This window comes from Myotis myotis, unplaced genomic scaffold (genome assembly GCF_014108235.1).
Source record: "Myotis myotis isolate mMyoMyo1 unplaced genomic scaffold, mMyoMyo1.p scaffold_m19_p_3, whole genome shotgun sequence".
Classification (NCBI taxonomy): domain Eukaryota; kingdom Metazoa; phylum Chordata; class Mammalia; order Chiroptera; family Vespertilionidae; genus Myotis; species Myotis myotis.
The window spans coordinates 13,909,523-14,048,797 of NW_023416335.1; the positions used below are offsets into that span (position 1 = coordinate 13,909,523).

The 139,275-nt window shown below is 43.6% G+C and overlaps 3 protein-coding genes across 6 annotated transcripts; 1 reads left to right on the plus strand and 2 right to left on the minus strand.

Annotated features, from left to right (window-relative positions):
* Positions 1 to 56,262: 56,262 nt before the first annotated feature.
* Positions 56,263 to 58,724, plus strand: CLDN23 (claudin 23). 4 transcript variants are annotated; one of them, XR_004966131.1, is made up of 2 exons: positions 56,263 to 58,276; positions 58,513 to 58,724. XR_004966131.1 is itself a non-coding variant. In XM_036300131.1 (2 exons), the coding sequence occupies exon 1, from the start codon at positions 56,973 to 56,975 to the stop codon at positions 57,852 to 57,854; it is 882 nt and encodes a 293-aa protein (XP_036156024.1). In that variant the 5' UTR covers positions 56,263 to 56,972; the 3' UTR covers positions 57,855 to 57,901; positions 58,137 to 58,724. The 4 variants fall into 4 exon arrangements, 3 of the variants coding, with proteins under 3 accessions (XP_036156024.1, XP_036156021.1, XP_036156022.1); XM_036300131.1 differs by having other exon boundaries at positions 56,263 to 57,901; positions 58,137 to 58,724; XM_036300128.1 differs by having other exon boundaries at positions 56,263 to 56,850; positions 56,881 to 58,724.
* A 10,364-nt stretch (positions 58,725 to 69,088) lies between these two features.
* On the minus strand, positions 69,089 to 112,095 carry LOC118652131 (low-density lipoprotein receptor-related protein 1B-like). The gene is made up of 31 exons (XM_036302075.1): positions 111,993 to 112,095; positions 109,501 to 109,620; positions 108,854 to 109,093; positions 107,953 to 108,066; positions 106,611 to 106,730; positions 103,561 to 103,686; positions 102,619 to 102,822; positions 101,347 to 101,515; positions 100,612 to 100,780; positions 99,579 to 99,804; positions 98,662 to 98,787; positions 96,853 to 97,077; positions 91,310 to 91,621; positions 90,432 to 90,644; positions 88,696 to 88,890; positions 87,461 to 87,676; positions 85,076 to 85,314; positions 84,100 to 84,229; positions 83,709 to 83,893; positions 82,454 to 82,640; positions 81,642 to 81,860; positions 81,075 to 81,258; positions 79,209 to 79,410; positions 78,956 to 79,120; positions 78,576 to 78,776; positions 77,255 to 77,804; positions 76,707 to 76,832; positions 75,496 to 75,606; positions 73,816 to 74,052; positions 71,315 to 71,792; positions 69,089 to 69,541 (listed from the first exon to the last, which is right to left on the minus strand). The coding sequence occupies exons 1-31, from the start codon at positions 112,087 to 112,089 to the stop codon at positions 69,394 to 69,396; spliced, it is 6,234 nt and encodes a 2,077-aa protein (XP_036157968.1). The 5' UTR covers positions 112,090 to 112,095; the 3' UTR covers positions 69,089 to 69,393.
* Positions 112,096 to 124,901: 12,806 nt separating this feature from the next.
* On the minus strand, positions 124,902 to 125,896 carry LOC118651707 (RNA-binding protein 4-like). The gene has a single exon (XM_036301172.1). It carries the CDS (start codon positions 125,516 to 125,518, stop codon positions 124,985 to 124,987), a length of 534 nt encoding a protein of 177 aa, XP_036157065.1. The 5' UTR covers positions 125,519 to 125,896; the 3' UTR covers positions 124,902 to 124,984.
* Positions 125,897 to 139,275: the final 13,379 nt, after the last annotated feature.

Genomic DNA, 139,275 nt, shown 5'->3' on the forward strand with positions numbered 1-139,275 from the left:
GGTTTATTTCACTTAGCATCGTATCTTCTAAAGTTCATCATGCAGCATGTGTCAGAATTTCATTCATTTTTTTGAGGCTGAATAATAGTCTATTGTATGTGTATACCACATGTTGTTTGCCCATTCATCTGATGATGGGCACTTTGGGTCGCTTCCACCTCTCAGCTATTGTGAATAATGCTGCTATGAACATGAGGGTACAAATATCTCTTCAGGTCTCTACTTTCAATTCCTTTGGTTATATACCCAGAAGTAGAATTACTGGATGATATGATAATTTGATTTTTAACTATTTGAGGAACCACTGTACTGTTTTCCATAGTGGAAGCACATTTTTACATTCCTACCAACAGTGCACAGGGGTTCCATTTTCTCCATGTTCTTGCCAACACTTGTTATTCTCTCTCTCTCTGTCTTTGTAATAGCCATCCTAATGGATATGAAGTGGTATCTCATTGTGCCTTTGATTTGCATTTCCCTAATGATTAATGAGATTGAACATCTTTTTTATTTACTTATTGGCTATTTGTATGTCTTCTTTGGAAAAATGTCTATTCAAATCCTTTATCCTATTTTAAACGGGTTATTTGTTTGTTTTGTTTATTGGTGAGTTGTCACCTTTTTAAAAGCCGTGGGAACTCCTATTTTTAATGAAATTGTATAGTAAGACCCAGTATACAAAATAGGAAAAGGCAGTGCTGCTCTGGTTGAATTAGATTCGTGTGGAAGGCCTAGAGGTCTGACCAAACCTTCCCAAGGACTTCTGTCCCTTCTGTCCCTCTATCCCTCCTGCACCACCGCCCCCCCAACCGCCCCCCAGCAGGAGGAGGCCTCTGGGACACCTCTGCCCAAACCTCAGAGCTCATGGAACTGAGCAGGCTTGAAAGTCACTAGACTAAACAACTTCTAGGTTACCTCCCAAATAATAGGATGTGTTAGTGTGAAAAGCTACTAATTTGTATAAAGGAGAAGCTATTTAAAGTAAAGGAACTTTCATCACTACTTATTTTCAGAACATTCACTGTGATGTTCACTTCCTTCCAGGAAGACCCCTTGGCTTAACACATGAGTCATACTTATCCACATTTTTCTGAAACGCTGTGCAGGTTTTGTCTTAGTCATGTGTTATCAGATGTGGAAGTGAATCTGAATGCTCAGCATGGCCTTTGATGCACAGCTTTTAGATAAGTCTCTCTGCATTTTTTTTTAAATCCCCACCTGAGGATATTTTTCCATTGATTTTTAGAGAGAGTGGAAGAGAGGAAAGACAGAGAGAGATATCAATGTGGGAGAGACACATCAATTGGTTGCCTCCTGCATGAGCCTGAACCAGTGCCCGGGCCAGGGAGGAGCCTGCAACCAAGGTACGTGCCCTTGACCAGAATCAAACCCTTCGGTCTGCAGGCCAGCACTCTATCCACTGAGCCAAACTGTGTAGGGCTGTCTGTGGGTTTTTTGTGGGGGTTTTTTTGTTTGTTTGTTTTTAAGATAATAAGCAAGTAGAAATATCTCTGTGGTACATGGGTTGCAAAATTTTCCTTAATTTCTTCTGCCCTCCATGTGTTCACTCCCCCATCTTTTGCAATGTGGCTTTGTGGCTCCTCCCATCAAGAAGTAGAGTCTGTTTTTTCATTCCCTGACCTGGTCTGCCTTTGTGATTTGCTTTGATCAATACAATGAGGTGTATATGGTATTGGGGCCAGTTCTGAATCTCATTTCTGCTCTCATGTCTTCAGCCACAGTGAAAACAAGCCTGGCCTACTCTGTCTTTTAATAAGAGACAAGTGGTTCCATCACCTTGTTGCCCCAGCTTACAGCCAGCCAACAGCCACGCATGACACTGAAGTCTTCCTAGCTAATCTAACCCCCATCCACCCTACTCACTAACTGTAGATAACATGAGTGAACCCCATGCAGATCAACAGAACTGCCAATTGGCCTGTAGCCTCATGAGAAATGGTGAACGCATCTTCTTCTAGGTCACGTGTTGGGTGGCTTGTCACATGGTGATTCCTAACTTATATTATAACCAGCTACTTCTTATAACAAAATTCACAATGACTGAGAAAATGGTAGATAAGAGAAAGTAGTTCTGGGATCCTACTGGGTCCTCTACAGTTTAAATCTTTCTCTCTGTAACTTATTCTTTAAGAGGTACTTGTACTTTCACTATCAAAAGGAAAACACTACAACTTGAGTTTAAGGAGATTTGCACAAACCACAAAAGGGTGTAGGGAGAGTGTCTCATTCCAAATACTCAGAGATGGGCCAAGTATTTGGAGGAAACATGCACTGGAATTGATAATCCACATTTCTATATGGTACCCTCCAGCTTCACCCGCAGCATTTTAAGAAAACGTCATCTGACGTCACTTCAGGGAGCATATACATGTGTTGCTATTTGATTATAAAATGTTTAAAAACAACAACAGAAAGCAAACAGAAATAACATTATACTGAGCGCCCTTTCCAAATCAGAGAGCAGAGGTCTATGAGGATTCAAGTGTCCAGTATCCCCAGATATGTGCTCTCCCTGCAAAAGGGAGCGAGAGTCCTGAAATATGGCCTCTCTGAGGAGCAAACAAGGGCCTAGCCTTCTCTATGTCCACAGTTCAATTCACCCCCTTGCAGTCATTACCACGGTTAATTACAGGCCAACACTCCCCAATGTCAGACGGTCACCACAGCTCAGCCTTCTGGCTCTCATCTTCACAAAGGCTGGGAGGTCTTCCTTTTGAGAGAGTTAAGCAGGAAGAAGGAAAATGAGGCTAATTTATGTAAATGTATGCGACATAAATCAGATTATGTCTGCCAGATAGCACAAATGGCTGGGGTGATCTATTGCTTTCCCACTCTGCACAGAAAGAGTGCCATACACCAGCTCTTTCGTTTGGTGCAGCGTACCTGGGCCACCAACTAGGATTTGCCAGTCATTTGTTTCTTTACCTTTAAAAATAAACAGGCACAGAATGCAATATACAGATCCTCTGTCATAGAAATGTACACTCAAAGCCTACATGATATTATTAACAATGTCAACCCAATAAATTTAATAAAAATAAAAATACATTAACAATAAAAAGAAACAGGCACAATTCCATCTAACATCCAACTTGAATAAGTAAACCCAGAAAGTTGGAATCAGAAAAATGTTCACATAAGATAAAGTAGAATAAAAAAAGAATTTTAAAAGGGAGGAGTTTGAAAAAGGAGACAAAGTTTGATCAACATTGATAAATATCAGAAAGATGGGAGGAAGGGGGAACTAAAAAGAAACAATTTGTGTGTGTGTGTGAACTTTATAAGCTCAATGCAACTGAGCTCAATGGTGACTAAAGTCAAGAGTATGGCTTTAGGAATGCACAGGAATTGAATAAATAAAGACAGTGGATATTTTTATAGAACATTTAGGTAGGAGAGATAAGAAATGCAGGCATAGCTTAAGGGGCTTGAGAGGTCAAGGAAAGGATTTCTCTGGTGAGCAACATAATGAATTGCAGAAGCATGATTAACCTAGAGAAGCCAGGAAACAGAGATTGAAGGTACCAGAGAGAAAGGGAGCAAAATATTGTCCCCAAACAGGCAGGAAGAGACAGGATTCAGAACCTGTTTAAAATATAGCAGGTTTAAAATGTACAGCTCAGGTGTGGTCTAAACACGGAACTATCTCCTTGTCTATAATGGAACTGAGTTTAGTTCAATGGCTTCATTTCAAGCTCTGTTAGTTTTGGTTTAAAGTGGAGTCAATTCAAGATTTAAACTCATGCAATTGAATTGTGAAGATGGTCCTTCCTCTTCTTCACTCTACCCCAGGGTGGATCTGAGTTTCCCAGAAGTTTGGCGGCTCTCCCGGCACCTGGGCTTCCACTGCAGTGTGGGTGGATGCACCTGGCCATGGGTATCATCATGCTATGCCATCTGCTGCTGATGTCTGTGGTCCCACCACAGGTTCTGGTCTCAAATCCTATCTACTCTGAATTTTCCTCAACTGGGCCCTACTGGGACTTCCATGCTTAGTTACATCCTGGCAGAGAGGGCACCCTCATCTGCCACACATCATGCTTAGGGGCTGCTCTCAGGCTTACCCACCTAGTCACCACATCTCCAGCCACTGCCCAGACATTGCACACATACACACACAGAACTTCTCTACAAGGCTTCTAGAATCCCCACCTAACTCCTGGTTAGCCAATCAATGGTCCCTTCTGGCTGGGATGCCTTAAAATTTGGGGGATTCTGATGCTCCCCCAGGAGTCAGCAGAGTGTAGGGAAACCTCTTCTCAGGTAACCTCTGGCTACTGAACTCCGTTTTCCTCTCCATTCTTCCTGTTGGGCCAGCTGTGAGGTCAAGCATGGCCATTCCCAGTGGGGCAGATGCTGCTCTTTGGATTTGGAGGAAGAGGTACTCAGAGTTTCAATGCTTTTATTATTTAAAAATATTGAAAATGACTATGAATGCTGCTCAAAAATTTAGAACAGAAACAACTATCTAAATAAAAAAGCAGGTTGGAAATAAGAATTTAGTAAAACAAGTAAAAAGCAGTCAATATATTCACTGCTAATTCCCATGGACTTCCCTGAAATCCTTTTCGTTAGCCTTGGAGGCCAGGCTCCTTTCTATTCCAGAAAGCCATGTTTCTGTTGGCATCCCCTATGTCAACAAAATTGTCAAGAACTGTAAAGCATCTGAGCTTTTATTCTCCTTGTAAGCCAACAAGTTAATCTCTGACAGTTTCACGGATGTTGACAGAAGACATGAGACTCCTGGGTCAGAGACAAGTAATTTTATTACAGCAATAGCAGTAGTTGAGCATTAGCATTTTCTTACACTGATTCTCCACGTCTCAAATCTCAGAGTGACATGAAGAGGGCCAGGTGTCTCCTTCACAAGCCATGGATTGAGTTACAGGAGAGGAACCCTGAACGTAGAGAATTCAAATATTTTATGATGGGCAGCAAACATGCCTGCCCTTTGTTCTGTGGGGAGACATTGTCTCTATCCTCCAAGACTGTCTACTATACAAACATCCTGGAAAAGATAGTCCAGAATAAATGTAGTCAGTACCTCTGCTCATAAGGTGCCAAGAAATGCAAGAAGCCCGTGAAGAAGTGTCTCTCGACAGGGTTGGTTCCTTCCATAGTCTTCAGTAATCTACAGAATTTTTACAATTACATTGTTTCATCATTTCACTAAGAACTTGGGAGAGAAAAGGAGCTCAGTGTGAGTATACCAGTATGTATTTTAAGTCTCATCTTTGTTTCAGAAATCTTGAAATTTGCTTGAACTTTGTTCTATTGAGCATGTTTTACTTTCATTAACATAAAAAATAAACTTCATTTATTAAAAAAATGTTCTTTGTGTGTATGATAGGATTTAACTTATCACACAGGTTATGCCATCTATTTCATTCTGTGTAGTTGTGATTGCATTTACCCAAATATCCTGAGTGAACTTCACTCACTATGTTCATTACTGTAGATGAAAGGAGAGGTTGAAAGAAGCTGCCTTTGAAATTAGAAATGTTATGTGGAAATATATAGCCTTGTCTCAGCCACACCATGGGAACTAATGCAGTCCACTTTTGAGCCAAAGGCCTATATGAGGAGAAAAGTCTCCCAAAGAAAGCAGAAGAAAGACATTGGTTTCTAGAGACAAAGTCCCCAGGAAAAGTCAAACTTCTAATTTGGTCAAGCTGCCCTTTCACAAGAGAAACTCTTTCCATTTCTAATATGGCAAATCTTGTTTTAATTTAAAGAGAAAAGGTGGTTAGGTTTCCATCATTCCTTCTAAACCATCTCCAATGGCTTCCCCTCTGATGTCCATGGAATGTTAGGTTCTCTAAGTTCCCATATTCAGCTCTCTTTTCTTTTTTCTCCATCTCATTTTAGTTGGCCTTATCTATTCCCAGGGACTCAATGACCTTATATAGATTTCTAGTCTACCAATGTAGTTGCTCCCCTGAGAAAGAGACTCATACATTGACATTACCCAAGTCACTCCTAGTTCAGATGATTTGGAGTTTGGGTTGGTTTTATGATCTTCTAAAGGTTGTGCCATATAACCCTCTCTAGATAAAAGAAATTAACCTTGTATCAATGAACTTAGGCACATCATGGGCCCTTCTTAAATATTTATTAAGTAAATGAAAGAAATAGCTAGATAAAAATAAGGGCTCTAAGCCGACAGTGGTTAATGACAATATATCTTTATTTTTATCTTATCTAATAAAAGAGAAACATGTAAATTGACCGTACCTCAGCTACACCAAGTCATGCCCATAAGCCATGGCCACCAGGCAATCAGGAGCGAGTATGCAAATAAACCCAACCAAGATGGCGGTGACCACGGAGCTGGAGCGAACAGGAGGCTTGGGTTGCCCCTGGAAATGGAGGAAGCCAAGCTTCCTGCCTGCCCTTGCTGGCTGTGGGCTCTGCTCAAGGCTACAAAGTTTCAATTATAGAAGATAAATAAACCCCAGATACCTGCTTCCAGCCGCTGTGGCCTCCGCTCAAGGAGAGTCTGGGAGCCTGGGTTGCCCGGGGCCTTGGCCAGCCTGCAAACCACCACAGGCCCCTCTCCCAGGCCGCCCCATGCCCCAAGGGAACCCCCACCCTGATTCAGAACACCCTTCATGGCAAACCAGCCCGCCCCCACCCATGCACCAGGCCTCTATCTATACTAATAAAAGGGTAATATGCTAATTAGACTGGGAGACCTTTCGGACATTCTTCTGGACAAAGCCATGGTGGTGGGGCCGAGGTAGAGGCGGTTAGAGGCCAAGAGGGGCGGGCAGTTGTGGGTGATCAGGCTGGTGGGGGACAGGGCTGTTGGGGGTAAGCAGACCAGCAGGGGGGCCAGTTGGGGGCAAGCAGGCCATCGGTGGGGGTCAGTTGGAGGTGATCAGGACAGTGGGGGGGCAATTTGGAGTGAGCAGGCCAGCAGAGGGGCAGTTGGGGGCAAGCAGGCCAGTGGGGAGGGAAGGTGGGGGGGAGTAGGCCAGCAGGGGGCGCAGTTGGGGGTGATCAGGCTGGCAGGGGGGGTAAGCAGGCCGGCAGGAAGAGTGGTTAGGGGCAATCAGGCAGGCAGGCAGGCAGGTGAGCAGTTAGGAGCCAGCAGTCCTGGCTTGCAAGAGGGATGTCCAACTGCTGGTTTAGGCCCGATCCCTGTAAACCAGCAGTAGGACATCCTTCGAGGGGTCCCAGGTTGGAGAGGGTGCAGGCAGGGCTGAGGAACATCCCCTCCCCCGTGCACAAATTTCATGCACCAGGACACTAGTATGTTATAATTAAAAATGAACTGTTGTTCATACACATAAATGTGCTGTTGCTCCATGATTAATGCAGTTCTTTCCTCCAGTGCTGGTGATGAATATGTAGTGAGTGATACCATTACTCCTTCATCTAGTCTTCCTTTAAAGTGAGTTGCCTATATTAGTGGATTAATTAAAGGATGTTCTATCTCCATATTTCATCCTTGTCAGGGACTATCTCCTCTACTTTCCTTACACACCTATTCCATGGAGGATGGGGTAGTCTGGTTATGAAATAGAATAGTAAAAATAACTGTGTCATATGACAATTAAAAGCATGACCTCAGGTGTATAGCAGCGAAGAGATGATAGATCTTTGCATTTACAAGAATTATATAAACATTCAACCTTTGTGTACATGCCTTGGGAAAAGGCTCCAAGAACTAGATGCGTAAATACTCTTGACTTTTTATTCAGAGTCAAATTTCTGAGCTTATACTCAGTTATCAGTTGTAAGGAAAATCTTGAAATATCACTGAAATTGCCTAAATTTCCTAAATGTGTATATCATATATCAGATAGGAGAGGGGGAGAGAGAGAGAGAGAGAGAGAGAGAGAGAGAGAGAGAGAGAGAGAGAGAAGACAATGCAATTAAATTGAAACATCCATGCAATGTCTCTACCTTCTGCCTCAGAAGTCTGTTTCTCTTTGGGCCAAAATTACGTACTTTCAAAAAGTATTAGTTGCCTATAGTCAGTTTAAAAGCTTCCTGGAATGTCATGGCTAAAAATGAATCAAATTCCTGGCTAATTTCCTTTAAGACAAGACAATACAAGACAATATTACACTGCTTGCTTCTGCCTGAAGCTCCCCATATCCAAAAATAAATAAGTATATTTAACATGAAAGAAATCCTAAGCCTTTATAAAAAAGTTTGGTTTTACTTGTTACATGAAACTCTTGTGTTCCAACAATCTGCTATTTTTGTCCTCACTTTGTCATGGTTTTAGGCACTTCTAGGCATTCCAAAGAGACAGCTTGCTTAAGTCACCAAGGTTCCATGCTTTGAGGAGACACTGGATTAGGAACAAGGCGCCTCAACTAGACCCCTCCTGCTCCCTCCGAGAGTGGTCACAACCTCCAGACAAGCTGGCAACTGCAAATGAATTTCAAGTATTTGAGGAACTAAGTTGGGTTGAAGGCCACCTCTTCACTGTTTTGTCATTCAAACCTTGATATTGAGGTATAGCTTTTTCCTACTATACTTTTCTATATTCTACATATTTCCTATATATATCTATATTTTTATAGTATTATATATTAGTGGACCCCCCCCCCCAATCAGTTAATTTGCAGCTCATTTTGTAAAGCAAGTTGGTAAATGTACCAAAAGTCTTAAACTGTTTGTAGCTTTCCTCCCAGTAAATCCATACCTGGAAATCTTTCCTAAACAAGGCATGCTAAATATCCAAAGCATTACTACAACACTAAAATATTGAAAAGGACCTAAATGCTCAATGGGAAGTTGCTAATTAAATAAAGCATATTCTTAAATGGTTATAAAGCACAAGATTTTTTTTTAAGAATAAAAATAGCCCATAGAAACCTACTTCTATAATGATAGAAAACCATGATTTCAGATTTTGCTGATAGGCCCTGTTAGATATTTAATCCAAATGATTTCCTTAAATTAAGGTACCAAGAAAGAAAAGGGTTAAAGATAAGTATTTTTGTAGATTCTGTCAAAACATTAGAGTATAGTGGGTAGTTCTAGCTTCTTGAGACATAAGCTTGTATCGGCTACTAAATATTTCTAACACTGGTCATAGATTCAAGCTTATTCAGTAATAATGACAATAGTACTACCTAATATTTTTTAGAACCATCTACATGTTAGGAACTGTTCAAAATTCTCTACACAGATTACCTTTATTAACCATTATACCAACCACACAAGGCAGGACTGACCAATGGCTAATTGTGAAAAATTCCATTTGTGCTATTTTCATTAGCCATTTGATATCTCCCAGAAACAAAATCAGACATTCTATAATGGATGAAGCAGTTTCTAAAAAAGTGATGTAGTTTGAAGTTGGCTCAAATCTTCTGTTTAAACATCATGGATTCTCCTCAAATTATCAGAATCCACTGAGTCTAAGTTAAGGACTTACACACGGCAAATATAACAAACCTTAGGCTTGGGACAAATTAATTGCTTTTTTATATATTTTTAAAACATTCTGCCCCAAAAGGTGCTGTAATAAAAATATTTTTACAATGATTCATCTTAAACCAATGTGGTCCTAAGGAAATGACTTGAACAGAAATAATGAGATGAAAGAGGAGGGGCAGGGCATTCCAGAAGGTCCTCACCACTCCTGTTTTCATCAATGTTACCTGGGGCGCATCCAGTTACTAACTCTGGGCTGTTTTCAGGAACTGCCAAGTACACTGAGCTCAGGGATCTCCTTTTTCCTATTAACTTGATTATAATGGTTTCCAGGATTAATAAACAAACTCAGAGTTTGGCAAAGGAAGCAGTTGTCCCATAATGAATCATAATACCCACAACTTTGCCATCTAAATATAGGGTGGGGCAAAAATAGGTTTATAGTTGTGAGTACATGAAACACAGAGTTTATTCTTGTATTATTATTTATTAATTATTGTATTATTTCCCCATATGAACAACTGTAAACCTACTCTCGCTCCACCCTGTACATAATGGTATCCAAGTCAAGTATTTCTATGGGATGGATTTTAATAGTCCTTACAGGATGGAATTTTTAAGGAATAGAATCCCCTTTTCAATAACGTATTACAAATTCTTGAGACCTCTTTCAGTTTTTCTTGCAGGTAGATGAAAAAAGAGCACAGTTCTGAGGGTGCTTAAGTTTATCCAATGAAGTGCAAGTTCTTTAACAAACAGGTGGGAAATTGAGACCCAGGATTGCAGGAATCAGGCTGCCACAGAATAAATACCTGACCAAAAATTTCTTGACTCTCTTCACAAAGTAGTAAATGACAGAGGAGAAATAGAATCTATGATTCCCGGAGCAATATCCCTCTGTGATACCACAATAACCAAGAAGCTGTAGACTTGGGCCTGGGAAGAACTCCAAAACAGTCAACCATTCAGAATCAGAAGTTATATCTGATAGGCAAGTGGCAAAGAAAGACGCTGATCTTGCTTTTGTTTGTTTGTTTGTTTTCTAAAGAATGTGTGTTATTGAGGAACAGATAGAAAATAATAAAACCCACATGTCTCAATGAGGGCTTTTTCTTTTACCTGTACTTGCAGGAGTTTCTTTTAAAAATGTGTCTACCATGTCTCTAATCAATGAAAATCAAAGATATCCAATAAAAAAGATATCCAATAAAACCTATTTGAGAAATCCTAATAAAACTTTTAAAAATATCTTTTGTGAATACCAGCCTCATACACTTACTAGTTTATAACTCATTAAGAAAATAATGATCACAGGACTTAAGTGTTTCCTTGAAATAGGAGTTGGATCCTAAGGGGTTGGTTGGTTGGTTGATTGGTTTATTAGGAACTTTGTTAGTTTAAAAAAAAATGTGATCAATTCTCTTCAAGACTTTTTACCAAGATGATAAAATTGGCCGGGGGGAAGTAAATTGAGATGAAAATAAGGCAGTTATTCTCATTTATTCACTTTGGAAAATTATTTTTGTCATCTGAATGCCCCTTGCAACATTTATTATTGAGTACCTATGGGCAAGACACAGCTGGCCTAAGAATATTAGATGAATTATGTCATGGCTCAGTGGGGGGGAGAGTTTACCATCCAAATACTGATGAGATAGAGCATCGTCCTATGGACCAAAGGGGCCTGGGTTCAATTCTGGTGTGTACCTTGGTTACAAGCTCCTTCCTGGCCTGGGCCCTGGTCAGGGGCATGCAGAAGGCAACCAATCGATGTCTTTCTCTCACATCAATATTTCTCTGTCTTTCCTTCTCTCTTCCACTCTCCCTAAAAATCAATGGAAAAATAGTCTTGGGAGAGGATTTAAAAAAAAAAAAAAAAGACAAACACTGATGAGAAAACAGAATGAAGATGCCATAATGGAGGGAAAGGACAGAGAGAGTCAGTCTTGAACCACATTGAGCAATGGGCTACTGGGGTTTCAAAATGAGGAAGCTATTCTTCTTATCCTCAAGCGGCTCATGAGATTTATGTGACCTAAGCTTCCTGGCACCACAGGAAGGGAAAACTAGATCTAAGTCACTAGGTCTAAGCTATGACTGCTGTAACTTCTGTACCACTTACAGGTGATCAATTTGAGAAAGGAAATGACAGAACTAACTCATTAATAAATATAAAGGGGCACTTGCTAGTATGTATATTATAATAAAATGGTAGCATTTATTGAGAGCTCACCTTGTACAATATATAATCCTAAACTCTTTACGTGCATTATTTCATTTAAACCCCAGAGTACTCCTACGTGGTTGGTACCATTGTCATCTCCATTGCATCGGTGAAGCAGCTAAGCCACAGATATATTAATTTATGTGTCACGAGTGGCCTGATCTTCTTTAGAACCTGCTCTCTTGACTCTTCTGCTGCTTTACATATTATTAAGAATAGAAAATACCTAATGTGATTAAAATAATTCTATCACAAAGCAGCTTATACTATAACCAAAGGGCTTCCAAGTCTCTGCATGCTAACTACTTATCTTAGGTAATATTAAATGAAAGAATGTTCTAATATAATCAGAAAAGTTATAAAATCTTTGAACATTCCAAATAATGGAGTTTGAATTATGGTCAAACTACTACTAATATGTTTAACTCTTCAGAGGAAGAAGTCAAGGATTGAGGTGTGATTTACTTCTTCCTCGGACAGCCAGAGTAATCTCACAAAACTAAACCATCCAAACTGCAAGTCAAGATATTTGACAAGCTCTTCCTGGTTCCTCTAAAATGCAATTTTGGCAGCAACTTTTGACAGGATATCAATTTAGCACATAAATAGAAACACATGTATTATCACAAAGAGGACAGCCCTGAGCTCAAATATTTCCTATTTATGTCTAAAATACCTAAAAGAGCTGTGATTAGTCCTTGAAAAGGTATACACTCTAAGCTCTTCATTCCTCTCTGCAGCTCCTATGCGGAGCAAACAGCAAGGGGAGCTAGCCGAGAGCAGGAACCAGGAAGCTGTCTCGAGAAGGTGACATTGAAGTTTCTCAACTCAAAGCAGGACTGACCAAGAATGAGAAAGGAAAGAGTGGGGAGCAGTATTCCTGGAAGCAGGAACATGCCACAAGAGGCTGAAGGCAAGAGAGTACACAGGCGGCTAGAAGTTTAGCGTAACTGGATGTTAGCACTTGAGAAGGAGCTCAGAGAATGAAGGCCAGCTGTGGCGCAGTTTATTCCTGGGGCGAGAAGAAGCTATTGAACATTTTCAGTAAATGTTAAGTGCACTTCCTAGTTCCCAGGCTTCCTTTAAGGATTCATGAAATAATGTGTGTAAAGTAGATTTGCAGCCTTTAAAAACAAGTCAGAAGGAAATACCAAGGTGTTTATGTATCTTCCCTACGATGGCAAATGCAAAACATTAGAAGGTCTCAAGAAAGAAACTCATGGATCTCCTTTCAACTGTGAAGGGTTCCCAGACATTTCCTCATGGCTATTCCCATGAAGCCCAAGTCACAGATAAAAATCTACTTGCTTTCAATGGCGGATATCCACACATTTTGAAACAGCTTTGGTAGAAACATGCTTTTGCTCAAAATTTTCTGTAATATGACAAAGCCATCCCCTGTCTGTGAATTAATTTTTCCGGAACATTCCCAGTTTACCAAGGTAACAATCACCAAGGGCTCACAAAACATTCTCAGCACTGACTTCCGAGGCACACAGTGAACAAGGAGCAATAATCATGATCCATGGAGCCCCTGAAACCAGATAAAGCTGTAGCAGCTACTAAACAACTGTGGGAAACATGGAAAACTCAACTGTCAGAGAAGCCAGAAGAATAAAACTCAATTCCAGGACCCAAAGGGTCATGCTGCACCATGCCTATGCAATCACTACTTTGCCAAAAAGTGCACACAACAGGCACAAATGAATCTTCATCTCTCTTTATTCTGTTCTAGCCTAAGGACAATTATGGATCATTTTGACTATCTCTCTCTGGAACTTCCAATCACTATGCCTTTTTAACCTTCCAACAAATTTTATTGAGCTTCTGCTCTGTTCTGGGCACTATGTTGGGAACCAGAAAAGATTATGACCTAATCTCTTTGAATTGTTCACCTTGAGATGGAAAAGGGAGGCAGGTATATAGGTGTATTTGCAATAGAGAGTGGGGGTAACAGAGCTTTGGAATATACAAGGCATTACTTCAAACTATGGGGTATATGTTGTCCCCAGATCTAGGGTCAGAATAAAAAATAAACAGGATTTCCCAGCTGCAAGTTCTTACCAAACAATCCCTTTTACCCAGGACAACAGTTCATCATTAATAGGAAAAACAGGAAGCATCCTATTCAAAATCCTGGTTGAAGGATGCAGGCTGAATATTCATTAGGATGGGGGTGGAGGGAAGCAGGAATGAGAAAATAGCAGGAAGCCAGGGACACCCATGGGATGTGAATTTCTCAAACTGTTGAGATGTGTTTCCTAGACAGCTTCCACGAAGACGGATGTTGAAATTTTCCTGTTGTGCGACTAACCATGACAATGATTACTCGTTTAGATAACAAAATGCTCTTTAGTTCCTGACAATTGTTGGGTCACAAACTCTATGTACATTTTAGCATTAAGGCATATGAGAGGAAAAGGTAATGTGCTTTCTGTCCTGTCACCTAAAGTCAGATTAAAGAATATAGAGACAGTATGAAATGATAACTATAATGTAGTGAAGCCAGGGGAGTTAGCAAAGAAACAGTCACTTTCTTCTTGATCTTTTCTGTGCTGTTATTAGGTCACTGTCTTCTTGCTGCTGTTAAGTACCATTTTTGTCTTGGATGAATGTTTGGTGGACAGGTTGGCCTAGAGGCAGACTGACAGAAAAAGGATCCTATACATGCAGTAGTGCTATCCACGCAGGACAATAAAATTGCACTAGGAGGATGAGTGTCTGTCTTTTTCTCTCTATTTCTCTGAAAAAGGAAGGAAGAAATGCATATTGGCTGAATAATTAACAGTTGGATGTCTTGCAGAATTGAGACATCATCTATGAATACAGCCCCTCAAAGGGACAGCTAGGAAATTTTAAAGGTGACCTAAAAAGAGGGCTTCAGTGAAAAATAGTTTCTGGCAATAGTTAAGTCAAAGCTAAATGCATTTGGCTGCGCTGCATAACGGAAATCAATGTTCTCTATTAGCTAAATTTGAGGTCATTTGTGTTTGCTTTCCCAGCCCCTGAGAATTTATAGTCAGAAAACCCAGTTCTTTCAGAGTGAGTCACAGCCCTCTCACCTTCCTTCCCCTCCTCCCTCCCCGTGCCCACTCCACCTCCAGCCTGCATCCTTCTAACTCTGACAAACACACTAAACTTAGCAGGGTCATCCCTTTGTGTTCAGGTTCCTTTTTATTTTCTAAATATGTTTTTATTGATTTCAGAGAGAGGGGAAGGGAGAGGAAGAGAGAGATAGAAATTATCTTGCAGCCTCCTTTACTAGGGATCAAGCCATAAACCTTAACCAGGCGACTGTCCTGATGGGGAATTGAACCAGTGACCTCCTGCTGCTTGGGTCGACGCTCAACCACTGAGCCACACCAGCCAGGAGGGGCTCTTTCTTGTACATCTTCCTGTGGGAAGAGGAGGGGGCAGTGACAGCAGCAGCCTGACTCCCTCAGAGTGTCACTGGGACATCAGAACCTCGTATGGGTAGACAGAGAACACCCAGCTTTAGCAAGGGGGTGGGGATATAATAGGCAAATAACACTACATACTCTAGTGTCACCCCCACTCCCAGAAAAAAACACAGGTAGAGCTTGGATGGGGGGGGGGGGGGGAAGAAGTCACATAAAGCCTGCCTGCCGGAGGGAAGGGCATGGTGGGGTGCTCAGTAAGGTAGAGAAGGCTGGAAGAGGGGATTATTGATTTGACGGATATGGGTCTCAGGGTTTGCTGTTTGTACTCTTTTCAAGGAGCCCTGGCTCCTTTCCTCCCTTCCATTATACCTGACCCCCACCCCATACATCCTTTTTCTTTTTTAAAAAAATATATTTTATTGATTTTTTACAGAGAGGAAGGGAGAGAGATAGAGAGTGAGAAACATCGATGAGAGAGAAACATTGATCAGCCGCCTCCTGCACACCCGCTACTGGGGATGTGCCCGCAACCAAGGTACATGTCCTTGACCGGAATCAAACCTGGGACCTTCAGTCCACAGGCCGACGCTCTATCCACTGAGCCAAACCGGTTAGGGCCCATACACCTTTTACTAAGGGAGGATGGAGGACACCTTTGGGAGAAACCATGGAGGGGTCACATCCCCCTACTGCCATGAGTACTCTCCCCCAAAATGGACATGCATGCAACACTATTGCAAAAAAAAAAAAAAAAAGTAGCTTTGACTCTCCCGGATCCTTTCCACGTCCACTTCTCCAAGTCAGAAATCCACCTCAGAGCTCCTGAGAAAGGGTTGCCATCCAGCCTCTTTTTTAAACAAAGAGCAGCAGTCCACACCGTGGTGTTCCCCGCTGCAAGGCTGCCTTGGAACTCTGAGCTGTCCTTGCTTCCCTCCTTAGACCCACCCAATCGATCAATCGTGCCATTGATCGCGCCACTTGGTGCCTTTGCCCTTTATAAAGCACATCCTGATTCCACTGGAAGCCTGGAAACGTGGTGTGGTTGGTCATCCGTTTAGAGGTGAGAGTCCGCAGTGTTAATGTGTCTTGTCTGAGGTGGGAGTGGAGCTGGAAATCTGGCTACAGCTTTGAGCTCCAGAGCCCGGCTCTGTCCTCCGTACCTGGCAGCTTGTTTTCAGAGTTTTATGTGTTTAATCCCTCATGACTGGGCACTTAAAATGTGGTTTTGATCCAGATATTTGCACAAGACCCAGGGAGTTCCACCTTCAGTGTGAAAAATAGTCTTTTCCCCCTAAAATTCAAAGCATTCTTTGGCATGAAAATAAATACTTTAGGTGTACACACCCTTTTCTATTGGCAGGTTATTCATAAATGGGTCCTTCAACATTCTCATGAGACTTGGCTTGGCATTACTCTTGAATAACCCCTGCTCTGACTCATTTGTGGCTACTCCACCTCCAAAAACAGGGCATCCCAAAAGCTAAAATTTGAAGTGATCAGGAGCATTGGATGTGAGGAGAACATGTTGCCACAGTTCACTTCTCTACTTCATTCCTTTAAAAAAATTCTTAAGAAAGCAATTTCAAATAAATCATTCCATCTCCCCCAACTAAGACAGTCGTCTCTGCTTGGCCCTTCTCTCTAAAGCAGAGGCATGGAGAGGCCAAGGAGTTCTTCCAAGGCTCCTGAGCTCCTGAGTGCTGGAGAGTCCCTTAGTGCCCTGGGGCTAACATCGCAAAGGACCACAACCTGAGTGGCTTAACCAATAGAAAATGCACTGTCTCATCTCTCTCTCTCTCTCTCTCTCTCTCTCTCTCTCTCTCTCTCTCACACACACACACACACACACACACACACACACACACACACACGCTTCTGCACTCAGTTGAACCAGAGAAGACCTCGGTATATGAGCTGCCGTCTGTTGCAAAGCTGAGGTGTTGGAGGCCCTTTGTGGATGCTAAGACTCTTCTGCACAGTCTCTGCCTGCTGGGAGCTGGGAGAATACGGAGTTAATTTAACAATTCTAGTCCTCAGAACACACTGCTAGAGAATAACTCTACACACACACTGTACAGATGCCTATGCACAAAGTGTTCATTGAAGCTTTCCTTTTATAATAGGAAAAAGCGAAAAACCCAAGTGCTAATGTTAAGTTTTCTTTTTAAAACAACAACAACTAGATTTAGCCATACAATGAAATAAATCAGCTGATTTTAAAACACATTTCGGGGGATTTTGCAATGCCTTTGGAAAATGCCCACAAAATAATTATTAAATGAAAAAAGTAGACTATAAGACTATACTGAAATGAAATAATTCCCCAAAGGTTAATGGTGTTTAGCCTTGAGTTATAGTTTTATGAGTGTTTTAATTTCCTTCTTTAGACTCTTCTGTATTTTTGAAGGTTTTTATAATGCATGTTATATTTATAAACCAAAAACAAACAAACAAACAACACACCCAATAATTCTGGAAGCAGAAGGAATAACCTATATCTTCTTCATTCCCTTAGGCCAGCGGTTCTCAACCTGTGGGTCGCGACCATCGGAAAACACATATAGCATATCAGATATTTACATTACGATTCATAACAGTAGCAAAATTACAGTTATGAAGTAGCAACAAAAATAATTTTATGGTTGGGGGTCACCACAACATGAGGAACTGTATTAAAGGGTCGCGGCATTAGGAAGGTTGAGAACCACTGTCTTAGGCCTTATCATCCCTACCCTCATCCCTTGCACCCAGTCCTCCTGGGCCTCAGCCCCAGTGACCTGTCCTCCCGCGTGCCTTATCCACCCCTGTCTAGTCCTCCTGATCCCTATTCAGTCCTGCCCAGCCCTCCCGTGTGTCTAGTCCCCCCCGTGGAAGCATTTCTTTTCTTATACCCAGCTGAGAAGTAAACCTTTGTGGACCTGATTCTCGGTTCAGATAAAACCTGCTTTTCCTCAATAAGAGGAGATGCTGTGGCTAATTCCTCCCCTCTTTTCTTCTCCCACTGCCCTTCATACTCCTCACTCCAGCCCGGAGACTTCTGACAAATGCTATAAACAGCAATCTGGTCTTGCACCATGGCCTCCTAAGGTCTGGATTATCTCACCCAGAGTTAAATCCCAGAGAGAGAGTGCGTGGGAGAAAGGGAGAGAGAGAACGAGTGTGTGGGATAGAGGGAGGAGAGAGAGAGAGAGAGAGAGAGAGAGAGAGAGAGAGAGAGAGAGAGAGAGAAACAGGGTGATCTTGGGTTCAGGCTTCCTGGTGGATCCGGTCCAGGTCAGGCAGTGATGAATGAGGAACACAGGCCCCTTCCCCGGGGTTGGAACCCTGGCCCTGAGCCTTGAGCTGTGCAGTCCACTTATCCCCTTTGTGGGCTAACATATGACATTGCTTTAGCCGAAGGAAGCATCGTGAATTTACTGATTCACTAGATTGGCCGGGGCATCCATCACACCGACATCTGGATCAGCTCTAGTCGTGAGATGAGCATACACTCGGGCACACACAGCAGCCTGGGTGTTCAGGCTGATGCTGATCAGACGATGTTCAGGAGATCAGGAAAGGCTGGTTGTGGGGACACGGGTTTCATCTTCCCATCACTGAGACGTGGTGCCGCAGGCTGTGCTGGGAGCTTGAGCAGCCTCACATCAATGGCCAAGTGTACATGCGAGACATTAAAATAAATCCTCTCAACCGCAGTTCTTCATTCTTCTTTCCTTTAGCCCCCAAGCCCCACACCCACTCCTGCCCCTCCCCCCAGAGACAATGAACCATTTAGCAAAGAATGTGGCTTTTCCCATCTCTCACCTGTTCTAATATAGGCTGAAGTGCCGCAGGGCCCACCTCTGATGAATAGTAATGTTAAATTTGTCTCCCTTCCAGCATCAATCTCTCCTCCAAACCTCAGAAGTCAGCCTCCCCTCCCCTACAACTCCACTCTCCAATTCCCCTTTCTCACGCCCCCACCACGGTTTCATTCCTCCCTTGCCTACCTCTTTTCCCAGACAGAGGCAATGTGTGAACGAACGAACGTGTCCCCACCTGAGACAAAGAAAGAGTCTTTGTTCTACCTGCAAGATCCTCAACATTATCATCATTTAATTACTGCCATTCTCCCAGGCCAACTGCTTGGCAGCAGGCTCCCTCTAGTTAAAGAGGCTTTCACGTTTTCCCAGGGAGACTGCACTGCAGAGATTTGTGAATGGAGACTAATTTGGGATGTTGCCGCTGGTATAAAGAGGTGACTCCAAAGTAACCGACACTTAAAAGACAAACTGGGACAAAGGTTATGCATCTCCTTCAGGCACAGGCTCATCTTTTGGAAACGGTCACTATGCTCAGATTCAATGTCTTGGGCACAGACCAGTGCACTGCCTTATTAACTGGCCAGATTCAATTCATCTTCTCCTTCCTTTTTCTTTCTTTCTTTCTTTTTTTTCCCCCCACAAGGAGAGCTGGGTCACATTCATTATGCCTTTGGTGGCCAGGAATTGTCCCTTGGTTGTGTGCTCAGTCGAAAGGACAACTTGACTTCAGTCTCCTGGAATGTACATCAGCCAGGAGTGTCTGCGTGACCCTGAAGGTGTCAGAACCTTGTAAGCTGTAAAAAGACCAAAGCATTCCACACCTGAAGTGACAACATTCCAGGCAAAAATGGCCAGCTCCCCAGCTCCCGGCCTTTGGAAACGGGAGGCAGACTTGCTGCATGTGTTACCGTGAAGTGGGAACCCAGATGCAGCTCGCACTGCCTGGGCGTTCCTAACTTTATGTGATCAGGTCAGAGTCCTCCCTTTGCCTTTTGATGTTCTCATAGGAAGTGTCCGCTTATGAATTTCTTCAGTGCTCCCAGCGGAGGTGGTTTTTCGGTTGCACTCCTAAACTGGAAAAAAAGCCAGCACTTCCTCATGGACCATTCTCAGTATCAGAGGACTGGAGAGAGTTAACACTTGCATACCCAGCTTTTCTCTCTCCATCCTAAACTTATTATTATTATTATTATTAAGATAGACTTGACATATAATATTGTGTAAATTTAAGGTACAATTAAAACATTTATATATTGCAATGATTACCACCATAGTGTTAACTAGCACCTCTATGAGGTCACGTATTTGTCATTCCGTTTGGTGGCGGAAATAATAAAGATAGTCTCCTAGCAACTTAGAATTTTACAATGCAGAATTGTTGCCTGTAATCACTGTGCTGTGCATTAGCTCTCCGGAACTTATTTATCTACTAGCTGTAAGTCTGTACCCTTAAACAATGTCTTCCCAACTAACTCATACCCCAAGCCCCTGCTAACCACCACTCTACTCTGTTTGTATGAGTTGAGCTTTTTTAGATTCCACATATAAGTGATATCATGCAGTATTTGTCTTTCTCAGTCTGACTTATCTCACATGACATAATAACCTCAAAGTCCATCCATTGTTGCAAATAACAGTATTTTCTTCTTTCTCATGGATGAATAGTATATGAATACTCTTCATCCTTGGCTATATATATATATATATATATATATACTAATAAAAGAGAAACATGCAAATTGGTGTCACTCCGCTACACCCACCAGCCAATCAGATGAGCATGCAAATTAACCCAACAAAGATGGCTGTTAATTTGCATATGCAGGTGTGGAGCGAAGACTGAAGACAATGTAGAAGGAAGCCAAGCGCTGCAGAAGGGAGTAAAGCTGTGGAGAAGCAAGCGGGGCAGCGGAGGCGGGAAGGAAGCCTGCCTCGGTGGGTTTCGCTTCCTTCTCTGCTTCTCTCCAGCCGCAGGAAGCCCTATTCTTGCAGGAATCTTCCTGCAATGGGCCTCTAATATATATATCACTTGATTTTAATTTTCATGTAAAATTAAGGGTAATTTACATAATCAGAAATCACTTTTAGAGCACCAATTGCACCCAAACTCTAGAATAGCTAATGGAATTACAGCAACAGCTAAAGAAACTTACAGCAGAATTGGGAGAAAGTGATCAAATTTGAATTTGGGTGAACTCTGAAGACAGAAATTAATGACAATGTGGACAAAAAGGAAAAGAAAAAAGGGAAGGAAGAGTACACATCACCATAATGACAAACTATTTTTATCTTTTAAGAAGGTTAGATAGATAGTTCATCCATTACCTCACTATTTTATCTCTTTAAAAATAAATACCAAAATTATCTGTCCTGTGCATTTTTCCCATTATCAGCCCCAGAATGAGCATTATTTGTAAGTATCTGTGTTAAATATGAGAGATGTTTTAGCTTTGCAGCCAGTATTCTTTTGTCATCCCTTCCAGGAGGTGAGAGAGGTATAATGCAGAGATGAAAAGAAACATAGAAAGTGTCAAGAAAAAATGTTTAGGGGTGTTTGGGGTCAGCCCCAGAAATGGCACTCCGATGGGCCCTGATGAGATAGGCAAAATGGGAAGTGTGGGCTTGCCTTAGAGTATGGCCCCCATTCAGAGACCCTAATGTTTCTTTTATTTCACTACCCAGAGGATTTCCACCTTGAATTGCCCTCCTTGTTCTGTTATTGAAAACACAGTGTGATGGACTCCTCGCACATATGAGGGACCACAGTAAGTGTTTGATGAAGCTTTTGGATCCTCTCGTGCCTCGCTAGGGAGAGACTGGAGGCATAGTCTCTAGAGAGGTAAAACAGGAGAAAGCCTCTGGTTAGGTGACAGCAAGCCCATTGAGGGTGGGAGCCACACTGAAAACGGGCTCACATCTCAAGGTAGAGCTGCTCTGGCCTCTTCCCCATTTGGCTCTCAGGATTGGACCTTGGCTTAGAAATTTATTCTCTGTGGAATATGACCAGCCCAAGACAGGGAGGGAAAAGCTAAAGGCATTGACATTAAGGATCCCCCCACCCACCCAAGAAAACAGTGCAGCAAGATCACTCTACAACAAAGACCACCCATGGTCCTGCCATCAGCTTTTTAACACCTCATAAGTAAATATGAGCAGAAAGCCAAGGATCACCCAAAATTTGAGAAAATCAGATAATATAAATACAAAGACTTAAACAAACCAATGTTTTAAAGTACTAACTTAGAGGAAACTAAGACTATACAGGGGGTAAGAAAAAATAAAATTAATTAATATTTGCGTTCTCAGTGAGATAAGATAATACATTGGATTCATGAAGCAAAAATAGGCGGTCTACAAAATGAACATTCGAAGAGATGCATAAATTGTTCATACAATGGAACTCCATACGGCAATGAGACAATAAATATTGCTGCATGTTGTGCTGACTCTCACAAAAATGATATTGAGTAAAAGAAGCCAGGTACACAAAAATACATACTCTGTGATTTTGCCGATATAAAGTTCACAAAAATGCTATAGTGTTAGAAGCTAGCATAGTGGTTACTCTTTGCGAGGAAGATGTGGAGAAAATCTTATACGTTTCTAATACAAAAATTAAATAAAATAGGTTTTAATACAAAAGATCAAGAATCAGAATAATCATATTTCTCACCAGCAACTGGAAGCTAGAAGATAATGAAGCAATGCCTTCAAATTTCTGAAGAAAAGTGATTTTCATATCCAGCCAAATTATCTATTAATTGTTAAGATACACTAAAGATAGTTTCAGATCCAAGGTCTTCAAAGGTTCACCTTCCTTTTACTTTTTCTCAGCAAGCAATTGGAAGCTCTCAGAAGCTACATAAACCAGAAATATACCCATAAAAAGTGAGATGAGATCCAGGAAACAGATGAACCAATGGAAGTCCCAAGATGATGGCCAAGGGAAAGCACAGCGACAGGTATGCGGGAAACCTAGAGAGCCAGCAACCCAGAGTGACATAGGTTAGAAGGCTCTGGAAAAGATGTCTCTAAACAGATAAAGTGATAGAATAGAGAGAGGAGACTAGCACGATTAGGGCAAGTTTAGCAATATACGTGTGTGTGTGTGTGTGTGTGTGTGTGTGTGTATTATGTAATATATACATATATGATACATGCATGTATGATATATACATATATGTATACTGTTGCCGATATATATTTAAATTGCATATGTATAGTATTGTAACTAATATATTATGCATACTATAAAAATATAAGAAAAGGTTGAATTAAAAATAAATATAAATAAGAGTTCTATTATTTTCTTCCCTCACCCCAGTGAATATCTGACACACCTGCTTGCATCCCTAATATAGGGGATAGCTCCTTGTATTGGTTGATCAGATTAGCCTGGGAGATCATGCCTTAGGGAAAGGGGCCACAGAAGAGGTGGGAGAGAAGCCCACCCCACTGTGGTGGGTCCTGCTGAGCACCATAAGGTGGTTCTGGGTGTGGCCTGAGGTGGGTTCATGAGGTCCTGGAGCCTCAGAAGGCCTGGGCTTGGGGATCAGAGAATCGAATACTCAGAGGATGCAAGTACCTTCAAGACCATCTCAGTTACATCTTTCACTTTACTGATGAAAATAATTTAACTTCAGAATCTGGCCCAAATCTAGTTCAAGATCCTTTGACACATCTGCACTTTATGGATGCCCAAATGAGTGTATGAAAAGTCAATATAAAGAGATCACATGGATGCTAGTTTCCTGACCTGTCTTCCATGGTCTATTCATGCAGCCCACTCTCTTATTTGCTGCTGATCCATGCTTCTTCTGTGGGCTCTGAGCTGGAGCGAGGCTGTTTCTTCAGAAAACATTCTCTGAAATATTTTTGAAGAGCTTCACAGAGTTCTTGTTATCTAATAGATAGACCAAAAATCCGTCTTCAAGCACGTTTTCCTTTTCTGTTTTATCAAAGGAAAATAAAGATGGAAAGCCTTTTGTAAGTACTTATGCCTTATTAGGACGTTTTTAAAGTACATAGCCTTAGTCATAAATGTTAAAGTCAGAATGTCTAAAACAGAAGTATTTTCAAGTGACAAGATTTAATAAATTCCAACTTACAAATTGGGCTAATTGACCTTAATTGCTTGCAACAGTAGGCACTAAACAGAGATCAGCATAACTGTGATTGTAACTCCTGTCAGCCTTTACAAATACAATTAGAGCCCACTACGTAGAAAAGATTCCATTAAAATGTCCCTTGTGAAGGCATGAGAAGTACACGCCCCTCCACCAGGAGGCAGCAGTGTGATGTGGGGATGGAGTGGCTCTGTGGCCTTGAACCAATTAGCATCTCTCCCACCCACTGAACAGTGTGATTGATTATTCCATAGACGAGGCAAAGCTGCACTGGCTGAGGAATGGTACTTCTGTCTAAGATGAAGTAACAAGGGCTGACTTTTGCCTGAAAAACAGCAAAATGTATGAACCAACAGTTTTGAAGACACTGACTCTCAGGCAGTGAGGGACAGTGATCTCTGAAAGACAGGAAACAAATTAAGTGAGCTCTACTGGCAGAAGGGAAATTGAAACATTCTATTCTGAGGTTCTTATACTATATGTGAAGTGGTTGATTATCACTAACAAAAAACAGTGGTAAATTAGAGCTGAATACTACTCATTTTACACTATACATTCTATGCACTCTATTTTAGAAGCCATTAAAATGACAAAACAAAGGTTTGTGGCTAATAAGCCAACAAGGGAAAATAACTGGAATTATTTTTAAAAATAAACTAATCCAAAAAATAGGAAAAGTGAATAATAACAGATAGAAAACAAACAACAACATAACAAACTTAAACCTGACTATATCAATAACCACATTACATGTAAATTCTTTAACCACCTCTGATTAAATTAGAGGCTAGCAGATTGGATGAAAAATGAAGATACAAAAAATACTACTTATAAGAAATGTGTTTTAAATATAAAAAACACAGATCAAAAGAAAAAGAATAGAAAACAATACAATATGCTAACACTAATCAAAAGAAAACTGGAGTGGCAGAATTATTAGCAGAGGGACACATAATATCAGAGCTTTAAACTATATGAAGCAACGAAAAAAAAGGCTACACAAAGAAGAAAGTCCAAAACTAGAGTCAGCAATTACAATAATTATCTCTCAATTATTAATAGCAAAACTAGCAAGAAAATCAGCAGGCATATAGAAGATCTGAAAGTCACTATTAACCAAATGACATAATGGACATTGTATTCTGTCCAGGTTTTATAGTTGATTTAAGTGGGGAATACAAAGAGATGTATGTGTCTTTACTTCTGGCAGAATTCTAAATTGAGTTTCAAGATTCCTGCCCCTTGATGCAGATGCCCTCTGTAATCACCTCCCTTCGTGTGTGAGCAGGATTTGTGACTGTGATAGAATATCACTCCCATGATTGTTACTTCGGCAGAAGGGATCTTGCAGGTGTAATGAAGGCACCTAATCAGTTGACTTTGAATTAATCAAAAGAAAGATAATTCTAGATTCATTTCATCTAATCAGATATGCCCTTAAAAGAAGTCAGAGAGATTTTCAAAGCCAGATAGGCTCTCTGGCTACCCTTGAACGTGCAGTCTCCACAGCTACAGGAATGAACCCTTCCCACAGCCACATGGGCTTGGAAGGAGACCCCAAGCCTCAGGTGAGACCCCCAATCCCCGCTAACACTTGATTGCAATCTTGTGAAACCCTCGGCAGAGGATTCATTGAGGCCCTGCCTGGAGTTCTGACTTACTGAAACGATCACACCATCTATAGTGCTGCTTTAAGCCTCTATGTTTGTCATAGTTTGTTACACTGCAAAAACCTAGTTTACTTTCTCCTACGTGGCACAGTGTTTTAAACAAAGTCTAGGTACTCTATTTCTAAACCAATGTTATCCTGGTGTTGATTATTTCTCAATATGCTTTCTAACAAATCTCTTTGTAGGTTTTCCTTCCTCTGAATTCCCAATAGAGTATTAGAGAAACATCTCAAAATTTCAAATCTGCTCAAGATCAATTTCCCAGCAATGCTGACTGGAGCAACTCACCTCTGTGCCATTGTCATATAAGTTGCTTCATTACTTCTATGTCCTTTGCCCTTCTTGGTTTATCAACCTGAGTTTGGGGGAAGAAAAATTAATCTTATTATATTATTGCATTAATTATTGCCACATAAATTATTGCCACTCAACTGGGGCAAACAGCAAGTCTGGCATAATTAGTAAACTAGGAGACGTGTCCATTTATAGCTACCCATCAGATGAGCCGAGTTAAAGTCACCTTGAATGGACAGGATGCCACCCCACCCTCTGACATGACAGTTGTCCAAAGAAAGCATGATTTCCAGGTCAGCTATGAGAGGTATCATACCCATCTAATGGACATATGGGGACACAGGACACACCGAAACAAGGCAGTATATCTCTTGGGATGTTCCTTGAGAAAAAGAAATCCAGTTAAATTGTTTGGGAAACACTAAGTACAAACGGGCCCCTCTGAGATGCACAACACCGAGTGGCTACAAGCCAGGTCTGTGCAGTCAAAAATCCTATCGAACTTGGCTTAGGCCAGAATTGCCCAAATTTTTTAGCTCTGTGTTCTGTCCAGGGTTTATAGTTGAGTTCAGCGGGAGGTGAACGGAGATGTGTGTTCACGTCACATGGTAGGCAGAGCCATTTCTTTGGCACACCTATTTACCCCTGGAAACGCAAATGTTTTTGCATGGAAAGTATTTTGTGAAATGTGGATCTAGAGATTGAAATTCATTGTGTGTCTGTTTATCCTGTCCCCTCTTTCCGATGATATTCCACTCCAGGTCAAGGGTCGATCGCACGTGACCTGATGAGACACATTCCTAGCATAATTGCTCTCAAATAGAAATTGCCATTGCCACCCAACCTCACCACAAGCTGGTGTGAAGCACTAATGCAGCCCAGTATTCTGAGATAAAACGCATCCTCCATAACTCAGGAATTCCAGGCATTGATGATCGATGATCAGTCAGGCTTATCACACCAAAGCATCAACCCACATTTCCTAAGCTCCTACCAGGTGCTAGGTTCAATTCATTCTCACTACACACTGGTTTTGCCGGCTCAGAGAGGAGTGGCCATGCTAAGGAAGTATCCCGGAGGGGTGATAACTTATGGAACCCCCGAAGGCTTCTGGGGAAGAGGATGAGTGGCCAGGCTGGTGATGACAGCCCCAGCGCATGACGTGAGAGCAGCCCTGACCACTCAGCAGGGCCTTGAGTGGCCCTGGATCGGGTAGAGAACTCACCACCACCCCCCCGCCCCCAAAAAGCAAAGCCAACTTGCAACAGACATTAGGACAAATCAACCCTTGATAGAAATGTCTTCAAAGAAGGAATAGGAAAGAGGGAAGTATAAGAAACGGAAAGAAGAAATGACTCTCTATTTTGCATTGACTCTAAGATGCACATTTTTCCCCCATTTGAACCTCTCTGAGCTCCCTGCAACTGGATTCAAAGCACCTTAAAGCCGTTGTCCTCTAGCATCACGGTGACCTGTTGTCATTGCCTGCGTGTGCACACTTGTTCACAGCTGCTGCTGTTGTCATCACTTCAACGGGATTATCCGTGTTGGCACTACACACGCCGGGTTTAATTGCTGTGCAAAATGCCCTCAGAAAGATGACACCATGATCCAGTGCTGAAAGGAAAATGTACAGGGTGTTCAGAAAGGCGAGGACAGAGCGGGCGGGGGAGGGGGGGAGCAGATACTTGTTATTTGTGAAGTGCATATTCATTAGAGGAGAAATGATTGCAATTCCATTGTCTCTTACAAAGAAACCATAGGCTTTACCAGTGCTATTCAATGGATGGGTCCTGGACCAGCAAGCAGCACCTGGGAAGGTGTTAGAAGTGTAGCATCCCAGACTCTATCTTAAATGACTGAGTCTGGATCTGCATTTGAGCAAAATCCCCACGTCCCTCAAACGTTAAAGTTTGAGGGCACTGTTTTAGAGGACAAACATTGAATTAGTGCAATATTCACAAGGGAGTGCCATCAGAAGTTACACAAACTCCAATAGAGCCAGACACCTTCACAAGCACTCGCTGACCCCGGGCCAGATGCAAATTGGAAGGAGTAAATCTCTACTCGGTTCTTCTTCCATCACCTGGGACAAGAGATGGCTGAGGGATGAGCTTCATTGCATGTGGCTGTGACAGAGTGAATGCCCCAGATGCTCCAAAAGACCCTATTCACGGAGGCACCAGGAACCTCGTTGCAAACCAAGAAGTCTTCTCTCTCTGCACCTGCTCTTACCCCCACATTATCGGTTCTATCTGTGCAGTCTATGAATCCCTATATATACTGGGGGTTTTTGTCTATACATACCTATGACAAAGTTTAGTTTGTAAGTTAGGCTCAGCAAGAGGTTAACAACAATCCTATATAATAAAAGCCTAATATGCTAAGTGTTCAACTATTCGTTTGTTCAACCAGTCGCTATGGTGTGCACTGACCATCAGCGGGTAGATGCTCCGACCGGTAGGTTAGCTTGCTGCTGGGTTCTGGACAATTGGTACTGGGCGAGATTGGCCAGACACACCCTGGAGCCTTCCCACGGTCCCTCCCCAGCTCTCTGATCACTGATTCAGGACTCGGCGAGACACACCCTGGAGCCAACCTCCCAAGGTCCCTCCCTGGCCTCTAAAATATTTCTTCTAATTAATTTCCTTTCAATGCACAAATCCGTGCACCAGGCCTTTAGTAACTAATAATAAAATATAACAATTATTACAATATATGGTAATAAAAGTTATATAAATGTGGTCTCTTTCTCAAAATATCTTACTGTACTGTACTCACCTTTTCCCTTAAAGGCGGCACTTTACAGCTTCTCCCTGGCATATCCGAGTTACCAGCATCATTATTCTTGTGTGTTGGGACCACCAGCAGCTAAAATAAGGGTGACTTAAACACAAGCACTGCGATACCACAACAGTCAAGCTGACAACCCAGATGGCTACTCGGTGCCTAAGGGGCAGGGGGCATCCGCAGTGTGAAGACGCTGGACAGAGGGACGAGGCACATCCAGGACAGGAGGGACAGGCCCTCAAGAGATTTCAGGAAGCTACTCAAACGGTGTGCAATTTAGAACTTACCAATTGTTTGTTTCTGGAATTTCCCATTAAGTGTTTTCAAACCGCAGTTGACCACAAGTAACTGTAACCATGGATAAGGGGAGACTATTGCACGCTACTGCTAGCGTGCACCACAACTAACGCCGTATTGCACTCCATCCTGAAAGGCAGGCAGGGTCTCATTCTCATTTTTTTACAGATGAGTAAGCAGTAGCTCCAAGAGCTTAAGTCACTTAAGTACCCCAAGTGACAGCCCCTGAAAGACTTCTCCTGATATTTAGACCCCACACTCAGAGGGGTTTCTCAAGGACAACACTCTGCCTCTTTTAAGGAAGTCCTGGAAAACTGCAATGTAGGGGCACTGTGTGCAAATCACTATTCCTTTTCTTTATCCCTCACCCCCACCCCAATTTTGTGAGGAAAGCCCTCATCTTGGTTCAATGTGCTTTACTTCCTGAAATTTGCTGACACCTGCTGGGAAATGGAAGGATAGCACTGAGCGAAGAAGTTTTCCTTTAAGGCTGTGGTTCTCAACCTTCCTAATGCCGCGACCCTTTAATACAGTTCCTCATGTTGTGGTGACCCCCAACCATAAAATTATTTTCGTTGCTACTTCATAACTGTAATTTTGCTACTGTTACGAATTGTAATGTAAATAACTGATATGCAGGATGTATTTTCCATTGTTACAAATTGAACATAATTAAAGCATAGCGATTAATCACAAAAACAATATGTAATTATATGTGTGTTTTCCGATGGTCTTAGGCAACCCCTGTGAAAGGGTCGTTCGACCCCCAAAGAGGTCGCGACCCACAGGTTGAGAACCGCTGCTTTAAGGTCATGGCACTGCCCCGCAAAGCTGCAGGCCTGAGGGGGCCAACATGAGCTTCATAGAAGGGGACAATGAAGGTGAGAGTGGAGAGCACTAGAAAACACAGGTCTGAACACGCCCAGGTCTCAGGCCAGGCAGGGAGAGCCACAGCACTCCCAATCCTGCCACATAAACACTCTATTGTTCCTCGGGCTTGTCTGACACAAGGCCGCAGATGGTCTGTGCTCCCAGGAACTTGTAATAGGTCATTTATTTCTAACCATGCAAGGAATAAATCTCACTGGATAACTGAGCAAATCCCTGCTGCTCCTTGCCTTCCCGTGGCACTCCTGTGGGACAAATCCGAGAGTTGCCCTAAGTTTCAGTGATACTAGGTTTTGTTTAGGTAATAATAAACATAAGCACACACAAAACAAACAAACAAACAACAACAATCATGTCATGCTTTTTTACTGATAATAATTGGGTGTCAAGAGGACGATGATGTCTGTCTGGGCTTTTAAAAGACTGTAGTACCACTTCATCCTAACAGATGGAGACAAATTATCAGCTGAAGTATATTGCATTCCTGCCTTCTGGCCCTGACAAGTATTTTCCAATATTTTGCAGCATTTGACAAGCTTTAAATTTGGGATGAGTGAACAAAGTAGAAGGCGGAGAAGGAGGGGTGTGGAAGGAAGGAGGGTGGTGCATAGAAAAGGAAGATTAGTCCTGAGGTGGAGTGGGATGAAGACTGGGGGAGGTCCCATGGGAGGTAAAGATTTGCCTTTGGTCAGTTTGCCTATTAGAATTCCAAGTGGACAGTTCCATATGTAATTCTGGAGCTAAGGTGCGAGTTTAGAGAAACAGAAAGACTATAAGAGTCATTGGCATCTGCATGAGATGATCCAATGGCCTACGCAGGGAGGCGAGACAGAGAAGTTCATCTCAGAACAGAGTCCAGGGCATTCCCACACTAAGACAAGATAAGTGAACTAAAGAGATGAAGGAAGAAAATTGTGCCGTTGGGAGCATTTCAGAAACTGTGAGGTTCTAGAAGCCTAAGTAAAATGTCTCTGTCTCCAGAAGGACAGAGTGTTCAGCTGTGAAAATGTTGCTCTGAGGACAGAAAATTGATGATGCGGTGACAGATGGAAGTCGTTGGTGAACTTGATAAGAGCCATTTCTGTGGAATGCTAGGGGCAGAGAATGTCTGTACTAGGCCGAAGACAAAAACGTGGGTGGGAACAGGGGATTGAGGTCAACCCTTCTGAGAGTTACCTTGGTAGGAAGCCAAGTCCGAAGGCAGTATCTGAAAGTGGATGTGAAATCAAAGGACAAATTTTTAAAGATGGCATTATGCATTTACTATCTCAATTCTTTTTTTAAAATATATTTTCATTGATTCAGAGAGGAAGGGAGAGGGAGAGGAGATAGAAACATCAATGATGAGAGAGAATCATGGATCGGCTGCCTCCTGCACACATCCTACTGGTGTGCCCTGGATCAGAATCGAACCCAGGACCCCTCAGTCCGCAGGCTGATGCTTTATCCACTGAGCCAAACCAGATAGGGCACTATCTCAATTCTTATCCATACAGATATTGTCCTCCATTATGCATGAGAAAACTAAAGAGTTAATATCCCACATATCAAAATGTTTAAAAATTAACAACCAATGTTTTTTTTTTCTTTGCTGATTAAGGTATTACATATGTGTCCTTATCCCCCCATTGCCCCCGCTCCCCACTCATGCCCTCAACCCCCTGGTGTCTGTGTCCATTGGTTAGGCCTATATGCATGCATACAACTCCTTTGGTTGATCACTCCCCCTTACTCCCACCCTCCCTTACCTTCCCTCTGAGGTTTGACAGTCTGACCGATGCTTCTCTGTCTCTGGATCTGTTTTTGTTCATCAGTTTATGTTGTTCATTATATTCCATAAATGAGTGAAATCATGTGATATTTATCTTTCTCTGACTGGCTTATTTCACTTAGCATAATGCTCTCCAGTTCCATCCATACTGTTGCAAATGGTAAAAATTCCTTCTTTTTTACCGCAGCCTAGTATTCCATTGTGTAGATGTACCACAGTTTTCTAATCCACTCATCTGCTGATGGGCACTTAGGCTGTTTCCAGATCTTAGCTGTGGTGAATTGTGCTGCTATGAGCATAGGTGTGCATATATCCTTTCTGATTGGTGTTTCTAGTTTCTTCGGATATAGTCCTAGAAATAGGATCACTAGGTCAAATGGGAGTTCCAACAACCAATGTTAATATTACATAAGATCCAAATTATTTCCTCTAGACCCTGACACCTCCTATTAAAATATAAAAACCAAAGGTTAAGCACTTTTGTTTTCCTGCTCTACACAATGACCCGGTTGAATGCCAGGCAGTATAAATGGCCTTATTTTTATCATTATGTTATTTGTTGGCTTAAAATTTTTCATTAAATACAGAAAGGTTTTTGTCACATTTTAATCATTAGTCGTTGTTTGCTTCGATCAAGGCTGGATTTGATCCAAATTCAGTCCTTTTTCTAGCTATACATCTCAAATACTTAGAGGCAATAAAAATTTTAAGTTATCAAAAAGTTCACTGTCGTATTCCTGTTTTAACTCTTAGTAATGCTCAAGACTTCATAGCTTATCAAGGCTTCTAAAGTCAAATTTTGTCTCTCACCACAACAGATTTCCCTTACAAAGCATAAACTCAGTCATTTATTCTGCTGAAATAAATATACACGTGTATGTGCATGAATACACACAAATATATGTAAAGCATCCATTCTATATCCGGTGCATTGTAAAAGGTGGCTGGAGCAAGACAAGAAGATGGAATTCCCAAGCCCCTAGCTGTGGTGTGAAGGGGCTGCTGTGGGCGCACCTATGGTGAGGAGGCTACAGAAACTCTGCCGGGGCTGCAATGGCATAAATAGTGACCTACTTGGTACGAACTGAGAAGACCTTGTTCTTGAATTTCTGTGCAAACCTACAGATTCATTACATGCATTTTTATTTGTTTGGAATTGGCTTAGAATTACAGTTTTTGAATTTAGTTAGTTTTTATATTTATCACTATTTTATATTAAATATTGTATAACTATAACTATACAGAACATAATATTACATGTAGATATACTCTTTATAATTGTGTTTATAGGAAATAATTTTCATTTTAGACAGACTTTATCGGTCATTCTTAAGAAAATGCACGATGCTGCACTGTTACTGGAATTCCCACCCAGGCTCCCCTCAGCTCTGGCCTCTGGGTCTGCACACCCTGCTAGCGTGCATTTCAGTAACACTCCACAGCGTGACCTCCAGGAATGGTGTTACTCCACTTGCACTCAAAGAGTGGTTGTGACCAATGTCCGTTTTGCTGGCTCTGCACAAATCAGTGCAGAGAGAGAGCCGAGATGGCTGGCACCAGGTAGCTGATGGATCCGTGCCGCTGTCGCATCCTAAGCAACTCCTCATAGCCCGGCCCTTGTCTCTTCCTCTGCTCTAGCCTGAAATTCTTTTCTTTCAGCTCAAGTTGTCAACATTTAAAAAGTAAAGATTCTAAGAGGGATAACTAAGGTAACTTGGGGCCAGCTGTGGATGGGATCCCTCTGTCCCAATGGGGGACCTGGGAAGGCTGGGCTGCGGGAACAGGCCCTGTGAAAAAAAAAGAAAAAAGTCATAAACTAGCTTAAAAAACTCCCGGTACTTCTTGTTCTGGGGAGATGTTATTAATATGCTTCATTTACACTTTCTTAAATGTCCCTATTTACCAGTTCAGATGGAAAAATAAACTTTTGTGATTGTGGGGTATCCTGACCCTTTGTTCTAAACTCTGGGAACCAAAAAGGATTCGCCTACAGTCCAGATGACCTTGGATTTGAGAATAAATAAAACTTCATGAATAATAAAAAGCCAATAAATACATATCTATCAACAATTGAATCTAAAAAACAAAATAAACAATCAAGCAAAACAGAAACTGACTCATAGATACAGAGAACATTTTGATGGTTGCCAGATGGGAGGGAGGTGAGGGGATGAGTGGGAAAGGTTGAAGGGATTAAGAAGTACACATTGGTAGTTACAGAATAGTCATGGGGATGTACAGCATAGCGAATATAGTCAATAATATTGTAATAACTATGGATGGTGCCAGGTGGGTACTAGACTTATCAGGATGACCACTTAGAAAATTATGTGTCTAATCACTGGGTTGTACACCTGAAACTAATATTTTATGTCAACTATAATTGAAAAATAAAAAAATTATTGCCCTAGCTGGTTTGCTAAGTGGTTAGAGTGTCGGCCCATGGACTGAAGGGTCCTGGGTTCAATTTCATTCAAGGGCACGTACCTAGGATGCAGGCACGATCCCCAGCCCTGGTCAGGGCCTGTGTGGGAGGCAACCAATCGATGTGTCTCTCTCACATCAATGTTTCTCTCTCTCTGTCTCTCCCCCTCCCCTCCACTCTCTCTAAAAATCAATGGGAAAATATTGTAAGGTGAGAATTAACAAGGAGAAGGAGAAGGAGAAGGAGAAGGAGAAGGAGAAGGAGAAGGAGAAGGAGAAGGAGAAGGAGAAGGAGAAGGAGAGGAGAAGAAAAGGAGGAGAAGAAGAAGGAGGAGGAGAAGGAGGAGGAGGAGGAGGAGGAGGAGGAGGAGGAGGAGGAGGAGGAGGAGGAGGAGGAGGAGGAGAAGGAGGAGGAGGATGGAGGAGGAGGAGGAGGAGGAGGAGGAGGAGAAGGAGAAGGAGAAGAAGAAGGAGGAGAAGAAGAAGAAGAAGAAATTATTTAAAGTTAAGAAAGACAAAGCCACTTCATCCTGAACCATACAACAGATCGAGTCTGACCTGCTTATAAAGCTGTCTTCAAGAACATTGTTTTCCATACCTGTAATAAAAATGCTAAAAGACAAGCTCAAGTCATGATTCCCACCCCCACCAACAAAACACTTTGTTTGGGTCTTGGAAATAATGAGAAGGCATTCAGCAGAATTTCATTTCACCATTCCTTGGTCATACACACTTGGGCAACTTAACTTTTCTGAGTCTTGGTTTCATAATTTGTAATAATAATAATTCCTACCCACAGGTTAATTTAAGTGTAATGAGAGTTTGGATCAAGGACCCAAAGCTGAGAACAGCAGGTGTCCAGGACTCCCCACATTCTCAATCTGGCTGTTGGCCAGCTCTGCAAGACTTGTGGAGAGCTAGCCCCAAACCTGTTTGCACCATTACCTTATTACCCTAATCCTGCTTCAAGACGTAGAAGACTTAAAACAGCAAGGAGATACCACTGCACACCTATCAGAATGGCCAGGGTCTGGAACACTAACACACCAAACGCTCATGAGGACGCAGAGCAACAGAACTCCCACCCATTCCCGGTGAGAACACACAATGGTGCAGCCACTTGGAAGACAGGTTGGCGGTTTCTAATAAAACTAAACACACTCTTACCATACGTTCCAGCAATCGCAGTCCCTGGTATTCATCCAAAGGAGTTAAAAACTTATGTCTACATAAAAAACCTGCACATGGATGTTTATAGCAGCTTTATTCATAATTACCCAAACTTGGAAAACTCAGAAGCAACCAAGATTTCCTTCAGTAGGTGAATGGATAAATAAATGATGGCCCATTCACACAATGGAATGTTATTCAGGCTAAAAAATGTGCTATCAAGCCATGAAAATACATGGAGGAGCCTTAACTGCATATTACTAAATGAAAGAAGTGAATCTGAAGAGGCTACACACTGCATGATTCCAACTCTATGACATTCTAGAAAAGGAAAAACAATGGACACAGTAAAAAGTTCATGGTCAGCAGGGGTGAGAAGAGGAGGGGATGAACAAGTGGAACACAGAGGATTTTTAGGGCAATTAAAATATTCTGTATGATCGCTTCTCTGCCTTTTGGCTAAGATCAAGTGTAAAATATTCTGTATGATATTATAATGGTGGACACAAGTCATTATACACTTGTCCAAACCCATAGAATGTACAAACGCAAGAGCGAAACCTAATGCTGACCATGGTCTTGAGTGATAGTGATGTTCAATGTAGGTCCCTCCGTTGTACCATTCTAGTGAGAGATGTTGATAATAGGGGAGACTATGCATGTGTGGGGGCAGGAGGTTTAATGGAAATCCCTCTCAATTTTGCTGTGTACTTAAAACTACTCCAAAAAGATAAAGTCCTTTAAAGAAAGATATAAAAAACTGTAAGTTCATTCGAGAGGCTGGTAGTGTATTTCCCCCAGGGGATAGGAAAAGAGGTTCCTCTTCCATGTCTCACCTGCTTCAGGCCAGTGGAGACGGTCCCCAGAAAATATTGGAAAACCTGAAGCTCAGAGAGAACAAGTGGACTGGGGCCTGACTTATGCCTGTTTTATAAAGTTCTCTTTAAAAATATATTTTTTTATTGTTGATTTCAGAGAGGAAGGGAGAGAGAGAGGAAGAGATAGAAGCATCAATGATGAGAAAGAATTGTTGATCAGCTGCCTCCTGCCCACTCCACCCACACTGGGGATCAAGCCCACAACCCCAGCCTGTGCCCTGACTGGAAATCAAACCATAACCTCCTGGTTCATAGGTAGATGCTCAACCTCTGAGCCATGCCACTGGGTTATAAAAGTTCTGAAAGCCAGAGACTGTGGCTGAGTTTCCATGAGGCAGAGGGAAGAGAGATTGGGGTGATGGTTTCCCTGGGCCAGTGGCTGAAAGACAAAAAGAGACCCCCCTGGAGAGGAAGGGGGATATGGCAGCAATCCTGACCCACAGGGAGTCGGAATGCATAAGAAATCAGAGGGGCCAGACCTGGGAATTATAACTGGTTGTGCCCAGTGGGGGTCTCTAAGATCCCCACAAAAGGACCCTAGGAGATGGTGAGTCAGTATTTGGCCCTCTGCCCTACCTAAGTGGGCAGATAATTACTGTCCCAGTCAGTTCCAACCTTTTCAGCCACTGGGCTCTTCTCCCTCTCTTCCCTTGAACCTCAAAGCAGTGCAGTAAGTAGGGGAAGGGGGACAGAAAGGAAGTTGACCTGGGTCCAGTCACAGTGCAGGCCTCCCAGCCTGAGGCAGGTCAATGCTAAGGAGCAGACACCCTGGGAATTAAGTGTGTGCTTGGTGTTTTGATATTGGACTGGTTAATATCTGAAAGGGACAAGCAAGGCTATTGACTCAATAATCCATCCAAGGGCAGTGAAGAGCAATTCTAAAGAAAAGTGTAGAATGTCACAGCATTGAGAAAGCATCAGGTCGGCCTCTCTGTGTGCCTGTAGAGTCCATCTTGTAGGTGGGGCTTTGGGGGTGGGCAAGGGAAAAAAGGGGAGCAGACAGCACAGCACAGAGCTGTCTCTAAGGAAGGCTCTCTGCCCAGCTCTCTCTGGTGGATTTTTCACTTTCTCTTGCATGGCCTGGGGGTGGGTGATGGGTGATGGTGGTAGAACCGGTTTTGCATAGATAGCCTGTCACTTATTGTTCTCAAGCTTTGAAGCCTCTGCCAGATCCCTGGAGGACACTGGAAAAGTCAGACTAACATCCTGCTACAATGGACAGAGAGAGTCTGTGTGAGCTAAGTATTTTGCACCACGCTTGGCACATGGTAGGCACCCAGGAAATGATAGCCATTATTGTCTCCTGATGAAAGATAAATCATCTTCATTTTAAAAGAGCAGAATCATTGCTAAAATTCATTAAAGTCTTTAACTCTATACCTATAGTCTGAAATTCCACTCTCTGAATATTCAAGTGGTCTTTCAGCAGGTGGTTTTACATGATGGGAATAAAAGCACTGAGTGATAAACTCCACCCCAGTGGCCACCCAGTTTATGCCCAGGGGCATGGGCATAGCACATGGCGCCCACAGTGGGTTCTGATCCAATGGCTCATTGTCTGAACCGATTTAACCCAGGAAGACACAGTCCTCAGGACCAGGTCAGGACCTGGCAGGAGTTTGAAAATTTCAATAAAAGGAAACATTGGGAACAAGCTTTATACCTGCCTCAGATGTGTTGATTTGGTGCCTAACCATAGACAGGTAACTCGATTCAACTGAATCTTACTAAAATAATGCTGAAAATATTATTGCCACATTGTAAGACTTTGATGGATCATGTCATTATGTAGGAGCCCAAATCTTCTTATTCTGATTCCTTATTACATACCAAGCAGAATACGACACCTGGATTGCCATAACATCTGGCCGTTCATTGAATGCATGTACCATCATTATTGGAAAACCATTTTAAAAAGCACTTGTTTTCTGGGATGAAACTCTCTCTGTGAGGCCTCTTTCTATCTAATATGTGTCTCTCTCACTTCAATGTTTCTCTATCCTCAGGTGAGGATTAACAACAACAACAAAAAAGTTGATCAACAGTGAAACTTATGTCACATTAAAGCAAGAACAGCAGAAAGGAGACACATGTTGAACCCTCTAGCAAAATATTACAAGAGGTGACATTTTAACTTTACAGACCCCAGTGGAACTTTTTGCAAAAAGCCTGGTGAAGAGTTGGCCGCCATTAGGATTCGTTGTGGGAAGACAATCCAAAATGGGTTCCCAGAACTAGGTCCTCAAAGGACCAAAATCAAACCAAAGCAAGTCCTCCCATCGCCAGGCTGGAGGGCGCTCCCCATCTCCCAGGCGAGGTTTACACTTAAACTTCTCTGGGCCTTTGCTCTCCGTCTCTGCCTGGAATATCCTTGCCCAACCTCCTAGGACTCTAAACTCTCACTAATCATTTATGACCCAGTGCAAATGATACTTCTGTGACCCTCCCACCCGACTCTGTGGCCCCGGAAGCAGCACTCATGCACGCCTTTCTTACACTGGTTAGCTCTCTGTGTCATGACTGTTTACTGATAGTTCTGTCTCTCCCTCTAAACGGAGGCCATTTCATCTCCTGTCTAACGGAGACCGTTTCATCTCCTGTCACCAGCGCCAGGCTCAGTGAGCACACAGTGAAGGCCTGGTGAGAGAATGAATGACTGGATGTATTAATGGAAACTAAATTTCTGCACATAAGCCCCCAATGTCACCCTCTCATTTCACTCATTATTCCTGCTTTCCAGTATCCGTTTGTCATAAGGGCATGCAATTAAATGACTTGTAAAATAATTACAAAGCTAGAATTCCATGGTGGTGTTCTGTATCAGTTAATTATTGCTGTATAACAAACCACCTCAAGAATTAATGATTTACTATTTATTATTTTCTTACAGTTTGATTGGTGGCTTTTTGCTTACTCTTGTCCAGGCTCGCCATGCAACTGCATTCAGCTGACTGAGACGGAAGATCTATGATAGACTCACACAGGGGCCTTAGTTCTCTATCAGCTAAGGGCCTTGGTTCTCTTCCAAGCTTCCCGTCTTCCTTCATCCATGAAACCAGCTTACTAGCCTGGCCAGGCTCCATAGAACAAGTGTTTATCAAGCTCTGCTTATGTCATATTTGCCGGTGCCTTATTGGCCAACTCAAGTCAGATGGTCAAGCCTAGTCAACATGGAAGGGAACTTAGACTTACCTTTGCATGATTTTAATCCATTGGAACATCACAGAAATACTATTAAGTTAACTTGCTGTTGCTGCTGTTCTGAATGGATTTTTTTTCTATTTTGTTTCTTTCTCCCAGTATTTCTACCCTTTCATTTAGGTTTGCATCTACTTACATTGGCTAGCCCTTCCAGGTGATGTTGAAAAATAGTTCTGAACTTATTAGAAATGTTTCCGCTATTTCACCACTTACAATGTTGGCTACTGATTTAAGTAACTATTTTTTTTACCTCTGAGGGAAATCTCTCTTTTTTTCCCTAAGGGTTTATTGTTTTATTATTTGTTTTAATAAGTAATTCATGAGAAATGTTAACAGAAAAGAATTTTTAGTATGACTGTTTTCTTTTGATTTATAATTATGATGGATTATACTAATAGATCTCCTGCTATTGAGCATTCATTTTATTTATTTTACCAAACCTCCCTCCCCCAGCCACTCCCTCTGCTGCCTGGGGTGTGCATGGTTGGGAGGGGGTGCCTGCTCTGCATGCGGACTGTCAATCTCAGCCTCCAGTCCCCCTTCTCCCTCGTGCCCTGTCTGTTAGCATCTAGATCTGTGCTGTCTGGTACAATGACGATGAGACAACAGCCACTGAGCACTTGGGATGGAACAAGTCTGAACTGATTCCTGTAAAATACACATTAGATTTTGAAGGCTTAGTAAAAAAAAAAAAAAAATAGAGTAAAATCTCTCATTAATAATTTTTATACTGATTACATGTTGAAATGATACTATTTTGGGTATATTAGGTTAAATAAAATATAGTACTAACATTAATTTCACTTTTTAAAAAATCCTCACCAGAGTATATATTTTTTCCATAGTTTTTGTTTTGTGTGGGTTTTTTTGTTTGTTTGTTTGGTTGTTTGTTTGTTTTTAGAGAGAGAGGCAGGGAGAGGGAGAGACAAACACCAATGTGAGAGACACGCATCAATTGGTTGCCTCCCGCATGCCCCTGACCAGGGCTGGGAGCCTCTAAACAAGGTATGTGCCCTTGACCGGAACCAAACCCAGTGCCCCTCAGTCCGCAGGCTGACTCTGTATCCACTGAGCCAAGCCAGCTAGGACTTACCTCTTTTTAATGTGGCTACTAGAACATTTTAAATTACTTTTACATATGTAAATACCTACATACTAGCATAGTTACATAAACTCAATTGGACAGCACTAGTCTAGATGAATCCTACACTTTGGTTGTAAATATTCCTGAGGTACTTTGATATTTCTATTCGACGATAGTTGAACATACTTCTTTTATTTTTTTTAAAAAAAATGTGTTTTTATTGATTTCAGAGCGAGGAAAGGGGAGGGAGAGAGAGGAAAGGGGAGGGAGAGGGAGGTAGAGAAAACATCAATCTGCTGCCTCCTGCACGTCCCACACTAGGAATCAAGCCTGTAACCCAGGCACATGCCCTGACCAAGAATCAAACTGGTGACCTCCTGGTGCATGGGACAACACTCAACCACTGAGCCACATCGGTCAGGCTAGCTGAACATACTTTTGATAGACATTTCCAGCAATGGCCCTGATTTGTTCTCATCTCTTTATTCATGCCCTGGATAATCCCTTCCCACACTCACTCTGGGCTTGGCCTTGTGACTTAGCCAATGTGACCAGTGAAGAGTGCCTATACATTAGGGCCGCTCTCTCTTGCTGTTAGAACCCTAAATCTACACATGGTGCTTCCCGGACAGCCTCCTAGAGGGTGAGAGACCCTAAGGAAAGAGAGCGCATGCTGTGTTAGGCACCCCAACTATTTCAGCAGATCCCAGCACTTCCAGTCACAGCCACTTGACTAAGCCCAGGCAAGCCCAGCAGAAATATCACCCCACCATGCCACTGAATCAAAGAAAGAAAGAAATTCTTGAAACTTTGGCCAAGTCCATCTGATCCAATCTTTTCATTTTTTAAGATAGAAATCATCCTACATGTAAGGCTTGGGCATAATTCAATTTAATAATATATAAATATAAAACACATTTTGTATTTCTCCAAAGTCTCCTCCAAATGATTTTAAAGTGGCCAAATATGTCACCAGTATGTCATTTCTTACGTATGCCCTCTCTTATCTTCACCTGTGTTAGCATGCAGTTCGAAATTCACATACTTTATAGCTTTCTCTCAAGAAACGTCCTCCTCTCCTAACCTTTTAGAGATAAGCACTCTGGTTTCCATTTATTGCTCCTACAATCAGTAACTTTTTATAAGTGATGTGACTAAGGAGTGGCATAGCCACGACTTCTGAATCCTAAGGCATTGCTTCCTCCACGAGTCTTGCGGCTGATGAGTCCTAAAGCCAACCTCCTCACGTGGGATCAGCAGGTTCTCTCCAGGCAAAAGAAACCCGTCTTCCCATGAATTCAATCTGTGATGTAGAGTAGAGCCAGCAGCCAAGTACATCGTACGTAAAATTGTTCATGAACTACACTCTAATAAAATCAATTGTCAAAAAGTTCAAAACATATTTAAATTGAAAATGACATGGCTGGAGTCCAATAATAGCAGAGGATATGGACTAGCCGTCCTTTGAGGTTTTTTATTTATTTATTTTACATATATTTTTTATGGATTGTAGAGAGGAAGAGAGAGGGAGAGAAGGACAGAAACATCATGATGAGAGAGAATCATTGATTGGCTGCCTCCTGCATGCCCCACACTGGGGATTGAGCCTGTAACCCCAGCATGTGCCCTAACCAGGAATCAAACCCTGAACTCCTGGTTCATAGGTCAACGCTCAGCCACTGAGTCATGCTGGCTGGGCCCTTCTATGTTTTTTAAAGACAGATTCCAATTCCAGTGTGTTCACCCTTGATTCTCCATTGTCTTTTTTGTTATACCAACTGTACTTTGTATCCTCTTAACAAAATATTATTCCAATTGGCTTTTATATTCAAATTGTCCAATTATATAAAAACATTCTACTTTCAAATTTAAAAAAAGAAAGACAAAACATTCTACTTTCAGAAATTCCCTTTCAATGATCTTTCCAATGACTGAGAAAAAGTATTTTTAATTAACTTTGGATTTCTGTATCAAAATTGGCCAGAAACAACTTCTAAGATTGTTAAATACTTCCTTCTGCAATACTAACTCAATTTTTAAAGTGTCCTGGTTTTGAATACTTGACTTACAAAATGAACAGCTCAGGCCATAGCTGGTTTGGCTTAGTGGATAAAGTGTTGGCCTGTGGACTGAAGGGTCCTGGGTTTGACTTCGGTCAGGGGCACATGCCTGGGATTTGGGCTGTATCTCTAGTAGGGAGCGTGCTGGAGGCAGGCAATCAATGATTCTCTCTTATCATAATGTTTCTATCTCTTTCCCTCTCCCTTCCTCTCTGAAATCAATAAAAATATTTTTTTTAAAGTGCAAACCTTTAAAAATATATTAAAAATTTTTTTAAATCAAAATGAACAATTCAGGTCTGAAGACAAATGGAGCCAGAGCTAAGGGTCCAAGTTCTTGTTCACGCTCCATGCTCTACGTTGGTTAGTGACATGGACACACTTATTCTAACTTTGTTTTTATTTTTTTTATTTTTTTTAATTAAATATTTATTGTTCAGATTATCACATTTGTTCCTCTTTTTTCCCCCCATAACTCCCCTCCTCCCAGTTCCCGCCCCACCCTCCGCCCTCACTCCCCACCTACTGTCCTCATCCATAGGTGCACAATATTTGTCCAGTCTCTTCCCGCATCTCCCACACCCCATTCCCCCCCAAGAATAGTCAGTCCATTCCCTTTCTATGTCCCTGATTCTATTATGATCACCAGATTATTTATTCACTTGATTCTTAGATTCACTTGTTGATAGATGCATGCTTGTTGTTCATAATTTGTATCTTTACCTTTTTCTTCTTCTTCCTCTTCTTAAAGGATACCTTTCAGCATTTCATATAATCCTGGTTTGGTGGTGATGAACTCCTTTAGCTTTTCCTTATCTGTGAAGCTCTTTATCTGACCTTCAGTTCTGAATGATAGCTTTGCTGGATAAAGTAATCTTGGTTGTAGGTTCTTGGTATTCATCACTTTGAATATTTCTTGCCATTCCCTTCTGGCCTGCAAAGTTTCTGTTGAGAAATCAGCTGACAGTCGTATGGGTATTCCCTTGTAGGTAATTGAGTTTCTTTCTCTTGCTGCTTTTAAGATTCTCTCTTTGTCTTTTGCTCTTGGCATTTTAATTATGATGTGTCTTGGTGTGGTCCTCTTTGGATTCCTTTTGTTTGGGGTTCTCTGCGCTTCCTGGACCTGTAAGTCTATTTCTTTCACCAGGTGGGGGAAGTTTTCTGTCATTATTTCTTCAAATAGGTTTTCAATATCTTGGTCTCTCTCATCTTCTGGCACCCCTATAATTCTGATGTTAGTACGCTTGAAGCTGTCCCAGAGGCTCCTTACACTATCTTCGTATTTTCGGATTCTTTTTTCATTTTGCTTTTCCGGTTGGGTGTTTTTTGCTTCTTCGCATTTCAAATCTTTGCCTTGATTCTTGCGCTCCTCTGGTCTGCTGTTGGGAGTCTGTATAGTATTCGTTATTTCAGTCTGTGTATGCTTAATTTCTAGTTGGTTCTTTATCATAACATCGAGGGTCTCATTAGATTTCTTGAGGATCTCACTACATTTATCGACAGCTTCTAGACAGTTCTTGAGAGACCTTAAAAGTGTGGTTCTGAACTCAATATCCTCCATTGACAGTTTTGTCCTGTTTCTTTGTCTCCCCATTTTTTATGCTTTCTTGGTGCACCCCCTAGTGGTCTTTGTGCGCAGTCTTGTTGTAGTTAAGCCTTGATTGTTGTCAGCAATACCGGGGGTGATTTGACCTCCAGGCTAACTGGCTATGAGAGTCCGCTGTGTCTGCAGTGGGAGAGCTATGCTGGATCTCTAGGGCGGTGCTAATCTAGCCTTTCCCTGAGGCTATCTGGCAAATGGCTCTGCGCAGGGCTTGGGTGGGGCGGGTCCCCGGGGATCTATAGGGCGGGCCAGAGCGAGCAGTTATGGCTGCTCTCAGTTCGGTCCCTAGGGGCTCTGCCTCACAGAGTCCCAGCAACCGCTGCAAACCTCGGAGAGAAAGCTGCCTTCGAGTTCCGACCAAAGCCAGACAGTCCCGCTTCTCCCATTTGAGTCTGGGTCCCTAGAGACTCGCCCGGATCTGGAGCTCAGAGTCTGAAACCCCCTCCCGATTGAAAACAACAACCGCGCCCTCCGCCTCCAGCCCGCTCTGCGTGCACTCCGCACCTTAGTATTTCACTTCAGCACTGCGCCTCCTCTGAGTCTGGGTATGATATTCTCTTTCCTCCTAGTTGTAGAATTTCCACTCAGCCAGCCTTCCTGTGGTTCTGGATGATGTCCGTTCCATCTTTTAGTTGTTTTTTGAAGTGGTTGTTCGAGGCAGCAATCTCTGGTGTTAACCTATGCCGCCATCTTGGTTTCTCCACTTATTCTAACTTTGTATGTTGGCTCTTTATTCATGTCGTATAGCTACAGAAAACTAGATGTATTGCCTTTTATTTGAAGTCACTACCACATCGTCAATATGAACACACTACTCTCCACTGTTCTCTTAGACATGCAGGTTCCAATTTTTATTATAAATTTTAAAAACACTAGATAAAGATTTTAATGAGGTTTAAATGCAGTATCACTCAAATGTATTAATATTAATTAAGAAACACTAATTCCACCCTAGCTGGTTTGGCTCAATGGATAGAGTGTCAGTATGCCGACTAAAGGGTCCCAGGTTTGATTCTGGTCAAGGGCACATGCCGGGGTTGTGGGCTCAATCTCCAGTAGGGGATGTGCAGAAGGCAGCCGATCAATGATGTTTCTATCTCTCTCTCCCTCTTCCTTCTTCTCTGAAATCAATAAAAATATATTTTTTAAAAAAGAAAGAAACACTAATTCCAAGTGCCTACTATATGTTACATATTTTACAAAGGTCACCTCACTCATCCTTACAGCCATCCTATTGAGTAGTAACTAACTGCTCCATTTTATATTTGAAAAAAAAAAGTTCAGGTTGTGAGAGCCCCACTTCCAAAGGCAAACAGTGGGTGGCAGAGCCGGGTTTATGCTCAGGTCTGGTCGTGTCAAAGCTGCCGCTAATTACCTTTGGTCACTTCTCCTCCCCCCATCTCTGAATTCACACCGGGAGAATAAGAAGAATAAAGCCCATGATCTCATGGTGCTTTCCAACCCCAACATTTGTTTGTTTGGACACACCATGGTGGCTTTGTCCGTATCTCCATTGTTGGGTTTCGTACAGGTCTCTCTGACGTGCAACAGGGTCAGGGACCAAAGCTGTTAGCATTATGTGCTGCTCTGGATCCAGGCAAACCGAAAAACTGATAAAATGCCTGACCAATGGCATCTAACCTCACAAATAACTGACGAGTCTTGCAAGTTTAACAGGTTTCTTTTTGAATACTAGACGGAGGTGGAGAATGTTGAGTGGATGAGAAAAAGGTCTTTCTTAACAGCTCATGCTTAGAAATGTCTCTATTTTGTGGTGTTCATTTTTTAGCTACTAAACACATCTCATGGCAACCATAAGGTAAATAATCGGCAATTTTTAAAATGTTTCCTTATGATGTGCCTTGTGAAATCACTAGATATTACTCTTGTGTTTCTCACATGGTAGTTGTTTCATTTCTGTTTGTTGATGTGAAACTTAAGTGTGAACAGAACAAGACAGGACAAAAACTTCCCAGTACAACTCTACAGTTTCCTGCTCTTAGCAATGAATGGCAGAGAACCAGCATGTCCTGCAACAATCCAGGCAATGGGGGTTGTTTTGCTCTGAAAACAAAGAGGAAGATACTATTTTTAATACTCTTTTCTCATTCCCAAGTCCAGATAGTCTGATACCATTGTAATTAGCTACTTATTAATGATAGGAAAGGAAGAAAAGGAAGGCCAGACATTATAGGCATGTCGTTTAGGTAGCTTTATCAGGAAGCTGCACTTTCACACTTCCTAGGGAACCAGAAGCCCATTCCCTGCAAAACATGGGGGAAGAGATCCAACAAAGGGGAGATAGACACATGTACAGTGAAGTTGGGGTGACATAGGGAAGGTACTTGCCTATTAGTCAAACCAGGAAACAGACACCATTGGCCTGAATAGGCAGGGCCACTGCAAGCCCATAAAAATTTGGAAATACAGCCTGGTCAGTATGTCTCAGTAGTTGAGCATCAACCTATGAACCAGGAGGTCATGGTTCAATTCCCTGTTGGGGCACATGCAGGAGATAGCTGATCAATGATTCTCTCTCATCATTGATGTTTTTATCTCTCTCTCCCTCTCCCTTCCTCTCTGAAATCAATAAAAATATATTTTTTTGAAAAAACTGGAAATACCTAATCCCCTCAACAAAGAAGCTCTCCCTCTTGGCTCATGGCTCCCTTGGTTCTCTGGTTCCTTTGGCTTTGCTCCTTCCCTGTGTTCCCTCTATAGCAGTGGTTCTCAACCTTCCTAATGCCGCGACCCTTTAATACAGTTCCTCATGTTGTGGTGACCCCCAATTTCATTGTTAAAAATTGAACATAATTAAAGCATAGTGATTAATCACAAAAACAATATGTATTACATATGTGTTTTCCGATGGTCTTAGGCGACCCTTGTGAAAGGGTCGTTTGGGGTCGCGACCCACAGGTTGAGAACCACTGCTCTATAGCCATGTGGCCATGTGGACCCCACATGCCATGGACTGATGACTGCATATGGGATCCCAAATTAAGCCAGCTTGATGCTGGATTGGACACTGCTCTGATTCTAGCTCTGCTGAAGCCATAGCTACATTTCTTCCTTGGCGGGAATGAAGGGAAATGGGACCTTGGAAACTCAGATGTGTAATTCCACAGAAATAAAGCTTTCTACAATATCTCATCCTCCGGTGAGAGTCTCAGAAAACTCCTTTTCTCAGAATATCACAAAAAGTCCACACTCTTGAGCAACAGGTGGGGGCAAAGACCTCTCCCCACTGATAACAGACCCATCAGTCAAAATAACTCCCTGTGAACTTATTATGTGAACTAAGTAAAGGTCCCTTTAAAGCCACCATAGCTCTATCTTTAAGCTAATATATACCCCTTAATTTAATTTAAATTTTCTAATTGAAGTTTTTGGACTAGCAGTACTAGTATACTATTTCCACCTGTGTTACAAGATTCAATGCACATTTCTACCATGTATTCAGAATTCACATTGCATAACAGTACAAACATTAGAGAATTCATAGAATTATCTTATCTGCTTAGCAACCACAGGAAAATATATTCAGAGTTCCAGGATGAAAATGAGAAAATGTGATTCTTAATATTTCTAAGTATACAGCATTCACCATGATTATGAACATGATATTTTAGAAAATGACCTTCAGAAAGAAGAATAATATAAAAATGAGAAACTTAGGTGTATTGTCATTTTGTTTATCAGTCTGAAACATATTTGCAAACATTTGTTTGAAGTTCAAAATCAATACCAAACATGAATTTTGAGGCTCATGACTGATTTATGTTATATTTTGTCCTTGCTATTTGTAGTTATGTAAAGAGTATTTTCACATCATGCATACAAATGAAAAATACTTGAAAATATAGAAAAATATTGCCCAATTTCCTTCCTGGAATATATGCATGTTATTTATAGTGCGTTATAGTGAATGACTTGATGTTACATCAAAATATAATTCAGCTCTTCTACACTTCACATATAATTATGCCTGGCCAGGTAGTGTTGTTGGTTGGCATGTCATCCCTATATGCCAAGGTTGTAGGTTTGATTCCTGGTCAGGGCATATACAAGAAGCAACAAATGAATGCATAACTGAAGTGGAACAACAATCAATCTTTCTTTCTCTCTTTCTCTCTCTTCTCTCTCTTAGTTTAGAAAGCCAATCACAGAAGTTAAATAGAATAAATTAAAACAATGTAAGGCTCTCATAGCAGCATTATTCACAATAGCCAAAAGGTGGAAACAACCCAGGTGTCTATCAACAGATAACTACATGAACAAAATGTGTTATACACATTCAATGGAATATTATTCAGCCCTAAAAGGGGAGAAAATTCTGACACATGCTACAACATGGATGAATCTTGAGGACATTATGCTAAGAGAAATAAGTCAGTCGCAAAAGGACAACTATCATATAATTTTACTTATATAAGTTGCATTGTGTAGTCCAATTCATAGAGACAGAAAGTAGATGGTGGTTGCCAGGGGCTGAGAGGACAAGAGAATGGAGAGCTGTTTAATTAGAACCAGGGTTTCAGTTTTGCTAGATGAAAAGAATTCTGGAGATTGGGTTGTACAACAATGTGAATGTACTTAACGCTACTAAAATCCTATATAATAAAAGCCTAATACGCAAATTGACTGAATGTTGGAACGACTGGTCACTATGACGTGCACCGACCATCAAGGGCAGACACTCAACACAGGAGCTGTCCCCAGCCCGCAGGCCCTAGGCCAGCCAAGGTGGGTGTCAGCGGGCCCTCCCCCCCATTCACCCCGCTGGTCGCCCTGCAGAGGGAAGCGACAAGCAGCGGCAGTGGGGGGCGGGGCTGGCAAGCGGGTGGCACCGGGCCGGCCAAGGTGGGTGCCAGTGGGGGCCCCCTAATCACCCTACCATTTGCCCCACAAATTGGCCCTGATCAGTGGTCAGGCCTAGGGTAGGGACCCTACCCATACACAAATTTCGTGCACTGAGCCTCTAGTATACACATAAAGATGGTTAAGATGATAAATTTTGTGTTACGTGTATTTTACTATAATTTTTTTAAAAAAATCATGCATGATAGCCAGGCCAGTGTGGTTCAGTGGTTGAATGTCCACCTATGAACCAGGAGGTCACAGTTTGATTCCCCATCAGGGCACATGCCCATGTTGCAGGATTGATCCACAGTAGAGGGCATGCAGGAGACAGTCTATCAATGATTCTCTCTCATCATTAATGTTTCTATTTGTCTCCCTCTCTCTCCTTTCCTCTCTGAAATCAGTAAGAATATATTCAAATATATATATATATATATATATATATATATATATATATACACATATATTAATTCAGTGAGTGAAACAGAATACAAATAAGTCAATCCATAATTAATAAAACAATACTTGGTAGTGATATGTTCTGTCTGTAAAAAATAAGTTAGGGTGATGTGATACTGAGCTAACTGGGGGGGGGGGGCTACTTTCAATTGGTGTCAAAAGTTACATATTTATCATCTACAGTATTTAGACATACAAGGCTGGAAAAATAGCTGTCAGGCTATATGCCAACAAGGAAAGCTAATGCTATGTTGAAGGGGCTTAGTTCAATTCAGATGGTTTTAATGCCATTTAAAAATAGAAAATAATCATAGTTTAATTTTTTTAGTTTCATTTTTAATATATTTTTATTATTGATAGTATTACAGATATCTTCCATTTACCCCTCCCATTTGCCCCCCTCCTCCAAGCCCTACCTATTCCCCCCACTCCCCCACAAGGTCTTCACTATCCTATACAATTTAATGAACTAGATTTGCCATTGGAAAACTAGTGACAGTGTTTAGTGCCTTGTTCTGTGGAAAGAGTAAAATAGTGTGGACCAAAAACGGGGGGGGGGGGTGATCTAATCATAAATTTATAGCTGGGTAGGTCATGGTGGGTAGATAACTTTTTAGTATAACATTTATCTTTGTCTTAAGCAAGCCCTGTCCATTGTCTCTGTGCATTTAAGTCAACACACCTTTGAAATAAATTGTAACCTCAAGAAAGCACAAGAAACCCTTCAAGAAACCCTTCAAGAAAGCACATAGTCTTGTTAACTATCCTGTAATCCAATCCCTACCTGCTTTCCCTCCCTCACCTCCATGTAATCTTCCTTACTGGGTAAAACAAACAAACAAAAAACCAAGAAGCAAAACTGTTATTCTCTGGAGCATTTGAGATCTTGCTTCCTGGCATGTGTTATCAGTTTGGCTCAAATAAACCCTTATACAAGTTCTCTACAGCCCTGGCCCATAGTTCAGTTGGTTAGAGTATTGTCCCAATACACCAACGTTTTGGGTTTGATCCCCAGTCAGGGCACATACAAGAAGCAACCAATGAATGAATAAATAAGTGGGAACAAAAAATCTCTCTCTCTCTCTCTCTCTCTCTCTCTCTCTCTCTCGATCAATAAAAAAAAAATTCTCTACAGGTTTAGATATTTCTTACATCAACAATAGAAAGGCCAGGTATAAGACTCTGAGAACTTTTCACCACAGCACACTGATCTGATGGGCCCTTCTTTGTCCATCACAATTTGTAACGTGACTTCTAAGATAAAGTCATTGCAGAAGATTGGGATTTTGAAAGTAGTGGATCTGAGACGCAGCCTTTGCAGGCGAACAGGGACCCAGCATTAGACCCTTTAGAATCAGTCACTGGCAACACACCAAGGTTGGGAGTTTGATCTCCTGTCGGGGCACATACAAGAAACAACCAATGAATGCATAAATAAGTGGCACAACGAATCTCTCTCTCAAATAAAAAAAAATTTTTTTCAATTTAAATATAGAATTAGTCACTGGGAGCCTGCCATTCATCAGGAAACCTGGGGCACAGTAAACAGATTCTTGTCCTGCCCCAGGGCCCCTCTTCAGAAAGGAACTATTCTAGAGCTGGGGATCAGCTTACACGGACAGGTACTAATCTCAGCAATAATTCATTCCTGCCGAACTACGATTCACGCTTTCTTTCTCACTCAGCCTTACAGTGACCTCGGAGGTCCAGGTCCTGAAGTCCGTGGAACAAAGAGCCCAGGGCCATAATCATGCTATTTTTAGCTCAATCTTGTCTTTCTTTTATTACCATAGAAAAGTTACCCTCATCAGCTTACACTTTGTCTTAAAAATCTGGAGCTATCCCATTACCTCATTCTTGTCTATGCTGAGGAAAAGCAAACATTCAAACCAACTTGTTTACTGAGCTGCATGTTACAGTCTATTTTGGTCAGGCTGTGGATGCTACGTGAATGAATACAGGGCAGAAAGAGATATCATTGATTTGTTGAGTGGCTACTGAGGGCCAGGCACGAAGATGGATTTCAGGGCAAAACAGAACAGACAGCCCTGAGGTCTGCCACAAAAAAATGACAGATTAACTAGAAAACTGGATGACTCAAAGGAGCAAGGAATTGCAGCAAGTGTTAGGATGGAAGAGGGAGCTATGGAAGTACACACCAGAAGAAGTGATTATCTGAAGGATGCGCTGGGGTTGGGAAGTGGCAGGCAGGACTCCAGGAAAAGAGAATTGCATAAGCAAGGATCTAGAGGCAAAAGGGAAGACAACACTGAAAAAAAATGAGGAAAATAATCTGGATTTCCTGGGCTCTGGGTGAGAAGATGGTACTGGGAAAGGGAGGAGGTGATGGGCAGGCGGTGTGGCTGGGGAGGAACTGTGGAAGGTCTTATAAAGGGTTAATGCAGGTGCAAGATGGGATTTAAACTGGACAGCATAGGCTCTGAGGGCCTATTGGGGAACAGGAAAGGAGAGAGAAAGCCTGGGTGTAGGAAACCAGTTAGGAGTCAGCTTAAAGCGAAAGATGAGAGGATGGTTTGGGCTGAGAGGTAGAGGCAATGGGGGAGAAAGAGAAGTGGATGGCTGGAGAGATTAGGAGGCAGAACATACAGGATTCCTTCCTCTTCCCAGGTAAATAACAGCTGGGCTTCATTCACTGCATAGAGGAATCTGGTGCGAAGGAAATGACTTTTCAAAGAGGATTCAGAGCCCATAAAGTCTTTATGAAGTCTCTCTGCTGTTCTAAGCAACCTCATTTAGGATCCAAAGTAGAGACAAACTATAGTGCTTTCAAAGCAACTCTCTCAGAGCTGATGGGGATTTCAATTTTTCTGGCCACACTGACTTGGTGTCCCATGGGTCCCTAAGCCTAAGAATCCTCTGGACAGTCCCAGGCAGTGGGAATCCGTATTTTCCCAAGGTGGCCATCCCAGGAGATCCTTATGTTCAGACAAAGGGGGTTGGTAGGTCAGGGAGACATGCAATTTATACTGTATGGCCCCATTTATACAAAACTCTAGGAAGTACAAACTAATCTGTAGTGACAAAGCAGATCAGTAGTTGCCTGGGAATGGGAGTGGCAGGGAGAGATGAAAAATTACCAAGGGCAGAAGGAAATGCTATGGGTAATGGATATGTTTGTTTATTATTTTGGTTATGGTGATAGTTCCACAGGTGTACTGATATGTCAAAACAACAAATTTAATACGTGTGGTATATTGTATGTCAATTATACGTCATCGGTGTGCAACTTATTGTGTTAAAGAAAGTAACCATGGGCCCAAAATGCTGTCACTTATATGCTAAAAACCCATGAGACCAAACCTTGATTTGCTTTGCTTTTCTTTTTTAAATTGTATTATATATATATTTTTTATTGTTTGTTTGTTGCTGTTATCAAACCTAGATTTAATACCTTATCTCATTGCAGTTTCACCCTCTCCCAGAAACATAATCTTAATCAACCAGTATGGCATTTTTTGGTCAAGCACCAAGTAAGGTAATGTCATGTGCCCTCCCCTCCACACACACACACCCATGTTCATAGCAGGATTATTTGCAGTAGCCAAAAGGTAGACGCAAGCAAAGTATGGATCAAAGGATGACTGGATAAACAAAACGTGGCGTATACCTACAATGGAATACTACTCAGCCTTAAAAAAGAAGGAAATTCTGAAATCTGCTGCAACATGGGTGAACCTTGAAGACATTATGCTACGGGAAATAAGCCAGTCATAGATACTAGAGTGCTCAAATTCACATAGAGAAGAAGTAGAATGGTGGTGGCCAAGGGCATAGAGGATAAGAGGGGTGGTGACAGAAATGGGATAAGAGGGAGTTATTGAAAAGTGGTTAGTATTTCAGTTTGGGAAGATGAAAAAGTTCTGGAGATGGATGGTGGTGGTAGCAGTGATTCTATTGTAATTAGTTGTTATTAATAACTAGAGGCCCAGTGCACGAAATTCATGCACACGGTTTGGGGTGGATTCCTCAGCCTGGCCTGCGCCCTCTTGCAGTCTGGGAGCCTTCAGGGGAGGTCCGACTGATGGCTTAGGTCTGCTCCCTGCACAAACATCCTTAGCGCTGCCACGGAGGTGAGAGAGGCTCCCACTACCACCACTGCGCTCGCCAGCCATGAACCCGGCTTCTGGCTGAGTGGTGCTCCCCTGTGGAACCATACTGACCACCAGGGGGAAGCTCCTGCATTGACTGTCGTTCCCCTGGTGGTCAGTGCACATCATAGTGACCTGTCATTCTGCCATTGGGTCTATTTGCATATTAGCCTTTTATTATATAGGATTATATAGGATAGGGAGGGAACAAAAAGGAAGGCCAGACATTATGGGCATGTCATTTGGGCAGCTTCACCCGGAAACTGCAGTTTTATTTCCTCAAGGAACCATGGGTCCACTCCCTACAGAGGGGGAAGGCACCAGACAAAGGGGAAGATGGATGTGAAGTTAGGGTGACATAGAGAAGTTAGTTGCCTATCAATCTAGCCTTGGAAACCATGGATTGGCTAGAGGGGGTGTAGCCCATGCAGGCCCCCCAAATTTGGGAATACGTAATTCCTTAGACAAAGGAGCTCTCTCTCTTGGCTCTCTGGTTCCTTTAGTTTTGTTCCTGCCCATGTTCCCTCCATAGCCATGTGACCCTGCAGACCCCACACACAATGGACTGATGGGCTGCAGTGGGAAGCACAAACTAAGCTAGCCTGGTGCTGGGTTAGACTGTGCAGACGTGGAATGGAAACTCTGGGCAACTGCTTTAATTCTAACCCTATTGATGTCACACTGCACGTCTTCCATGGCAGGGAAACCAGACAATGAATGGGTCCAGGCTGCCTGTTAGCAGGTAAACCAGTTAAGCAGAGGCAGGGTTGAATCATAGATAAGCATTTTCATTTTCCAATATTGCCGGCAGCATGAGAGCAACAGGTCATCCACAAAAATCTGCTCTACCTGCGCCCCCCCTCCCCCCCAACCTCCCAATAAGTCAGTCGCAGATATTGGCTAGAAGGACAAAGATTACATGGGGAAACAGGCAAAAGGAATAAGAATGGGTATGCAAAAGGAATGAAATGGCTATTTTGGTTACAGGCTACAAGCAATGTGGGCTGGAGGTTGCAAAGGGTGGGCACCTCTAGGGAGTCCATTGTTTTGGCAACAAGGCTGTTAATTTTTCCATGATGCTAGGCAGTTCTTGGGTAAGGAGAATGGACCACATTTTGAGGTTGACTCCCAGGTCCCAGAGCATACAACTCCCAGCCAGGTCAGCATGTACTTAAATCAGAACAAAACAGTCACAGTTAACAGAGTATGATTGATATTTCTTATCATTATAGCTAGTCCCCACCATTCTATTTCTCACTCCCGGCCCTAACTGCAGCATAGAGGGAAATGGGACCTTGGAAACTTAGGGGTGTAAGTCCACTGAAATAAAGCTTTCTACAATATCTCACTCTTAGAATTAGACTGAAATTCTAAGTCTCAGAAATTTCTTTTTCTTTGGATATTGCAAGAAGCCCACTCCCACCAGCAACCAGATGGAACCAGGAGAGCTCTCCACCGATAACAGTAGCACAATATGAATTTTCTTAAAGCCAATGAGCTGTACACTTAAAAATGGTCAAGATGATAAATTCTATGCTTTCCTTATTTTACCATAATTTTTTAATTAAAACTTTTTCCAAGAAAGGTAGTGATTCCTATTGTCCACACTAAAATGATCAGAATTAGCTGTACACCTGAAACTAATACAAAAAAAAATATTGAATGTAAACTACAATTGAAAAAATAAATTAAAAAATAAAATGTTCAGAATTATTTCAAACAAATGCTTAATTGAATTTTTAGAACATTTTAATTTTAACTAATTATAAAGATAGTATACTTTCATTTTGAGAAATATAGACTATGAGGAAAATATTGCTAAAAGGGAATATTTAGAAAAATGTAAAATTATGACACAATATAAAATGAACGCATGTCAAAAATTTTATCTTCTCATTAATAATGAAACTGGTATGATGTTACAGCCAGTTCAAAAAAAGAATGTAAATAACGAATATATGTAGGCAAACAGGCATGCTAAAATAAATTTAGAAATCAATGCCAAACTGGTCAGTTTACATTCTACTGACAAACTCATTTGCATTTCTATGGACAAAAATTAGTTGCAGGACTACACAGGTTTTCTACAATTCACAGAATTGTAAAATGGCTCAAAAACAATGGAAGGCCACCGGGCCCTATATAGTTAGATAGATCTGAAAAGTGTGGTAGACGGGACACCCAGTAACACCCCTCTTTTGTGTGCGCCTCAAAATCTTTCAGGAGTCTGAGAAATAAAAGAAAATAATCCCTCATCCCAGAAACGCATTCGCTTTGATTCTGAGTCAACCTTAATCTGGACTATGGAGCCTTTTAAAAATATATATATTTTTGTTGATTTCAGAGAGGAAGGGAGAGGGAGGGAGAGAGAGAGAGAGAAACATCAATGATGAGAAAAAATTATCAATTGGCTGCCTCCTGCCTGACTCCTACTGGGTACTGAGTCCGAAACCTGGCATGTGGCCAGACTGGGAATGAAACCGTGACCTCCTGGTTCATAGGTCAGCGCTCAGCCACTGAGCCACACCGACTGAGCCTTTAGCAAGCACATTAAACCGGTTAATTGAACAAAATGATCCAGTGCGATCTTCCGGGACACGCCTCAGGATCCTGGTGCACGCGTGCCCCCGGCAACCAGGCTGCGGGGAAGGAGGCGCCGCGTTGGGCTGGGCGTGGCTGCAAGACCACAGCCTGAAACTTCAGGGAGGACCGTGCGCGCCGGGAGAGGAGGGAGGGGAGGACACAACCCAGGCCAGGGCCAGGGCCAGGGCGGGAGAAACACTTCGCCAACCGCGATTAGACGAGAAGCAGAAAAGCGGCGCAGCCACTGAGCCGACCCCGCCGTCCCGGGGCACCGCCTCTCCTTCCCCGCCCACGGCCCGCGGAGCCTCCGGAGGAGCCGGAGGCGGGGCGACCTTTGCTCGGTCCCGGAGCAGCCGGGCCGCGGAGGCAGGTGTTGGCGCCCCCCGAACCCCGAGCCCTCCCGGGGCCGCGCCGCTTCCTGCTCGCCCCTCCCACCCGGACCGGCTGGGCCCCGGCGGCCGCTTCTGGACGCCCGCACCTCGGGCCGCGGTTTCGGTCACACCCGCCCGCGAGAGGTTTCGATTGCGACTGGCGGCCGGTCGGGAGGGCGGAGCGGCCGGAGCGCCCGGGGGGAGCTGGGGGCGCGCGGGAGTGAGCGCCGTCCCGCCCGCGGCCGGAGACAGCGGGGCGCAGGCCCCCGCCCGCGGCGGCGCCCGTGCCGACCTCGGGGCCGGAGCCCCGCGCTTCCGGGGCCGTCGGGGCCTGAGATCGCGGGGCCGCGGGGCCGAGGAGGCGCCGGGGGAGAAAGCGCCGGTGGAGGAGGCGTCGGGGGAGAAAGCGCCGGTGGAGGAGGCGTCGGGGGAGAAGGAGGCAGCAGGTGAGCGGCCCGCGGGAGCGCGGCCCGACGCCCGGAGATGCGGACGCCGGCGGTGATGACGCTGGGCATGGTGCTGGCGCCCTGCGGGCTGCTGCTGACCCTGACCGGCACGCTGGCGCCCGGCTGGCGCCTGGTGAAGGGCTTCCTGGACCAGCCGAGGGACGTGGTGCTGTACCAGGGCCTGTGGGACATGTGCCGCGAGCAGAGCAGCCGCGAGCGCGAGTGCGGCCAGGAGGACCAGCTGGGCTACTTCCAGGCCGAGCCGGTGCTGGTGGCGCGGGGCCTGATGGTCACCTCGCTGGCCGTCACCGCCCTGGGGCTGCTGCTGGCGTCGCTCGGGGTGCGCTGCTGGGCGGACGAGCCCCACTACGTGCTGGCCGGCGCCTCGGGCGTGGCGCTCTTCGCCGCGGGCCTCCTCAGCCTCATCCCGGTGTCCTGGTACAACCACTTCCTGCAGGACCGCGCCGTGCTGCCCGCGCCCGCCAGCCCGGTCACGGTGGAGGTCAGCTACAGCCTGGTGCTGGGCTACCTGGGTAGCTGCCTGCTGCTGCTGGGCGGCCTCTCGCTGGCGCTCAGCTTCGCGCCCTGGTGCGAGGAGTGCTGTCGCCGCCGCCGCAAGGCGTCCCGCACCAGCCCGCGCCACCCCAGCATCAGCACCGTGTACGTCGACTGGCCCCAGCCCGCGCTCACGCCCGCCATCAAGTACTACAGCGACGGCCAGCACCGGCCGCGGCCCGCCGAGGCCGGCCCCGCGGCTGCCAAGCCCAAGGTGGGCTTCCCCATGCCGCGGCCGCCGCCCAAGACCTACACCAACCCCGTGGACGTGCTCGACGGGGAGGCGGGGGCCGGCTCCCAGGGCGCCTCCTCGCGCAGCACCCGGCCCTGCCAAAGCTCCCTGCCCTGCGACTCCGACCTGTAGGCGGCGCCCGCTAGCCTTGACGGGGGACTCGCCGCCACCGTCCAGCTGTAAGCCGCTGGGAACACCTGGCTACCTTGCCCTTGGGAACTGGGAGTCGGACCCCTGGACCCCTTTCCTGTTCCTGTAGATGGTTTGGAGGGTGATCGTCCCTTCCTGCGGCCAAACTGGACTCCTTGGACGATGGGCTCAGGTTGGGTTGGGCTTTCTTTTTACAGAGGTTAGTTTTTCTCTCCAGAGGGACCAGGGGCCTCTCATAGAGTGACAGACTTTTCCTACTTTAAGCTGAAGGACATAGAGCGACTTTTCATCGTGTTGACCGGGGACAATAACAACAACAAGTCCACATCAGCAAATTTAGAGGCTCAAAAACTATCTGACACCTTGAAACAATATTCTGAAATGCTGATGAACTTTGCATCAAGGTAATTAAACATTAATTTCTTCCTTCTGTATAATTACTTTTCAAGCAAACTCTCAGAGACCCGTGTCTCTGCTGGCTATGTATGAATGAGGCTCTTAAAAATAAATGCAGAGCCATGCAAATACCAGCAGCGTTAGTGGCTGTTATGGCATGAAATGACCTGGTTAACCTACATTTATGTTTCTTTATGTACACCTAACATATATCTTTTTTTATTACTTATTTTTGGTGTGAAAGTTGAGGCCACACCAGAGTTTCCCTTCTAGAAGCCAAAGAAGAATGAAAGGACTAATGCTATACTGTTGCGTCCCTTGGCTACCTCACCCTAGAGAGAGAGGACCAGGGATTAAACATTTGGTGCAGAATGGAACATGTTGATCACTTTAGGTTAAAGTATACGTGTTTATGTATCTCTCATTTATAAATAAAATTTGAAAGTAAGACTCTCAGTACGCCCACAGACGTTTTTTGTCTCCAGTTCAAGCCTTCATTACTAACACTGTTTCTGAAATCCAGCCATCAGATCTTCACACCTCTTAGCATAAGGTTACTAAAAGGTGCCAGCGGGCCCCCCTTCAATGCCTGGCTGCTTTATTTCCAGGTTCACGCTGTTTTTTGTGCAAAGCCAAGTCTATTGTTGAAAAAACTGTAAGCACCAGTTTCCGCATGAGGTGCGACTAGAAATCTTTTCCTCTTGTAACAGTGATGCCTCGTCACAGGTAGGCAGCTATGTGTTCATGAGCAGGACTAAATTTCCAAGTGATTGATTTCAAGGTGCATTTAACTGCACCGAATCTCGCCTTTAAAACCTGCCCTTGGTAGCCAATTCAGAGGTAGGAAGGATCAGTTCAGCAAGCAGTGATAACAGCTAGAGAGCTAACTGAATAGCTCAGCCTGCTCAGTACCCGTGGGAGGAATAATACAGATTCACTTCCTTTGCCATTTTGTACTGGAATTACCTGTTTCTATCTTTTTGTGACCAAACTTTAAAGTGCAGGCATATCCCTTGGGGATCTTTTTCAAATGCAAATTTAATGGGTCTGGAGTGAGGCCTGAGACTGATTTCCTAAGATCTTCCCGGAGATGCCAAGGCTGATGGTTCCTGGCCACCACTTGGGGCTGCCAGGCTTTCACTGGGCCTGGGCCTCACTCAAATTTCAGTCCCATGGCAGCACTTAATCAGACCTTTGAGAGTTTGCCCTCTAGCTGAGTTAAGGGCTACCCTCTAGGGAACACAGGCAGAATGGAGAAAAGGCAACACTGCTTTTTTTTTCAGCTAACACTTCAAAACAGATTAGAGCCCTGGCTGGCATGGCTCAATGGTTAGAAGCATCAGCGTGTTCACCAGAGGGTCACGGGTTCAATTCCGGGTCAAGGGCGTGTACCTGGGTTGCAGGTCTGATCCCCACTCCTGGTGGGGCACGTGTGGGAGGCAGCCAATCTGATGTGTTTTTCTCTCTCCCTTCCCCCTGCCCTCCATTCCTTCCCTTCCCCACCCCCTCCACTCTCTCTAGACTCAATGGAAGAAATATCCACACTCCTTGAGTGAGGATTTAAAAAAATGACTAGCACTCTTGTAGTTTGAGGAGTGATTCTCTCCAAAATCTTTTCTCTGCATAGGGCTGTTTTAACAGTGTGTTATGAATTTTCCAAGATCAAGGAGGAGGAGGTGATTGAAGAGGAGGGCAAAAGGGAAGAATTAGCAATACAATATATTTTAAAAAGAGATTAGGCACCTGAGAAACCAGGATCTAGCAGATGACATAAAGACAATGGGTTTCTGGCAAGTACCAAATTCATTGAGTCCTTTCTGGATCGTAATGCCCCATATTATTTCTAGGGAAGCTCAGATAGAAACAAACTGGTGTTTTGTATGTTTTTACTTTTCTTTCCTCCCCAGTTATCCACTGGCTTATATTCAAAATATTTCCTCTCTGGAGATTAAGATTTGCTTCCAAGAAAACTCTATTTTTGCCCTACCAACAGAACTGAAACCAAAACTCACTTTAAAACCTATGTACTTCTTGTTTAATCTTTATTATGTTACCGGGAAACTACAGATTGGGCTCGGGCTGCCTGTCGCTGTGTCCAATAACGAAGGCAGGGTTGAATCATATTAGGCGCTTATTGATAAGGCTAGCCAACCAAGAAGACAGGGCACTTACAAGCATCAGATCCTGCCTTCCAGCAAGATTCAAGGGACAGGATTATAAAGGGGAAGGGGCTGGGGTGAGGAATGCAGCTACATGCAGGCCTGAGGGTCCACAGACGTCAGCTATTGAAATTAGTCATCAGGTGATGAGATGATGTTGATGAGATGATGGTTTGACTCCTGATGGGTCGGCCTGACCATGCTTATTGGTTCTGCTTTCTGGATTCACAGCTGAGTCACCTCCTCAATTGCTTTGCACAGGCCTTGAAAAGGAAACTTTAAGAAAAACTTAACCTCCTATCCTATATAATAAAAGCCTAATATGCAAATTGTCCCTTCAGACAGAGTTTGACTGGGAGACTGGGAGTTCAACCGCTCTCTGTGACATGCGCTGACCACCAGGGGGCGGCGCAGAACATGGCGGGTGCCAGCGCTGGCAGCGGGTGGCAGTAGAGGCGCTGCCAGCCCCAATGGGGCCCCAATGAGAGCAGGACTACAGCAGGATGGTGGAGCAGTTGAGCGGGCAGAACCAGGCCAAGACAGTGCGGGCAGGGGCCCAATCGCCCTGCTGATCACCCCATAGGTGGGATGGTGGAGCAGGTGAGGGGGCAGCACCAGGCCAAGGCAGGGTGCCTGGTGGGGCTGTGGGGCTGTGAGGCTGGGGGCGCGAGTGGAGGCCTGATCCCCACCCATGCACAAATTTGTGCACCGGGCCATTAATCTATGTATAAAAGTCCAGCGACCATTACAGCGGAATGACCAGAATGACCGGTGGCTATAACGCGCACTGAGGCAGCCAACCAGCCTGATCCAGGTCCCGATAGCCCTCCACCCCCCACCCCACCCCCGGCCATCCCAGCCCCCAATCAGCCCCCAACACCCCGATTGGGGGCAGGGCCAGCTGGCAACCGCCTTGGCTGGCAGAAATTTGGGGTCTGGGGACCTTGGAGGTGCTCGGTCTCAGGCAGTTGCATGGGAAAAACTCTCCTTTGGCGCAAGTGGACCCGGGATCAGGATGCCCGAGTTGGGGATGGGGTGGGGAGGCTTGCCTGTTGGCCGCCACAGTCCCCGCAGGCCACGCACAGCAGCCGGGCGTCTGGCCCCCGTCAGAGCAGCCACAGGAATAGGGGCAGAGGGGCACAGGGGGTGGCGCCCAGGAGCCAGGAGGCACAAGGCCCAACACGGGTGCTTACTCTGCCTGCTGGGCCCAGCAGCACCAGCAGGCCGGCCATGGTGTGCAGCAAGGCACTGGAGTGGCTCAGCCGATGGAGGGAAAGCAAGCAGGGAGGGCGAGGCCCTGTGCCAGCCGAGCCCCGAGCGGCATGGCAGGGCTGGAAACCCTGGTGGAGTGGGCGGGGCTGCAGACCTGCATCTTTTCAGCCTTGGCCTTGGAATTCTGTGGGTGACCAGTGTACTGGCTACCAGGGCGTCAGAGGTCAGCCCCGCTTCAAGAGAAGAGGACATGGCAGAAAGTGGCAAGGCCACAGGAGGGATGGGAAATGTTGTGACCATCTTCGGGAAACACAGCTGCCACAGTCTTCAGTGACTATGAACAGATAATCTTTGGTCTCGGTTCTACGGAAGAGGAAGCTGAGACTCAAAGAAGGGAGCCTCTGCAACACCTCACCCACTTCTCAGACCTGACCCTGTGCAGCGTTTTTTTCGTTGAAAGTAGAGGATTCAAAATGTTTTCAGATCTTTGCTATTTTAGGCAGGAAAGAATTTAGCATGGGGAATTGGTGCTTGGGAAATCATCGGAAAGCTGGAGGAGTGGGTATTAGGCTGGGCCCCCAGGAAAGACTCCCTGCCCAGCAGGAGGAGCTGCCCCTCAGCCACAACTGAATTCCAGGACACTCTGGCACAGCTGAGACCCAGGGATCGGGAAACTGCTGCCCCCGCAAGTGCCCTCCAGCTCCCACAAAACAGGCCACTGGGCACTGCCTCTGACCTCTGGCACTCTCGTCTAGGAGTGAGATCTTGCCAATGTACCTCATGTGCCTGGTATTGATAAAAATGGGGTCCAGCTGGTGGAGCTCAGTGGTTGAGCATTGATCTATGAACCAGGAGGTCATGATTTGATTCCTGGTCAGGTTTCAGGCTTGATCCTCAGTAGGGGGGGCGGGGGGTGAAGGAGGCAGCTGATCAATAATTCTTTCTTATCATTGATGTTTCTATCTATCTCTCCCTCTCTCCTCCCCGAAATCAATAAATATTTTTTAAATGGGGTCATAATGTATATACATGTTATAACGAGTTTTTCACTTCATAGATCACTAATGTCTTTCTTGTTAAAACCATACTTATAGAACATTATTTATTTATCATTCATTTTAATTTATCTCATAGAAGGGAGAGAGAAACATTGATGTGAGAGAGAAACATTGCTTCCCGCACTCACTGGACTGGGTATTGAATCTGCAACCTGGGCATGTGCTCTGACTGATAATCAATCCACCACTTTCTGGTGTATGGGACGATGCTATGCTGGTACCCTTACCCGAAATTCCAGCCTCCAGAACTGTGAGAAAAATACATTTCTGTTGTTTAAACCACACAAATTTATGATATTTTGCTATGGCTCTCTGAGCTGACTAATCTATATATTCTCTCTATATAAAAGCCTAAGTGACTGACGGCCGAATGACCAGTCGACCGCTTGCTATGACACACACTGACCACCAGGGAGAAGATGCTCAATGAAGGAGCTGCCCCCGCCCCCTGGTGGTCAATGCACTCCTATAGTCAATCTCCCACAGTCCCTCCCTTCAGCTGGTGACCAACCTCCCGCAGTCCCTCCCCACAGCCAGATGGCCCCAATTGGGGCCTATCAGGGCTAGCCAGGGGGAGGGACCCCACCTGTGCACGAATTCATGCACCAGGTCTCTCATTCACATATAAGAAACTTAACCCCCTATTCACATAAATGTATGTGTTCTAAAATTCAAAATAATGATTACTTTTCAGATTAATTCAGGTGCTCTATCTACCAAGTTGTAGGTCCCCCCTATCAAAAGTACATGTCCCCTTGTTTTCCCCCATTTACTCCTTCCAGCCCCCACTCCCCTCATACATCTTTTTGCTCCTGAAAATATCCAAGCTGGCATGGAAAGAGACTCCTGCGTCCAGCCTGGTCTGGTTTGGGCCTCAGGGCCATTCTCTACCACAGCACAGAAACTGATGAGTTTGAGACTTAAGACGCTGGAGGAGGCCAGCACCTCAGGAGTTGCTGTTGTGGGTAAAAACTCACCCTAAACTTAATACCAGCTACCCAGCAACCATACCACAGTGGAGACAATGATGGGAAATGGCACAGCCACCTTGCCTCTAGCCCTTCATACCTATCATATGCCATCGCAACTTGTTTTTAATAATCCTAATTGCATACAAAATATGTGTTCTCATTGAATGGGTGAAGTCTTCTCAAGATTGCTCAAGCTATGCTTGGAGGAGGGAGGAATGTGAAAGTAGAGCCGACACTGCATTAGCACAGCGCCTGCTCTACCCGTTCGCAGGTCTGGCTGCACGCCCTCACTTAGGAGGGGTGAGGTTTTTAGCACACGCTGTCCATCTCTTGGGGAGGCTGTGGGAGGAACTATCAGAGATGCTTCAGCCACCGCCCTCTTTATTTACTGATCTTCATCTCCTAAGTTTTGGGGCGCCTGTCATTTTGTCAGCACCTTGGTGGACACCCTGGAAAACAAACGATTCCAGGCCCCACCTTCATGGAACTCACACGGTCTAGTGTGAGAGATGCATACAAAGAAAATGAATAATAAACCAGGGTCAAGGGCTGGAGAAAAGGGCGACATTTTAGGGAAGGTGGCCAGATACTCAGCAGAGAAATTAAAGAGGGAGCGAGGACGCTCTGTCTGTGGAATGGCCACCTTGGTTTCACTGCTTCACTCATAAACTTGCTTTCACTTTAAACTCTAAAAGTAAGTAAAAGAGGGAGACTAGTGTGAAATTTTTCCCACACAAAGTCAAGAACCCACACACTACAGGCCAGACGAGGCAGACCCACTCCAGGCCCAGTTTCTGTTGGTAGCACTAATAGCGCTGAACTTCAGTTTTCTCACCTGTACAACTGGGAAGACTGGATTGGATGTTAGCAGAGGGCCTGTCTAAATGTAATATTCTGAGAGTGCAGGTTAAGAATTAGATGAGGCTGAGAGGAGAAACATGAAATGTGAACAGTGAAGGCTGGGGAAATGAATAGATCTGTAAAATTAGTAATTGGTCTGATAGCAACAAACTCCATGATCTACTTCTAGGTTTCTCTGAATTTCATAAACCTCCCAAAATTGACATATTACAATGGGGTCCTGGATTGTGAGAGGGCGCAGGCCAGGCCGAGGGACCCCATCTGTGCACGAATCCGTGCACTGGACCTCTAGTTAAATATAAAATCTTAAGTATTCACTCTAGCCAGTTAAAGTAGTAGGACCTTGGTACACCCTCCCATCATCCATACCTGAGGTTTTATAAGGAATTCAAGTTTAATGTCTGCTATAGACTTACTGCTCCATGTATTAGATGGAGGGAAATTAAGTAAGAAATTAACACCTTATAAAGAGATTGTCACAATGGAAGGCTCTTATAAGTTGAAAACATGTCATTGCTCCAAATAGGTAAATTGACATATTACAATTTAAGGGATAGGGGTGGTTATTAATATATATATATATATATATATATATATATATATATATATGCCTAAGTGACCATTGGACCAGCAGCTATGATGTGCACTGAGCACCAGGGGGCAGATGCTCAAAGCACAGGCATGGAAACATGGAACAGACTGGTAAATCTCACAGGGAAAGGGAAAGAGGTAGGGTAGGAGGAGATTAAACGAGAATCTTATATGCATACTAGAAGCCCGGTGCACGGATTCATGCACCTGTGGGGTCCCTTGGCCTGGCCTGTGGGGATCGGGCCAAAACTGGAAGTCTGACATTCCCTGAGGGGTCCTGGATTGTGAGAGGGCACAAGCCAGGCCGAGGGACCACATCAGTGCACGAATCTGTGCACTGGACCTCTAGTTAAATATAAAATGTTAAGTATTCACTCTAGCCAGTTTTTCTCAGTGGTTAGAGTGTCAGCCCACAGACTGAAGGGTCACGGGTTCAATTCTAGTCAAGGGCACATACCTCGGTTGCAAGCTTGATCCCTAACCCTGTCAGAGTGCATGCGATAGGCAACCAATTGATATGTCACTCTCACATCAATGTTTCTCTCTCTGTCTCCCCCCCTCCTTTCCACTCTCTCTCTCTCTAAACAAACAAAAATCAATGGAAAAAATATCCTCTGGTGAGGATTAACAAACACACACAAACACACACACACACACACACACACAACTTAAGTGTCCATTTATGAAATGAAGTCCTCTGGTGAAAAGGACAGTCGGTGTGTTTTGTAAATCCTTGAACAGGGAAAGCATAACAGGGTGTGGTAAGCAGATTCAGGCAGGTGACTCTTAGGCAGGCATTCCTAAGAAACCAACGATAGTAAAAGATATAAAAAAGCAGCAGGTGAGAAGGCTGCACACATGACCTACTAGAAGATTCGGCTGCAGTCCGCTTCCTTTTTCCCAGGAACAGGGAACAGGGGGTGTTTATGGGGCAAAGAAGGAAATGGGGCTTGCAGACCAGAAGGGTGGGGCTGAGAGGAATTGGAATGTGAAAGCAGGCTGAGCTAGTGAGACAAACACAAGCCTGGGAGTCTGGTGGAGGGAGCTCAAGGGCTACTAGGAAGGGAGACGTCGGCAGCTGCTTAAGCGTGTCCAGAAGGTGGAAATACTGTTGTGCATCATTCACATGTGCCTTTGGCTTGGATTCTTTTGTGTCATTTCTATGCACTTTTGCACAGAGAGAGGCACAGTCCTGCCAAAGGCAAACTTGGCAGTGAGGATGGCTCTTGGGAGCAGGTAGCAAGATACACCTAAGATTCACCCTGTGGATGAGAAGGGGTGGAAGGAACGATGGTGCCGAAATGGTTTCTGTCATAGGTAGCTGGGCCCCTGAGGGAACTTAATACCCTGGTGCATCTCCCAGCCTCCAGGAAGGCGGAACCCCAGCGTTTGGTCTTCAGCTCAGGTTGATTCCAGGGGGATTTTTACACTTGATTGGAAAGCACCGTTTATTTTATGTACTACACACTCATTCATAAGTCTAGGACTTCTCCTTATGCTTGGAAGCCCATAAGACTCATTCTGCAAGAAACTCTGAGTGGCCTAGACCAGATCCAAGCAAGAGAAGTCTTCCAAGAGTCGAGGGAAACGATGTATTCTATTTGAGAGAAATTATAAGAGTCATCACCTCCAGCTACAGGTCATGCCTGTGCCACTCAGCCACTGCGCTACTAATGACATTAGAGACGCCTTCATTACCCAGGCACAGGAGCAGCAGATAGAGCTGTTGGAAATCCCAGAGCACTCTGACATCAAGCAGATTGCACAGCCAAGAGCAACATATTTTTATGTTGAACTTGACACAGGAGAGAAGCTTTTCCACAGAATTATAAAGAATTTTCCTTTGCAGTTTGGAAGGGAGGTCCTGGCAAGTGAAGCCATCCTTAATATTCCTGACAAGTCTGACTGGAGGCAGTGTCAGATCAGCAAGGAAGAGGAAGAGACCCTGGCTCGCCGCTTCCACAAAGACTTTGAGCCCTTTGACTTCACTCTGGATGACTAAGCAAAGGAACAGGCACTTTATGAACTTCACAGGAAGTAGTAGCAGCCTGTGTTTTAAAGAAACTAGTCTCCCATGGGGACTGTTTCCTTGCCTCTTTTTGGTGCATTCCCATGGAACTTGTCTGCAGCAAGAGGCCTAAGATGGAATATTTTTCAGAAAAAGTCATTTGAGGATGAAAATTTTATGTTAAAAAGCATGTTTGTCATCCATCTGTTTATTATCATTGGGACTCATGTTGTCAGACTCAGGTCTAAGCGCACAGGTATGTTCATTCGATGCCCAGTTGGCCTGATGTAGGTTCGGTTAATCCCATTTTAATCATTGGGAAAACAGTTTCATGATCAAGTGATTTGCCCAAGTTGCTCCTATCAAATTCCAGACCAAACTCTTGCTTGGTTACCTGTCTCCTATCAGAGTCAATGGACCTGATTCCTTATGTGGGTGTGAGTAAAGTAGATCCAGGAAGACAAGCTGAGGTACAAGCTGTCAGAGGGACATGGGATCTAATTAGCATCTGGATGTTTCCCCAGCCGGCAAGAGCTAGTTGACATGAGTCCTGGTCCACGCCATAACTCCATATGTTGTGCCCACAGAATCCACCCACTTTACTTCAAAGTCAGACAAATCATTAATCTGAGTTTCTACGTCTGAAAAGTAGCTCACCTGTACTTAGTTTTAGAATCATATGAAAGCATAAGAAAAATGCTGATTTTACAAATTTTCAGAAAAAGTGAGTACTAACTTCGCAGCAAAATTTGAGAGAGGGAGTGGTAGGGAACTAACCCTTGCACATTTACTGCAGTGTAGAAACCTGACCTCTATCCTGAAAGGTAAAGACTTAAGATAAATCATTGCCTTTCGTAAGATGGAGAAAAAAGTTCAGAGAAATTAAGTAGCTCAAAGTTATCGTCAGAACCAAGATTCAAATCTAGAACCCCTGACTAGTTCTGGGCCGGTACTGGGATCAGAAATTTTCTGCTGATAACCTGTGACCTCAGTAACATGGAGATCATACTGAAATCAACACCCACCAACAAAACCAGATGACTGCCTCCGATTGAAAAAGCAGCTATTTTAGCCCTAGCCGGTTTGTCTCAGTGGATAGAGTATCTGCCTGCGGACTGAAGGGTCTTGGCTTCGATTCCTGTCAAGGGCACATGCCCAGGTTGCGGGCTTGATCCCCAGAAGGGGGCGTGCAGGAGGCAGCCCATCAATGATTCTTTCTCATCATTGATGTTTCTCTCTCTCTCTCCCTCTCCCTTCCTCTCTGAAACCAATAAAAATATATTAAAAATAAAAGCTAGTCAACATAATTCATTACCTCTCAAAGTCTCTTCCTGCCCTTTAAAAAAAAGAAAGAAAGAAAAAGCAGTTATTTTAATAAGGAGTTACCATTGGCCACAAACTGTTCCAGAAATTAAAACAGTACACAATGAAATGTATAAACAGTTTTTATTGAGCTGCTTCCGCTTCTTTTTTTAAAAAATCACATTAATCAGTTTGCAAAGAGGTCAACAATTCCTGTAAGAAAAGAGAGTTCAAGTTAGAGAGTATGCACTACGTTGAAACAAAGCAAAAACAAAGAGATGGTTGAGCTATACAGAAGTTAGAAGAAATCACAGGGAGTTATAAACTTCAGGAGTAATTCCAACTAACCCTGATAACGTCCCACAGCCCACCCCACAATAGGACTGGACTCCTTGTGGAAGTCCACAAAAAGCTGAAGTTCCTTTTCTTTTTAATTTTTTAAAACACTACTTATTTATTTAATTATTATTATTATTTTAATCCTTACCTGAGGATATTTTCCCATTGATTTTTTTTTTAAGAAAGAGTGGGAAGGGAGGGAAGAGGAGGAGGAGGAAAAGGAGGAGAGAGAGAGAGAGAGAGAGAGAGAGAGAGAGAGAGAGGCATTGATGTGAGAGAGATACATTGATTGGTTTCTTCCTACACATGCTCTGACCAGGCCCAGGGATCAAGCTTGCAACTGAGGTAGGTGCCCTTGACTGGGAATCAAACTTGTGATCCTTCGGGCCACTGGCCCACACTCTAACCATTGAGCAAAACTGTTTGGGGCAAAAGCTGAATTTCTTGATTACTACTTCATGCATGTTTCACTCGGTTTGAATAACTAAAGATGGAACAGCTTCTAAAGACAAAAACAAATTACTGACCATTCATTTGATATACATAATCGCCTCATTCGCTAGTTAACACTGCCTCCCTTCACCCGCCTAGGATCTTTCAGAAGGGTCATTCTGTAGCTCTCTCTCAAGAATCTGTTTTCCTCAAAGACACTTCCAGGCATACCTGTTCATCATAGACCTCATTGACAAAAGTCTCACTGCTCATTAGATTCTCTTCTTCTTGGTCATGTTCTTTACGGCTGTTCAAATTTCTTGATGAGGCTGTACTATTTCTAGAAATCAAAGAAACAAAGTCAAAAGAGTTGTTCCTTGAGGTAGCAATTGGAATTGGCAAATGTTTAGAAAGGGCCAACGTGTGCCCTAGTCAAGGTTATTTTTTAAGGAATTACACAGTTTTGATTGTCTCTTTAACAATGCAAACAACCTAGAATGGGCAACTCTTGAGTCAATTATTATTTGTTACTAGGCATTCATTTAACTTCTGAAATGATACGTCGTCTCAATTGAGGGGAACTAGGTAACAGGAGGCAATGGGTACCGAATCCAAGGACAGGTAAGTGGCACCTGGACACAAGCGGCAAGTTAATGTGGTGACAATCAGACCCCAAGGGTAGCATCTCATTCATCTTACTATTAACCATTAGCTATTAACTAACCAGTGCTACCTTGGGCAAAAACAAGCACTTCTCTTGGCCTTTCCTTCAGTCTGTAACGTGAAGGCTGGGCAGAGATGTAACTTTTACAACTTTCGTCATCTCTATATTTCTTTTTTTAAAAAATATATTTTATTGATTTTTTACAGAGAGGAAGGGAGAGGGATAGAGAGTTAGAAACATCGATGAGAGAGAAACGTAGATCAGCTGCCTCCTGCAGAGCCCCTACTGGGGATGTGCCCGCAACCAAGGTACACGCCCTTGACTGGAATCAAACCTGGGACCTTTCAGTCCCCAGGCCGACGCTCTATCCACTGAGCCAAACTGGTTAGGGCTCTATATTTCTTGATACATAGGCTATTTAATGTCTACTTATCTAATCAGTTTCTTCAGTTACTATATCTCCCTACTCTAAAGCTTATTTTGCCATCATTCCTACTCTAAATTGTGATTTTTTTTATTGTCTAAAGTTTTACATATGTCTTCTTTTATCCCAATTAACACCCCCCCCCGCCCCCGCTGCCAGGCATTCCCACCCGGGGCAAGCCCCCACCGCCCCAGTGTCTGTGTCCATTTAAATCGTGATTTTTGTTATTCTTGTTTGTTTCTTTAATGTAGTGACTCTCTAGCTCTTTGACAAAACAATGTTTTTGCTTTAAATCTTTCCTGAGTTTCTTTATTTCACCTCCTATTATGGGCTGAGTGGTGTCTCTTCCAAATTCATATGTCAAAGTCATAATCTCCACTTAGACTGTAGTCACATTTGCAAAGAGAGTCTTTAAAGAAGTAATTATATTAAAAGGAGGTCATTAGTTTGGGCCCTAATCTAATATGACTGGTGTCCGAGAAGAGGAGATCAGGACACAGCCATGCGCAGAGGAAAAACCATGGAAGACACAGAGCAGCCTGCATCTACAATTCCAGGAGAAGCCAGCCCTCAGCCTCAGAAGAAACCAACCCACTGATACATTCATTCTAGGCTTCCAGCCTCCAAAACTGTGAGAAGATACATTGCTGTTGTTTAATACCCCACTCTGTGGTATTTGTTATGGCAGCCCAAGCAAACTAATACACCTCTACTAACAAATTCTTCCTCCAAAAATCATTGGCACCAGCTCTGCCTCATTGGTGGGGAATCTCCTCACTTCATCCCTGAGATTGTGCCACTGACAACTGCTGAGGCAGATGTATCTGCCCCAGAAATCACTCAAAAAGATGGTCCCAATTATTTTTTTTCAGGTCATCTAACAGGGGAGGCTGCTTCATCACCTCAAGCCTTTCTCAGAGGACACATTTCTAGAGTGGACTCCTACCTCCAACCCCATTCATCTTATTTTAGAAGCAACTTCTTGGGAATAAAACTCTCCCATCAGGACATTAAGAGCTGCTCACCGTTTTCGCTCACGTTCTTTTCTGAAATACACAAATGCTCCCAGAGCTACCAGAACAACTGGCAAGGTGATGGTGAAGCTGAGGGCGATGTAGCCGGGGCCAGGTCCACGCGCTGCCCCTTCACAGAAGTCTCCACCGTGTTCCATGGGACAGCTGCATCTTCTCAGCGCTCCTTCCACGGTGCAGATTCCCCTCCCATTACAGAAATCGCTGCTACAGGGCAGATGTTTTGCCCCCTGTGAGTCCTTGGGCTGAACAAGCTTCCCTCTTTCGTTGGTTTCTGAGATCTTGCTTTCTCTATCAGGAATCGAGGGGATCAGTGTTTTTCTGACAGGATAATTCATCCCTTCCGGACCCAGATATCTAGCGTTGGGGGGCTTGGCAGCCTGGAGAGGTTGGGCAGCTTTAGGAGTCACCCTTTTTCCAGCCTCTAGCTTTCCAAGTGTTAGTGTTGAATGGGTTTTATCTGGATAGGCACCTACAAAAACAGTAGGTTGGAGTATGGGTATACACACATATTTGTCTGTTAAGAAATATGTCAGAAGAACAAGAATTCTAAAGGACTAAACCAGATATGGTTGAATTTATAAAATCATAAATCACTACTATTACTTGGGACCAAATAAAAAAATCTATTGAAATTTATATTAAAAACTGCATATCTTACAGCACTTAAAATGTTTGGTTTCAGGAACAGTCTATTGGCCATACCCATCTACTTTTAGATGATGGTATGTATAGGTTAGCCAAGGTAAATTCCATCAATTACTATGTTTTATTCTATAAGAATTAGTGTGGTAGATCTGAATAGTAAATGTATAGGCTAGAAAGATTTTCTTTAAAATGTAAATATATAGCCCTAACCGGGTTGGCTCAGTGGATAGAGTGTCGGCCTGTGGACTGAAGGGTCCCAGGTTCGATTCCGGTCCAGGACATGTACCTTGGTTGCTGGCACATACCCAGCAGGGAGTGTGTAGGAGGCAGCTGATCAATGTTTCTCTCTCATCGATGTTTCTGACTCTCTATCCCTCTCACTTTCTCTTTATAAAAAATCAATAAAATATATATATATAATGTAAGTATATAAGTATTTAAAACTTTTTGAGTTCAAGTAAACTATAGGTTTTAGCAGGATCTACAAGTCGCAAGTATTGAACCAGATTCCATGGTGGTGGTAGGAGGGGCACGCATTAGGCAGGCAGTAGACAACAGGGTGCTTCTAACCACAGAGGAATCTGAAGTTAACTTTGTGTTTAAGGCACTTCACCATATTCTCTGTCATTGTTGGCACAAGTGTTATTCCTCATGTGAACACTAAGACCAAAGTAAATATTAGCAATGAAACTATTCTTGCCTCTTTCTTAAGCTGGTCCACAGGCGTGTTTCCAATCCTGGACAGTTTAGGGTACCTCATGGTAAGGTATATCCAGAGGAAGCCAATCTAACTTTATGCACCCAGTACCACCCCCTCCAAAACAAGTTATGTAAAAGTCAGAGTGAAATCATTATTAAGGAAAAGAGGTAACTCTTGGGCCTAGGTCACAAGGGATGGGAGAGCAAGGGAAGGTATGTTAGATTTCTGGTTTGGCTTTAAAACCAGGTGATGAGGGTGATAAATGTCTCACTCACTGACACTCCCCACTCTGAGTCACTGCCTACACAGGGAGGGCAAGACCATAGAATCAACTGTTGATCTTTGGTCTTTGTCTTTCCTAGTTAAAATGAAGTGTTAAGGGGCAATAATTTGTCTTCCAGCCAGTCGGGTTTTAGAAGATGAGGATTTAAATTGAGAAGTAATGAGAACTGTTCCCTGTAAGATTCATTTTCCAAATCTTTTCCTTTACTAGGTATGACCAGTCTCAGTACCAAGCCCACTGCCTCTTCAATTCTATGCTATAGGACTTGGATATCACTGGAGCCTGAACTATAGAATTAGAGGATGGCGGTTAGATATAGCTGCTCAGATGACTGGCCATGAAAACGCTGTTCCATGAAGGCACTATTTGGCACAGTATTTCTGTAACAGCCATTTACAGGTAGCATTTAAGTACTAGTATGGCAGCCTTATACACATTCTCTTGTATTTCTTAACACCTCTGTGAGGTAGAAAGTGCTATATCCACATTAAAAAGAGGGACGCAAGACAAGACAAATAGTTTGCCTAACCAACTTCCCCTGGCTATGCTCACCAAGTGATCAAAAATGTACTGAGTCAAATCTAGGTTAAATGAGTGTTCTTTCAGGCAACATACGAACTGTCTAGCCCTTCGGAGCTCACTATCACATTACCTGTTCTAAAATCAGTACAGAGGGCACATCAGCTTTTCACAAGGGGTTCAAATCTACATCCAACAGCCCCATCGGAAGTGTCCTATTGTTCAGTTTAAAGAGTGTACAGTGATAATGATGCAATCATTTAGAGAATAAAAGCCTAAGGAATATTGAGGAAGTAGATAATACTAAAAATAAGCCAGTCATGGTGATGAATAGGAGCTACTCACAGCCCATTTCATCAGATGCATCCAGACAGTCAGCATGACCATCACACACTTGCTCCATGGAAATGCATTTCTGACCATCCTTACAGGCTTGTAATGGTGCAGAGCATCGGACAGCTTCAATACATCTGTTTGTGTCAGCCAAGTAGTAGCCACTGGAACATTTACAAGTCTGTCCTTCAGGGTTTGGTAAACAAATGTGGCTACATCCTCCATTGTCTTTTGAGCAGCTGTTACTACCTGTGAATCCCCAACCCCCCAAAATATACTGATTTAGATTTTTTTTCAGAAGGGTCTTCTGCAAATAGACTATCAGAGTTATAGGATCCAGATATTTTCCCCACGGGATACATCTCATTAACTTAATTTCTTTTAGTCAACTAGGTACCAAGTGATTGGTGATTCTTCTTCATGGATAAGAATGGCTATAGGAACCTAGGAGTTCAGACAATGGATGGGCTTAAGAATAATTGAGGTAAACTCTGATTCATTCAAAATCTCATTGTGACTTCTCTTCTCCCCTCACACCAAGCACCCAGCATCAGAGCTAGAAGGTTCTTACAAATAAAGCTCTCTTTAGATGAAAATATGGAGGCTATGGTTTCTATGATCCCTCTAAGAATAATAGATAGAGAACAGGTTGGTGGTTGCTAGAGGGTGTGGGGGAATTGGGAGAGAGAGAGAGAGAGAGAGAGAGAGAGAGAGAGAGAGAGAGAGAGAGAGAGAGAATACTCTGATTAAGCCAGCCATTTATAGCTTCCCATAATTCTTCAAAGCTTATATCTTATATCTAGAAGAGAGGGTTTACCTTTTAAGATATTCCAGGAATTGTGGAATAGGTATGCATGTAGTATAGATAAAACCTACTTTAAGGGTGACAGCGACCCTCCTTCTGGTTCTCAGAATTAAGCAACAGATTATCATCGCTTTTATGATGTGACCATTTATCACACTGAAGAATTCTAAAAGGTTCATCCCGCAAAGTCTAGACTTTAGAGTTTAAGCATGACTACTAATAATATCAGCTAGAAAGGTTAGCTTTCAAAAACAAAGCAGTGGGGCAGCATTCTCTTAAGATTAATGTATATACTGAATCATCCATGGTAATGGTAGGTATGATGAACTATGTGAGCTCACATTGTTGGAGTTAATCTCCACTAGGAACAGATCACTTCTCTTACTACTTCAACTAAGCGCATCATCATCCTCCCCAAAAAATTCAGGCAGGCACTCCACTTCTGTCCATAGAAATGTGGAGAAAAACATCTGAGCACCACCCCCAGTTGATATTTCAAGGATTAGTTGACATCACAAGTAGATACAAGTGACAATAGTAGAATGAAGACACCCTAGAGCTAAAAGGGATTTTTTATAATACCATAATTATCATTAACCTACAATAATAGAACTGAAAATAGAACCCAAGTGTACCAAATTCCAGTCCAATACACTTACCACTATGTTTCCTAAATAAGTAACCGAACTACTTATACACCACAACCAGACTGTATATAACTGCATAAAGACAAGGGAATTGTGTAGATCTATAGGAGTTTGCCAGAGAAATATTTTAATGGAAAATTCAAAGATATTTCAAGGCGATAATGTAGGAGGGAGCATCCATCCCCTCCATGGGGAAATCCATGATTTCAGTGCTGTTATAATCATTGGAGAGTCACCTACCCTGTTGAGAAAGTTTACTGTAAACTTTTAAATCCACAATCTTCAGGTCTACTTGGAACCACCGGTTTTCTGAAAGTTCTGCCTTGCTGTACCAAACTTTAGTGATTTGGGCTGAAACAAAAGGCAGTGAACAATCCTTAACAAAAGTGAAATTAAAACAACTTCCTGGGCAAAGACTATTGCTCAATGTGAAAACTGCCACTGGTTTGCAGAAACTCTAGTTGAGGAACAACAGCTTTGCAGAAGAGGTATGTATTTTTCTAAATCATGTTTCTGGGAAGAAACTTCAGATAAATAAAAGACAACATCCTATGCCTTTCTCCAAAATAAAATCAGGTGTTAATAAGCTATGTTGAGAACATTCATATATGCCCAGATATCTAAAGACAGGAAATTAGGATATATGACGCTTAGATGCAGCCCATACAATTGATGGATAATGATTTTAAACATTGTTCTAGAACATTTCTGAAAATGGCTTCTCTGCTACAAGAGTCACCAGGAGAATCTTAAAATAGATGGTAAAGGCCTTCTCACATACCTAATAAATTAACATCGCTGGGGTAGGATCTGACAATTTGTCTTTGAAATTCTGATGTGGCCAGCCCAACTGGTCAATGGACCAGAATTGGAAAATATAAAGAGACACATTTATTTTAAATACATAAATTGTGCATTTTCCGGTTTTATCAAGTCTAGATTCTAACCAGAAACAATGTATTAGAGCACTATGATTTACGACAATCTCTCTGAATATACTAGAAATACCTTGCAAGTATAAGATGTTCTATATTTCACCTACTATTTTCATGTGTATTTAGTCAACTGAAACAGGTACTGTCTTCATTTTACAGGTAAGGTGTTACAGCCACTAGCTACTAACTGACAGAGCAGTTATACAACCTAGTTCCATTTTCTGGTCCAGTTCTCTCTCTACCATAACAGGTGTCCTCCAAAGCAGAGAGCCTCATACAAATGCCAGAAATCTCCGGCAGAACTACACTGTACAAAGAATAACCAAAAAAAGTTAAAGCTCCCTCAAGTCACAGAATCACTGTTACACGTACATGTTTTGTTAGGGACGTTGTTTGGCTCTTCTTCTAAAAGAAGGACGCCAGCAGAGATCAGTCCTAAGCAGTAGCCGATTCGCTTTAGAGACACAGGAGTAAATTCAGATCACAGAGACAATCAGATACAGAGTTCAGACCTACCATCATCAATTGTGGTCCAGAACATCATGCTTTGGCCATATGTAAAGAGGTTAAGGCCCTGAATTCCTTTGCGGTCTACTCTGTATCTAGAGCCATCTTGTTGAATGCTTTCTATGAGTCCTCTCCCTAGAAAGAGAGGTTGGGTTTATTTTATTTAGCCCAAGCAGCTGTGCTCTCTCCTTCAACTCTTTACATCTTGTCTGGCCTCCTCTCCAGGAGAAGACTATCCTCATCCATTCTCTGAAGGCCAATTCTTCATTCATTCATTCCACTCTAACAATGATACACAAATATTTGCTCGTGCATATTTTTTAAGGTCTTGATAATATGCCTTCACAAAGGAGCTATTGCATGACTATGGGCTGTTATATGCAACTCAGGATGGGGAATGATTGTATTTGTTTAGAAAGTGGTACAGAAAATATAAACTCAGACCTAAAAGCTATTTGAAGTTATTATGCCTGAAGACCAGAAAACTGAACATTTCTACTTCACTCTGGCCAAGGTCCCTCAGGCTCCCATTTAGGGTGGAGGTAATCATTACTTACCAGTATCAGCCCAGTAGACTCGGGTCCCTGAATCTGAAAAGGTCAAGCCCACTGGGACCTGGGATTTCTGCCACAGCACCTTCCTTCTGATGCCATCCATGGAGGCACAGTTGATGCTGGAACCACGCCCACCACCATCCTGGGAACCCAGATCCACAAAACACATGATTGCAGTGGGTGGATGGAGTGCAACACAGGTTGGATGGGACAGATTGTTGCTGAACAAGACAGTGGAATACTGGCCTTTGGATGAAGCTACATTGATATGCGGGTTTTCACTGTCAATCCAATATATGTTTCCACTCAACCAGTCCACAGCAAGGTCGATTACTGTCCCCTTCACAGATAAGATTTTCCTCCAAGAAAGCTTTCCAGATTCTTTGAGCCTCAGTAGTCTGATATCACCATTACCCAACTCTGAAAGGTAGAGTGTCTTTTCCTGGACAAGGTAGTCCACTGATGCCAGCTGGTTCAGATTGGTAAAGGGAAGTACCCTGTGTTCTGGTAAAGTTGCTTGTCCTAATAAAGTTTCTATGTTTTTCAGATAAATCTATGGGGAAAAAGTTAAATGGATGGTACCAGTTGAGTCTAGTCTAATTCATTACCTTGATTTTGCATTAATGTTAAATTCCTATTAAATACTTAAATCCATATTTTCAAATATTCTATTTTCTAAAAGCAGACAGCAATTATTTCTCTCCTTTCCTGGAGCATCAAGGACTTTAAATTCCTTGAATTTGGGTGTTTTGAAGATTTACTCCTCTGTTAAAGACCCTCCCCTTTAAGTGAGCTTTGACTATTAAGATCTGAAGGAAGCTAAAATCTATCTTCCACCCCAAAATTTTTGTTTTGTTTTTAAATGCCAAGTCCTCTAGATATTAAAAGTTAGGGGTGACTTGCTTGTCACTACCTTTTATCTCCTTATGGTTTAAGAAAAGTTCCCTCACAAAATGTATTTGCCTCCACCTCCAGATTAAGATGGAGCCAAGCTGTTTGTATTTGGAATCTACATCATTATAGAGGTGCTTGGACAACTTAACAAAATTGTCTAAACTAAATTAAACTAATCTCACTGTGTTCTGATGTACTAAGTATTTCCTAAATGATTTTAAGTAGAACTTGTTCTTATTTCATATCTACTTTATTTTGGTCATGATAGTTCCCAGCACACAGTGGATACTAAAATTTAAGTCATGTGTGAAGAATATTCCAAGGGAAAGGGCTCCTACTATTTATAACTGCACATGAAGAGTTCAGATTACTCAGCCTGAAACAGGATGTAGCCCAAGCACAGACACATGAGGATGCCTGTGGACAATACCTGTATGATAACCGTGGGCAACACAAGGAACAGAAAGGCAGACTCCTTGACAGGGACACAGTTGATGCCATCATCTGCAAGCAGGAGTCCGACCGGGCAATGACAGCTTCCCTTGGATCGTGGGCTCAGAAGGCACAAGTGAGAACATCCAGTGTCCAGGCAAGGATTAGAAGACCTGGGCTGTAGGACTTCGTGCATTATCTGGAAGAAAACAGCTAGATGTCAGTATACCTTATTGAATCCTTGGAAATAGCAGGTGAATAAATCTTCCTTTTTAATCATTATAGAGGGAAGTCACTCCAGTTAGTACTTTGGGCAGTTCACATATGTAGCCTTTTCAGGGAGAATGAGGGGGATACTTTGAAGAGTACATTATAGACCTTGAGTCCATAAGGCTGTTCAATACGCTTGATGAGGACAGCCCTGCTCTTGCCTGTCATCTTCTTCATACGCTGCACTGTTCTTGTCTTTGTTTCAGACCAGAAGACTTCATCCTCCAATACAGCGACTGAAAAGGGGCTCTTGATCTGTGTTAACTGCAACATCTAAAATGGGGAAGGTGAGGTTTCTGGGATGAGTTTTACACAAGAAACATGACATTTTGTACAAATCTAATACCAAAAGAACACTTACACTAATTCCAGTGCCATCTAGATTGGCAGAGCCAATACAGTGAAATTTGTCATCGGACCAGAATATCTTCCAACTCAAGTGGTCAAGAACTATGCTGGTTGGCCAGCCAAGACCTTTATTGATGAGTACTTTTCTCCTGCTACCATCCATTCCAGCTTGTTCTATGTGAGGTTCTCCTCCAGTTTCAGACCAGTACATTAACCTGTGTGAATAAAAGTCAGCTTTGGGATAAAGTACTACCTCAGAGAAAATAACATCAATTCATCCCTTAAAACAGTGATTTGAAGCCCAATTATTTTTTCTTCAAATTTAAACTTGGTCTATTCCTTAAGCAAAATTGTAAAGTAGTAAAAGGTTTTCTTGATATTTTATGGTGATTAGTCCTCATTTGTGGGTAAAATATCATGATAGTTGAGTAAGAAGGCTAGGAATACATTAGTCCCTAAGCCATGGAAAATATTCAGGAAACCTGACAATCTTTTGTGGGCTGGAAAGTATGCTAGCTCCATGGGCAGACATGTACCACAGACCGTATTCTTGGCCACAAGCTATTAGCTGCATCAAAACTACTGTCATTTTGCTGAGGACCATATTAACAGATCCCTGGTTTTGGTATTGAAAAGGTGAGAAAAACAGGAAGGATACCCAATGTGGGTTCCCTTTGAATCCTGAGTTTTGTTCTGTCATATTTTTTATTTTTAAATATATTTTTATTGACTTCAGAGAGGAAGGGAGAGGGAGAGGGAGATAGAAACATCAATGATGAGCCCTAACCGATTTGGCTCAGTTGTTAGACCATCAGGATCCTGGGATCAATTCTGGTCAAGAGCATGTACCTCAGTTGCGGGCTCGATCCCTGGCCATGGTGAGGCTTTGTGTGGCAATCAATTGATGTATCTCTCTCACATCAATGTTTCTCTCTCTGTCCCCCTCCTTTCCACTCTCTAAAAATTAATGGAAAAATATCCTTGGGGAAGGATTAACAAAACAAAACAAAAAAGAAACATCAATGATGAGAGATAATTATTGATTGGCTGCCTCCTGCATGCCCCCTACTGGTGATCAAGCTTGCAACCTTGGGCATATGCCCTGACAGGGAATTGAACTGCAATCTCTTGGTTCATAGATCAATGCTCAACCACTGAGCCACACTAGCCCAGCTATTTTTTTCATTATATATATACTAGAGGCCCGGTGCACAAAATTCATGCACTGGTAGGATCCCTAGGCCTGGCTGGCAATCAGGGCCGATCAGGGCCTTCCAGCTGCCGGCTGGGGCCTTCCTTCATTCCACATTGCTCCCTGGTGGTCAGCACACATCATAGCGAGCGATTGAACTCCCGGTCTCTGGTTGAACTCCCAAGGGGAGACTTTGCATATTAACTATACATATATCCATCCCAATGAGGGCTTGGCTCTGCCAAGTAGGAAATGTCTCTAAGTTCCCAGAGAAAGGACACTAGATGAAGAACCCAGGTTTAATTCCAAAATACAATTATCCTGCCTCCCAACCCCAAGCACATTATTGTAAATTAAATACTATATCTAGTTCCATTCTCCATCCCCCTGCAATTTTAGAACCGTAAAAATTCTCTATTCAGAGGTATATTTGCTTATTTTGGCAAAAGAAAGTATAGGTGTGCTACCAAGTGAACAACTTACAGCTCACTTTACTGAGATAAAAGACTTCCTCCAGAAGTTTTCAAAATTACTATGTGTGGTTGATCTACATCACCATACAATATAAAGTCAGATAAGGTTTCTTCAGTTCACTTGTTCTGTGGTGAGTGAACACAACCAAAGAAGAACTAAGGAGGAATAACACACTTAAAGGACTTGACCAGACACTGTTATGCCTGGACTCACCCATTTAAGGGATCTAAAGCCAAAGACCGTGGCTGATTTAAGTTATCACCCAGGACAATTGTGTATTCAGGTTTTCCTCGCCACACAGCAGTCAACTGAATTGCCAAAATCTGGCCAGCTGTGCCATCTGTCCAGTAGAGATTCCTCCCAATCCAATCGACCACCATACAGTCTGACTTTATTCCTAAAGAGAGGAAACCATTCAACATGTGTACTTAGGTTAAATTATAGCTCTTAACTAGCTTTTAGTTCATAGGCATCAGGCTAGCATGCCATGTTAATTAATTTTTCAACTGGCATATGCATTTCCATCAAAACAGTCTTCTTAAAAATGCTCCAAAGTGCTATTTGTAGAAGAAGATGACCATTGCTCAGATTGGTCATTGGCTGATAGTGTGGCTTACTCACCAGTCTACTGAGATGACAATGCATCTTTCCATTTCAACCAACTAGCAAGCCTTGACCACTTTTAATTGAGGAGATACAACTAAGCCAATGTTTATAACATTAATGGCCACTCATTTGATTTTCCATGCCATGTGTATTTAGTAAGGGCAGGGGGCATACCTTTTACTACAGTCCCTTTCTTCTTTGCGTCCATGCTTATCCACTTAATACTTTCTGCACCGAGCTCTGTCCAGAAGACTTTCTGATCCAGTAAGTCATAGTCAATAGAGAAAATAACCAGGTTCTTGTCTGTAGCTGCCAGAATATCTTCTTTCAAGCTCCTTAGTCCATAGAGAAGCAGGTTAAACTGAATGGCCACCAGCAGGATCGGTTCAGTACCTATTGAAAAAGAACTGCTTTCAGTGTGGTTTTAAGGAGTTGAAACAGTAAACCCCAGCACTGGCTACAGAATCAGAGGACAAAGTAGTCTTTGCCTTCTCATCGCCAGGGCTGTGATACCAGCCATCTGGTATCTAAGTAGCTCTTCCCTTGATGTAATGGCTAAGCTGATACCCACATTTGAAGATACTTAGAATAAAGGCGTGGTTGGCTTAAGTTGAAAACCACATTTCTAACTAAATATTTGGAGGTAGGTGGGCAAGAAAGAAGTGTTTGTTAGGACTTCAGATACTTATTCCAGCTTCAGGTAAGGCAGATACTTATTCCAGCTTCAAGTAAGGCTGACCCATGGGTACAAGGCCCCAGTTATGGTTTTGTTATAATAATGCCTTATTGGTAGATTCTTTCAAACTCAAATTCAGTCTGAAATAAGAGGTTTAAAAAGAGTGTTTTGAGATTCTGCTAATCTTGCTCTAAAGACAGACAAAGCTGCCAGGAGCATTTAAGACCTGAGAAGATTATTGTTATTCCTGGAAGATTTAGGACCTTGAAGCTTGTGACCCAGCCTAGAGATATTCCCAGCTCCAGTTAACCTGTTGCTTTACAGGTGTGGCCATCTGGCTCCAGCAAGTAGCCAGGATGACAGGTACAGCGGTAGGAGCCCTCGGTATTGATACAGGTCTGACTGCAAGGCCGACCACCCGACCTCCGGCACTCATCCACATCCTCACAGCTTCCGCCGCTGCTCTTCAGCTCGAAGCCTTGCTCACAAGCACATATCTGAAAGAGGTTGACGAAAGCATTACGACTTTCCGAACACAGTACAACATTGATAAAAAGGCTTCGATCTTGCTATAAAAAGCACGTGGCAATACATTCAATGTCAGCAACTCAAATGGCTCTTAGGACCAACTTTATTTTGAATACAATCACTCTCTTCTACCTATCAGCCCTGCCACACACCTCACACCCTTGCCACCACCATGGGTCCTGAGCTAACAAGGTGTCCAAGTTCAGCACAGGCCAGCTAGAGCCCAGCACAATCAGAGAGTGAAGAGGCATGCCAACCTGACTGAACTGGCCGTCTCCCAACAGAGGTGCTACCACGACCAGGCACGAGAACTCAGCGTTCTTCTACTTGCCCATCAGAATCAAGGCCACTATGTTCGGCCAACTAATAATGCTAGATGAGAGCATAGGCACTTCTTAATTTGAGGGCAGGTCGCATTCCATCTGACTCACACGGAAAGGACTTCTGTATGGGTAGGTACTCCTCTTCCCCAGCTGCAGCACGAAGGGATGGTTACTTGGCTCTTGGGACAACCACAGAAACGTCTTGCTTAGCCCCAAGTGTGGCCCCGAGCTCACAGCTGGGGTGGGAAGGACCGTGGTGGTAGAGTTTGGGGTGGCTGGTTGGTAGGGTTGCAGAAATCACCAGACAGGAAAGGAAGGAGACAGGACTCACCAGGAGCCCAGAATAGCTCAGGCACAGGGACACTGGTGGGTGGGTCAGCACCGCTCTGCCACAGACTGAGAGCTTAGGGAGCGGTCAGGGACGGCCTTCCCTAGAGTCTAGGGCAGCCCTGGGCAAACTACGGCCCGCGGGCCGGATCCGGCCCGTTTGAAATGAATAAAACTAAAAAAAAAAAAAAGACCGTACCCTTTTATGTAATGATGTTTACTTTGAATTTATATTAGTTCACACAAACACTCCATCCATGCTTTTGTTCCGGCCCTCCGGTCCAGTTTAAGAACCCATTGTGGCCCTCAAGTCAAAAAGTTTGCCCACCCCTGTTCTAGGGCCTAGACCACGTTTGGAGCTGCTGGGAACATAACTGGTGCACTCACAGGGCCTCGGGGGGACGGGTAGCAGGTGTGGGAGCACTGTGCTTGGCCGCATGCTGACGCCGAGCACTGTCCACCTTCGTCTGAGCCGTCGGCACAGTCCTCCTTCCTGTCACACAGCAGGCTGAGGTGGAGGCAGGCAGAGGAGCGGCACTGGAACTCAGAACTCCCGCACTTCTCGGGGGCGCCTGCAGAGGATGATGCCCGGCCGGCCGTGATGGTCAAACCCACAAACACCCACCCCTCCCCTGGCCACGCTTCCCTGTGCGCAGGAGGCCTCCATTCTGGGGAAGGAAAGTTCCAGGTCCTGCAGCAGGGGCTAGCTAGCTGCTTTCTCACAGCAGCACGAGCAGCTGCCATCCGCCTCGCCCTTCGGTGAGAGCCCCGCACTTACACGCAGCCTCGTCACTGCCATCCCTGCAGTCACGCTGCCCGTCGCAGCGCCAGGAGTCCGGCACGCACTGGTCTGCACTGGCACAGGACCACTGCCTGGAGCCGCACCGCAGCTCCTCGGGGTGACAGTTCTGTGAGACAGAGGGGGACGCAGTGTCACTGGCAATCAGCACCTGGGAAGGGGTTCTCGGAGGAAGACGCCTGCATTTAGGGGACAATTCTCAAGGCCCTTCTGCAACAAGGCTGGGCAGAGCCTACACACTCGGTGAAACGCCAGCTGGAGTTTAGGCGAGGAGCTCACAGATAGAAGTGGGAAGCGGGAAGAAAAGTCTGTTTTGGCAAATTAAAAAGTCTTCATTCAAGAGGCATAAGCAAAAGAGTCCACGGAAGCTCTCCTCTGGGAATCCTCCCACCGCGACTAACGCACAGGCCAGCTTGCTGATCCTTGTTTTGCACCTAATTGATTTGGATACTCAGGTCTGGGGCAGGATGTGCAAGAGGAAGGAAGGGAGGGACATCCGTGACCCTGCTATACCCCAGATCCACGCTCAACCCTTCGGACACTACAAGGCATATCTTATACCCATTTTACTGATGAGGAAATACAACATGAGGGAGTAAGTACTTCCTTAAAGTCAAGTGCAAACTGTAGGAGTCAAGCCCAGGCTGCCTCGAGCACAGAGTAGGAGCTTTAGTTGCTCCATCATGACCACTGAGCAGACCTTCAGAGCTTACCTCTGAGTGGGACACCAAGACCTAACACTTGCAAAGGTATAATAAAAAGCCTCTTGGAAATTTGACTTTCAACAGGAGGATGTTAACACTTTGGACATTTTGGTGTAGTTACAAGTGGCTTTCTGGCTAGTTATCATGGTGGATCTCTCTCTTTTTGTGTTTTCCCAAGTTTCCTACAGGGAAGCCTGTGTTCCTGTTGTGATGAGAAATCTATTTTATCTTTCTGGAAGAAGAGTGACTACCTTCTCATCGCTTCCATCTTTGCAGTCTAAGTCGTGGTCACATATCCACTCTGTCAGCACACATTCTCCACTCCTTGGGCACTTCACCTCCCCCGAGGGGCACTGCTGGGGCCAGGCAACAGGACAGCCCTCTTCATCCGAGCGGTCCAGGCAGTCTCGGTTCCCATCACAGTGCAGAGAGTAAGATATGCATTGGCCATTCTTGCATCTAAATTCAGATATGCTGCATTTTTCATGAACTGAAAAATAAAAGCTTTAGGTAAGAACTCAACAAGATGTAGAAGTGATTTGATGGAAAATAAAATGGTTTAAAGACTTCCTGGTCTTCTCCTGTCATCTTGGGAACGAAGCCCCAGCAGGTGTTAGGGCAGACAGGTGGTTTGAGTAGTGTTAGGCCAGACAAGGCCTACTAAACTGGCCCAGAAAATCCTTCTGTCCTGGGGAACAATGGCAGAGGGCCAGAAATGGAAGGACCCTGGGATAGGAAGGAAAGTGGAATCCTCCTCCGGGACCTTAATGTCATCCATGAAAGAAGAAATTCCCTCCCAATATCCAACACACCCTATAATTTATGTTCTTAGATTCAAATTCTATAGACAGAAGTTGCTTGACTTGGTTCAAGAAAAAGGATCAGTTCCTCAGCAAAACTGTAAGTATGTATTAAAAAGTAAATTATACCTTGGATGCCTCCCTACTTCCTTTCTGTGTCTCTTTCCTCCTTATATTCTTACTAAGGGCCTGGCGCACGAATTTGTGTGCGGGTACGGTCCCTAGGCCTGGCCTGTGATCAGGGCCATCTTCCCCGGCTGCCCGCAGCCGGCCCCACGCCCCGCTGCCACCCACCCCCAGTTCCCCGTTCGCCATCAGGCAATGGGAGTCTGCTGGCTGCGGGGAGGGACCAAGAGGTCAGCCATTCTGCCCACTCCCTGGCCCTGCCCCCCGAGCCCCAGTTTCCTGTTTGCCATTGGGCAATCGGAGCCTGCCGGCTGGGGAAAGAAATCAAGAGGTGGTCAGTGCACCTCATAGTGACTGGCCATCTGAGGCTTGCCTGCACCTCAGGCCGGCCCTGGGTGGCTGGGGGGTTGAGGAGACTGGGGGACTTTAGAGACAGGCACCCCAGCGGGGCTGAGGGGACTGGGCACCACCATCTCGTGGCTGTGGGCACTGCCATATTTGAGGGTGGGACAGTCAATTAGCATATCCCCTTCTTAATGGCTGTGGGTGCCGCCATCTTTTGCTATGGTGTGAGGGTCAATTAGCATATTCCCCTTTTATTATATAGGATAAGCCCAAGTGCAGTCAAATCCTCTAGGTACGCAGCTGCCTCCACATCCAAGTATATCATCTTCCATTACCCACTCTCTACATTCTGTCTCCTACCCTAATCCAACATGCGGTCAAGGCCTTTGAAACATGCCATTAAGAAGAACAAATATAAAGATCGTGTATCTCATACACATGAGGGGAACAAATGAGATGGCCCATCCCAGAGGAAGATGTAGGACCAAAGTTAAAATCTTCAGGGAGGGTGATTTTATTGCAACAAGAAATAATACTTTATTTTGGTAGTAGACTGGATTTCTATTCATGGAAATCTTATCATGGCAAAAGGAAGTTATAGAATGACCTTCAAGGATCCTCTCACTCAGAAACTTTCATCTTAGCCTGGTAACTGTGTCGTAACTACAACTGATCTTTATTACTTGTGGATTCGGTGTTTGCACATTTACCCCTTTGCTTAAATTTACTTGTGAACCCCCAAAAGCAACATTACCACACTTTCATGGTCATTTGCTGAGATACAGCAAAGCAGAAAAAAAAAAATTTGACTTGTCCGACACATGCATTCCAGCTGAGGTGGAAGAAGGCAACGCTCTATCTTCTGGTTTCATTTTCCATACTGCGCATAAGTGTGCTATTTTCAGTCTCTTTAGGGCCATGATTTTCACATTTTTAGACTTTTTGATGATTTTGCTCTGATTTTGGTGATAATTGCCTCCAGCAAAGTGCTGAAGTTCAGGCTAGTGTTCATAAGTGCAAGAAGTCAGTCTTGGTGTGCCTTATGGAGAAATGATGTGTTAGATGAGCTTTGCCCAGGCATGAGATACAGTGCTGATGGCTGTGATTTCAATATTAATGAGCCAACAATGTATATAAAGTTGCCTTTAAACAGAAACACGTAAAACAAGGTTGTATATTGATTGGTTGACCAACATGCGACCAGAGACTTGTAGAAACCACACTCTCTATTTTTTTCTGAGAGCAATGATTCCATATCCACTAACTCAGTGTCCACAGCAACTTTATAGAATCTAACTACCAGGAATAAGGAAAATCAACTGAAATGTAGCTTAAAATACTCCAGGGAAGTTTCCTGGAACTTACTACAGCCTTGTTCATCTTCTTTGTCAGAACAGTCTGCATTGCCATCACACAGCCAGCTCTTAGGGACACAGCGGGTCTTGTTGTCACAACGTACAGAGCAGTCTTCAGTGGGCTTCCAGCAGTCCAGCTCGTCAGACCCATCTGAGCACTGCTGAGCCCCGTCGCAGTGGTACTTCTCCTCAAGGCACTTGCTTCCATCCAGACACTGGAAGATCCCTTAATGGAAAGGGTCAAGAGCTAGCACCACTCAGTCAAACTGAAGGTTCAAAATTAGACAAACTCACCCTCATTCTGGAGTTAGAAGGATAAATAGCCCACATCTTACTTGAACTCTATACCTCAGGTGATCCATAATAAAGTGCTCTGGTCAATTAAGTTAGCAAGCCAGCCTGGGCTGCTTAAATATGGTCTCGTATTTGTTGCATTATTTTAATGACTTGTTATAACACTACCAAGTGGTCCATTTAGGGCACTCTATAGTTCAGCCTATATTAAGACAAATATTGGAACCCTCAAGCAAATTTGAGGAAGCAAAGAAACAGTGGAAGCTCACAGAATCAGTATTCAATCTATGACTTTTATCTATGATAATTTATCTAGCAAGTATCTATATATAATACTCTAATATGCAAATAGACCAAACATTGGAACAACCGAACAACTGGTCACTATGATGTGCGCTGACCACCAGGGGGTGCACGCGGAACATGGCAGGCGTTGGCTGCGGCAGGATGATGGAGCAGGTGAGTAGGAGTGCCAGACCAAGGCGGGGTGTCAGTCGCTGTCATCAGGGCAAGCCTCTGGTGGTTATTAAAAATTCTTTGCTCTTGTATGTTGTGGTCCTGCCCAGCAGGTGCGAGCTGTGGCTGCCTGCCCCAATCGCCCCTCAGGGCTTCTCCACCTCCCCCTGCTCCTGAGGTGCGATCGGCTGCTGGCACCGCCCCAATTGCTCCGCACCATCAGTGGGTGCAAGCAGGGCCGGCATCAGTGGGAGAGGGGCTGCCAACAGAGAGGGGACTAGGGGCTGCGGCGGGAGGGGTCAGGCGGGGGCATGGAGAATGGGCAGAGACCTGACCCTGTGCCCTCGGCAGCCTTACAGCCCACAGTTCCTTTCAAGATGCATGAATTCGTGCACTGGGCCCCTAGTGATTATAATAAACAGCCTGGCAATTCATACCATACTTTTGCTCAGTGTACCTGCAACAAAAGACTGATAAGAGGAGATGATGACAGACCTGGTCTGTTGCACAAATGGGAGCAGTTCTCTTCATCTGAGCCATCCTGACAGTCACGCTCACCATCGCAGAGGTACTCCCGAGAAATGCATTCCTTCCCGTTCCGACAGGGAACAGAGGATCGGGTGCAAAGTAGAGGGCGTGGTGGAGGAAGAGTAGAGGGGGTGATTGTGGCTGCTCCTTCAACCCCGGGATCTAGAATAAGCAGTTGCTTCAGCAAGTCAGTCTATTAGACTTTAGCAATGGAGATGGGCTTTTGCTGTCCCCTCCTTCAGAAAACCAGGTCATGGCTGGGTAGCTATGCCTTTCTGCCTCATAGGAAGAAAAGTGAAACCGAGCCTAGATCTTTAGATTAAGTGTGGGACATTCGCCCATCATCTACTGGCTTTGAATTTGGACCAATTGTTTTCCACTTTCAGGTCTATTAACTTTAACCTTAATTGTTTTTCACCACCTAGTGCTATATTCTGGGAACAAAATATAAAGTAAGTTCTATGATGGGGACTTGTTCTTTTTGGTTCCCTGCTATACCATCTGTGGTCTAGGACAGGAGCCAGTGTAACATGGACACTCATTTGTTGAGATGTGTAAGTTATACTATGCAAAATTACCAACTCATACTCTTCAGCACCTATCACAGAAACCCAACAGATTTCACAGTAGACTCATCAAAATTGGATTTGTTACCAAAAAGTTAACTGTTCATTGACACGCTTTACCACCTCAGAAATATGTTCATGTGCCCAATGCTTCTTATTAAGATCAGGTTAAACCAACCAACGAATCAAAAAGTAAAATAGTTTAGACAAAAGGAAGATGAGAGCTTGTGGATTGAGTACATGAAAGAGAAATGCTTCTGTCCCTTTTCATTTCTACTCTTCCTTCGGACTTCTAGCTGCTCTGTCAACAGAGCCCCTAGACTCCTCTGATAGGATTTCTTCTTCTGCTTCAAGATTCAAGATCCAAGATCAGTCTTTTGGATTCTGTGTCCAGGGCTCACATGAGGAAACAAAGATGACCCGGCCTTAGGCAGGTCACCCTGAATGACTAGGTGCAGCTTCCACAGAAAGTGAGTGCTGCTTTTGTTGGTAATCACAGCCCCAGGGCAGCTTCACATGGGTTCTCCACAAGATGTTACCACTATAGAGAGAGGGGGCTCCTTAGTAAAATCAGTTTGGGAAACTGCTTTAGAGAAAATTCAATGGTTGTCCTTACTGCCAGACTAAGAGCTCTAATATGCTAATGTGCAAGATGATTCTCAGAAGGGGCTGTGGTGTGCAGACTTCTCCAAGTATCGTCCCAGGACTTGTGTCATTTAGCAACTTTGAGAACCATAGATCCTTACTCTCCTGGGACACAGACAAGTTAAGGAGAAGGCCTGCTGAATTGGGGGTTGGGACAAAAGCCATACAAACCTAAAGATGCCCAGGATTTTATCCTATAAAAACACTCTGGCCCAGCCAGATGGCTCTGTGGTTGACCACTGACCTATGAACCAGGAGGTTACAGTTCCATTCCCAGGCAGGGCAAATGCCCAGGTTGTGAGCTCGATCCCCAGTAGGGGGTGTGCAGGAGGCAGCCTATCAATGATTCCCTCTCATCATTGATATTTCTCTCTCTTTCTCCCTCTCCCTTCCTCTCAGAAATCAATAAACATATATTTTTAAAAAGCACACACTCTGAGAAGAGCCAGGTAAAGTGGATCTCATAGAATAACCTCACAGAGGAAGACTCACCTGGAACCTCCTGGTTCTCTGCCAGGATGATTATTTTCTTTACGTGTGGCTCTTTGGACATGGAGAAGGGCTCCAGCGTCTTCCTGTTCCAGAGCACAAGCGCTGCTCCATCCATCGTCACCAGGTAGGGCTCATGGGCAGCAATAATGCTGTCGCTCCAGGTCTTGTTCAAAGTATATGTTCTATTTTTTAGGAGACTTAGACTTTGCAACCCTAGGAAAGAGTCGAGTTCTTACAAGCTGATATAGCACAAATAACCTGTGGGGCATGATTTGATTGAGGTTCAGTGAACCCAAATTGAAAATAAGCACAGATTCTTTCTATTAAGCTTTGTTGGTTCATAGTTAAAGATGGTCCAAAAAGTATTTAAAGTTCCAGGGAAGATTGCAGCGTAGGTCTGCCATGTGGGCACATCAGATGGGACTTTATCATCTTCCATGTGTGCACTAAACGACGGGTCATCAGCACGCAGCTGCCAGGCCTCGCAGATGGCTTTTCAGTGGGAAGACTATTAAATTTGGCTACACGGTGTAACTTGTACCTGTTACCAAGTTATAACTGAAGCACCTGTCTTTCATTTGCAATGGAAGTTTGGTTCCATTACTTCTTCTTATAGAAATAGAAACAAATTTTGAAAACTGCAAAAAGCTATTAAGTATGCTATTTATGAAGTTTTCCTTTTTAAATCCTAAGTCTAGACTTATAGGTGAGAACTGAGTTTGATGTAAGTGACTCGTATCCAACCTTTGACTATGAAAATCAGAATTTGAGCTTATAGTTTAGCTAGTTCTAAGAATAACTGGAACAATCCTACTAAAAGCAAGATCTCACTCATCCCCTCCAGCTTCTTCCAGCTGCACTGGTTGTGTGGTGCTTACCTTGTTCTTTGGTGGTCCAGAGGATGCTGGATGAGCCGAGGTCTAAGGTCATTTGAGTGTCCGCCATCCAGGTGCCTCTCCAGACTTCCTGTCTGCTTTTGCCATCAAGGGTCATACTTTGCAAGTGTTTTCCACTTTCTACCCAGTAGAGGACCCTCCTTGGCCAATCGAGAAGAAGATGAAGTATAATGCTGCTCGTTCTGTAGAGAGTCTGTGTGTGAGGGCCAGTAATTCTAGTCTTCTGAATAATACTTCTATCACAGGGCAGCCAGAACAAGTTCCCAGTTGATATGTCCACATTTGCTGAGCAGACTGTAAGGAGGAAAATAAGTCCAATTAAAAAGGGCACTCAAATGTCGTTTCTTAAGTTTTGGGTCAAGGATAGAATGGTGCAAAGACCATTCTCTAACAAGCCTCACACCGTGTTTGTGTGATTACTTCCCATCACGCCTACTCTGGTTCCAACATCATGTCTGTCATCTGAGCTCATTTAATCCTACAACCACCTGGCATGGTAAGATGCTCATTGCATTTTATAAGTTAGATATCTAAGTGGCAAGGCTTGCATTTGAATGCAGAGCTGCAACTTCACATTCCGTCTTCTTCAAAGGTTAATTATGAAAAGCAATAAATCACATGACAAGTGACTAGGACTGAAATTGCTATAGAAAAGCAGAAATTGAGCTAATGTGACACCACGACAATAGTATAGAAGGTCATCAGTACAAAGGATGGAGAGCAAGGAAATCTACAACTCGAAGGCACAGATCAGATAAGGGCCAAGTTTATAAAAGTTATGAAGTGTTGCTTTTTAGGTGTGACTAACAGAGTTAAGCACTAATCTACAAAGCACTCCCCAACTCCTACCCTAACCAATGTAGCTAGCTGTACAGTAGGGTCTAAGCTAGATGTCACCACTGTGGGATGCAAGATAGCATAAAAGTTAAGTTCACTATTAGGCTAGCAAGTTAGACAGTCTTGTTTGAAACACTGTTCCAAAATAAGGCCTCAGTTAATTTTTGTGCCTCAGTTTCCACAAATGTATGATAGCAACAGTGCTTCTCTCATAAAGCTGTTAGGAGGATTAAAGTTAAGACATATGAAAAACTTAGACTAATGTCCATTATCTTTAGAACAGTGTGCTGGGACTAGCTTGCACAAACTCGTAACAGCCAGTTGGTAAATTCTTGAATTCTGTAAGCATGTTGTTCAATACAGCCACTATTAAAAAGTAAATTAATTATATTTGAAACATGCCAGGGTCTTTCCACAGCTAGGATTCAGGAATATGGAGGAGGGCTGTGTATAAATGAATAAGACTAGACAAGAAATATAAATTTGAAAGGCATTTTGAGGGAGCTGGGGGAGGCTTAGCCCTAGTGACTAAGCTCTCTGAATGTCTGGACCACGGCTTTTTATTCACACATTTTGCCCTTTAGCAAAGCAGATATACATATCAAAGGTAAGGTCCGGTAAACAATAATGGATCGTCAGGTTAGGGGAATTGCCTTCAGCTTTTCTAGCAGCAGGTAATAACATGCAGACTTTCAGCTCTGCTGAAAGAGTCCATTCAACCTTTTGAGGATTTCTCAAATTTATTATGACATGCTGGACTTAGCCTCCAGCAGAAACAAAACTAAAATATGTAAGCCATCGCTTAATTATTTTCTTACAGGTTACCTATGCTCTTAGTTATTGGCACCTATTGCATCTGTATGGTGGAAATACTACAGAAAGGTCTGTTACTGCACATCCCCTCCCAACTCAGGTTTAGTGATGTCACATATGTAGTAAAATCTGGCATTGTGGGAGTTTTTATACCACAGAAACTGGCAAAGCCTACACACTGGAGTTTGATTTGGGTTTTGTTTTCTAAACCAGACACTAGCAAACAGTGGCCCTTATTGTCTGAATGTTTCAGTGGAATGTGGCCATGGCTATTCACACACACACTGTCTATGGCTGCTTAGGCGACACAATGGTGGAGTGCCCTAGAGGCCTGAAATATTTACTATCTGGCCATTTACAGAAAGAGGTTGACAACTTCTGGTCTAGACTTAAAATGATAGAGAAGAATGTTAATATTTAAGATTAAATTTATATGTGCCATTACATTTTTACATACCACAAAAAATAAGGAAATATATTTTTCTAGTATCTGAAAACTGTTACCCAGTTCTGCAAATAAGTCACTTGTCCATTGATGAACTAACTCCAACTAGTCTCCGTTGCTTCACTTTCATCTCATTTTTGGAAACAAGTGTCAAGCAACAACATTCACATCCAGACTACAGTCACTCAATAATGCATCAGAAGTCAAGCTTTTAATTATAGTTGGATTTTGTTAAATTTTGATTGAACTGCAACCAGAGATTGGCTAAGATCCAAGAATTCAGAATAAGAAAGCAATCTATGAAAATTAGTTGGCTATATAAAAGTTAAAAGAAAGAATGTCCTATATCTCATTGTTTGTAAGTTGTATTGCATATTCTTTTTAATGGTAAGCTTTATTATAAACATATGTAGGTCTATATACACACACTTTTCCCCCCTAGAGAGCTAGTTGTTAAATATATCCCAGCACACCCTGGGTGTTTATTAAGAATTCAAATGTTAACTACCAGGAAGCTGACAAATAGACAAGGCACGGTAGCAGGGCATGGGCAATAGAGAAGCCAGTGCTCACAGGACATAATATGCTGTAAGTTCTTCCTGCTTCCCGGGTGTTAGCATGAGAGCGTGCCGTTATTGTCCCTCGCGTTTGCCTAGAATTGTGCTTCTGAATTCTCCCCATATTCCTCAAGTCACTCTTGCCCAGGAAAGACTTGACTTAAGGTTGACACATTAGTAAGAACAGACAGGCCACACTTGGTGCAGCTTTTCTCTTCTTTGTTGGGCTCTGCCATCTGCAGAGAACATGTCCTCTCTCTGGAATTAGATTTAACCTTGGTTCCACTCAGGTTTAAGGTTGAAAATCCAGTGTCAGTCACAGAATGTTCTTTGAGCAATTCTACACAGGTCTTAAAGACATGTGCCCATGTCTAAAACAGAATTTTGAAGCTTTCCCATTTTTTATTAGGAATTTCACCAGTGTTTTCCAGCCTCAATGTTCCATATGAGGACAAAATTAACACGACATGGATGTCAGTACACTTTGATGTAAGGAGACACTGAAAGCTGATGTTCTGTGGGTTGTAAGGGGGCCCTGAGATCCGTAAGCAGGCCTAGATAGCAGGGGTTGAGCTGATTACCACCTTTAAGAGGCCTGCCTAGCTTAGTCAAGCTGTTCACCCAATGTGTGTCTCTTACTCTCCCACAATTCTTCTGGCACCACGCATGTGGGATTATTCCCCCACACCATGCGATTCTGTAACACCAGCTGGGTGTCCCACAATTCAATTCAGTTCTGACCACATCTCTCTGGAGTAGCATCAGATCCCACAGGTGAAGGCCTCAGTCCCACAAGACTTCCCCCATTTCAGAGGCCACTCACAAGTCTCAGGTTGTCACCTATACTCTGACTGTCTGGCTGTAAATCAGGGTTCCCACAAACCCCTCTGGGATTCAATAATTTGATACAGTGGCTCAGAGAACTCAGAAAAACACATTTGCTGGTTTATTATATAAAGGATACATATGAACAGCTACATGAAGGGATATATGGGAACGTCCAGAGGCCAAGCTCAGGAACATCTGTCCCCAGGGCACTGGGGTGTGCCACCCTCACAGCACATAAAGGTGTTCTCAGTTCAGAAGCTCTTTGAACCCCATACTTTGGGGATTTTTATGGAGTCTTCATTACATTTGTGTGATTGATTATTAACTCTATTTCTAGCCCTGCTCCCTCTCCTGACAATGAGGAGTGGGGCTGAAAGTTCCAAGCTTCTAATCTTGGCTTGTTCTTTGTGATGACCAACCCTCATCCAGGAGCCACCAAGAATTGCCCAGCAAATTCCAAAGGATTTGGGAGCTCTGTGTCAGATGCTCCTATCACTCAAGGAATTAAAAGGTCTAAGGAGCTCTGTTCCAGAAACTTGGGGCAAAGACATCTATATATATAAAAGCCTAAGTGACTAGAACAGCCGTGGGCAAACTATGGCCCGCGGGCCGGATTCGGCCCGTTTGAAATGAATAAAACTATTGAAATAAAAGACCGTACCCTTTTATGTAATGATGTTTACTTTGAATTTATATTAGTTCACACAAACACTCCATCCATGCCTTTGGTCCGGCCCTCCGGTCGAGTTTAAGAACCCATTGTGGCCCTCGAGTCAAAAAGTTTGCCCACCCCTGGACTAGAATGACCAGAACGACCAGAATGACTGGTCGCTATGATGTGCACTCAACACAGGAGCTGCCCCTTCGTGGTCAGTGCACTCCCACAGCCAATCTCCCCCAGCCGGCCAACCTCCCACAGTCCCTCCCCCTGGCCAGCACACCTCCCGTGGCCCCTCCCCGCACCCTCCCCCAAGCCAGCAGGCCCTGATTGGCCTGGCCCTGATCGGCCCTGATTGCCAACCAGGCCTAGAGACCCCTCCTACACATGAATTTCATGCACCAGGCCTCTAGTATATATATTATATAATTGCACATCTGCCTACCACAGGGACTGAATATTCAACACTAGAGGAAGCTCAAATGAAATTGTTAGCCTCTTACAATTCCTTGATATAATAATTGCAACACAGAAACCAGTTAGCAAAGGCTAGTCAGCTGAGGGAAGGTAGCATTTAAATGAAGTAAGAAGTAATTCATGATCAGGAGTTTCCAAATAGCCATCAGTGTCACCGACCACTATCCATTTCAGTTTCTCCTGAAAGTTCTCTGAGTCAGGTACTAGAACTCCTAAGTGCCAGCACTGTGCTGCCCACAGGATTCTGGGTAGAGTCTACTGCTCTACAGTAACATGCAGTTCTATACGGCACTTCTTTCACTAAAGAATATCCTTGGTACTTAGAGTACAAAGAGAAAAAAGAAAAAGAAAAAACAAAATAAAAATACAAAAAGCACACACATTCAGAGATCAAATGATTCACCCAAGAGTTCAAGTCTCAGTTTTCTTTTATAAAATAGATGTTTACATTTAGGCCAAGAACAGGGAGCTAAAGTCGGGGAGTGGCATTTAGGAGTGTGGGCGGGGAGAGAAAGTATATATTACCATATTAAGAAAATATCTTGCTAGTTCTCTCTGAAATCTGCATTGCAAATTACTTCTAAATTAGTGGAAGAAAATCTGTAATGCAAAATTGAAGTATTTAAGGTTCATTTCTATCCTACTCAGACTTAAGGCCAGCAAAAAAAATTTTAAACCTTATTACTGACCCTAGGACTTCCCAAATCATGGTAGCCTCTTACCAGTCTGCACTCCTCTTATAAGAAGAAGAGTAAATCAGAAACACAATATTCCAATTAGTTAAAACCTACTCTTTGGCATTAAGGTTGATTCAGATCAGAATCAGGTAGGAGGCTTTTTGTTTTTGTTCTTAGTAATTTTAGAGCCAAAAAAAAAAAAGGACAAATCCCAAACAGCCCTCCCAACTGACCTGCATGCTCTGTCCAAATCTCTTGCTTTTTTCCTGAATAGCCAGTTGAGCAGAACAGATGTCCCTGGGCACTTGTCCAGTAGATGAGATTTCTTTTCCAGTCAATATCCAGTAGATAGATGTTCCTAGGATGCTCTTGAACTAGGGTTCTCTCTATCGCAGTTCCCATAAAACCAACTTTCAACAAGTAGAGCCGTTTGCCAGAAGAAAACACTAGTTTTAAGTCTACCAGGGAAAAGGAGAGATTTACTGCTCACCCCTATGTCAGATAAGCCCCACGCTCCCATCTTGAGCAATGCCCCTCTCTCAAGCTGAGGCATTCCTAGAAAGGGACCTTAATAAAGTTCATGCAACATGACTGCCCTATCTTCCTTAGAGAAGGAGTCATTTGGGCAAAAGAAAGTGTTGCTCAGCTTTCCCAAGGCACTGACTCCGAATTTCTGCTGAAAGGTGAACTCAGAAGCGTGAGGATTAGGGCAGGAGTGCTGCTCCATTTGATCCGGTGATGTCCTCAAATCCTTGCTGATAGCACCCAAGTCTCAGCACAGAGAATTGCAAACTCTATTGCCCAGGTGAAGGAAAGTTAATTGGGTATTGAACTGTACATAGAATATTCAAAATACAACTTAAGCTGAAGTCTTGAGTTTGACACAACAGCTTATTACACCAGGATTTCATCCCATGGCTACCTATGCATTGTGTTACTTAAAGGTAATTAGGACATGAACACATTTATGTCATTTATTCTTAAAATCTCAATGTCCTGTAGAAAAAAGTCAAGTATTTTGGATAGAGATGTTCAATGATTATGTAGCCTTTAATATTTAAAGTGGAAATAGCAGCATGAAGGACTACATTGAAGTAGACACTATTTTACAAATTTAAGTCAGAGCACATAGTAGTCATAAGACTATAGAGGAGCCCTAACCGGCTTGGCTCAGTAGATAGAGCGTCGGCCTGCAGACTGAAGGGTCCCAGGTTTGATTCTGGTCAAGGGCATGTACCTGGGTTGCCGGCACATCCCCAGTGGGGGGTGTGCAAGAGGCAGCTCAATCGATGTTTCTCTCTCATCTCTCATCGATGTTTCTGCCTCTCTATCCCTCTCCCTTCCTCTCTGTAAAAAAATCAATAAAATATTTTTTTTAAAAAAAGACTATAGAGGATTTATTTCTTATACCAACTTAGTTGTTGTTTTGCATGTAAAACTGAGTGGTATAAGCTATTTATTTTCCTGTATGAAAACTAATCAAACCCATTAATGCATAAATGAATGAACAAAATGGAATATTATTCAGTCTTAAAAAGAAAGAAAATTCATGTTACAATGTAGACGAACCTTGAAAACATTATGCTAAGTGAAATAAGCCAGTCACAAAAGGAAAAACACTATATGATTCCACTCATATGAAGTACCTAGTGTAATAAAATTCAGAAACACAAAGTAAAATGATGGTTGCCAGGGGCTAAGGGAGAGATAAATGGGAGTTATTAATTAATGGGTATAGCATTTCAGTTTGGGAAGATGACAAATTCTGGAAATGAATGGCAGTAATGGTTGCACAAAAATGAGAATATACTTGGTACCACTAAACTATATACTTAAAATGGTTAAAATGGTAAATGTTATGTTATGCATATCTTAGCACAAAGAAAAAACCCCACCTAATCAAGGTCTTTTGATAACAAAACATTATCAAAGTAAGTTGTCAGTATAAATGTGATTGATACAAAAATGGAAGCAATATTATTTCCAGGGCTATCATAGAACATGTCTCCTTGAGCCAAGCCCATTTCACCCAGGATACTTACCACTACAAGAACCAGAAGGTAAAAGAGACATTCCCTCTGGACAAACACACTTATACCCCTTGGGATGGACGGGGGACAGGAGACACAAGTGGCTGCAAGAACCTGGAGCACATGCCCGGTATCTGCCTATTTTAAAATAGAAATAGATTAGATATAATCTCAGATTTATTAATCTATACTAGTTCAAAAATTAATACTCAAGGGGGGTTAAGTCATTTTAACAATGATAGGAATACCAAAATACTTGTTACCGTCTAGGTTAGGTATGCTGACCTCTGAACTCCCATGGTCTCCTATCTCTCAGATAGTGACAATTCCTACCTATATTAAGCTCAGGCCAATCAAACTTCAACAAACAGCATCTTCTCCCTTAGAGTTAAGACAAAATGACTGTCTAACTTGCTTATAGGAAGACTTGTTTAGAAGTAAATAGTGGTCTAGGATGTCTACTTTGGCTAGTTTCTTGGACCCAATTAAGAAGCATTATCTGAGTAGAATATGACATAGAATTTCAGATTAACAAAAGTTTTTAACTCAAAGTCAATGAATATTTGACTTCCTTCTATAAATTTGGTTGAATTTTCTGTTATCAGTTGACATTGTCAGTGAATAAGCTATTCTAGGCCTTCTGTGAATAGCTTACTACCCTGTTTTGTGTGTTTCAGACATTAAAAATCTGTCACTGTGCTGGACAAGTACAAGGTACATGCTTGGAATGAGTTTCCCAGTAGACGTTTTTATTTAGTTCATCTTACTGAGAAGTCCTGTATAAGTCCGGAATCATACCCAGAACATTTCCTCTGCCTCAAAATGGCAAGTTCCAACACAAGGCTACAATAGTAATTTAGATAGTTTCTGCTTGCTGTTAAGTATGCATTCTGGTTCTTAAGCATTTCAGAAGCAAGCCTTGGACTTACTCTTAGGCTGTTGGGATTTGTGGAGGACTGTGAGAGCAGATATGGAAGCATTTAGCAGCACCACTCTCTCCTTTGGGGTGTGGGGTGAAGTATGAAACAGCTGTATTTTATTTGTCCAGATGAAAGAGTTCTCAAATACAGCTAGTCCTACTGGTTCTTCATCTTCCAAGAAGATCTGAGGAAAGGTGTGCCTGCCACTGCCATCCACGTTCACCATCTCTATGGACTGAAGGATTAGAGCATCTCATAAGAGCAGGGAAGCATGAGCAACAGGTGCTGACAATGTTAGTGCACCTCAGTTTCTTGGGCACTAATGAAACATCTTCACATGATATCAACATGATAGGGATGAACTCATCTTAGATTCATGGAGGCGAATGTCAAAGCCAGTGTATTGAACTGCTTCTTGTGCAAATTTATGTTGTACAAGAAGCTACCATAACTTACTGTCCGCATCCACACATTGTACCAAATCCTTTCACTATATTCTCCAACTGCCTTCTGAAGTAGGGATTCTATCTCTTTTCAGAGAGATTAATGAGACACCATAAGTAGGCAAAACCACAGCCAGAAGTAATAGGCTTAAAAACATGAATCCCAAGCCTATGCTTTAGCCACCAAGTCTTTTAGTTTGATGCTTCCAAAAGTGAAATAGCATGAACTGCAGTATTAAGAACTGGAAATATGAGTACAAGGCACTGAAGTAGCTAAGTAACTGTATGCTTTTAAGAAGTGGTTTGCCATCTTTAAAGGTTTTGTTTCCTAGGTACGACATAGAACATGGCCTATACTACCAGGAGATTCCAGTGCTAAGTTTGACTATAGAGTGTTGAAGAAAGTCCCACTAAATCACCCAACCTATGCTGATACAGTCCAGATATTGGTCAATTGTAACTTGTTTTTCTCAGTTTTCATGGCCAGAAGATGCTTCACTGAGTTGATACGAGACTTAAGAAAATTTTGTACTTACCCATAGTCATCCCAAGTCCCAACTAAAAGGGTTTACCTCTCCCTCCTAACCTCTCCACGATACCTCTTTATATGCACTGATCCAGTAAAGCCTGCCAGTCACATGGTCAAGTGTCAGTCCTACAGGGTCCTCCATGTTTACAACCGCAAGCACCTTCCTATCAGAGCCATCCATCCCTGCAGTGTCAATAGTCCTCATGCCTTTCTGACCTCGATTTACCCAGTACAGGTACCTGAGAAAAGCAGAAGCACAGGTGTTAGAGAACCCCCTCAGTTGCACATACATTATTCTTAACAGCCAGGCTCCGTCAGCTCTGTCATACATGTCTCATATGATTGCACTGCTAAGAATGCTAGAGATTTTTGCTCTTAGACTTTGAAAAGTTTGACTGCATATATTCAATTTAGACTTCAAAATTGATTCATTTTTTGGAGAAAATGAAAACTAGATTGAAAAGGTTGAAGTGGCCTGGCCAATGTGGCTCAACAGTTGAGTGTCAACCCACGAACTAAGAGGTCACCAGTTCAATTCCTGGTCAGGGCACATGACCCTGGTGAGGGAGGCAGAGGGGAGTGTGGGAGGCAGCTGATCCATGATGTTTCTCTCTCATAGATGTGTCCATCTCTCTATCTATTTCCCTTCCTCTCTCTCTAAAAATAAACATATTTAAAAAATTAAATAGAGATTAAATTCTCTTCCTGTCATCATGAAAAAAAAAAGTTGAAATGTTCTCTTATCAGCTTAAATATCTAAGGTAAGCAATGATTTTGGATATATTCCCAAAGAAACACTACTTACTTCTTTACAGGAAACACGATTAGCTGCTCTGGCACAAGATCCTTTTCCAGGATTCTGACGTAGCCTCTGCCATCACTTAAACCAGCACAGATGACCCTTGCAAAGCTGCTAGCCCAATATAACTGTCCCGTGAACCAGTCCAAAGAGACACTGTTCACTGTTTTGAGTTCTGGGGACACAGAAGACAGTATTACGTTCCTATATTCTTCTATACCCATCTTACCTTTTTTAAAAAATATTTTTTTATTGATTTTAGAGAGGAAGGGAGAGGGAGGGAGAGTTAGAAACATCAATGATGAGAGAGACTCATTGATTGGCTGCCTCCTGCATTCTCCCCACTGAGGACCGAGCCCCCAACTGGGGCATGTGCCCTTGACCGGAATCAAACCCGGGATCCTTGAGTCCACAGGCCAACACTCTATCCACTGAGCCAAACCAGCTAGGGCTACCCATCTTAGCTTTAAAAAAGAGTCTTGGACATAATTTTTCTACAGCTTCTAATTTCAAGCTGTACAATGAGGCAAATCGGATACAGAAAGTGACTGAAGGGTGTTTCCAATACACACTTGGTAGCAGGGAAAGAGAAAGACCTTAGCAAAAGTATAACCAAGGAATCCAAGAGAATGTGACTTCAATTTGGAGCCATTTTTACATCAGAAGTCTCAGGTGAATTGTCATGAACTCTACCTCTTTTTCACATGCATCTGCTAGTTCAGCGGTTCTCAACCTGTGGGTCGCCACCCCTTTGGCGGTCGAACGACCCTTTCACAGGGGTCGCCTAAGACCATCCTGCATATCATATATTTACATTACAATTCATAACTGTAGCAACATTACAGTTATGAAGTAGCAACGAAAATAATTTTATGGTTGGGTCACAACATGAGGAACTGTATTTAAAGGGCCAGAAGGTTGAGAACCCCTGTTCTAGTTTATTCCCCATGCTTACACAATGAAACATGTACTATTACCCTCATCTAATGGAGGGTGGCTCAATGTAAGGGGTTAACAACTTACTCAAGGTCACATACCTAGAGAGGGAGCTATGACTAACCTTGGCCTGAGCCCATGTCCCAGAACTTAAACTAATTATACAAAGCTCCTTTAGAGCATACACACTACAGAGTCTTATACCAAATTGGGATTTTATGTACTATCATGACTCATGGTAAGTGAATTACAGAGGAAGGTATCTGGATAGGATGCATATGCTTCTTATACTATGTTTAAGTAGCACTAAGAAGTTCAGGTTCTTAACATCAAGAAATATACCTGGATAGAGAGAGACAGACTTTGGTTTTCCAAGGACAAACATATTTAAGAATTCATCTACCCAAAAGTACATGTTTCTCTCAAGATCATATGCAACAGAAGTAGGTCTTGATTTTATAGGTATCAGAGTCTCATAGATGCCTGTTCTTTGATCCAGGACACCAAGCTCTCGATCTGCTGCTATGAGAATTCTCACAGCACCATCTGCAATAGAAGAGAAGTAATGACACATTACTTTGCACCTTTCTTTCACACCATTCTCTTTAACTGAAGATGCTGTCCTATTTCCCATGCCAACATCTACTTATCCCTGAAGTCTGGACTAAGGTCTATCCAAAGGAGATCTAGTTGACCATCATATGTCTCAACTCCTCCTCTGAACTCTGGCACATTAAAACTAATCTTTGGAACTTTTCTGCCTTATTTGATTTTAGATTCAGCCCTGGTGGGGTAGCTCAGTCAAAGTATCATTCTGACATGCCAAGCTTGCTGGGTTCGATCCCAGGTCAGGGCAAAGCAACCAATTAATGCATAAATAAATGGAACAACAAATCGATCTCTCTCTAAAAACATAAATAACTATAAAAAATCAGATTCAGCCATTCTCCTTATCTAGACTGAAGTCCTCTCTAATCTTTGTACATATCAGCCGAAGTAATTAAGTGTCCCATCGTTAAAGAATCACAGGCCAAAGTAAGATTACATTGACTAGGTTTCTGGAGCACCTAGCTGTACAGCTGATAGAGTAAGTCATTTTAAAGACACCTAATAGTAACTGACACTCAAATTGGCCAAGGAATATTATAATAGCAGCTTTTTATAGAAAGAATGAAGTCACCTCTAACACTAGACCTTAAAGTGAACTGACTAAATCCCTTTTATTTATAATTACTGCTGAGAATAGAGCAGGAGCTAGGCTTTGCTTTGGGTATTGGAACTCACCTATAACCTGACAGCGGGTGCCATTGTAGAGCTGGTAACCTTGAGTGCACCCACAGGAGTAAGAGCCTGGTGTATTATGACACAGCTGGTCACAAGGAGTGTATGCCATAGAGCACTCATCTATATCTAATGACAGAGAGCTAAAAGTTAGAGAATGCCTATGAAACTACTTGAGTATTTTTGTTCCTTTGGGCCACTTTTCAGATGCTCATTGCACATGTATTATGTGGAAGTCACTGTGCCAGGTGCTGGAATAGACAGTCCCTGTCTCTATAGAATTCCCATGTATATGAATATAATTCAGCAGAAACATCAATATAGGGAGCTAGATGTTTGGTTGGTACAGAATACTGATCTATGTTACCCTAACAACATTCTTGGCTGGGGATGTGTCACTTGTCAGGCCAGCCAGAACTTAATTCAGAATGACAAGTGTTGGGACCTACTGTGCCATGGGACATCTCATCCAAAATGATGGAAAAGGCTTACGCCTCACAGGTATAACTGGCAGAATTTAAATTAGGTACAACTATTTCCTCAAAGCCAGATGGCAGGACCCCTTTAGAGTATGAGTCATAGGACTAGGAGATATATATTTTTTTTAAGCAAGAAGGAATATGGTTCTGCTGGGGTTCTGCCCCAGCAGGTCCAGGGGTCCCCAAAGGTGTGGATGGAGTCGGCGAAGAAGGAAAGACACGGAAACAGCGTTCAGTTGATCAGCAGCCTAGCCAGGATCTCTAGCCAAGTTCTGGTCAGGATCTCCAGCGAAGTTCTGGTTAGGATCTCCAGCCAGGTTCTGTGTCCATGTTCTCTTGCTAGGTTCTCCAGCCAGGTTCTGTCCAGGTTCTCCAGCCAGGTTCTGTCCAGGTTCTCCAGCCAGGTTCAGTCACCAGGTTCTAGTCAGGTTCTCTTGCCATGTTCTATCCAGGTTCTGTAGCCAGGTTCTGTCTCTAGGTTCTTCAGCCAGGATCTCTCGCTAGGTTCTGTCTCTAGTTTCTGTGGCCAGTTTCTGTCCAGGATCTTTTGCCATGTTCTCTCCAGTGAAGTTCTTCTGTCTCTAGGTTCTGTGTAGGTTCTGTGTCTAGGTTCTGTTTCCTGTTGTCTTGTTACATCTGTATTTATACCAGTTGATTCCAATCCTATCAATCTCTATTCCAAAGGTTAGGGCGTTTCTTATCTCCATTCCAGGGAGTAAAGATTATGTAGCTTAAGCATAATTGTTCGTAGTTAAAGTGATTAATTACCCGCCTGGCACTTAGTTAAGGGGTTTTATTCCCTCCCTAACTTCAGGGGAAAATCCCTACCTGGGGAAACAACCTTTCTCAGAGAGGTGACCTTGGTTAAAACACATAGTGCCAAGAAGGTGCGCAAACATATTAAGAACAGTATGCCATATATGCCAGGTCCCTTGAAACAGCAAGGATGGACCGGCTCCCGGCATGGTTCCTTGAGTGCATTGCCAGGGAAAATTATTTCTCCAAAACCACAGGGTCCTAAAGTAGAATAATGCCTTCCTAGCCTGAGGAAGAATGATCAATATATGACTACAAGTCAAGCTCAGTGGCTAACCAGTCACTACAATGAGCCATAACCCAAAAAGGAGGCTGCAGTAGTCTGGGCATGTGTGCAAAACCCAGACCCCTCCAAGGTCATGACCAGATACAGACTTCATACTTCTAATGGAAGATTAATAAATTTAGTTGTCTTATTTAGAATAGGCTCATTGTAATTCTTAATGAATTCTTAATATAAAAGTATTTGTTGAATATAACTCTGATGCTGTCTAATAAACCAGGGCCTTTCTTCTTACATCTTTTCTACCTAAGTGGGTAGGACTGCAGGTGGAATCCATGAAGAGAGAGGGAGCTATTGTACAAGGGTCATTGACCTGGTTCAGGGTGGCAGGGCTGATCTACCCTTTAGGACAAAACATCAAGACAAGAAATCTTCGGCCCTCCTCATCACATTTTAGCCTAAAATATTGTCCTATATTTTTATGGACAAGAGCTGCAAAGTAACAGCCATAACTTTTTCAGATTACTAGTGAATTGTGAAGATACATGACATTTAGTTTAGTAATTCTGGCATCATAATCCCATTTTACAAAGGGGTAAAATGAGACTTGAAGGACTAGGTGACTTAGAGAAGGTCAGCTAGGAGAAACAAGAAAGGATAAACACAAAATGGGCTCTCACTTCAAACTCTGTCCTGCTGCCCATGCCATAGACCTTAGGCATGGCCATGAGTGACAAGTATTATCTACTCTATGGCAAAAATCCTTAAGTCCCATAAAAGAAAGATGTTAAATTCAACATTTTTCTATTAGTCAACAATTCCCACAAAAAGGGGATGATGACGAGCATTGGCAAGAATAGAGAAATTGAAACCCTTGTGCATTGCTGGTGAGAATGTCAAACAGTACAGTCACTGTGGAAAACAATTTGATAGTCCCTCCAAAAGTGAAATTAAATCCAGAATTTACCATATAATCCAGCAGTTCTATTTCTGGTATACACTAAGGAGATTTGAAAGCAGAGACTCAAACAGATACTTGTATACCAATGTTCATAGCAGCATTATCCACAGCAGCCAAAAGGTAGAAACAACCCAAGAGTCAATGAAGAGATGAGTAGATAAAAACAAACAAGGGAGTATTTGGCCTTAAAAATAAATTCTGATACATACTACATCATGGATGAACTTTAAAGACATGCTGTGTGAAATAAGCCAGACACAACAGGAAAAATATTGTATGATTCCACTTATATGTCGTGCTAGAATATAAGCAAATTCATAGAGACAGAAAGTCCAGTGAGGTTATCAGGGGATTGGAAAGGGAGCTTCAGGAGTGATTGTTTAATGGGTACAGTTTCTATTGGGGATGATGAAAAGTTCTGGAAATGGATATCGGGAATGGTTACACAACACTGTGAGTGTACTTGATGCCACTGAATTGTACACTTAAAAATGATTAAAATGATAAATTTTATGTTATGTATATTTTAAACAATAAAAACTTCTTTTAAAAAGATGAGCTGAATGAATCTGACCTCCACAGCTCTGACCATCCGGCTGCAGTTGCCATCCGGTTCCACAGGAACAGCGGGCACCCCAGCTGGCATCGCTGCACTGCCCCTCGCAGCCCCCGTTGGCCAGGGAGCAGCTTTTACCTGGTGGAGACAGGACAGCGATCAGTACAGCTGAACACAGTAAAGAGCAAACATTTTATAAACTGCATGTGTCATGACCCTCTACTTGTATGAGGACTGGAGACTGGTTAAGGATAACTTTTCCCCTTGACCTCTTGCCCCGGAATGCGGAGGCAGTGGGGCAAGACTGTAGAAAAGGGAAAGTTAGGAATCAGGAATCAGGGTAAAGAGTTTCTTTCTAGGCAGATGGGCTGGACAATTTCAAGTGTTGGTATATCGTCCACCCACGGAGGGGCCAGCAGCCTCTTCTCTATTTTCTCTAAGCTTTGTGGGCAACTGGAAGCCCTTACCTTAGGAATGATATAAAAATGTACTAACCCCAGTGAATGTCTACACAGGACCAGAAGCCTGTATTTGTCCCACTGTTTATGTTCTTAGTATCTTTGTTCCTTTAGTAAAAAGCTTCGTTTGTAGCCTTTAACAGTACTAAAGAGGTTTCATGCCGGAGCCGGTTTGGCTCAGTGGATGGAGCGTCGGCCTGCGGACTGAAGGGTCCCAGGTTCGATTCCGGTCAAGGGCATGTACCGGGGTTGCGGGCATATCCCCGGTGGGAGATGTGCAGGAGGCAGCTGATCGATGTTTCTCTCTCATCAATGTTTCTAACTCTCTATCTCTCTCCCTTCCTCTCTGTAAAAAAATCAATAAAATATATTAAAAAAAAAAAAAAAGAGGTTTCATCGTCCAGGTCTGAGACAAGATTTGGGGAGAGGGATGGAGAATATGAGAAAAATGACAAAGTGACCTGGAGGCAGATGCCCACGCTCTCTCTGCCCAACTCAAAGCAGCAGTGATTTTTGCAGTGAGAAGCACGGGTTTAAAGACCAGAGCTGTGTGCTCAGTGGCTCCTCCCCTGGGAAGGGCCTTCCCCAGTCTTTTCTTTGTTAAATCCTTAGAGAATTGGCCATTTTGTCTTGAACAAACGACTTGCTTCTCAATAGCAAAGTCATCAATGAGAGAGAAACATGGGAGTAACTCAGGTAGCATTTGCTCGCTCTCAGGAGACCACAGCCAAGCAGGGGAACTTGTAAAATGGAAGGGATCCATCACTGAAGAGTAATTGCTTGTGTCGGAGTTTCAGCCCCAGCATTCTCTCAGAGAGTGGACCCCCGATGATGACTAAGGCACTGATCCTTTCATCTCAGCCTCCCCTCTCTCTTATAAAGCCAAGCAATTGGTTTCTTACCACATGTAGTGGGCTCATCAGTTCCGTCAGCACAGTCTGCTTCCCCATCACACACCAGGGATTCCAGGATGCATTTCCCTTTATCACAGCCAACCATGCCTTCTGGGCAGGAAGCTGTGAAGGAAGGTAGGCATTCTTGTTCACTGATAATTGTGGGGAAGTAGAAATAGAGAACTCTTACACTGGGTAAGATGGCAACATGCCTACTACCCAAAGCAAATCTAGGTAGAAAAGAAAGTTTTCTTTTTTAAGCAAAGTTTCCAGGGAATTGGGGCTTAAGAATCAATAAGATGTTAAGACCTCTGGGCATCAGATTGAAATAGTATTAAAACTGAACTGAACTAGTAGTAAACACTCCTAATTAAAACGGAATTAAAGCCAGTCAACACTAGCCCTAAAAGACATATTCTCTTAAGAAACCAGGTTCATACTTTATTATAGAAATGTTAGAGTCTGAATATATTCGATACTGCAGATTTAGCTCTAGAAAGGAAAGGTGGAATGGGATTGAGGTTTCCCGAGAAGTTGGAGGCTCCACCACATTGTGCATGTGGTCTATGAAAAGGACTATGGCCCTCAGCAAGTGCTTTGGGGGTTTCCCCCTTTAATGAGGGTTTTTCCCTTCCATAATTTACTACACGGGATGGGGCTCTGGGAATTGGCCATAACTGAATCATGGAAACATAGGCAATGCTTTGAGTGCCCACTGCAGAGTTACTGTTCAAGTACGGCTCTACTAGTATGTTTCTATGGGCAACTACATCTAGGTTATTGCTAGGAAACATCCTGTTTTTAGATATGGGATTTTAGTCTCAGTCACAGGAATTAAAACACAATATACAGAAAGAAGCCCCCCTGGAACAACCTTCCCTTTAAGCAAAAGTGGGAGAGCAAGGCTCACCGCAGATGTCCTCATCCGAAGAGTCACCACAGTCGTTGATGCCATCACACGTTTGGGTCTCCATGACACACACCTTGTTCTTGCACTGCCACTGCCCGGCCAGGCAACGGTCCCGGGGGCAGTGTGCTTGGTCAGACCCGACTGCACAGTCCTCGGGGCGATCACAGAGTTCCCAAGCATCACGGCACTCAGAGCTCCCTGGACACCGGACTTTTTGGTCTGGACATGCTGTCAATCTCTCTAAAGGCAGGAGTTGGCTCTGTGAGATGGCACTGCTGCACTGCGGCCTTGTTTATTTAGGGATTTATGCTTTGTTCATGGGCTTTGTTTATAGAAAACCAAGAGTCAAAATGGATGTTAATCATTGGAGATTTGGCCACAGCTTTGTATATTTAAGTTTCACCCCAAAGAAGTTAGACAAAAAAAACAATATGTCTAATAATCTTTTTTTATTTTAGGTGATTTTGAAAAATGAAGAAGTGGGTAAAAAGTCACCTGTAACAGTAGAGACAAATTAACATCTGGGTTTAGCACATATGGTGTAAGGCTGTTTAGTGACTTGCTTGTTCCATCCAATACTATGGCTATCAATCAATGATGTGAATAAACAAAGAATATGACTAAAGATAAGACCTAGTTGTACCTACCACAGTCAACCTCATCAGAGCCATCTAAGCAGTCCCCAACACCGTCACAAAGCCAGCTGAGAGATATGCACTTCCCATCATCACACTGCCAGGCTCCGGGATGTCCACGGCATATTTCCTCTGTGGGCCAGAGGTGTTTAAGAAGGGGAAGGAGAGAAGAGGTGTTTTGTCAGGACACTAAATCTGTGCTTCATCTTAACTATTTCCATCAGCTGGAAAAATCAATTCCTGGTTTGTCACTGGAGTCAACCCCAAACTTTCCTGCCATATTCATGTGACCCCCGATGATGTCACTTGCTCTTACCTTACCAGGGGACTGCCCCCTAGCTGGTTAATAAAGCATTCCTCCCATCATTCTTCCAGAACACTGATGTCCAGTATAACTTTCTGTGACAATGGAAGCCTTTTATATCTGTGCTGTCCAGAATGATGGCCATTAGTCACATGTGGCTATTGAGCACTTAAAATATGGCTAGGATGACAAAAGAACTGAATTTTATTTTATTTATTTAAATAAATGTAAATCATCACAGGTGGCTAGTGGTCAGCTTTTATAGGTTGACTTCTTTGAACTCCTTTGACATTTGAGACTATATTAAAATCTAAGACATCATGTGAACTGTTTGTTTTTTATTTAATTAGACCCTTAAACATTTCCACCTAAGTATGCCTACTGGCAGAAGCTAATATATATATTCTATATAATAAAAGGCTAATATGCAAATCGACCAAACGGCAGAACAACCAGTCACTATGACGTGCACTGACCACCAGGGGACAGATGCTCAACTCAGGAGCTGGCCCCTGGTGGTCAGTGCACCCACAGGGGGAGCGCTACTCAGCCAAAAGCTGGCGAGTGCAGCAGTGGTGGTAGGAGCCTCTCCTGCCTCCGCTGCAGCGCTAAGGACCCCTTGGAGGATGTCCCCATGGGGAATGGACCTAAACTGGCAGTCAGACATCCCCCAAGGGGTCCCAGACTACAAGAGGGTGCAGGATGGGCTGAGGGACCCGTTCTCCCCCCCCCCCCAGTGTACGAATGTCGTGCACCAGGCCTCTAAAATATATATATATATATATATATATATATATATATATATATATATATATATATATATATACTGGGGAACTGGGTGAAGTGTATGGGGGGCATAGCACAGAGCATTTCTACAAGTATAATTTTTATTTTAACCTGTAATATTACTCATTTTGATATCAAAGGTTTTGTGTTAAATTATTACAGAAATGTGTGCATGGGGAATAGCAAAGGAATGTAACCCTCACCAAGTACTTTGGGGGGAGGTTTGCTCCTTTAAGGAGGAATTTTCTCCCTCCATATTCACTGCACAGGTTGTGAGGCATCTGTTAGGAGGCTCTCCTTGTACACAGTTGCGCATGTGTCCCTTCTGGGGCTTTGAGCACTTTCAGCACAGAAGTTTTTGGGCCTTATTTCAGCAAGACATTTACCACGTGGTTAATTGGACTTCCATGATGTTGTAGCTTTCTTTGTATTTATTTTGCAAAGTTGTTTTTTAGTTGTATAAAATTTCTAAGCACATAAAAGTTGAACTAGTTTATCATATATAAAAGTAATTGTGAACGCTCTCCCTCCTGGGAACATGCCCACGCTGTTCTTCCCCCACAGCCATGCATCTCCTAAACGCTAAGGGTCCCCATGAGACTTGCAACCAGGGGAGCAAAGGGCAGTGGCAGCTCATCCCAGGCTAAACCCCTGAACTCGTCCCCAAGAATCCCTTTTCTCTGACTTCCCAGTGAGTTAAGGCAGCCCCGCCTAGGGTCATTTCTTCCCAATAACATTTTTAGAGAACCAAGCAGCCCCACCTAGGCTCTGCCTTATAACGTCATCTCTCCTAGGCCCTGCCTTATTTCACTGTCCCCAGCTTCAAATAAATGTACCCTGAATGTAAAAATAATTTTTAAAAGTAATTGTGTACACTAGGATTGGCAAGGGTTTCCAGTTTGAGTAACTGCCACAGTTGTGTAAGCCTGAATTTAAGGTAAGGAACCAGATTTTTGCTGGATTTTCTATCCCAGCAAGCCTTCTATTTATTTTGATAACAGTGGTCTCAGCACTTAAAGAGACATCCCTGGCTTTACCCACTGAAAGCCTGCAACAACCCAGATTACCCAATGTTTACAAATACCCACTAAGAGAGTAAAACTATGAGAACTGACAGCGTCACTGTTGGCCAGGTATGTAGCAGTAAGGGCCAGACATGGACGGGTACGTGACCCAATAGAGCAGTGGTTCTCAACCTTCTGGCCCTTTAAATACAGTTCCTCATGTTGTGACCCAACCATAAAATTATTTTCGTTGCTACTTCATAACTGTAATGTTGCTACTGTTATGAATCGTAATGTAAATATCTGATATGCAGGGTGGTCTTAGGTGACCCCTGTGAAAGGGTCATTCGACCACCAAAGGGGTCACGACCCACAGGTTGAGAACCGCTGCAATAGAGGAAGGTGCTTACCACACTGCTCATCGGTCCCATCGGGGCACTCTCGCTCTCCATTGCAGAGCCAGGCCACAGGAATACAGCTGTCACCACATGCAGCTTGCCTCGTCATGTTACACTGTGCTTCACCTGCAGTGGGCGACCAAGAAACAAAACCATGAGGTCCTGGCTTCCTCGGGTACAAGACAGCACCTCTTCGTGATAAGCTGCGGTCAAAGGAGGTCTGGGAAGATCTTTCTTCAGCTAATACCTGGGACAATAGGGGGTTCAGTACCCTAACACCCACATGAGTTCAGCAGTGTTGATCCTTGGGAACCATGTTTCTGGTGTTTTGGTGTTGTTGCTGAGTACTGCCATTTGCCTCCCTGATTTCCCATTAGATTGGGGTGGATTTACACTTATTTAAAGAGATACAGATATTTCCAGCTCTGGTTCCATCTTGAAGACTCAGAGTATGTATGAATAGTTGCAAGTTTAGAGGTCTAGGCTTAAAGTACTTGACTCTAACTTACTTTTAGACCTGTGCAGATAGATATGTCTTTTTTTAAATTAAATTTTTATTGTTGAAAGTATTACATATGTCCCCTTTTTCCCCCCATTGACCCCTTTCTAGCCTGCTCCCAACCCCCACCCCAGGTCTTCACCACCCTATTGTCTGTGTCCATGGGTTATGCATACTAGTCTATGCATACAAGTTCTTTGGTTGACCACTTCCCGCCCACCCACCCTCCCCCCACATTCCCTCTGAGATTCCACAGTCTAGCTTACTTCTAGATATGTGTAAGTACATCTTAAAATAAGATTAGAGTTTTAGGTCCTATATACCATCTTTATAAGAATGTCTCTAACAGCCTGATAACAAAATTTGTAAGTTTTCAGTTATTTGCCTGCGATTGACTTACACTATCAGCTTTATTCGAATCATGAATTTATGTTTATCAACCCTGAATGATTAATGGTCCAAATAAGCCTGTTCTGGAATGTGGTCCTCAGAGGAAAGCCCCAGGAAAGCCTGGCTGTACTTATTTACTACACTGCCCTAACTTTCAAAGAGCAAAAGGCACTCCTTGTTTCCCAGAAAACATAAGCCCCATGCCCCATGCTAGTGGGAGTATCTGCAAGATGCAGTGAAGCCCAGCAGGCCTGCTCCCAGGGATACTTGATGCACATGGAATGGAAAGTGGTACCCAACGCTATGCAACGGTTATTGACAATGGGAGGACATTCCTTAGATACATCTCCTTGGATAACAGGCCATCTTAGTCTTGCATGTATCCCTCTAAGACAGTGCTTTTAACATAGTTGCTCAATGTTTGACTTTTTAAAGGCTAGCTTATAAAAAACATTTTAAATAAAAGATTCAGGAAGTAGTGGCTATTAATGGGTAGCTGATAGCTTTGCCAGCTACTCACATATCATCCAGGCGATCTCACCTAACTTGACAGAGACCATGACACTGAGAGGAGCTGATGTTACCAACCACGTATATGGGAGCCCAGGCTCAGTCATCATGCTACCCAGGTTGGGGTTGGGGTTAGACCACTCACTAACACCGGGACCTTGGGTGAGTTACTTCCTCTCTCCGAACCTTGGTTTTGTTTTCTATAAAATGAGGCTAGTCAATAAGTACTCCTAAAAAGAAGATGCAAGGATTAAATAGACACAAAGCCACTTGCACAGTCTCCACCACATACATACTGACAAAGCATTAATTCTTTTGCTCCCTCTTCCAGCAGATCTTTCTAGAAGGACCCCCATTCGGATTGCAGTCAGCCCTCAAAGATTCACACTGCTAGGTGAGTCACACCTTGAACAATATTTTGCCCTGGTGACTTTCGGTCTGGAGACCAAATGTGCATCTAGATTCTACACATCATCCGCAGATGGCTCTTAAATATTACTTTCCACATTTAGGCAGAGGCTTGCTGTGAAAAAACAACAAACTTATTTATAAACATAGTAATTGATGTGTTGAGTTCATGGTGGCTTTCTCATAGTCTGTCAATATACAAAGCACAGTGGTCCGGTGTGGCTCCAAATCAGACATTATAAAGATGTCTCCACACCGGAAGGCATGGGAAAGCACGCCCAGTCATCACCTCCTCACTTTCATCCCTTTTCCGGAGAGGTGCCCCCAGACCCCACAGAGCCAGGGCTCCTGCCACCGCTGAGCTGCCCACCAGGTGGGGCAGTAGTCTAACGGTTAGCTATACCCCTCCTGGGAAACAAGCCACTCAGGGGTGAAGTGGCTCCTGCTCCAAACTAAGGATTCCAAGCCTGCCTTCCTCCAGAGGCCAGTGAGGTTCCCCTGTCAGGAGAGCTGGGCGAGTCTGCAGGTCAGGGGGTTTGACATGCGCTGGCCACCTCCTCCACTGGGCCCAAGTCGCCAGCCCAGACCTTTGGGGACTGTGGGTGCCTCGGTCCCGCTGGGTCGGGGACTCAGCTCTCCTCTGCATGGGCTCTGCCTGCACCTGAGTACCAAGTGCCGCAGGAAGTGGTTTTCTAGCAGCAGCTCCCCCCCTAGGGTTGTGGGGAGTGAGGCACCGCTCCCCCGGGTCCCCGGCGTCCAGGGACTTGGGCTCAAGCAGTGACAGGCCGCCCTGATCCCTTTGTGGTCTGGTTTCAGCGTGCTGCCTGGGAAACGTCCAGGGCGAACCCATCGGAGACCAGGGCCAGAGAGCGACGCCCAGGGCGCCTGGACGTTGGGGACAGGCAGAGCGAGGGTGCGCCCCCACTTCCCTGCGCTTGAGGACGGAGGAGGGGACGACACCGAATTCGTCCCCTGAGCCCCGCTAGGTCCCCCACCCTGGCCTCCCACCCGCGGGCAGGCGTGCAAAGGAGTCAAGGGCTGAGAAAGGGGGCCTCGCGACTCACCTGGCGGCCCCTCCGAAGGCCAGCCTGGCCCTCCCAGATAAAGGTCTCAGCAGATGAGGGTGGGGGCACACATCCAGCGAGGGTCCCCCAAGCTCCCCTCCACCTCCGCCCTGCAGCGCCCCGCGCCCGCGCCCCCTGCCCCCTGCCGAGCGGGGTGCGATCCCTCCCCGTGGGCCCCACTCACCGGCCCGGGAGCCCTCGAGGCGGCCCAGCGCGGCCAGCACCGGCGGCAGGAGCAGCAGGAGCGCCCGGCGACCCGTGGCCATGGCCGGGGAGGGGACAGGACGCCGGGCACCCCGCGCGGGGCGCCGTTGCCTCCGGGCAGGAGCCGCGCTTGTCTGAGGACACCCCGGCCTGGGAGGAGCTTGGGGGCGCCGGGGGCGGCTCCCTTCCCGCTGCCGCCGCTCGTTGGGGACCGCCGGGCGGTGAGGGTCTGGGGAGGATTGGCGCTCGGCCCCCGGGGAGCGTCGCCGGGAAGGAGCGGGGGCTGCGGGGACGCGCTGAGTCTCCCGTCGGTCTCTCCAGGCTCCTGGTGACAGGGAGGGGCAGGGATGCGAGTGCCTCCTGCCACGGGACAGCAGACTCTCAGCTAATTCAGGGCCACTTACCTGAAGCGACACTTACCTGAAGGCTCTCAAACTTTTATGTGCTCAGGAACCGCCTAGGAATCTTCTTAATACGCAGGCTCCACTCCTGCAGATCTGGGGGACAGAGGAGGTCTGAGATGCTAACAGATTCCTAGGTGAGGCCTTTGTTGCTGGGCCTCAGACCTCCCTTTGAAAACCAAGGGTTTAATAGCTTCCAGGCTGAGGACACCGCTGTGACTGCGGGTCCCTGGGACGCCCCTGCCTCCTGTCCTCCCAGCCACCCAGGCAGAATGCAGCCTTCCCAAGCTGGGTCTGCAGGGACAGCTCTAGGACATCAGCCCTCTTGGTGATCAGCACACTAAATAAGGGTAACATCACAACAGCCCGAGAAACACATTCTCCTTTTGCTGGGGTCAGAAATTGAATAGTGGGGACGAGCTATAAGAAATATTAGTCCTGCTGTTAACCCTGATGGTTCTGTTCTGATTAAAGAAAGCACATCTGAGCTGGCTGGGAGCTGTAGCCCCAGAAATGCGGTCCATTCTCCTTTTCTGAGAACTGCCCATCATCATGGAAAGATTTACAACCTTGTTGCCAGTCCCAGAGGTGTCCGTCTTTTGTGAGTCCAGGCCCACATTGCCTGTAACCTGTAGCCATTACACCTTGTCTACTTCCCTATATCTGTAATTCCTACTTTCCCGTGTAATCTTTGTCCTTCTACCCAATATAAGTAGCTGGCTTGGGGGGAGGAGGGGCGTTGAGCAGATTTTTGTGGATGACCTGCTGCTGTCCCATACTGCTGGCAGTATTGTGATAAACTCTCATATATGACTCAACCCTGTCTCTGCTTAATTGGCACAAGTAGTGACAGGCAGCCCTGACCCATTCGTTGTCTGATTCCAGTCGGAATCACTGCCTGGAGTGGGATGCTTTAATCAACAATTGGACATGGACATGGGTCGAACCTGATGGGTCCAAACCAGAGTCAAACACAATCGCAGTAGGACCGGAAGGATTTAGAGGTCATTTTATCCCCATGCTGCCATTCGGGGATGAGATGATGGATAAAAATGAGAGTGAGTGACACATTTGCACAGGTGCAGACCACCCTCCCACCCCCTCACTTACCTTCTTGCCCATGCACCAGGAGAAGTAGGTGTCAGATTCTTGGAGAGAACACGATGGAGTTAGGATTTAGAATATAAAGCTGGCAAGGAACATTTATAGTGTTTGGGAATGAAAGGCAGCAATACAGCACCAGGAAAAAATAGAAACAGAGAAGTGAATTGCAAAGTGCCTGCTTAGATTTTATTTGCAACACACTACTCCAACAGCTTCCTTTTAAATCATGCCTCCTCTTCATGTGCACTGCGGGTCCCATCCAACCACCCTCTGAAGGCAGCAGAATGCCATATGCTCTGAAGTTTTCTTGAAATTCCTTTTTTTTTTCTTCTAGATAAATGTCTTTGAAGTGGATGCCTCAGCAACCAAAAGCTCAATGTCAGGCACTTACAATAAAAAAAGTTAATTGTCAGGAGTTTACGGTGCAACCAACCTTGCATTCCTGAGATATATCCATCCCACTTGGTCATAAACATAAATTTGTACTAAAAAATAGAGCATGATTAATGGAATACACACAAAAATTGATTCGTGAGGACATGCGTGTGTACTTAGCACAGCACATACATCTAAACAGTAATGTAATGACCACTGTGCTCTTGTGAATGCTGTGGTCAGGCAGAAATTCCCAAGTGTTTAATTACTAATAAATAAGCTAAAAACAAATGATGGGGTAAATTGCTATAAAGCTATATATCAATGATAGATACTAAAATTGTTTTTTCAGTGTTATATGCATTTTATTTTCTTACTCTGTAAAATTTGCTAATTTATGGATGTTTAAGCACCGTGAGTCTCCATTAGTGAGCTGATTCACCAACACCTTATTCTCTGTCGGGCTGGATAGCAGAGATCTGTGTGGGTGCCCATGTGTGCACCAAAGAGCTGCAGGGAATAAGCGCTGCATGATGATATGCCAAGAGATATTATCCGGGAAAGATTTCACAGAAGAGGTAAAATGGAAGCAGCCATTAGAAAAAAGAAAAACGCTACAGAAGGTCATTTACGTAGCAAGTCAAGTCTGTTAATCTTTCTAGCTGTTGCTTTGACAATGTGGCCACCTGAATCGTGCTGCAAAAATCCATCTGTTTGAGCATAAATACCAGAGAATCACCTTTTCCAAGCCCTGCTCGCCGGTGTCCATCTGTGCCATCTGACAAACAGATGGCACATGTAATCTGGTGCGACAGGAGACATTCGGCAAACTGCTGTGCCTGGCCCATCCTGAGTGGCAGCCCCCTTCTTCACCAATGACGAGCCATGTGTCTGGGGGTCTCTCCACTTCATGGATCCATTGCTTTCTACTCCTTGCCCAAATTGGTGTCATTTATGATTTCAATTTAAATATTGCACTTTCCATTTCTCAAGAGCCATTGAAAAGTTATTGTCACTGGGAAAAATGAGTCATCCTACCTCCTTTCCAAAGGGTGTGTCTCTCCAAAGAGTGTGTCCCAGGAACTTCACCTGAGGTTCAGAATAAAAGATCTTGAAGTGATAGAGCAGGGAAAATAGTCAGCACCTTATTAGTGTTTCATTGTCCCCGTGTTAGTCTGGACTTTTAAAAGAGCAGTGGCAAATGTCAGCATGAAATCATCACAAGCAGGGGCCACGCGTGGGGCAGACCTCGAAAGACTTCAGAGCCACAGCCAAACGTTTGGGGACAGTGCCTGTGTCCCTGTGTTGTATTTACATATTAAGTTTCTAACACGGCAAACAGCACTTAGTGGGTGTCCTCTGTGCTGTACTAACCGCGGAATCCTTTGTTCAGTCGGATGCTCGCCTGTAATCCCACCTTCTACCTGCTTTCTCTCCCTCGCAGCGCCCCTCCTGCGTTGCCCACTGCCCCGCCCCAGCGCGGTCCTCAGTGCCTCCCACACACCCGCCCCAGCAGTCTGTGCTCAGCACCAATAGGTTTGTGAGCCCCTTATTTCTCTGTAGCTGGTCTCAGATGTGGTCACAAGCCGGCTTACATTCCACTTCACCCAATTAAGGACAGATCTCAGTTTACTTGGCAACTTTCGTTCTCTGATTCTTTTTACCAAATACTGCAAAACTGTGACTAAGAAAAAGATCGAGCTGTCTGACTTTATAAGTGTTTGGAAAGTCTGGTTTGAACATTTATTTATCAGGTCTTTTTTCCTCCATCCCCAATACCCCACTTCTTTTCTTTTCTTCTTTTCTTTATCATTTGTGGCGGTCATTTTTGTGGTTTCTGATCTGGCGCTGGTTTCGGTTTGTCCTGGTAATACTTGAAGCTCAGTATTCATTTGCTGATAGAGCAATAACAAAAACCACTGCCTGGGAAGATCCGAGCAGTGAACTGGAGAAAGACAGCAGGGCTCTAGGAATGAGGAGGCCGGAGTTACTTTTCTTGCCTCCCGACTTATTAGCTCTATGACATTTATTAAGCTTTAGAGCCTCTCTGGACTTTATATATAAAATCGGAAGGTGGACATTGGTCCTATTTCAGATCTCTTGAGAAAAGTAAGGACCTTGGGGCTGGGGGGAATTGAAAATAAGTCCTGAACCCTTTTTAGTAGTTTGCTTATTTTAGCAGCATAGACAAGTAACTTGGAACTGATTTTAGGTTTATTAAAGGACTGAGCAAATAGCTACGCATGTTGATATTGCTGGGAACCAAGTTTTCACTGTGGAAGGAGGGACACACAAAAGTGGCTTTCACTGTCAAATCTGGGACAATTTAAGTACCAAATCATTAAGTACAGTACTGAATTACAAATCACTGAAATTCAGATTAATGACTTCATGCCAATAGACTAGATAGATGATGATAGATGACAGACAGATAGATAGATAGATAGATAGACAGACAGACATAGGTAGGTAGATAGATGATATATAGACATAGGTTGATATAAATGGATGGATAGATAGGTAGGTAGATAGACAGAAGGAAGATAGATAGATAGATAGATAGACAGACAGACATCGGTAGGTAGGTAGATGAAAAATAGACATAGGTAGATATAGGTAGATAGATGATAGAGACAGATAGATAGATAGATAGATAGATAGATAGATAGATAGATAGATGATAGATAGATATAATTAGGGAGGGCTCTTGCTTACAATAAGATGCCAAGAGCTGCCTGCAAATGTGCAGGGAGTGATAGAGCTGAAAAATCACTATTTTGCAAGATCATAAGCGATGATTGGATCAGGGAAGAATCATCAATGGATGGTACATCTAGCGGGAGTGCTGATAAGGAGCATGATAGTTGCATGGCAACAAGGTATATCACTACGGATGCTTATTAGTTGCCAGGGAGAAAAACAAAACCATAATTACAGAGTGGAGAGCCAGACGGCAGCCTGCGGAGGTGCTCAGACCTGGCATCCCCAGTGGAGGGCAGGTAGGCATCGTGTGAGAGCAGAGGAGAGACCCTGAGGGAAGCACAGCCTCACTGGCCAGCAGTGAGCTGAGCGCGCATGAGCTGAATCTAAGCACAGTAGACTCACCCGAAAACACAAATCAAGCAACACTCTATTCTTTAAATGTCAGGGGGACGCTACTGTTAAAAAATGTTAATGTCATAAAATACCAAGAAAGGCTGTGAGCATTCCAGACTGAAGGAGGCTAAAGAAACAACTCAATGTGAGACTTACCCCGAGACTGGATCCTGCACTGGAGAGGGGTGGGGGTACTGAAAAAGACATTAACTGACAAAATGCGAATGTGGATTATACATTAGATAAAACATACAACAACGTAAACTTGTGAAACTGATAACTGCTGTGGGCATGTAAGAGAATATCATTCTTCTTAGAAAACATATACTAATGTGTTTAGGGATCTGAGTAAATATAAGGGCATATATGCAATTTACCTTTAAAAGGTTCAGAAAAGAATTACATCTCTGTGTGTGTGTGTGTGTGTGTGTGTGTGTGTGTGTGTGTGTGTGTACGTACACAGAGAGAAAGAAAATGATAGAATTTAGAATTTGGGGCAAATGTTAACAATAGGTAAACCTGAGTAACAGGCGTTACAAATGTTCCTTGTACTATTTTTATTTTTCTAGTTGTAAAATAAGTTTAAAAAGTGTTTTTAAAAGTCATAACTACAAATTCTAATTTTATGAACAAAACATAGGTATTAGGAATGGAGAATGAATAAGTAAGAAAGCAAAAGCAGTCCTAAGTCCCAATTTGGTGGGCAGGAGGATTGAGAATGTTAAAATTTTAGGGAGTCAAAGTGACTACGTGATCTTTAATATATTGATAGAGGCTTCTAACTTCAAATATGAGTTAAAATAGAAGAGTGATGTAGTAATATGTGTTTGGCTTGAAAGGAAGGAGGGCAGAGAGGAGAGTTTGGAAAATAAACATCCTGATTAGTTGGAAGACATTAGAAAAGGGAAGAGCATGAACAATCGATACAGTCCATCGTGAACATAAAGTAAGGAGGGAGGCAGGGCATCGATCTGTCAGGAGAAACATGCACAGGCTCCCTCCAGTCTCAGATGAAGGGGACTCTCAGGCTGGGATGGGAAATAACATCAAGCTACATGCTCCCTACAAGAAACATATCTTTAAACTTTCACAGAAAGGTTAAAAATTAAGGGATGGGTAAAAATAAACCAGGCACATGCAAGCCAATTAATATTTGATGGAATGAAATTCAAAAGCAACGATTTTGACATCATCCATAGGAGAGGCCTGGGGGTTTACCGTGATGAGAATCATTTCATACCCCTCCCCCAGCTTCTGTTTACCTCTAGAAGGGTCTGCACTGTTTCCTTGGCAACCCGGTCAAAAGGGGAAAATTTGTTCCAGAGTAAATAGCATTCATGATGGATGATGGCTGTCACAGGCCCTAATTTCAAAGCTTTCTGTCGTGAAATGTTGATTAATAATAACATCCTAATACTGAGACAGACATTCTAATTTTTTTATATATATAAAGAAACATGAACACATGATTCTTTCGAGTTTGTACTCGTGCTCTCAGATCGCTTCATTCATGCTGAAGAACAGACAGGATGGTTTCAAAGGGTGTGTTGAATCCACCGAAATTATGGCTGCTAAAATCTCCCAGGTCCTTTTCTAAGTCCCTAAAGGCAAGTAGAGGGCCCCCTACCGTCCAGATCCACAGAAGGCTTTGTGCGCCGGCCTCTTTCCACGCCTGAGTTTCTGCTGCCCCCTACAGTCTCTGTCTGGGCACTGCACTTTCCCCTTAACGCTGTTTTTCACACCTGCTCCTTCCTCCCTGCTTCATTCATTCATGCCAGCATGTTCCTGGAGCTGCGTTAGCCCCATAAATCAGACCACAGTGCAGTGCAGCGGCTGCATAAACAGTGGTGTGAGGGCGCCGCAAGCACAGTGTGATACATTAGAATCTAACACACGGGTTGGAAGTCAGTGATGGATCTTCCCTCGTCAGATCCCGTCTTCACCAAACTTGTCTGATGACTTCCTCAGACTACAAAGAATACCAAAGACGATGCACACCTTTCTTTTTATGGCTATTTGCTTCAAAGTTTACGTCTTCTTACTTTTTCTATTTAAGTGATGCAATGTTAAATGTGTTCATGTGATTATGTCACACACAGTGAGGGAATTTTTGATGCACTTTTTCCTATTTTCCCTTGTTTGGCTTCACCCTTTCTGCTTCCTACAGACACACACACACACACTCATATAGAATGGAGCAAATTAGGTTTACAGTTGTTCAAATGGAAAATAAGACAATAATTTATAAATAACTAGAGGCCTGGTGGACGGATTCATGCACCGGTGGGGTCCCTCAGCCTGGCCTGCACCCTCCCACAATCCGGGACCCCTCAGCAGATGTCAGACTGCCGTTTCAGCCCAGCCTTCAGGGATCAGGCCGAAACCAGCAGTCCAACACTCCTGCTCATCCTGGCCCTGCTGTGGGAGTGCACTGACCACCAGGGGGCAGCTCCTGCATTGAGCATCTGCCCCCTGGTGGTCAGTACATGTCATAGTGACCAGTCGACCAGTCATTCGGTCATTCAGTCATTTGGTCGTTTGGTCTTTCAGTTGCTTAGGCTTTTATATCTATATAAAAAAAGGTTAATATGCAAAGTGTCCCCATAGGAGCTTGACCGGGAGACCAGGAGACCGGGAGTTTGATCGCTCGCTATGATGTGCACTGACCACCAGGGGATGGTGTGGAACAAAGGAAGGCCCCAGCCGGCAGCTGGCAGCTGGGGAAAGCAGGCCCTGACCAGCACCTGGGGAAGGGAGGCCACAGCTGACAGCAGGCAGCCAAGGAAGGGAGACCCCGGCCAGCTGCTGGAAGGCTCCGATCAGCCCTGATCACTGGTGCGGCCTACAGACCCTACCTGTGTACTAATTTCATGCACTGGGCCTCTAGTATATAGATAATACAAGAATAAACCTTATGGCTCATGTATTCACAACTGTAAACCTACTTTTGCCCAACCCTGTGTATCTGTGTGTGTGTGTAGTTTCCCAAAAATGTATACATACACTTTGAGTAATTATAAAGGCAGTGTTTATTAAAATATATTTCATTTTCAAAATTGAACTATCAGCATTTAAATTGTGTATATATTGGGGGTGGGGGGCACCCATATATAGGTGTAAACATTTAGGGGAAAAACTTCTTTGTGTGTGTACCCATCAAAATTTCCAGGTTATGGTTTGTTGTTTTCCTTCATGCACTCAGCATCCATGGACTTTTTTGGCTGGAAGTGTCCAGACCTACCTGCTCTAACCTCTGCCTCTGCATAAGCAATGGACAAAGCCTCTAGGTTACATGATGCTCGTCTTAAAGATATTCTGGATCTAAGGCTTAGGGGTGGCTACGGGCAGGCCAGTAAACATTTCTGTGTTTTGTCTGCTGGAGCAGATACAAAGATGTGTCCTTATATCTAAATATCTCTCTAGTTCCCATTTAAACCCATTTTAAAGAATGAATATATATTGGATCCTCTGTTCCTGAAATCCTTAAAATTTATTTGAGAAAACAAAACCTGCAGGCTGTGTGGCATTGGGCAAGTCACTTAACCTCTCTGAGCCTCTGTGACTGTCATAGACGTTTTGTTGTAAGACTTGAGATAATATATGAAAGCACTTAGCAAAAGCCAGCCCCTCCTCACCAGCCCTCCCTCCTCTTCCTTTCCTCACTGGAGCCAGGACTGCATCTGGTCTGCAGGCTCCCCTGCCCATTCCCACTCCCTTCATCCTTCATGGTATTCCCCCAAGCAAGTCTTACACATTGAATCCTAACTTAGTGTCTACTTCTCAGAGGACCCCAACTAATATAAGATGCCTCATCCCAGTCACCATGAGCCAAAAGGACATAGATGGCTCCAGTGAAGAAGTCAGACTGGGGACCAGCAGGAAATAGAGGTGGCTGGGCTAACAGTAGGGGAATGAGTCCTACAGACATATATGACCCCCAGAGCAGCTAAGGGTGAAGGCTCTGGACCATTCACTCAAGTCCAAGGTCAGATTGCAGACCTGGTCAGAGGCTGGGCTTTTGGGGGCAGATGGTGAGGGGCCTCTTGGAGGGCTTTTGCCAGGGGAAAGGGAGTGGTTGGAGGAGCTCAGGAATTTTGCTCTGCAAGCTTTATCTTGCACTGTGGAATGCAAAACCTTGTCTTCTATCCAATGAATTCTAAGCTTTAGCAAGTATTCAAGAAAGTTATTTCATTGCACCATATAATCTAAGGCTGATCCTAGACACACAAAAGTGTAAATGGTGCAGAGATACCCAACTTAAAAAGTAACCTATGTTGTGAAATGTCTATACGGTTTAACTGGGGAGAACAGTCCAATTAGTTTACCACCCTGAGCTTTAGTTTAAGGAAACTCAACTAAGTGAAGGCAATGACACTGCTGGGCTCGGATCCATGGCAGCTCTATGAACTTAGACTTTTCAGTAACTGAGCCAGGAGTGGTGGCATCATCATTTCAGACGTCCATTTCAATACCTGCAGGTGCTGGCCTAGTTTTATTTGGCCAATTCTTGATATCATGTCCCCCAAAAAAGATTTATAAACAAATTTGTCTCTTTTGTCACATGCGACTTTCTATTTCATCAGGTGTAAATAATTGCGGTTGACAGTTTATACCAGTGATGGCGAACCTTTTGAGCTCGGCGTGTCAGCATTTTGAAAAACCCTAACTTAACTCTGGTGCCGTGTCACATATAGAAATGTTTTGATATTTGCAACCATAGGAAAACAAAGATGTATATCTTTTTATGCTTTTTAATGATGTATTTTATTTGACTATTTCCAAAACATCATTTCAACATATAATCATTTTAAAAATGAGTATTTTACATTCTTTTTCAGACTATGTTCTTCAAATCCCTTAGGTATTTTACACTCATAGCACAGTACGTGGCTATGACTATCATGTTGGGCAGCACTACTTCAGATGGTATACAAAGCCAACGGATTGATAAAATCACCTAGAAGAGGGTTTCAGCCTTGGTACTACTGACATTTGGGACTGGATAACTTTGTGGGGGCAAGTGAGCTTATCCTGCGGGATGTTCAGCAGCGTCACTGGCCTACAGTCCATAGGTCCTTGAAACTCTGTGTTGCTGAGGCCCCTGGTGGCCTCGACCGCATCCTCTGCCCGCTCCACGTGTACGAAGGCATAATCTTTCACGATGTCACATTCAATGACTGGACCGTACTCTTCAAACTTGGACCGAAGCTCTCTGTTGGTACAAGTGGGACTGATGTTGCCCACATGTAACTTTGTGGAGGTTTTGCTCTTATTCTTGCTGGCTTCCACATTGGTGTTCACCCCGTGCAGCTTGTAGTGGTGCAGGTTGCGGATGGCATCTTCTGCCGTTGTCTTGTCCTCTATGTGCACAAAGCCGTAGTTCTTAATGATGTCACATTCTAGCACCTTCCCGTACTGCTCGAAGAGTGTGCAGATCTCCTGCTCTGTGGCCTCCCAGGGCAGGTTTCCGATGAACAGCTTCACCATCTCGACACTGCCCGCACGGGAATCAGCAGGAACTCTTCCTCGCAGCACCGATGCTTCTGACAAAATGCTACAATGGCCAAAGATGTATATTTTTTATATTTATTTTATATATTTAAATGTCATTTAACAAAGAAATGAGTTTACCTGTCACCTCTGAAATGCGTCTCATAGGTTTGCCATCACTGGTTTATACTGACAAGCAGTGCACTTTGATTTTTTCTTACTTTATATCATGACTAAATTTAAGTGGCTCCAACTATAAATATTAAATGAGCTTCCTAGTGTGAGGCCCCCAGCAGCCTCCCTCTGACGCTTCCCTGTACTGGGGTCCAGGGAATATGGGGTGTGGTGCACACAAGCTTAGACTGGTATCTGAATAAGTCACCAAGAACCCTACAGAACAGCCACATGTTTCTTTAGAGATGAGTATCAAGATCCTCCCCCGACCCAAGGGTAGAATGGATGCCAGATCAAAATATAAAAGTTGCCCAGCCAGTGTTGCTCAGTGGTTGAGCGTCAACCCATGAACCAGGAAGTCATGATTCAATTCCTGGTCAGGACACATGCATGGGTTTTGGGCTCTACCTCAGTAGGGGCATGCAGGAGGCAGCCTACTGATGAGAATCTCTCATCATTGATGTTTCTCTCGCTCTCCCACTCTCTGAAATCAATTAAAAATAATAATAAAAAAATAAATGTAAGTGAAAGTCCATATATTAAACCATGGAACTCCCCCCACTCAGCTCCTTCGTCTACCCGGCTCTGTGCAGCTGCAGCCAGACTTGCACCCTCTGGCAGGAAATGGGGGATGCGCTTCCTTGTCTGGGGGATATGAACATTAAGAAGTCGCCCAATAAAGCAATGGGGTCCCTTCCAATCATGCTTCAGTAGAGCCCACCTGACACTAGCCTCATAAGACACATGATTTACCATCAGCTCAGAAAGATGCCTCACTCATTCTTAGTCAGGCACAACTTGCCAGATATTGGAGGAGTTGGTCTAAAATAAAAGCAAAACAAAGGAGATCACATCAAACACATGGAAACCAAAAATCAGAAGACACCGAGACTATGCAGGGAGGAGTAGAAAAAGCAATGAATGTGGTCAGAGAAGTAAGCAAACATGGCATCCTGAAACAAGAACAGTAAAGTATTTTAAAGAACAAGAAGAGCTATAGAAATTAAAAATCTGACAGTCAATGTTTTGTAAAAATCAGTAAAGTGCTGAAAAATAATCTCCCAGATATTTTTAAAAGATAACAGGAGGCGAAGGCAAATAAATGAGAAGATCACTGCAGGATGTGCAACAGCAAAATAATCAGAATTCCCAAAAGAAGAATGGACAAATTAGTGCAAAGAAAATGATAAACAACCCACAGCAGCAAACTCCGCCAAACTAAAGACACAGTCCTCCAGACTCTGGACCCACTGAGTACCTGTGACAACAAAGATCCACGACATGACACATCCCCAATAAACTTCAGAACTATAGATTCAAAGAAAATCTAAGCTTTCTGGAAGAATCAGGACACAGATAATTAAAAAAACAAACAAACAAACAAACAAGAATCCAAATGGTATTGGACTTCTTAAATGGGGACACTGGACACAAGAAAACAAAGGAAGAATACCTTTAAAATTCTGAATGAAAGTGACATTTCACCAGAATCAAGACCCAGCCAAACTATCAATCAAGTGTGAGGCTAAAGGCATGTTCTGTGTGGCCTCAGGCAAGTGTCATAAACAATAAAGTAACACCTGCCTTGCCCATCTCACAGGGTCCTTGTTAAGGTGAAATAAAGCATAGCTTCTATTCACAATGCACTGACTCCCTTATACATCACAAATTCGAGGTCACTGTCTCATCATGATTCATTTGGGGACCATTTAAATTACCCGGGCCAGTGACTCACACTGTAGATATCAATACATATCAATAGACATTAATAAATAGGTTTTGAATAAATAAGTAAGATTTGTAGAAAGACTTTCTAAAGGTTGAGTTGTGGGGCATTTTATATATAATAATAATAATTAAGAAACTATATATATACATATATATGTGTATATCTATACTAATAATAGAGGAATATGCAAATTGTCTGGGACACTGTCACAGTAACAGTAACGACCAAACAGCAGGCTGTGTGGGATGACAAGGCCGGCAGGGGGTTAGTGAGGGATGACCAAACAACTGAATAGCAGGCTGCATGGGGTGACCAAGCTGGTGGGGGAGCAGTTGGGGGCGACCAGGCCGGCAGAGGGGGGATGTTGGGGGCAATCAGGCTGGCGGGGGGGGGGGGGGTGTAGCAAGGGGCAACCAGGCTGGTAGGAGAGGCAGTTAGGGACAACCAGGCCGGCAGAGGAGGCAGTGAAGGGCAATCAGGCTGCCAGGCAGAGGCAGTTAGGGGTGATCAGGCAGGCAGGCAGGTGAGCAGTTAGGACCCAGCAGTTCCGGATTGTGAAAGGAATGTCCGATCCCGGGCCTAAACCGGCAGTCAGACATTCCCTAAAGGGTCCTGGTTTGGAGAGGGTGCAGGCTGGGCTGAGGGGATTTCCCCCCCCCCCCCCGCACGAATTTTGTGCACCAGGCCTCTAGTGTATATATATGTAATACAACATTAGAGAAAAATAAAGTACAACATAGCTAAGAAATAAGATATTGTGTATTCATTAAGCTAAGTGGCTACTTGTGGGGACATTGGATATTCTGATTAACATTTAGGAGACAAAGCCTGGGAAAACCCCACTATTCCAAAGTTGGGGTCTCAGTGAACAAAAATTTTGCTAATCTGTTAGGCAAATGCTGTTTGGGAATTTATCCTAAAGGCACGGGAGACTGTAAACCAGAAGAGTTAAATTACCCATTGGAACCCAATTAGTAGCTGAAAATTTGGGTGAGTAAAGAATGCTCCCCATATGAGAAGAGCCCTGAAGCAAGACAGCAGCCGGGAATGTAACTATGTCTAATTCTAACCACCAGGTGGCGCAGCAGACAGCAAAACTCTCAGCAGTGGATGGCAAACCCATTCCTTGGCTGTCATCTAGGAAATAGGAATTTGGGAACCCCAGAAATTTGTCTGCAGGAGAGTTCAAAGTCAGACACCACTGAGATAGTAACCCCATATTTTCATTTCACCCTTCTCCCAATTTCACGCTAAAATGTACTTTCAGGAAATGTATTATCTGATAGAACTGGCCCTTGAGCACGAAATGCTGTGTTTTCAGGAATTAAAATGTTTTTAAATGAGAATTACATTATATAAATTTATACTTAGCTAGATTACATTTAAAACAAAGATAATAAACACTCAAAGCTCATTGTTACCTAATTATTTCATTACATTTTATTATTTCCTGTGCTCTTGAGCTCATTTATATGTCTACTGTATCCATACGACAGAAATCCTATATAATGGGGTTCTACTGCACATCTCTTCCCAGCTCCAGGCCCAGTGACATCAAGTTGGAAATCTACAATTGGCCACTTGGGCCCTAGCCGGTTTGACTCAGTGGGAGCATCGGCCTGCAGACTGAAGGGTCCCAGGTTTGATTCGGTCAAGGGCACGTACCTCGGTTGCAGGCTCAGTTTCTGATAGCAGTGCATGCGGAGACAATGAATGTGTCTCTCTCCCATAGATGTTTCCCTCTCTCTCTGTCTCTCCTCCTTCCACTCTCTCCAAAAATCAATGGAAAAACAACCTCGGGTGAGGATTAACAACAACAAAAATAAGTAAATAGGTAAATAAACGCACAAAAAATTTTTTTAATTAAAATAAAATTGGCCACTTGGAACCTGGCCATGGAAACTAGCAACTGATCAGCTCTTTGGGGGCTGGCTGTTGAATGTTTACCAAATACCAGTGGGCGGGAGGAGAAGGGGAGTCCACCCACACCAGTAAATGATGCTGGAAGTATATTTTGCCTTCTCTAAAGTCAAACAGGGAGGTTGCTCAGGAATGGGGTTAATAGATACGTTATGGCTCATTCCTCTAAATGAGGGATTAGGAAGTTTTCTCCCATTTGGATGGCTGTCTTTGATGATACATTCAGGGAATCATCTCTTGTAGTGACAGAAGGGAATGAGAAGAATCTCTAGACTAAGTAAACAAACCACAAATTAAAGACGGGGTTTTGTGTGATATGAAGAGCTTGATCCGTTAGACCTGGGTGATGAGGGACACAGAACTTAGGATGTCTGCGGCATCGAGTTGTGAAATCCCTGCGGAGCCTGTTGGAGCACAGCCGACCCTCTGAGAGCCTGGCCTGCACACAGCCTGTCTGGGCCAGCGGCAAGCTCAGCGAGCCCCTGAAGGCGCGTCCAACTGGCAGAGACCGGACAGCTGTGGGATGAATTGGATGAGACTGTCAAACCCATTGCATAATCCGCACTTCAAAACCCAGACTGCAGAGTTTTCTCACACCTTTTAGATTCACTTTCCGATGAGCTCATCAGACGAGTATGTGCTGGCTCTCTAGTACTTAAGCCAACACTGAGAAGTGCTGTTTCAATTTTTATTTTTACGAGCTATAACTATAAAGAGAACATAATACTTTCCCAAGGCACCCAAACTGTTCCATACACTATAACAAGTAATAATTTGCTTAAAAAAAAAAATCAGTGATACTTGCCTGGCTAGCATCAGTGGTTGAGCGTCGACCTGTGAACCAGGAGGTCAGGGTTCAATTCCCTGTCAGGGCACATGTCTGGGTTGCGGGCTCAATCCCTAGTGTGGGGCGTGCAGGAAGCAGCCAATCGGTGATTCTCTCATCATTGATATTACTATCTTTTACTCCTTCTCCTTGCCTCTCTGAAATCAATAAAAATATATTTTTAAAAAAACATTCATTTATTCAAAAAGAAAAAAGGGGGAAAAAATCAATAACACTTTAGCACAGTGGTTCTCAACCTTCTGGCCCTTTAAATACAGTTCCTCATGTTGTGACCCAACCATAACATTATTTTCGTTGCTACTTCAGAACTGTCATGTTGCTACTGTTATGAATCGTAATGTAAATATCTGATATGCAGGATGGTCTTAGGCGACCCCTGTGAAAGGGTCGTTCGACCGCCAAAGGGGTCGCGACCCACAGGCTGAGGACCGCTGCTTTAGCAAGTGCTTCCCTCTGGAACTCGGATGCCACCAAAAAACGGCCGTGTGTTTCCTCACCAGAGTGTGCACACTGTCATTTTTAGAATTCCTTCTGTCATACGATGTCCTCATCGCCTCAGGGGAGAGAGATGTCACGTCGGAGTCATCTGAGACCCCAGCTGTCTTGCTGTCACAAGCCCTCTCCGAACTATTTTGGCTCTGCCACAGCTGCGGTACAGCCCAGGGTGTGACCAGGCCTGGGGACAGCAGTGACGAGGACGGTGACAAGGTGCCATCGCAACCCATCGGGGCCACGGCCCCTGCCAGTGCCTTCACAATTTTGGCTATATGTACAGTAAGAAAAACAAACACATGCTCCTGGTTGAGTATGTGTAAAATAGAAAAGCATAAGATGAATTTCATTTTGAAAATTTCCTCCCAGCTTTATGGAGATATAATTGACCTATAACACTGTATAGCAACAGAATGATTTGATACAAGTATGTACTGTGAGACCTTTACCAAGTTAGCATAGGTAGCACATCCTTCACCTCACAGCTATCTGTGTGGTTACAGTGAGCACGTCTACGATGCTTGTTAATTACAGTCGCCGGGCTGTGCATGAGATCTCAAGGACTCTTTCACCTCATGGCTAGAAGCTTGTACCTTTTGACCAGCATCTTCCCATTTCCTCACCCACCTCCCCAACCCTGGCACCCACTATTCTACTCTGTTTCTATGAGTTTTTTATTTTATTTGTTTGTTTTTAAAATATATTTTCATTGATTTCAGAGAGGAAGGGAGAGGGAGAGAGAGATAGGAACATCAATGATGAGAATCATCAATCGGCTGCTCCTGCACACCCCCAACTGGGAATTGAACCAGGACCTCCTGGTTCATAGGTCAATGCTCGACCCACTAAGCCAGGGGTCCTCAAACTTTTTAAACAGGGGGCCAGTTCACTGTCCCTCAGACCGTTGGAGGGCCGGACTATAGTTTAAAAAAGAAAACTATGAACAAATTCCTATGCACACGGCACATATCTTATTTTGAAGTAAAAAAACAAAACGGGAACAAATACAATATTTGTATTTGCATGTGGCCCACGGGCCGTAGTTTGAGGACCCCTGCACTAAGCCATGCCGGCCAGGTTATTTATTTACTTTTAAATCTTTATTTTTGAGAGTATTATAGATGTCCCCCTCCTCCCCCCCACCCGTTGTTTCCCTCCACCAGTTCCCACCCTGCCCCAGGCCTTCACCACCCTATTGTCTGTGTCCATAGGTAATGCACATCTATACATACAAAAGCCTAAGCGACCGTTATGACTGAACGACCAGAACAACCAGTCAACCAGTCACTGGGATGAGCACTGACCACCAGGGGGCAGACGCTCAATGCAGGAGCTGCCCCTTGGTGGTCACTGAGCTCCCACAGCCAACCTCCCACGGCTGGCCAACCTCTCACAGCCCCCACCCCTGCCCAGTCAGCCCCCATATCAGCCCCGATCAGGGGTGGGGGGGCAGCCAGCCAGCCAGATGGCCAACCTCCCATGGCCACTCCCCGGCCCGCCAACCTTCTGCAGCCCCTCCCCCACTGCTGGCTATCCCCCTGATGGCTCTGATCAGGGAGGGGGGAGCAGCTGGCCAACCTCCCACAGCCACTCCCCCAGGCTGGCTGGCCAACCTCCCAGGGTCCCTCCCCTCAGCCAACCGGCTCCCTGATAGGCCTCGATCACCAGCCAGGCTGAGGGACCCCACCTGTGCACAATTTGTGCACCAGGCCTCTAGTATGCGTATAAGATCTTTGGTTAATCTCTTCCTGCCTCCCCCTGCCCCCTTCCCTCTGAGATTCATCAGTCTGTTCCATGTTTCCATGCCTCTGGTTCTATTTTATTCATCAGCTTATTTTGTTCATTACAGTCCCTATTCATTTATTTTGGGATTTTAAGCTACTATAAGGAAGTGCTCTCCCTCCTTCCCATCTATTTATTCACTTATTTATATTAGTATCAATACTTGCGGATTCTCATTTTAGTTTGAATTATAATCTATTGCTCTCTCTTTATTTTGAGGCTTGGTCAGTGGAACCCCCATAACCTGGCTTCTATGTCCTTTGGGTATGTCCCATCATTTTTTGAGCACGACCTTGCTTATTTGCACAGCAAGCTGCTCCAGCTCCCAAACCAGTCAATTCTCCAAGGAATTCTAGCTCTTTTTAGTAGAGCATGGTATTTAAAAATCCAGATGTGGGCACTACATGTGTTCATTGCTACTGGGATAGCATTGCTTTTAGTCTCTCTCAGCAAAGAGTCAGGAATACATGTTTATGTTCTGAGATTCACAGTGATTTGTGTACCTATGCATTTAGAAACCATATGTTTATACTGATACTTCGAATTCCAGTACAGTAAGCACCACAGGGTGCATTCTAACCTTCTCCTTTCGTGTATTTGAAATTCTCTTCTCTGGTAGTTAAAAATCTGGATCCTGATATTTACTCACTCCGAGAGTATCCATAAAGTAGTTTCAGAATTGTATACCACTGAGAAAAAAACAAACTTAATCACTACCATAATTGCCAATAGTTTTTGTCTTTAGCCTGAGGGTGTAAAATCAAATTACTGTGTTCAGAAATTACTTGATTGATTCCCTATGCTCCCTTTCTGTGTGGTTGTTGTTTATTTAAATACTATTAGGATTATTTGTTTCTGGTCATTTATATTTGCAGTTTTTATCCCACATCCTCAGTGATTCTATTTACTAATGCTTTTATTTATCCTTTAAGTATGTACAACATAAACATAGTCTTACCAGTAAAAGTTATTGCTTGTTCATTTAACAGTATATCCTGAAAATCACTCTATTTAAGTTTATGCTAAGACCTTCATTCATTTTCATAGCTGCATAGTACTCCATTGTGTGTATATACAATCATTTATTCAACCTCTCCTCTATGTATGGGCACACAGGTTATTTCAAACAATTTGAAATTACAAATAATGCTGCAATGAATAACCTTGTACATGTGTGTTTTTGTTTTGCTGGAGTTGCACCTTCAGAAGTGGAGTTGCTGGGTCAAAAGGTCATTTTAAGTAGATACGTAGCTATTATTTATTGCCAAAATTCCTTCCAAAGGTGTTGTATCAGTTCCAACCAGCAATGTATGAGAATGCCCATTTCCCACTATTTCTCTAGTAGAATGTGTTGTCATACTTTTTTTTAAAAAAAAAATATATATATATTTTACTGATTTTTTACAGAGAGGAAGGGAGAGGGATAGAGAATCAGAAACATCGATGAGAGAGAAACATCGATCAGCTGCCTCCTGCACACCCCTCACTGGGGATTTGCCCGCAACCAAGGTACATGCCCTTGACTGGAATCAAACCCGGACCCTTCAGTCCGTAGGCGGACGCTCTATCCACTGAGCCAAACCGGTCAGGGCAAGTTGTCATACTTTTTAATTTTCATCAACCTGGTAGGTAAGAAATAGTGTGGTTGACCATTTTTCACATTTAAGCTATTCTTAGATTATTTTTTATGAGTTGTTATTACTATCTTTTCCTCTTTTTCCTATATAGTTTGTGTGTTTTTTTTATCTTCCTTCCTTTAGTTTAAAAAAGTTTTTATATATCAGGGACATTATCCTTTTATCTGTGATAAATGTTGCAAATATTTTCTCCAAGTTTTATCAGGTATATTTTTATTTTGTCTAATTTTTTTTGGAAAAAGATACTTTCATCCTCATCAATCTTTTCTTTCTTTTATTTTTTGCTTCTGTATATTCTTAGGAAACCTTTCTTGGCATACAAGTTATAATAAAATCACCCCTGCTTTCTTCTAGTGCTTCTATGACTTTATTTTTACAAAATTCAAATAGTGAATTTTGTATCCTTTTTTAAAAGGCAACATTATATATGAAAGCTTTCCTGTGTAATAAAAATTCTATAAGAATATGGTTTTATAAATACTTCATTTTCTTTGAGTGGATTGAATATAATTGATTTATCTTTATTATTGGATATATGAAAAACTATTTTTATAATGTAAATAATGCTATTATGGTATCTTTATGCATAAGTCTTTGAACAAATCTCTAATTATTTCCTTAGAATAAATATCTAGAAAAAGATAGCAGGCAATTTTCTGCTTATAGACAGGTGAATGGATAAATAAATGAAATAAGTGACTGTATACCATACCATGGAATACCACTCAGCAATAAACAGAAATTTACTAGATACACGAAACAATATGGATAAATCTCACAATAATCATGTTGTGTGAAAAAATAGAGACCAAAAAATAGGATGTGCTGTACTATTTAATTGACATAAAATTAACTTATAGTGACAGAAAGCACAGCAGTGGTGACTTGGGGGTGGAGGTGGAAAGCTGAGTAACTTACAAAGAAACACAAGAAACTTTGGGGGGGTCATTCTTGTGATTGTGATGATAGTTTCATGGGTGTATATGTGTATTAACTTATTAAATTCTGTGCTTTAAATATGTGCAGTTCATTGTATACCAATTATACCTCATAAAACTGTACAACCAAAAAGATATAAGGCCAAGTGGACCTGGAGAGAAAAGTTAACAGGCACCTTTAAGATTCATAATACTTACTGCCAACTGCCCAGCGGGTCAGCTGTGCCATCTTAGACTTTACATAGAACGGGTGTATGGCCACTTCCCCACGCTCATTGCTAGTTTGGTATGCACAGTCACAAGATTGTTCTAATGTGCACTTTGTTAATAATGCAGCCCAACATTTTTACATGTGTACTTGCTACTTGTATTTCTTCTTGTATGAATTGTCCAGGTTCATTGATCATTTTGCTACATTTAATTAGCTTTTAAGATTTCTTTTTATAGTATGCCATCTCTTTATTTTTTCATGTTGCAAATATTTCTTTAAATTTGTCTTTTACTGTCTTATTTTGTCCATGGTATTTTTAGATGGACAGAACATTTAAAAGATACGCATCATCAAGATGTGGTGATCTCCTTAAACTCAGGTAAACATTCACTCTACTTTCTTAATGCTTGTTTAATTTCAATTTTTACATTGAATCGCCTTATTCCCCTTGGGAATTTATTTAGGTGTATGCTAAGAAAAAATATCTAACATTTTACCTCACAAGTGATAAAACAGACATAAGAGGACCATTTTTGTGATATTTCCAAAGAATAAATGACCATTAAAAAGTAAGGATTTCCATTTCCATTGTCCTGGCTTTTCTGTCTGCAAACCAGGTATGATGATTTCCATCTCATCATTGCATCACACATGGGAGACATCAGCCCACATCCCACCAGGCTATTAGTCCTTATGTGTAAGATAAGCATTTTGAAAAGAGGATGTGAAACCCCAATGCCCTGAATTAATGTACCAGCAAGGGCTTTATTAGCTATGTCTGTGATCCATCTGAGCCGAAATGAAGCACGTTGAGGGAAAAGTCCTCACTGGTGGCATTCTCAATGCTATTCCTGAGCATCTTGTTTTTCTCTTTTCCAGTCCATGGACGGAACATTCATCAGATACAGAGGAAGGTAAATCACATCTGCTGCAAGGCAAGGAGAGGGCAAGGAGGAAGTAAATGGGTAGTAAAATTCACCAGGTTAACAAAGAAACCTACAAATAATTTCAGCTACACGAACTTGACTCCAGATTTCTCCCTCTGTATGCTATTCTCATATTTATTCCTCAAACACATAGATTTGGGGTGTTTTTTAAATGATGTAGTGGCGTACTGACTCCCACCTTATATAGACTTATTAACTACTAGAGGCCTGGTGCACGAATTTGTGCACAGGTGGGATCTCTCGGCCTGGCCAGTGATCGGGGCCAGCTGGGGGAAGGGACCGCGGGAGGTTGACAGGCATGGGAGGTTGGCTGTGGGAACGCACTGACCACACATCATAGTGACCAGTCAACTGGTCGTTCAGTCAACTGGTCATAACGGTCACTTAGGCTTTTATATTTATACTAGAGGCCCGGTGCACAAAAATTTGTGCACTCGGGGGGGAGGGGGGGTCCCTCAGCCCGGCCTGTGCCCTCTCGCAGTGTGGGACCCCTCGGGAGATAATGACCTGCTGGCTTAGGCCTGCTCCCGGGTGGCAGAGGGCAGGCCCAATCCCTAGGTGCAGTCCCTGGTCAGGCTCAGAGCAGGGCCGATTGGGGAGTTGGGGTGCCACCCCCTGTCATGCACAGAGCAGGGCGATCGGGAGGTTGCGATGCCACCCTCAGTCACGCTCAGGGTAGGGCCAATTGGGGGGTTGGGGCACTATCCCCTGTCACACTCAAGGCAGGGTCGATGGGGAGGTTGCGGCACCACCCTCTGTCACACACAGAGCAGAGCCCATCAGGGGGTTGGGGCGCCGCCCTCTATCACCCACAGAGCAGGGCCGATCAGGGGGTTGGGGCGCCGCCACTCTCACACTCAGGGCAGGGCCGATGGGGAGGTTATGGCTCTATCCCGTCACACACACAGAGCAGGGCCCATTGGGGTGGGGGGGGGGGTGGGTTGGGGCGCCGCACCCTGTCACACACAGAGCTGCAGGGCGATCAGGGGGTTGGGGAGCTCCCCCCTATCAGGCATAGAGCAGGGCTGATCAGGGGTTTGGGGCGCCTTCCCCTGTCACGAACAGAGCAGGGTGGATAGGGAGGTTGTGGCCCCGTCCCCTGTCACACGCAGAGCCGCAGGGCGATCAGGGGGTTTGGGCGCTGCCCCCTGTCACGCTGATCCCGGTGCCGGGAGGCCTCACGGCTCTGCTGATCCCGGTGCTGGGAGGCATATTACCCTTTTACTATATAGGGTAGAGGCCTGGTGCACGGGTGGGTGCCAGCTGGTTTGCCCTGAAGGGTGTCCTGGATCAGGGTGGGGGTCCCCACTGGGGTGCCTGGCCAGCCTGGGTGAGGGGCTGAGGGCTGTTTTCAGGCTGGAGGTGACTGAAGCTCCCAACCGCTCCTTTTTTTCTTTTCTTTTTTTTTTATTCTGGGCCAGCTTTAGCTTTGAGGCTTGGCTCCAGCTCTTAGGCCTCCGCTGCTGAAAGTAGGTTTCTGGCCTTTGCTTACAATGTTGCGATCCTGCTGGCTGAAGCCCGGCGGACTAAAGCAGGTTTCTGGGGTTTTGTTTAGCTTCTATATTTGTTACATAGTTGCTTAGAGTTGCAGCTCAGAGGCCTGCAGCGGCAGGCGGGGAACGTTGGAGTCCTCTGTCACTGAAGCAAGCAAGCCTCATGTTAGTTTCAAGCTGCCTGGCTGCCGGCCGCCATCTTGGCTGGCAGTTAATTTGCATATTGCCCTGATTAGCCAATGGGAAGGGTAGTGGTCATACATTAATTACCATGTTTCTCTTTTATTAGATAGGATAGACTGCAGATATAACCCCTAATTTTGCACCTAATATGCAAAATTCCAAATTTATATAAAATACAAATTAGAAAGTAAATGGGCTACTGCAAAATTATGTACTCTAAGGAACTTTTCAAAGAGTTAGTTCTCCTGATACATTTAAACCCCCACCAAACAAAAGACAATGAAGTTCATGTCATTTGCTTGGCTTTTAGTCTAAAAGTAATTGAACTTCTACCCAGGGAACACTGCAGTCCTCTTTTTGATCTTTATCCAGAAAGCATTAGGTAAGTGGCCTGTTTTAATAATATAGCATGTTATGATCACAGGCTTGGATAACCCACTGGTTGCATTATGAATGTATTAAATATAGTCACAATCAGGGTCACTGCCTCCACAGCAAAGGCACACGATCAGCTTTGTCAGCATGTGCAGCCTTGTAGATACTGGTCCGTTGCTTCCTCCCATGCCCCCGTTTGGAAGTCTCTGCGGGGCTAATGGTGCTGAGATTACCAGTGGCATTTGCAACCGTGAACAATGGAAGTGAGTTTGCAGTGTGTCTGCGGGGAGAAAGGCATGGCTGTACTAAACGGGGAGACTAAGCAATCTCAGGTAAGGGGGCAGGGGTGGTCACCTAAGGGTTTTCTGTGATGAAGTTATAAATTCAAGGTAAAGCTTATTGTGGGTAACTTGGAAAGCAGAGTGAAACATAAAGGAGGAAGGAAAAGAAATCAGCCGTCCTCCCAAATCTAAAGTAATCTCTGTTGGCATTTTAGGTGCTTTAGAGTATTAAGAACCAAACAGTGAAACCACTTTTAAACTGAGATGCCTTCTTACCGCAAATCTTGAGAAGTCGCAGCCACGGGTCTTCTTGGAGCAGAGCTGGTATCTGGGTGCTGTCATTTCAGCAAAGTATTCATGCAGGAAACCTTCATTTTTCCTCCTAATTGGCCACATGGAATTTTTTTTTTCATATATAAGCTTTTTAAAGGAGGTGGGAAGTTCGCATTTGAGGATGGTGACCTGTCATGTCCTCTGGAGAGACTTGCTGTCAGGAGGCCTTGGAGAGAGCAGTGTGACAGGAGCCGGGTCTGTCCCTGAGGTGTCAGCTCTCCTGTATTTGGTGGGCTCTCTGCGGAGGGGGAGGGGCCTTCGGTGGCACTCTCATTCATGCATTCGTCTTCACATGTGTTAAAAATACATTAGATATAGCCCTGACCGGTTTGGCTCAGTGGATAGAGCATCAGCCTGCGGATTCAAGGGTCCCAGGTTCGATTCCGGTCAAGGGCATGTACCTTGGTTGCGG

Bases quoted from the DNA above. Each gene is read 5' to 3' on its own strand.
- LOC118652131 (XM_036302075.1), bottom strand. From the start codon at position 112,089: ATGACGAGGCAAGCTGCATGTGGTGACAGCTGTATTCCTGTGGCCTGG. The intron at 108,067-108,853 runs GTGAGCCTTGCT...CTTCCTTCACAG, and splicing joins TTCGGATGAGGACATCTGCG to CTTCCTGCCCAGAAGGCATG. The intron at 87,677-88,695 runs GTCTGTCATCAT...CTTTCCATTAAG, and splicing joins CCATTTGTGCAACAGACCAG to GGATCTTCCAGTGTCTGGAT.
- CLDN23 (XM_036300131.1), top strand. From the start codon at position 56,973: ATGCGGACGCCGGCGGTGATGACGCTGGGCATGGTGCTGGCGCCCTGC.
- LOC118651707 (XM_036301172.1), bottom strand. From the start codon at position 125,518: ATGGTGAAGCTGTTCATCGGAAACCTGCCCTGGGAGGCCACAGAGCAG.